Source organism: Cottoperca gobio, chromosome 3, assembly GCF_900634415.1.
Source record: "Cottoperca gobio chromosome 3, fCotGob3.1, whole genome shotgun sequence".
Lineage (NCBI taxonomy): Eukaryota > Metazoa > Chordata > Actinopteri > Perciformes > Bovichtidae > Cottoperca > Cottoperca gobio.
Window position 1 is genome coordinate 1,922,426 of NC_041357.1, and position 127,161 is coordinate 2,049,586.

General features: G+C 40.1%; 5 protein-coding genes across 7 annotated transcripts; 3 read left to right on the plus strand and 2 right to left on the minus strand.

The window, feature by feature from the left end:
- Nucleotides 1–4,769: 4,769 nt before the first annotated feature.
- spg21 (SPG21 abhydrolase domain containing, maspardin) lies at nucleotides 4,770–17,742 on the plus strand. Of its 2 annotated transcripts, none has more exons than XM_029428508.1 (9): nucleotides 4,770–4,997; nucleotides 5,244–5,306; nucleotides 5,977–6,138; nucleotides 6,476–6,556; nucleotides 7,246–7,391; nucleotides 7,472–7,580; nucleotides 8,759–8,866; nucleotides 8,962–9,102; nucleotides 16,964–17,742. In XM_029428508.1, exons 2-9 carry the CDS (start codon nucleotides 5,244–5,246, stop codon nucleotides 17,090–17,092), a joined length of 939 nt encoding a protein of 312 aa, XP_029284368.1. In that variant the 5' UTR covers nucleotides 4,770–4,997; the 3' UTR covers nucleotides 17,093–17,742. The 2 variants fall into 2 exon arrangements, with proteins under 2 accessions (XP_029284368.1, XP_029284367.1); XM_029428507.1 differs by having other exon boundaries at nucleotides 4,771–5,022.
- Nucleotides 17,743–24,849: 7,107 nt separating this feature from the next.
- shcbp1 (SHC SH2-domain binding protein 1) lies at nucleotides 24,850–41,008 on the minus strand. 2 transcript variants are annotated; one of them, XM_029428777.1, is made up of 13 exons: nucleotides 40,661–41,008; nucleotides 36,146–36,346; nucleotides 35,927–36,042; nucleotides 33,598–33,806; nucleotides 33,396–33,491; nucleotides 33,073–33,303; nucleotides 32,572–32,749; nucleotides 32,083–32,203; nucleotides 29,804–29,935; nucleotides 29,299–29,417; nucleotides 28,071–28,157; nucleotides 26,291–26,429; nucleotides 24,850–26,177 (listed from the first exon to the last, which is right to left on the minus strand). In XM_029428777.1, exons 1-13 carry the CDS (start codon nucleotides 40,830–40,832, stop codon nucleotides 25,867–25,869), a joined length of 2,112 nt encoding a protein of 703 aa, XP_029284637.1. In that variant the 5' UTR covers nucleotides 40,833–41,008; the 3' UTR covers nucleotides 24,850–25,866. The 2 variants fall into 2 exon arrangements, with proteins under 2 accessions (XP_029284637.1, XP_029284636.1); XM_029428776.1 differs by having other exon boundaries at nucleotides 24,850–26,180.
- A 3,366-nt stretch (nucleotides 41,009–44,374) lies between these two features.
- On the plus strand, nucleotides 44,375–47,509 carry LOC115028895 (protein TSSC4). The gene is made up of 3 exons (XM_029462815.1): nucleotides 44,375–44,442; nucleotides 45,065–45,146; nucleotides 45,759–47,509. The coding sequence occupies exons 1-3, from the start codon at nucleotides 44,375–44,377 to the stop codon at nucleotides 46,764–46,766; spliced, it is 1,158 nt and encodes a 385-aa protein (XP_029318675.1). The 3' UTR covers nucleotides 46,767–47,509.
- Nucleotides 47,510–53,242: 5,733 nt separating this feature from the next.
- Nucleotides 53,243–96,264, plus strand: LOC115028476 (anoctamin-9-like). Its single transcript, XM_029462283.1, has 24 exons — nucleotides 53,243–53,435; nucleotides 55,266–55,331; nucleotides 57,112–57,234; nucleotides 57,397–57,536; nucleotides 59,797–59,846; nucleotides 59,960–60,018; nucleotides 60,829–60,908; nucleotides 63,651–63,785; nucleotides 65,094–65,187; nucleotides 65,535–65,595; nucleotides 65,690–65,772; nucleotides 76,490–76,594; nucleotides 77,894–78,058; nucleotides 81,020–81,056; nucleotides 81,227–81,338; nucleotides 83,258–83,312; nucleotides 83,404–83,501; nucleotides 83,625–83,821; nucleotides 84,691–84,843; nucleotides 85,514–85,658; nucleotides 85,750–85,869; nucleotides 85,947–86,040; nucleotides 86,137–86,249; nucleotides 95,802–96,264. The coding sequence occupies exons 1-24, from the start codon at nucleotides 53,415–53,417 to the stop codon at nucleotides 95,833–95,835; spliced, it is 2,340 nt and encodes a 779-aa protein (XP_029318143.1). The 5' UTR covers nucleotides 53,243–53,414; the 3' UTR covers nucleotides 95,836–96,264.
- Nucleotides 96,265–104,708: 8,444 nt separating this feature from the next.
- Nucleotides 104,709–119,707, minus strand: LOC115028904 (intestinal mucin-like protein; the record flags this gene model as incomplete). Its single annotated transcript, XM_029462828.1, has 20 exons — nucleotides 104,709–105,043; nucleotides 105,533–105,653; nucleotides 105,740–105,779; nucleotides 105,864–105,992; nucleotides 106,303–106,401; nucleotides 107,128–107,367; nucleotides 107,953–107,993; nucleotides 108,732–108,827; nucleotides 110,647–110,815; nucleotides 110,963–110,994; nucleotides 111,110–111,231; nucleotides 112,041–112,110; nucleotides 112,196–112,368; nucleotides 113,189–113,393; nucleotides 114,038–114,221; nucleotides 114,400–114,647; nucleotides 115,714–115,885; nucleotides 116,242–116,504; nucleotides 118,576–118,650; nucleotides 119,479–119,707. Coding segments are annotated over 20 exons (2,880 nt in total), but the record flags the coding sequence as incomplete, so codon positions are not given.
- Nucleotides 119,708–127,161: the final 7,454 nt, after the last annotated feature.

Sequence of the window (127,161 nt, forward strand, 5' to 3'; positions counted from 1 at the left end):
TTTATTTTAAGATGCACAATTCTTCAAAGCTATTTTATTTATTTTCTCAATTTTATTTTTAAATGCAGCCCGAGAAGAACATTATACATATCTACAGTAATATATATATATATATATATATATATATATATATATATATATATATATATATATATATATATATCTGTATAGTCCAATGTTAAGTGACAATAAATATTGTCTAAATGTTTTGAAATTGTACTTTCTTTATTAGATTTGACAGTCAGTTGTTGATGACGTGCAGACGTTGATACAGCTACTAGGCTACTTCAATATATATATCACACTAATTCATAACGCAAGTTAGACATTATGATGCTCCGGACCTTTGCTCGTGGGAATTTTCTCTAACTGGACCTTTTAGAATTTTAGTTGAATACCCCTGACCTATGGTGTAGTAGTTAGTTAGTTAGCGTGCTTTGCGATTGCTCTGTGTTTACGCCTTTTTCTTGTTTGTTTGTTTGTTGTTGCAATGATGAACTGGATCAAATGAACTGATAACTTTATTATCAATATTAGTATTAGTACATACGTAATATTGGGTTACATTTTGTACAGTCTGTGGTCTTGTTCTACCGTAATGCATACTCATAGCCATATCATATCCTCAGGTCTAATCTTCAACAGCGACTGACATCTTGTGGTCAAAGGTATAGTACCACCTAATCGTCACATCCCCTTTTCTATGAGGCTAACACTATAGAGGTAGATAAATAACTTGCAGGTGTCAGTTACCGTAGCTATTTAATTTTACAGCATGTCATTGAAACAAGCATCTAGTCTTGATATACTGAACTTCAAAATCTAGGTCTTTCCTTCTTCTGTTGTCACGGTGAATAACCATGGAGATGCTTCTTGAAAAAACTGTTTATTTTGTCCTCCATCTAACAGGACCCTAAATCCTGACGGTGTCTTTGACCTTCTTATCCTCCATTCCAAGACTATCTGGTCCTGTATCTTAGAGCTCCATTGTGTAGTAACATTTAATGCCTTTAGCTTCAGGGCAGTCAGAAAGCTAACAAAGGTTTTTGCACTGCTTCTGCTACTGCATTAAATAACAGATTACTTATCTCTCGTACATTTCATTCTTCTGGGGAGATAATTAGCATCAAATTCATCAAACACCTTATCCAATTTGTCTTTATCATCTTGATCTACAAACGTGAACATGATGTACAATTCTATACATATACTATATAGGTCCTGGACCAGAGAGCAAAACTTCATTCACTGGGACAGTTATCACGTGAGAATTTACTCCAGGCACAGGAACGTCAGCAGCGCCTGTATAACAGATATAGATGTATAATCGAGACTGAGGCAATTTGCACCGGGAGATAAAGTGCTTGTATTGCTCCCAACCTCTATCTCCAAATTACTCGCCAAGTGGCAAGGGCCCTTCGTGGTCACCCAGCGGGTGGGGGACGTCGATTACGAGGTGGTGCGATCGGACAGAGGGGGAGCGACACAAATTTCCCACCTCAATCTCCTAAAAGAGTGGAGGTAGGTGGCCTCTGTCTCTCTGGGTACTGATGGAGAAAGATGAGCTGGGGCCGGAGGTAATAAAAACGGTCAAATCAGCCCCAGTCTTTTGTGACAGCCAGCTTTCACCGGGTCATAGAGTGGACGTTGCCTCGTTGCAAAGGCTTTTTGCCGATGTGTTCTCCACCCTGCCCGGGTGCACCACTCTCGCACACCAACACATAGAGACGCCCCCGGGCGTGACGATGTGGTCACGGCCCTATCGACTGCCTGAACCCAAGAAGAAAATTGTTCAGGCGGAGCTTCAGGCCATGCTGGAGATGGGAGTAATAGAAGAGTCCAGCAGTGACTGGTGTTTCCCCATCGTGCTGGTCCACAAGTCCAACGGGTCAATTCGGTTCTGTGTGGACTATCGCGGCTCATGGAACGGGTTCTGTGTCCTCAATCTGCATATGCTGCCGCCTACTTGGATGACGTGATTATCCACAGCGAAACGGGAGAGCAGCATATGCAGCAGGTTGGGGCAGTGCTCGAGTCCCTGAGGAGCGCAGGGCTCACAGCCAACCCAAAGAAGTGGCTTCGGGGCAGAGGGAGGTACGGTATCTGGGGTACTACTTAGGTGCCCAAGCCAAAAAAAGAGGTCAGGAGGTTTATGGGGCTCTGCGAACCCCGGAATAAACCGACGATAGTAGCCGACCAGCCCCTTGACCGACCTGACCCGAAAGGGTGCTTCAGATCCGTCCAGTGGACGGAGCCGTGTCAGCGGGCGTTTGAGAGGGTGAAGAAAGCCTCTGTGGGGAGCCACTCCTCTTCTCTCCTAACTTTGCTCTCCCTTTTGTTTTGCAGACCGAGACCTCGAACAGCGGGGTGGGGGCCATTCTGTCCGAGGAGGTGTAGGGGGTCGACCGCCCCGTACTGTACATTAGTGGTGGAGAAAGACTGCCTCTCCATATGGTTATTATCTCCTGGGGCGCTTTTTCACCCTCTGGTCGGACCATGCCCTGCTCCAGCGGCTCCACCGCATGAAGGATGCCAATGCTTGGTATCTGGTGTTGCAGCCGTTCAACTGCAAGGTGATCCACAGGCCGGGTAACCAGGTGGTCGTGGGGGGAAGTTAGATTGCGGCCGGTGGTTAGGGCGCCGGCTGCTGTGGAGAGACGGGAGTGTCCCAGCTAGAGGCCAGACAGCTGAACGGAATCAGGTAATCAGTCACATAATAAATGCATGATGATGGCCTGGTTATGTTCTCTTGCAGTAGGCTGGGTCCCTGACGAGGACGCAGAGAACCAGAGTAGCAGAGCAGAAGAGAAGCGGAGCAGGAGAAGCCCGTCTCTTGCGATCATTGCTATCATTAAAAATTGTTTGTTGCCCGATCTCTCCTCTCCTTCCGTCATTTACCTGGCTGTGGACAGGAATACTCCACAGGAGTATTTTCACAGTGTGGAATTAGCAGGAGGAATTAGACATGATTTCTCATGTCACACACACCCTGGTTCAAATGCAACCAGCTCAGCTCTGCATTTAGGATTTCTAAACAGAAATCTTGTTTTTCAAAATGACATGACTCATTAAAGAATTCAATATAAGCATCATAATTTTGTTTAGGCGGAGTTAAATTAATGCCTTTTTTCTTTTTACTGTGCCTGCATCATATTTTCATAGCCTGTAACATCTACTCTTACCAGTGGCAACTAATCAAAACCAAACAGTTTACTGCTTTTTATAAAGAGATAAAATGGTTATTGAGCAGAATTGAGTTAACCCTGTTGGTCCGGCCCTCCACAACAGTCCCAGCTCATGAGGCCCCTTGGAAAATTAATTGCCCATCCGTGAGCTAGACGGTCGCCTAGTTCGCCACCACCTGGAGGAGTGTCAAATAGGAGGAAGAAATATTGTGTGACTACTTGGATTTACTTTAAAAGTCTATCTGTCCAATAAGTGCTTTAAAACAAAATCTAAACTTATTTCAAATTTAAATAACCAAATGTTATCAATGTTATCGGTTGCACCTATAATAAAGAATTACATTTTACACAGCTTCCATTTTCAGTGTAAAAAGGTTTATAGCAGCGGTTCCCAACCTTTTTTGCAGCACGGACAGGTTTCATATAAGAAAATATCTTCACGGACCGGCCTTCAAAGTGTGGGGGGATAAATATGACGGAATAAAATTATACGGCAGGCATAAAAACAAATCTAAAGTGAATAAAAAAACTCACCATTACGCTGAATGAGTGTGAGCCCTGAGCTTGTGTCTCTGCAACGAGCCGGTCCAATATAGGGGTATAAATTATTCACAAATAGTAAAAGGTTTCTTCGCCTTAGCAATACGGTTAGCCACTAAGTATGACGCTCTCAGTGCACTCCCATGTGTTGATGTGGTGGCCATCAGTAATTTTTTATGTCCTTCTTGTTCATTTTTTCTTTCAAAAAACTTCAAGGGCTTGTCTTTTACTGCTGGGTGCCGGCGAAGCCCTTATGAAGGCTTCGTTGCCTCATTTGTGAGCCTGTATATTATGCAGAGCGGCGCATAAAAATCACCTGTAGCGATAAACACGTATTTTAAGTAGGACTCCTGATATTGTCTTTTAAATGCCTCCTCATTGGGTCTTTTCCCTTTTCCAAAAAAGCTCTTTAAAGACATTTGTTTTCCACTCATTATTGCTTGTGGGCTTAATCTTTTGAAGTAAAGTATCACTTGACTGAGAGACGAGCGTCTTGACATGTGTCAAGAGACATAGACGCACAGACAGATGTATCCGGTGATTTGACCAGTACCGGTACCGGTCCGTGGACCAGTGGTTGGGGACCACTGGTTTATAGAATGCCCATAGATAGAGTATGTGAAAATGAATATTAGATCTTTGCATTTCATTTTATTATTATTATTATTATTATTATTATTATTATTATTATTATTATTATTATTATATTATTTATTGTAAAAACTGTCAAATTGCATTTTAATTTTAAAGTTTACACTACTATTAATAAGGTCCCATATGGGCTTCCATAGACTTTGGATAATACGTGTAATAATAATAATAATAATAATAATAATAATAATAATAATAATAATAATAATAATAATAATAATAATAATAATATAATAATAATAATAATAATAATAATAATAAAAAGTGTAAAGCAGGCAGACAAGCTTGTGTTATTGGTAGGCGGTGGCAGAAGCTTTTGCGGAAGTGTATGAAAGCGGAGTCATATGACCAGGCAGGCAGGCAGGCAGACAGGCAGACAGGCAGAGAGGCAGACAGGCAGACTTGTGTTATTGGTAGGTGGTGGCAGAAGCTTTGCGGAAGTGTATGAAAGCGGAGTCATATGACCAGGCAGGCAGACAGACAGACAGGCAGGCAGACAGACTTGTGTTATTGGTAGGCGGTGGCAGAAGCTTTGCGGAAGTGTATGAAAGCGGAGTCATATGACCAGGCAGGCAGCCGGAGAAAATGCTACCTAGATATGGATAAAATTCCTCGGACACGGTGACTAACATCCACAACAAACACGGTAACAGTACCCACAAATCATGTTTAGACACAGTCAATAACGTTTTATTCGGTCATTGAGTTCTCACCGTAACAAATGTTGATTTTATCTTTAACACTAACAGTTAGCAGTTAAGCTAATATAACAGTCAGGTGTTGGTCTTTTTACGTTAACAGCTGCATTCATAATTTTAAATTGGCGATTTATATTTTCTGAATGTTTGTCTCTAAATGTGTCCTCAGATGGAGGAGATTAAAGTGTCCCCTGACTATAACTGGTTCAGAAGCACAGTGCCCCTGAAAAGAGTAAGTACCTCATGATGTGTAATCTGTGATGGTGGTCCATAATCACTGGGCCCACTGCTGAATGACAGGATGACAACACACAACAGGAGGCAGATATGAAATAAACAGATTTCACAAAAAACAATCTTCCCAAGACAACACAATTAAAAAAAAATGTGTATGTGTGTGTGTGTGTATATATATATATATATATATATATATATATATATATATATATATATATTATTATTATTATTATTATTATTATTATTATTTATTTTGTATTTATTTTTTTATATATCCTAATACTAGGAGGGGATTAATTCAAAGTATCAAAAATGTTTACTGGTTAACTTTCTGCCATCCTATCAATTGTTTCACGTGTACAACGGAGTGAAGTGATAAGTGAGTGTGCTCGTCCTCGTCAGTCCTGGACTTTATTAAAGTGTGAAGTCTTTATCAGAACCTGAACTAGTTACTTGTTGGATTAAACCTCTCTTGGAAAAATTGTTTTGCTCTCCATCATAGAATGTATAAAAAGTAAAAACTTCTTGTATGCAGTCTATGCTCTCATATTTTAGTCTGCAAGTCAAATAGTTCCATATTTGTCCCCTGTGACGTGTATGAAATCCTGTGTGTAACAATGTTTTCAGGATGTATTTTTCTCACCTTGTGTTTTTGTCTCCACCAGATCATTGTTGATGATGATGACAGTAAAGTGTGGTCGCTGTATGATGCTGGCCCAAAGAGCATCAGGTGTCCCATCATCTTCCTCCCTCCAGTCAGTGGGACAGCCGAGGTGTTCTTCCAGCAGGTGCTGGCTCTGACAGGATGGGGCTACAGGGTCATCTCGGTGAGCTCGTAACTGAAAACACACTGTTTTTCACAGCTATATACAACTAAGGCTTATTTTCGTTCTGGATTATTATTCCGATTATTTTCTCTATTCATTTTATTATCATTAGTTTGTCTATAAAATGTTTGAGAAAGGTCTATGTTGAGTTTCTCAGAGCTTAACGTGGCAAAAATGCCAAATATTCTGAAAATCATAATCAAAATAGTTGAAGATTAAGTTCATGTCAAAAGACTAATTGATTAAATGACTGAATTCATTACCATGTTGGCCTATGGAAGACATCCCTGATTATTTGTAAATGTCTCGTCCTGATAGTTTGTCTGTGTGGTTCCAGCTTCAGTATCCGGTGTACTGGGATCTCATGGAGTTCTGTGACGGCTTCAGGAAGCTTCTCGATCACCTGCAGTTGGATAAAGTAAGTCTGTGTTCTCTTTCGCTTCAGAGCTGAGCATGCAGTATTTCTTTACCCATGAGTGTCAAACAATGTATAAGAACACTGTAGACATTGTTTACTAATGGTTTCAAATAAAGTATTTAAAATGTTTGTGCGTGTTTGTATCTAGAACAGATATAAGAATGGTAATGTGTAAGTTAGAAGGTAAACCAAATATACTTTAATAGTAAAACTGCATTAACATGTTTTACTACTCAAGGAAAATGATTATATAGAAGTATAAGATTGGCCAATTTAACAGCTAAAGGTACATCCAGGAATTACAAACATGATAGTAACAGGAATATGAATAGTTTAATTTCTACAGTACTTGAGGACAGAATAAGGGGCCATCTTACATTTACACATACAGCCAGAACAGGTGAATTCTTGAACATGAGGCAGTTTTACCAAATAATTAAGCTATTGGTTACAGTAGACACTAAATTTACTCTGTCCAGGAAACCAGTAGGTACACCTGCACACTCAAACTGGACTTAAATCTTGACATATACAGCTCCAGGGAGGCGCTGCAGGACTCTTACTGGCCAATACAATGTACCCCTGCACAGTAAAGGAATAGGACTTATTAATGTGGGCATGTTACCTGATCGCCCTTTGGACCAATCTCTCTCTAACTAATGAGGATCGTCTGTCACTTGAACCTTCAGGTCCATCTGTTCGGTGCGTCCCTGGGTGGATTCTTGGCTCAGAAGTTTGCAGAGTGCACACACAAGTCTCCCAGAGTGCACTCACTGATACTGTGTAATTCATTCAGTGATACGTCCATCTTTAACCAGATGTGGACAGCAAACAGGTGGTTTTAATGATTCCAGCTCAGATTTTCCTCTCAATGTTTACATTTATATTCATCTTTCACTTCTCGTTCCTCCTCAGTTTCTGGCTGATGCCAGCTTTCATGTTGAAGAAGATTGTTCTGGGGAACTTTGCTAAAGGACCTGTGGACCCTAAAATGGCAGATGCAATCGACTTCATGGTTGACAGGGTAAGTGTGTGTGTGTGTGTGTGTGTGTGTGTGTGTGTGTGTGTGTGTGTGTGTGTGTGTGTGTGTGTGTGTGTGTGTGTGTGTGTGTGTGTGTGTGTGTGTGTGTGTGTGTGTGTGTGTGTGTGTGTGTGTGTGTGTGTGTGTGTGTGTGTGTTGCTCGGTTATCTTACAATGTGCTGCTAAAATATCTTCACAGACCGGCCTTCTAAGTGTGTGGGGGGGGATAAATATGACGAAATAAAATGATACGGCCGGCATAAAACCAAATCTAAAGTGCATAACAAACTCACCATTACACTGAATGAGCGTGAGCCCTGAGCTTGTGTCTCTGCAAAGAGCCGGTCCAATATAGGGGTATACATTCTTCACCAACAGTAAAAGGTTTCTTCTCTTAGCGATACAGTTAGTCACTAAGTATGACTCTCTCAGTGCACTCGCATGTGTTGATGTGGTGGCCATCAGTAATTGTTTATGTCCTTCTTGTTCATGTTTTTTTCTTGCACAAAACTCCAAGGGCTTGTCTCTTAATGCCGGGTGCCGGCGAAGCCCTTATGAAGGCTTCGTTGCCTCATTTGCGAGCCTGTGTATTATGCAGAGCGGCGCATGAGAATCACCTGTAGCGACAAACACGTATTTTAAGTGACTCCTGATATTGTCTTTTAAATGCCTCCTCATTGGATCTTTTCCCTTTTCCAAAAAAGCTCTTTAAAGACGTTTGTTTTCCACTCATTGTTGCTTGTGGGCCTAATTTATTTAAGTAAAGTATCACTTGACTGAGAGACGAACGTCTTGACATGTGTCAAGAGACACAGACGCACAGACAGATGTATCCGGTGATTTTTCAAAATAAAACCTCTTTCAAAATCAAATATTTTTGTATTCAATCTTTCTGTGCGGCCCGGTGGTTGGGGACCACTGCTCTGGAAGACTCTTCAGTGGGAGGGATGAAGATGGGTGGAAAAGACCCAAGTGAAGAACTCGGTTGGGACATGTGGAGACATTATCGATAAATAAGAAGCACCCTTACATTAGAGATTGATATCCATCTTCTCATTAAATAGAATAAGCACATTTACTGAAATGTTGGACTGTTCCTTTTAACCAGGTGACTACTTTGTTCCTTTAAGTATGTAATGTCTTTGTTTACCTCTGCCCTCCCTGTGTTGTGTGTTCTGTAGTTGGAGAGTCTGAACCAAAGTGAGTTAGCGTCGCGACTAACACTCAACTGTCAGAATTCTTATGTGGAGCCTCACAAAATAAAAGATGTTGCTGTGACCATTATAGATGTAAGTGTTAAACCCACTCTCTCATCACTGTCCAGTCATGTATATTTCTACTACAATAACCTGAAAGACGTGTTTTCTCTGTAAATCCTTTTGAGGTGTTTGATCAGAGCGCTCTGTCGCTGGAGGCCAAGGAGGAGATGTATAAACTGTATCCTAATGCGAGACGAGCTCATCTGAAAACAGGAGGAAACTTCCCGTACCTGTGCAGGAGTGCTGAAGTCAACCTCTACATACAGGTATGCTCTGCCTCATCATCTACTGCCTTATCATCTACTGCCTTATCATCTACTGCCTTATCATCTACTGCCTCATCATCTACTGCCTCATCATCTACTGCTTCATCATCTACTGCCTCATCATCTACTGCTTCATCATCTACTGCTTCATCATCTACTGCTTCATCATCTACTGCTTCATCATCTACTGCTTCATCATCTACTGCTTCATCATCTACTGCTTCATCATCTACTGCTCATCATCTACTGCTTATCATCTACTGCCTCATCATCTACTGCTTTATCATCTACTGCCTCATCATCTACTGCTTTATCATCTACTGCTTCATCATCTACTGCCTCATCATCTACTGCTTTATCATCTACTGCCTCATCATCTACTGCTTTCCTCATCATCTACTGCTTATCATCTACTTCCTCATCATCTACTACTGCTTTTATCATCTACTGCCTCATCATCTACTGCTTTTCATCTACTCTCTCTGCGCCTCATCATCTACTGCCTCATCATCTACTGCTTTATCATCTACTGCCTCATCATCTACTGCCTCATCATCTACTGCTTTATCATCTACTGCCTCATCATCTACTGCCTCATCATCTACTGCTTTATCATCTTCATCTACTGCCTCATCATCTACTGCCTCATCATCTAACTGCGTGCATCTCTACTGCTTTATCATCTACTTCTATCATCTACTGCCTCATCATCTACTGCCTCATCATCTACTGCTTTATCATCTACTGCCTCATCATCTACTGCCTCATCATCTACTGCTTTATCCTCTACTGCTTTATCCTCTACTGCTTTATCATCTACTGCTTTATCATCTACTGCTTATCATCTACTGCTTATCATCTACTGCTTTATCATCTACTGCTTTATCATCTACTGCTTTATCATCTACGGCCTCATCATCTACTGCTTCATCATCTACTGCTTATCATCTACTGCTTTATCATCTACTGCTTCATCATCTACTGCTTCATCATCTACTGCTTTATCATCTACTGCTTTATCATCTACTGCTTTAATCATCTACTGCTTCAGCATCTACTGCTTTAATCATCTACTGCTTCATCATCTACTGCTTTATCATCTACTGCCTCATCATCTACTGCTTTATCATCTACTGCCTCTCATCTACTGCTTTATCATCTACTGCTTCATCATCTACTGCTTTATCATCTACTGCTTTATCATCTACTGCTTTATCATCTACTGCTTATCATCTACTGCTTCATCATCTACTGCTGTATCATCTACTGCTTTATCAATCTACTGCTTGTATCATCTACTGCTTCATCATCTACTGCTTTATCATCTACTGCTTATCATCTACTGCTTTATCATCTACTGCCTCATCATCTACTGCTTTATCATCTACTGCTTTATCATCGACTGCTTTATCATCTACTGCTTCATCTACTCTATCATCTACTGCCTTATCATCTACTGCTTTCATCATCTACTGCTTTATCATCTACTGCTTATCATCTACTGCTTTATCATCTACTGCTTCATCATCTACTGCCTCATCATCTACTGCTTTATCATCTACTGCTTTATCATCTACTGCTTTATCATCTACTGCTTCATCATCTACTGCTTTATCATCTACTGCCTCATCATCTACTTCTCTCCTGCTTCATCATCTACTGCTTCATCATCTACTGCTTCTACTGCTTTATCATCATCTACTGCTTTATCATCTACTGCTTTATCATCTACTGCTTTATCATCTACTGCTTCATCATCTACTGCTTTATCATCTACTGCCTCATCATCTACTGCTTTCATCATCTACTGCCTCATCATCTACTGCTTTATCATCTACTGCTTTATCATCTACTCTGCTTTATCATCTACTGCCTCATCATCTACTATCTACTGCTTTATCATCTACTGCTTATCATCTACTGCTTTATCATCTACTGCTTTATCATCTACTGCTTTATCATCTACTGCTTTATCATCTACTGCTTTATCATCTACTGCTCTTCATCATCTACTGCCTCATCATCTACTGCTTTATCATCTACTGCTTTATCATCTACTGCTTTATCATCTACTGCCTCATCATCTACTGCTTTATCATCTACTGCTTCATCATCTACTGCTTTATCATCTACTGCTTTATATCATCTACTACTGCTTTATCATCTACTGCTCATCATCTACTGCTTCCTCATCATCTACTGCTTTATCATCATCTTATCATCTACTGCCTCATCATCTACTGCTTATCATCTACTGCTTTATCATCTACTGCTACATCTACTGCTTCATCATCTACTGCTTTATATCATCTACTACTGCCTCATCATCTACTGCTTCATCATCTACTGCTTCATCATCTACACTGCCTTTATCATCTACACTGCTTTATCATCTACTGCTTCATCATCTACTGCCTCATCATCTACTGCTTCATCATCTACTGCTTTATCATCTACTACTCTGCCTCATCATCTACTGCTTTATCATCTACTGCTTTATCATCTACTGCTTTGCTTCATCATCTACTGCTCTGCTTTATCATCTACTGCTCTACTGCTGCTCATCATCTACTGCTCATCATCTACTGCTTTATCATCTCTACTCTGCTTTAATCATCTACTGCTTTATCATCTACTGCCTCATCATCTACTGCCTCATCATCTACTGCTTCATCATCTACTGCTTCATCATCTACTGCTCTACTGCCTCATCATCTACTGCTTTCATCATCTACTGCCTCATCATCTACTGCTTTATCATCTACTGCTTTCATCATCTACTGCCTCATCATCTACTGCTTTATCATCTACTGCTTCATCATCTACTGCTTTATCATCTACTGCCTCATCATCTACTGCCTCATCATCTACTGCTTTATCATCTACTGCTTTATCATCTACTGCTTTCATCATCATCTACTGCTTCTGCTTTCATCAATCATTTATCATCTACTGCCTCATCATCTACTGCTTTATCATCTACTGCTTTATCATCTACTGCTTTATCATCTACTGCTTCATCATCTACTGCTTTATCATCTACTGCTTCATCATCTACTGCTTCATCATCTACTGCCTCATCATCTACTGCTTCATCATCTACTGCTTCATCATCTACTGCTTTATCATCTACTCCTGCTTATCATCTACTGCTTCATCATCTACTGCTTTATCATCTACTGCTTCATCATCTACTTACTAACTGCTTTATATCATCTACTGCTTTATCATCTACCTGCTCTGCTACTTCAAGCATCATACACTGCTTCATCATCTACTGCTTTATCATCTACTGCTTCATCATCTACTGCTTTATCATCTACTGCTTTATCATCTACTGCTTCATCATCTACTGCTTCATCATCTACTGCTTCATCATCTACTGCTTCATCATCTACTGCTTTATCATCTACTCTCATCTGCCTCATCTCTACTGCTTCATCATCCTACTGCTCTTCTACTGCCTCATCATCTACTGCTTTATCATCTACTGCTTTATCATCTACTGCCTCATCATCTACTGCCTCATCATCTACTGCCTCATCATCTACTGCCTCATCATCTACTGCCTCATCATCTACTGCCTCATCATCTACTGCCTCATCATCTACTGCCTCATCATCTACTGCTTTATCATCTACTGCCTCATCATCTACTGCCTCATCATCTACTGCTTCATCATCTACTGCCTCATCATCTACTGCTTTATCATCTACTGCTTCATCATCTACTGCTTCATCATCTACTGCTCATCATCTACTCTGCTTTATCATCTACTGCCTCATCATCTACTGCTTTATCATCCTACTTTGCCCTCATCATCTACTGCTTCATCATCTACTCGCCTCATCATCTACTGCTTTCATCATCTACTGCTCCTACTGCTACTCATCTCATCTACTGCTTTATCATCTATATCTACTGCCTGCCTCATCATCTACTTTCTTCATCATCTACTGCCTCATCATCTACTGCTCATCATCTACTGCCTCATCATCTACTGCCTCATCATCTACTTATCATACTGCTTCATCATCTACTGCTTTATCATCTACTGCATCATCATCTACTGCCCTCTCATCTACTGCCTCATCATCTACTGCTTTATCATCTACTGCTCATCATCTACTCTACTGCCTTCATCACTACTGCCTTTCATCATCTACTGCTTCATCATCTACTGCTTCTCATCTACTACTGCCTCATCATCTACTGCTTTCATCATCTACTTCTGCTTTATCATCTACTGCCTCATCATCTACTCTCTTACTCTACTGCTTTATCATCTACTGCTTTATCCTCTACTGCCTCATCATCTACTGCTTTATCATCACTGCTTCATCATCTACTGCATCAGCATCTACTGCCTCATCATCTACTCTGCTTTTATCATCTACTGCCTCACATCTACTGCTCATCATCTACTTTGCCCCTGCCATCACACATCTTCTCATCTACTCCCAATTCTACTGCCGTCATTACATCTACTACTGCTTCATTATCATCTACTGCTTTATCATCTACTGCTTCATCATCTACTGCTTTATCATCTACTGCTTTAATCATCTACTGCTTTATCATTGCTTTAATCATCTACTCTGCTTTATCATCTACTTCGGCTTTAAAACACTACTCTGCTTCAATCTCTACTGCTTTATCATCTACGCCTCATCACTACTCTGCTTTTATCATCTACTGCTTTATCATCTACTGCTTTATCATCTACTCCTCATCAACCATACCTAACAATCATCTTTTGCCCTCATCATCTACTGCTTCATCCATCATCTACACTGCCATCATCATCTACTCCTTATCATCAGGCTCAAATCTGCTTTCTCATCTACTACTGCCTCATCATCTACTGCCTCATCATCTACTGCCTCATCATCTACTGCTTTATCATCTACTGCCTCAATCATCTACTGGCTTCATCATCTACTGCCTCATCATCTCATTCTTTTTCTGTGTCATATCTATGCATCATCACAGCTTCTTACTGCACTCTACTGCCTCATCATCTACTGCTTATCATCTACTTCTACTGCCTCTCATCTACTCTGACTTTTATCATCTCCTATACTCGTACTGCTTTATCATTCTACATGCCTTTCATCATCCATCCTACTGCTTTATCATCTACTGCTTTATCATCTACTGCTTTATCTCTACTGCCTCATCATCTATCTTATTCTACTGCTTTTACTTCATCTCCTTAGCCTCAATCAATCTACTCTGCTTTATCATCTACTTCATGTGCCTCCACTCATCATTATCTGCTGTCTTGCAGTTCTCTACCATCGCCTATCATCCACTCAGTGCTGTCTGTACATCTATTTGCGATACATGTGACACGTGCAATCATCACTGCTTTCGTCAATACTCTACTAGGCTACTCACTTTCTGCCGACATCATCTACTTTTCTTTCATCATCTACTCCCATCATTCAGTGCTACTCATTACATTCAGAATCTCCATACTTACTCTGCCTCATCATCTACTGCTTCATCAATCTAGTCTCCATCATCTACTGCTTCATCATCTACTGCTTTATCATCTACTGCCTCATCATCTACTGCCTCATCATCTACTGCTTCATCATCTACTGCTTTATCATCTACTGCTTTATCCTCTACTGCCTCATCATCTACTGCTTTATCATCTACTGCCTTATCATCTACTGCCTCATCATCTACTGCCTCATCATCTACTGCTTTATCATCTACTGCTTTATCATCTACTGCCTCATCATCTACTGCCTCATCATCTACTGCCTCATCATCTACTGCTTTATCATCTACTGCCTCATCATCTACTGCTTCATCATCTACTGCCTCATCATCTACTGCTTTATCATCTACTGCCTCATCATCTACTGCTTCATCATCTACTGCTTTATCATCTACTGCCTCATCATCTACTGCCTCATCATCTACTGCTTTATCATCTACTGCTTTATCATCTACTGCTTCATCATCTACTGCTTTATCATCTACTGCCTCATCATCTACTGCTTTATCATCTACTGCTTTATCATCTACTGCCTCATCATCTACTGCTTTATCATCTACTGCTTTATCATCTACTGCTTTATCATCTACTGCCTCATCATCTACTGCCTCATCATCTACTGCTTTATCATCTACTGCTTTATCATCTACTGCTTTATCATCTACTGCCTCATCATCTACTGCTTTATCATCTACTGCTTTATCATCTACTGCCTCATCATCTACTGCTTTATCATCTACTGCTTCATCATCTACTGCCTCATCATCTACTGCTTTATCATCTACTGCTTTATCATCTACTGCTTTATCATCTACTGCCTCATCATCTACTGCTTCATCATCTACTGCTTTATCATCTACTGCCTCATCATCTACTGCTTCATCATCTACTGCTTTATCATCTACTGCCTCATCATCTACTACTGCTTCATCATCTACTGCTTTATCATCTACTGCTTCATCATCTACTGCTTCATCATCTACTGCTTTATCATCTACTGCCTCATCATCTACTGCTTCATCATCTACTGCTTTATCATCATCTACTGCCTCATCATCTACTGCCTCATCATCTACTGCTTTATCATCTACTGCTTTATCATCTACTGCTTTCATCATCTACTGCCTCATCATCTACTGCTTTCATCATCTACTGCCTCATCATCTACTGCTTTATCATCTACTGCCTCATCATCTACTGCTTTATCATCTACTGCCTCATCATCTACTGCTTTATCATCTACTGCCTCATCATCTACTGCTTTATCATCTACTGCTTTATCATCTACTGCCTCATCATCTACTGCTTTATCATCTACTGCCTCATCATCTACTGCTTTATCATCTACTGCCTCATCATCTACTGCTTTATCATCTACTGCCTCATCATCTACTGCCTCATCATCTACTGCTCTCATCTACTGCCTCATCATCTACTGCTTCATCTACTGCTTTATCATCATCTACTGCCTCACATCTACTGCCTCATCATCTACTGCTTTATCATCTACTGCCTCATCATCTACTGCCTCATCATCTACTGCTTTATCATCTACTGCCTCATCATCTACTGCCTCATCATCTACTGCCTCATCATCTACTGCTTTATCATCTACTGCTTTATCATCTTACTCTCCTCTACTGCCTCATCATCTACTGCTTCATCATCTACTGCTTTATCATCTACTGCTTTATCATCTACTCGCCTGGCCTCATCACTACTGCCCTCCATCATCTACTGCCTCATCATCTACTGCCTCATCATCTACTGCCTCATCATCTACTGCCAGTAATTTAACAGTAGTCTTATTAGTATAGTTGTTGATATTCTACACCATAAGTGCAGACCCCTCGACCTCTATCTGACCACCTTCTCTTTTGTTAATTTGTTTTTTTGGGTAGCATTAGATATACACATATGTTCAGACCTGGTATTAATATGAGTCTCTGGCTTCATCTCTGGAGCTTTTAGCGCCGTGGCAATAACCTTATATTTTAGGTTCATAAAATGGTACCGAAAGTCGGTGCGGAGTACGGCAATCTGCACCCAAAGACAAAGACTGTAGGCAGTGCCTTTTTCTTAGTCATCGCATGCTTCTGTAATAATGTATGGCTTGAAATGATGTTTGTGTTTATTTACATAAAGAGCAGGGGAGTGAGATCCGATCACAAGTGGTCACTGGAGACGCATTCTACTGCTGCCAGTTGTGAACTAGGCCTCAGAGATCCACTTAAAAGTTCACAGAAACCATACTGCTGAAAAAGAGCGCCCCACTCATTAATATTATAATGTTTGTGTCTGATGTGACATGTGGTTTTAATTGATTTGATCTGCTTGTTGATTTGTCAGATTCACTTACGCCAGTTCCACCACGGCACGAGATATGCTGCCATCAGTCCTGCCATGGTGAGTGCTGAGGAGCTACAGGTGCAGGAGAGTCACCTGAGCAGTCAGCAAGATTCTGACGACGACCAATGAGAGGAATCCTACCTGGAGGCTCGTCCCTCTCTTCATCATTTCACAGGGCCTTCTCCACATTTTTTAATGGAGCGAGTCAACTGAGAATATTTTTATTTGACAGATGAAGCAATATTTTGATAATGAACTGTATATAAATGTTACTCTGATGCTTTAAAAAACATACGACACCTTGCCTTATGTGGAATGAAATTGATAATTGTTGCACTCATAAACTGCCTGAACTGTTTGCTATGGAGAAATGTGTTTGTGTAATTCAACAAGAGGAAATTTTGCATTTTCGCCCATTTTGTTTTGGGAAACAGTTATTTAGAATTCACATGTGCAGTCGTCATTCGCACTCATGTGTCACAGTGGTGAACAGCTGAACGTGGCTCTGCACTAAGTTTACATGTCGTGACTGAGAAGTGTGTAAAAACACACAATCTGCCAAAGTTTCAGCCACAAGCTCTGTTTTTGCAAGCTGAACATCAAACGTAGGTCACTGGATGTTTTGAAGTGTCGAGCTTCAGAAAACTGCAAGACGTTTCTAAAATATAAACTACATACATGTGTCACAGCAGCCTTGGACTGCAAATGCTCCCATAGCTATGAGTGAGTTTCTGAACACTTGTTGAAGAATAAATTAAATGATATGCATTTTTATAAGAGATCCTCTACACATTCTCTACACTGTCAAACATTTTCTCTTTACTTTCTAGCCAATGGATGTTTTAATCTGGTTATGTCATCAGGAGGAATAGCAGAATGTGCAGCAAACGTCACTCCAGTATAAGCTAGTCTGTACTGTTTCTCCTCCGCACATTTGTCATGTCAGTGAAGCTGCTCAATCAGTATGAACATGTAATGTGACAGAATAATCACCTGAAGGCAGTTCAGATTTCGCAGCGTTTTAATTGAACTTTATTTACGTAACACATTTCATATATAACATGCAACACAATGTGCTTTACATGAAAATGACAATAATAATAAAACAAGTGCTCAAACTAAAAACCCTCACATACACACACCCTCACATAGACTAAGAGTTTGAAGAGCAATGTTTATAATATGCTTTTAAATGTGTCTCTCTCTCGAGTCCATATACTTGGGCCATAAATACAGGAGGCAGCCTTTCTTGCTTTAGACTTAGCATGAGGGATGGTTGATCTGCGTGTGGTTCTTGCTGGTTCCTATCTAATAAGCATGTTCTATTTCATCCTTACAGAGGCAGTGCTTAACGCTGAATATCGTCCATCTCGCACATGCGCAGGTCGAGTATTTATATAAACACATGTATAAGTCATGTATAAGTGTCATCGATGAGATCTGTCCTATTTCATCTCGCTAGATGCAGGTCAAGCTAGTCAGACCAGACAGCAGTTCTCGGGTCTTCGCAGGTTCCCACTGGGCCATGCAGGCTTTGGTATCTAACTCTTGCAGGGATTGAGGCCTCGGGTGTTGGTTATTTCTCCCAGCAGCAGCTCAACTACTGGGCAGCTCAAGCTTCAGACACCGTGGGTGGTTTCTACCTTAGCCCAGGGGTACAAGCTTCAGTTCCAACGCTGGCCCCCATCCTTCAGCTGGGTCAAAATGACCATCACCTTAGCCCTGAACCAGGAGTGATCCATCCTCCTGCCCAAGAGTGCAATCGAGCCTGTGGACCCCCTGTCACAGCCTGGGGTTCTACTCAACCTATTTTCTTGTAAAAAAGAAAGGCGTCAGCCTTTGACCATGTTCTTCGTGCTGTTACCAGAAAGAATGGTTCACGTCCGTTGAGCTGAATTATGCTAACTTCCATGTTCCTATTGGGCCTCATCACAGGCATTTCTTTGTTTTTCCTTTAAAGGCCGTAATTTTCAGTTCCGGGTGCTTCCAGTTGGACTTTCCTAACGGGTGTTCATCAGGTGCGTTGCCGCAGTCCTCTTGCCATTGCAGTCTCAGGGCATGAAGATTCTGCCGTACTTATACAACTGGCTGATTTGTGCTCTGGACAACATAAGCTGATGGCGAATATATTATTTCCTATAACGTTTTCAGTTAGCAGAGGGCTTTCGACCGAGCTAATTGATGGTGCGCTAACTAGAGCATGTCCGCTCGGTGTTGGCTGATATTAACAGCATTCTGTATCAGTAAAGAGAGTGTTCTGTGTAGTGTTTTCACAGTACCCTCGTTAGGGCTAACATGGTGGGACGCTAGTAGGAGCTAGATGATATTTATACTGTACATTCTTTTCTATAATTTGAACTTGTGTATTTAGAAAAGCGCTATGAATCTTCATGGTTGCTAGAGGTGTCCCAGGCTCTTCCGACGTGGGCAGCCCCTTGCCTGACCAGCCTATGGGCAATGTATCTACTAGGAGAGCGGAACCATGTAGTGGACTTCCTCTCCCATCACAAGCCTCCACTGGGGGGAGTGGCGGCTTCATCCAGAGGTGGTGCACTGCATATGGTGGCACCTCAGTAGGGCAGAGGTAGATCTTTTTGCCGACCCACTAGAAGACCAGCCCTCTGGATCCGGCTCACACGTGGCCAGAGGTCTTCTCTACTACGCCTTTCCACCCCTTCCTCTGATCTTACCAACACTTCTCAAAGTGCTTCGACAGGGCCAAAGGGTTCTTCTGGTAGCCCTCTTCTGGCCACAGACTCTGCTGCAGGAAGCCCTGGCATCTCCCCAGCAGGAAGGACCTCTTGTCACACCTGGAGGGTTGGATTTGGCAGCCCGATCCCTGCTGCCTTCAGCTGTGGGTTTGGCCTCTGGAGGGTCCGACCCGTTGCTGAGTGAGCGCATAGAGCCCGTCAAGATGACTATTCTGAATGCTAGAGCACTGTCTACAGTACGAGAACAGATGGAAGCTGTTTTCTGGCTGGTGCACAATCAAAAACAAGGACCCTGTACATTGCTCTGTGCCTACTATCGTTGAGTTTCTGCAGTACCTGCTAAACGGTGGCCGGTCCTCCTTCTACCATTAGGGTGTATGCGGCTGCTATTTCATCACAACATACAACATTCTCCAGGTTCTACAGGGTGAATGTTGCCATCTGTCATCCATTGGCCGTGGTTCCTTGAGAGTCCCTCTGCTACAACCTTTATGCGCGGGACGGAAGATATTCAGTGTTAAGGACTGCCTCTTGTGGTTATCCAGAATTCATAGAACAGTAATTACATCCGTAACTTTCAGGGGGGAGGGGTTTATACACTGAGGTGCACGGCCATTTGAAGCTTTTAGGACATTTTTATAAACAAAAATCTAGTTTTCATGTGGAGCCAATGCAGAGATCTAAGAACAACTACATTGTGCTCATAATTTTAAGTTAAGACCTTTTTCCTAAAGCGACCCCTTTTCAAATATTAGTAAACTGACTGATTGACATATTTTAAGGATATTTCATATTATATTCACTGCATTGCAGTAACAGTGCAGAACAACTGATGAACTGTACAATTAACCGAAACAGTAAACGCAATAACTGCAGGTAGTTTGTGTAAAACGAGTGATTTGGAGGAATTTTGAGCAGATTATTTTATGTGAATGGAACTTTAATACAATAACATTTTCTTCTTTACAGAAATGAATGAAATCCAGAGGTATAGGCCAACTATATACAGTATATACATATTTTATAAGTTAGCTTACACTTAGTTAAAATCATGAAGACCTCGCAACCCCCTGAAGCTTTGGCGACCCCAGATTGGGAACCACTGGTCTAGTCTGCACGTTATAAATGCATGGATTCATTTCTCAGTGGATTATAATAGAAAGCCCTCTAGTTCTTTCAAAATCAACTTTATTTGTGAACCCAGAACATGTGGACATAACTGAACAATAACCGATAGTATAAGTTCTACAGTATTGATCGAGTGAGTTTCCTTTCAGAAAACATGCAGTGCCAATAGTTTTGACAGATTTTGTAAGATAGTGACTAGAGGGGTAACATCTGTGTATACATTTATTTGACCTACCGATCATTTATTTGAGGGGTAAATTGTTTTGTACAGCACATCCTGTTAGAAGAGTACACAAATTAGTTATTATCTGTCAAATGAATACAAGTCAACTAGCAAGGCTGCTATGCAGTCTGTTTTATTAATGGTAAGTAAAAAAGACATTAAAATATTATACTTTATAATTATTCTTCTGGTTTAAAATTGAGTATTGTATATAGCCAGTGAAGCCTGAAGGTTCTCTATCGTATGAACACAACCTCTCCTTTGACAGATTCAGTACGGTCACTCTGCTGGCAGGGTCCCTGGATACTTCCTTCACACACAGCCTTGCTCACGCACTCCCGACAGTTCAGTTCCTATAAAACTGTGGAATCACTCACTGATCTCCCCCTGACTCAGGGTGCGCTGTGTGACAATCGGTATTGTTACTGCGTTGAATCTACTTACTAGTAAAAGTCTGCAGGCAGCCTCACTACATTGCTGCTTCCCTTCTGCTATCTGTCTCTGCTGGCCTCCCACTGATGCTCCTGTCTCCCTTTAGCTGCCATTTTCTGGTGGTCTCCAGGTTAGGGTGTCTCTGACTCGCTATAACGGGGTACTGCTTGCGGTTCTCATGAGGAAACACACAGTTAAACACAGTGAGCAGCCCTCAACATGCACGGGTGTTGCATGAAGAACTGTCCTCTCTTTCGGAGAAAGCAGCCATAAGGGAGGTGGAGTCTGGGAGTAGGCAGGGTTTCTCTCCCAATATTTTCTGGTAAACAAGCGCGCCTGGGGACTTTATTCTATCCTGGAATTCAGGCTCAACAAGTATCTTGGACCTTGGACCTGTCAATTTCAAAGTCAATTTCATTGTCAATTTCTCTGTGTGTGTGTGTTAGGCTGACCATGAGCGGTCCAGACCATAAGCAAGGAGGCAGAGGCATGAGGACAAGCAAACCACAAACGTGGGCATTTATTTACAAGATATAGGTTTATATATATATACAGTGTCACATCAGCTGTCACAATTGACTGCATTCATGCCTGAGGCCACCCTACTTCCCCCCAATTTCCCAAAAGAGCAGCCTTATATAGCCTTAGGCTGTATCAAAACCAGGGGTGTTAACGGTTAGAGGCAAATCGAGAAATAATAAACATGAACTCTAAATATTCAACATAAATTCTATAAAATAAATGATAATTATTATGTAACAAAAACGACTATGCGACTACAAAATGTACTACGCACACATTATATACATATATACATATACATATCCCATCGAAATTGTCTCGACATAAACCAACCAATAAAAGGTTTTTACATTAAATGGGCTTGTGTCTTTGTTAAAACCAATTAATACATGCGTCTGTGCATAATATGAACAACAAGTATATGGGTTGTGAGCTACACAAACGTAACGGAGACTGAGACCAGACGGCTACTGGGATCACCTTCTTTAAAGTGTGATACAAACAGGGAGATTGACATTCACTGTGAAAGTTTCTCACAGTCCCAGAAAAAGGTCTCTCATTACCAAGATAAGAATACGGCACTGGCAAACTTAATATAACTGAAGGAAGCATGAATGGAAAAATGTACCGAGATATTCTTGATAAAAACCTGCTAGAATGGCCCCGCCAATCACCTGACTTGAATCCAATAGAAAATCTATGGAAAGAAGTAAAGATCAGAGCTCATAGAAGAGGCCCACAGAACCTGTTTTTGTGGAAGAATGGGCCAAAATCACACCTGAGCAATGCATGCGACTAGTTTTTCCATACGGGAGGCGTCTTGAAGCTGTCCCTACCAACAAAGGCTTTTGTACAAAGTATTAAATCAATTTAGTTCATCATAGCACAGAGACGGCACTGGTGAAAGTTACCAATGACCTTCTATTGGCATCAGACAAAGGACTTGTCACTGTTCTTGTCTTGTTAGACCTCAGTGCTGCTTTCGACACTGTTGATCATGACATTCTACTACAGAGACTGGAACATTGTGTTGGCATGAAAGGAACTGCACGAAGCTGGTTCAAGTCCTATTTATCTGAGCGATCTCATTTGTACGTGTTAACAATGAATCCTCCATGCCAGCCAAAGTCAGTCTTGGAGTCCCACAGGTTCTGTACTTGGATCTATTATATTCACCTCATACAGTAAATGCTTCCTTTAGGCAATATTATAAGGAACCACTCTATAAACTTTCCTTGTTATGCGGATGATACCCAATTATATCTACCAAATCAAACCAATCAATTAGCTAAACTTTAGCATGCCTTAAGGACATAACAACTTAGATGTCCTGCAACTTTTTGATGCTAAACACAGACAAAACTGAAGTTATCATACTTGGCCCCAAACTTCTCCGAAATCAAATCAAATCAAATCAAATTTATTTGTATAGCCCAATATCACAAATTATACATTTTTTTTTTTTTATATATATATATATATTTTTTTTATATATATATTTTATATATTTCTATATAGAAAATATATATATATATATTTTATATATATATATATATTTTACATATTACGTATAGCCCAATATCACAAATTATACTTTTTTTATATATATATAGATATATAGGATATTTTTTATATAGATATATAAAATAGGATATATCTAGGGGAGAGAGATAAATATATATATAGATATATTTCTATATAGATAGAGAAAGATATATAGAGATAGGGGAAGAGATAGAAGAGATCTGATAGAATAGAGAGAGAGATAGATGGGGAGAGAGATAGAGAGAGAGATAGATAGATAGAGGGGGAGATCTCAGAGAGATCTCTCATCTATAGAGAAGGGGAGAGATAGAGAAGAGAGAGAAGAGATAGATAGAGAGATTAGAGAGTCGAGAGAGAGATAGATCTAGAGATAGAGAAGAGAGAGAGAGGGATAGAGAGAGAGGGGGAGATAGAGAGAGAGAGAGGGGAGAGATCTAGAGAGATATAGAGAGGGGAGATCTTTTGGGATAGAGAGATAATATATATATTTTATATATAGATATATATATTAGATATCTATATCTTTTAGATATATATATATATATATCTTTTATATATATATATATATATATTATATATATTTTATATATATATATCTATTTATTATATATCTATATTTTTATATATATTATATATATTTTATATATATATATATATTTTATATATAATATATATATATATATTATAGATATATTTTATATATATATATTATTTTATTATATATATATATTTTTATATAAATATATATATATATTATATAAATATATATATATATTATAATAAATATATAAATATATATATATAAATAATAAAAATATATATAATATATATAAATATATATAAATATTAAAATATATATAAATATAAAATATATATAAATATAATAATATTATTATATATACTATCCTCTATCTATATATTCAAAGGGAGTTCTCAAGGACCAGTGTTTGTAGCAGCAACAAGCCGCCTGCGTTTAAAAGGGTACATAAAGACTGATACTTTAAGATGGTGAATTTTTTATGTTAAGATTCCGGCCATATTTTCTGCCCAGACAAATCACCAGTATTTTGTTGCTGCAGTTTACATTCCTCCTGATGCAAACTAAAACAAGTGAACTACAATAAATATATGAGGTCCTCAGCAATCACATGGCAAAACACTGTATTTCATGGTATTTTTTATCATAGCTGGTGATTTCAAACAAACCTCAGATGTGTTTTACCTAAATTCTTTGATGCTCGTTTTGATCTCCTCAACAAAGAGTCAGCTGTCAAGTCTGCCACGCCTCCAGAGGACGGGTCCTGTCAGTATCCACAGCAGATGAGAGTGAATCTGAGTAAAGCTGCTGGACCTGACAACATCCCTGGTCGTGCAATAACAACATATGATAACCAGCTAACTGACGTCATCACAGACATTTTCAACACAGCAGTGATTAAAACTGCCCAGAACATCATTGGTACAAATCTACTGAGCATCAGTGACAATGGGGAGGTAAGGTGACTGCAAAGAGCCCAAAGCATATTAAAGGACAACTTCACTGTGTTGTAAAATGACAAACAAAGATTTTTAATATTTGGTCTTGTGGAGAACATGATGTAAAAATTCCAAGTGAAGTCACAAATCATGTTTTAAACACTGCAAATATTGGATGATACAACTCACACCTTATAGGATTATCATGCTGCACCCCCACATATGCCGTCAGACACTTCTTAATCTGCAGGACATTCACTAGTTCCACAAGTAGAAGTTTAAACCATAGACTCAGTCAATCGAAATAACTCAGTCTCTTTACACTGGGCTGCTACTGTCAACCTGAAGACTTCCCTCAACCATAAAATACATCAAAGCTTTAAAAACCCAGAGGCACCATGTGAAAATCACATCTAACACATGAACAAAGTAAACAAAGAATCTGTGTGTGAACTCAGCTTCAACAAGCCACCACATTAAAAGTTAACATGTATTACATCTGAAGTGGAACCAACAAAACTGCATTCAAAGTGACGAGTGGATTTGAAACAAATAATGCATTAAAAATGTTAAAAACATTTAGCGTCAGGAGCCCAAAGGAATAAATAAGATAAAGCAAACATGGGGATCAATTTACCATCAAACAGTCAGAAGTCAGAGCAACAGTGCTTTTAGAAACATGACACTGATCACAAGAACATGATCATCGTCTCTGCAGAACACCTCAAAAGATGAGTGTGAATCAGCAATGTTTATTTCATGACAAACAAAAGAAATCATCTAAAGCACGAAGCTGTCATCAAATAAACTCTGTGGAAGGATCTTAAAAGACGCGTATTGACATCCAGCCAGTCTGAAGTAGTTGGTCAGTAGAAAAAGGTGCCGAAGTCGCCCATGCCGTTGCGTCTGAACTGGTTTCCCTGAATGGAGACGAAGATCTGGTGGTCCACCAGATCCTGGACGGCTCGGCTGCAGAAAGTCTCCTTGTTTCTGCTCAGCTGACGACTAAACTGCCACTTCCTGCCAGAGGTGGAGGCTACGTCAGCGCCCGTGTTGCTGTTCTCTGCTGACTCGGGCTGAATGTCTGCTGACCTGCTACTCGGGGTTGTTGTTGAGGAGATGAGAGGAGCAGTGAAAGCTCCCTGCTGTTTGTCTGCAGACGGCAGTCCAGCGTGCTCTTCTGGGGAAAAAAAAAAGTCTGTTCAATATTGATTCTGTGCTGCAGAGAGCTTCTCACAGACAACCCGTCTTCATGTATTTAAAGTTCTACTGACTGTGAGCTCTACATACCGTCACTTCTGTCCGGAAGAACTCCTTGTTGCGCCCCGATGTTGGGTTTCACTAGAATCACCCCGTAGCCTTCATTGTTGTGAATTACATTATTCTCCATAGTGATTGACGGCATCACATCAAGCTCATCAGCAAAGTCCTGCACACACACACACACACAAAACAAACCGTTCATCAAAAATCAGGACCCCTTAACCTTTGGAGTCCGGGGCTAATTTGGCCGTTTTCTCATACTTTTGATTCTGCCTTACTAAACATCCATTAACAAATGTTTGGTATCTTTTGTTTCAGCACAACCTCACCTATATAACATGATAGTTATGCTTTCCCTTTGACTTACTATGTGAACATATTGGACCCAAAAAACGGATTTTGAAAATGATATTATATTTACTATGGGTAACACAAACATGCACAATGAAGCATTTTGAAAGATTACACCCCCCCCCCACCCCGGTAAATGCTGCCTGTTGAGGATCTACAGGATCTGCTTCGTATAATGACAAAATACGGTGAAGATTAAAAATATGTAATGGCCGCCACATTCCATTTCTCATACTTTCGAGTGTGCGGGAAAAATATTTTTGCATCAACTTTATATCATCGTATCTCCGTTTTTACTGGGTCGACTTCCATGAAGTGGCAAAACTGGCAGAGAGTTTCAAGCCAGTACTTTCCACAGAAGCAGCCGGCAATATTGGCCGGACTGTTGATTTTATGCGGCGCCAGCTTGAACAGGTCATGTGATCTGATCACGCCAGCGTGACAGTCGACTCCTAAGATGAGACTTAAAGTAGCGGTGTCACGATACCAGAAAGTTAGTAGTCGATAACAAGACCAGTGAAATGCCACAATTCTCCTTAGCAATTCAAAATAATCAAAAACAAAACAATAAATCCCATGTACTTGTACACTCCTTTATTATAGTTTGCATACTGGTTTTCGTTAGGAAGTTAAACAGTACAGAATTATCTATAATATCTATTGTATATTGCTGTAAAACTTTTCCTACAAAATAAATGGATTTATTCAAGTTTCTCACCAAAACCTATATTTTACAAGACTACATTGAACACATCATGATGATGCTTATAATTTACCTTCCCCCAGTAAAAATGTTTACTGAATAGAGCATGAACGCACCATAATGTAACTCTATGGTCCCTCTGCTATTTACACAGCTAACAGCACTAACGGCTCACGTTAACTTGCTCTCCTCTGCCAATCTCAAAACCTGTTTGTTGTTTGCAATGTAGCATTATGAGGGAAAAACAGTCCCCGGGACGACGTTAGTCTCAAGCCCTGACACTAAAGTATCGGTTCCCGTGCCATCTGGGTCTGAACAATTTAAGTCAATGCAGAAGTGCCTTAAAGCTGCATTCTTTCTCATGACCATCAGGGGGCAACAATTCCAGTTTCAAAAAGAAGTCGGATTGTATTGAAGTCTATGAGAAAATGAGTCTACTCCCCAGTCAATAAACATTTTACTAATGAGTTTGTGGTCTCAATAACCATTTCAAGCCTTCTTAATTGTAACATTTTGTTTGCCTAAAAATGTCCTGTTTAGCTTTAGGTTGTACTCATGTCATTCATCCTTCAGTTGGCAGGAACATTCATGTTAAAAAGGCGCATGTAACACCAGTTACTGAAATGTTCATGTAATTCATTTGGATTTGTTGAAACTAAAGCTAATTGAATTTGTTATTAGAAATGTTCCATTGTGAATCACTTGTCAGTTTGCACACTGAACAGGAAGTGTTTGTTTCTGGTCTCTTCTCACCTTGATGAGGATCCCGTCCTTACAGTGATGGATCCCGTTACCAATCAGACTGCAAACACTGCCGGGGTAAATCTCCACACCAGCCCCCTGCACACAATACATCTCATGAATTATCAGGAGAAACCAAGCAATTCTATGTTAATTCAGACATTCAGCACTCCTATATAGCTGGAAAACAGTGGAGTCATAGGCGCTGACGTAGCATACTCTGGTGCTACAGATGCTGCTGTAAAATGGTGGATAAATAGTTTTGAGTGAAATGACAAATCAGTTCACTATCAGAATTTGATCAGTTGGGTCCGATGACATTTCCACTTCATCCCGGCACAACGACAACGATGCAGTGAGATTGGCAGTCGAAGCTCTTTAAAATCGAGCGGTAAACTATTCAGGGTCACCCCTAATTAAAATCATTATCTTATTCATTATTATACAATCTTTATGTGTACACTTGGAAAGTTTGCTCCTCTTGTGTTTGAGAGCATTCCAACTGTTTGTTGCTTGGTATTTCTCACTGCACACAACTAAATACGGTCATTAGGGAGTCTATTCAGATACAGAGGGAACTTCCGTAAGTAGGCCAGTACCGAATGTTATTTGTTTTTACATTCAAAGCTTACAGTATTATTATTTTTGAGTGACGCAATATTTTCTAGATGAATTGTTTTGGTTAATGTGAAAAATGTCAGAATATAGAGAAAAATGTCCACCCCGGTTCCTCTAAGTCCAAGGTGATGTCTTTAACTGTCCAAAGATATTATTTTTAATACAAAACAGAGAAAAGCAGCAAATATCCATATTTGAGAGGCTGAAATCAGACTTTAAAGACATTTCTAGATTAACCAATTATCAAAATAGTTGGGAGATTATTTTTCTGTTGATTAACTAATCAATTTGTCGACTAATAATTTCAGATATAGTGTCATTTCTTATGACGCCATCAGCCTAAAAAAGAAAAGAAAAATACTTTTAAAAAAGTCCTCAGTTTGAATAAAGTGATTCATCAGATTCAATTAATTAATTATTTTTTATTATATCATCTTTGATTACTTTTAAACTGGTGATTTCTTCTAAATCTTTGATATGAAAGTGAGGACGTATTGACGGAGTGCCGAGTGATTGCAGATCCATGATCTGACACAGCTGTTGAACTGCCGCCCGCTCAACACCCAACAACAAGACAGCTGTTTGTGAGGGCTTTCTGTGACCAGCATCAGACAGCACTCACCTTGGAGCCGTACAGGTCACACATGTTCATGGTGAGGCGGGCTGAAGTCCGGACGATCACTCCCGTCGTCTCACACTGCAGCACACAGTTCTCCATGTTCACAGTGCCCTGACGCACACCTGACACACACACAAAGAGTCAGCATGTTGACATACACCATCACACAGCAACGTGCATGCAAATGAAGCTACATGGTTATATGGTTATGATGAGAATAGTAAATTGCAGGAATGACTCAGAAAAACATTATTGCTGACAAATTGTCACGGTTCTCAGATTGTATGCATATGTGTGTGTTCTTAATACTATGACAGTTTTCATAAAATTTGATTTTTTTTTTTAAAACATTGTAGCAAGCTAGCAGAGGTCAGCTGGGTGGTGCCTGATTTAATGATATTTTAATGATTTTTAACATAACTGCTAGACAGATTTCTTGGTTTCAAAATGTTTTAAATCCTCCAAAACATCAGTGTTGTAAACAGGTTTACAGTTCATGTATACTCACACAGAATGCCCTCTATAGCATCGTGTTGGATGAACTTGATGTTGGACATGCTGACATTAGCTCCTGTGGACTCCACGAAGGAGTCGCCCTTGTTTTTCTTCTCTATCACCACCTCATCAGGAAGCCCGAAACCTGGCACACAGGCGGCACAAGAACAGTCAGTGTACACAATTAAAGTAACGATGTGTTTGTTGGATTGCACTGTACACGTGTCAGGTTTAAATCCAGAGGGATGTCTGAATTCAAGCCCTCTTTAAAAAAGGGGTTTAATGAACACATCCAGATACAGTTCGAAATACTGTATTTGTCCCTCAAGGGGCAATCTGAAGCAAGCCAGTCCACATACACAAATAAACAAGTCATTTACACATAAACGCCATCTAAAAATAGGGTTGAAACACACAGGATTAGTGAGCACTCCACAGCTGACCGACAATGTCCAGCACCTCCAAGACATTACGTATTGAACATTAATGTATTTATGAGTCCATGTGCAAGTGCTCTAGCTAGTACCAAAGAGATACCCCGTCAGTAGAGTCAGGTCCAGTCTGTTCTGAATCCACTCCCGACCAAGAAGAGTCAGTAAAGACTGATATGCAGCGATCACAGCCCCGTATGAGGTGCAGCTTCACTCCTTAAGAGTTCCAGAGCGACCGATGGCTAATGTTTCCTCTGCAGGTAGGGAACAATCCCCTCGCAATCACGACTCTCTGAAGGCCTTGCCAACGTCCCCAGAGATGGCGCCATTTTGATAAGGCGCCTTTTAAAAGTTATAGGGGGGCAGATCTTTCCGGTAAACTGCCCTGCATTGTCTTTGAGCTTCAAGCTCCTGGTAAACTGTGCTGTGTCCTTGCGTCACCGAGTGTTGTGTTTTTCTTCGGACGTGAGTGCAAGTTGTGTTTGTTGGAGCTTGTGTTATGATGTGTTGAACTTCCTGAGCTCTAACACAGCGGTCCCCAACCTTTTTTGCAGCACAGACCGGTTCCATGTAAGAAAATATCTTCACGGACCGGCCTTCAAAGTGTGTGTGTGGGGGGGGGGATAAATATGACGAAATAAAATGATACGAACGGCATAAAAACAAATCTAAAGTGCATAACAAACTCACCATTACGCTGAATGAGTGTGAGCCCTGAGCTTGTGTCTCTGCAACGAGCCGGTCCAATATAGGGGTATACATTCTTCACCAACAGTAAAAGGTTTCTTCTCTTAGCGATACAGTTAGTCACTAAGTATGACGCTCTCAGTGCACTCGCATGTGTTGATGTGGTGGCCATCAGTAATTGTTTATGTCCTTCTTGTTCATGTTTTTTTCCTTCACAAAACTCCAAGTGCTTGTCTCTTAATGCCGGGTACTTGGTCTCCAGGTGCCGAAGCAGTTTTGAAGGCTTCGTTGCCTCATTTGCGAGCCTGTGTATTATGCAGAGCGGCGCATGAGAATCACCTGTAGCGATAAACACGTATTTTAAGTGACTCCTGATATTGTCTTTTAAATGCAGCTTTCTTTGTCTTGGAAGTCGTAGGCTCTTCTTCTCCTCATTGGGTCTTTTCCCTCTTCCAAAAAAGCTCTTTAAAGACGTTTGTTTTCCGCTCATTGTTGCTTGTGGGCTTAATCTTTTGAAGGAAAGTATCACGTGACTGAGACGAGCATCTTGACATCTGTCAAGAGACACAGACGCAGACAGATGTATCCGGTGATTTTTCAAAATAAAACCTCTTTCAAAATAAAATGTTTTTTTATTCAAACTTTCTGTGCGGCCTGGTAACAAATAACCCACCGGTCTGCGGACCACTGCTCTAACAGACTATAATACATCATTAAACTACTAATGCCAAGATTGAGTTTTATTTATTAAAGCTAAACTGTAAATAATATACAAAAATGTTTTTTCTAATCATTTGAATAGTGTTTTTATAGGAACAATAACAAAGTAAAAGTAAAACATTTAGGACTTTTGACGGTTTACTAATGACTAGGGGACGGTTCTAATAACTTTTCAGTGCGGTGGTGAAAAAGGTTAGTTGGAATATAATGAGACACTTGAATGCAACAGTTTAGTTTTGACAGATATTTTTTCTATATTATGCAATTTAAGCAATAAAAATGGTGAATAAAATTTGACACACGCACACTTTTTCGTCAAAAATGTAGGACAGGGGAGTAACCCGTCTGACCCAACATCCTCATTCCACTCAAAAAACTTGCACCTCCACCTTTAATAGATAAAGGAGAAAGGACACAACCCTGCAGAGAGCCGTAGGTGGAAACAGCCATTTACCTTCTAAAGTGATGGAGTCTGGTAAGAAGATGGAACTGCTCACATTGTAGATCCCTGGGAGAACAATGACCACGTCACCCTGATGGCACATTTCCACTGCTGACACTGGGTCTCTATGGAACTAAACACACATACAAACAGAACTTAGGAGAGTCGCCTGAAATCACCCAGAGTTTATACGTACAGGACAGTTTAGAGCTGAGCGCGAGAGCTCCTATAGCAGCCATGGTACACACTGATTGAGCACACCGTTCCCCTCTGGCACCACCAGGACAACCTTTAGATTTGACCCCCTGCACTGGTAAGAGTCTAACAAGAGAAAATGTGTTCTTCAGAATCCACTTTTAGAATATAGCTTACAGTTCTTGTAAAGTGAGTGAAAGCCGGCTTAACACGAAGAGTGGTCATCTAAATGTGTTGCACATTGATCTGTGCCAATAAAAAAAGTGACGAGAAATAAGAGTTTCTATTGTAGTGTGTGGGACTGACCTGAATCTCAGTGTCCTCGGAGGAACACAGAGGCAGCAGTCTGTCACTGAGGAGGGACTGGAGCTGGATGCTGCTGCAGGAGGCTGTGACCACATGGATCATCTTCACACCTGATGCTCGGAGCCCACGGCTCTGCACACACTGTTGCCTGGCATTTCCTCTGTAGCCCAGCACATACCTGGAGAGGAGGTGATGGAGGTATGGATGAAGACGATAATGAGGGACGGTTGGATAAGAGAAGCGAAGAGGAAGTGGTGGCGATGGTGTAGGGGTGGAAGAAATATCGATACACTTCAGTATCGCAATATTATGTTTCGTCATGTTCATCTCAAGACTATTATTTTTGAATATATAGTTAAAAAAATGGAATGGAAAAATGGAACACTGTTTAATTTTTAAAAGGTTTTAATTCCTATTTTGATTATACTAAGGCTTAAAGTTACGCAACCTATGGGTGAAGTGGCAGAGACTTTTATACAGTCTATGATCAACATCTCTTACCTCAGCAGGGGGTTCTCGAAGATGTGCAGCTTGCGTTTGAACGTCTCCAGCTGGTCGTAGAGCTTCAGGCCCTCCACCATGGACACGTTGTCCAGCTCTGAGTCCGAGTCGCTGCAGAGACCGCTGCGCAGCACAGAGAACAGCTGGAAGCACTGAGAGCAGTTTTCCAGTAAGGACTGGTACTCTGCCACCAGGCCTGCTGGGACTCTGTCTTCTAAGATGTCGTAGTAGCTGAGAGAAGACACATTTTCAAAAAAGGTTTCCTGGGAATGAAACAACACTAATAAGTACAACATCAACACCCAGACACAAAGTTTTCTCACAGCCTGAGACGAGGCTCCACGCAACGAACAAAGTAGTCAAAGTCATCATCTTCATCTTCCTCATCCCACTGTCTCCAGATGTGTTTATAAAAAAACCTGCAGGTAGAACAGGAAAGAGAGGAAAATGACAGGATGGTACAGCCAGCTGTGCAGTAAACTTTATCAGACAAACAATAACACAGGATAAACTCTGGAGTCCCACCTGAGGTGCTCAAGAGCGAGGGCGGTCTGATCAAAGTCCCCAGACTGCTCGTAGACCACCTGGAGCTCCTGCAGAGGGACTTTGTGCCGAGTGGCATCCAGCAGAGACTTCATGGCTTCCTCTGTAAGTTCACAGCCTCTGGTGTCACACTGCAGAGGCAGCACCAGACTCACACATGCCTTCAGATCCTTCAAGTCCACATCACACACCTGAAAACATTAACAGCCGTTTACTGTAAACCTGTTTAAATTAACTTTCTCTGTGTTTACAGATTTATTTTAGCAGCTGCTCAACTGTGTGCCTCTAATCAATGTAATTATTTATAACCACCATCCTCAATCCAAATATTGTGGCAAAAAAAATGTAGTGTTAACATTGGAAAAGGCAAATCAAATATGTTTCCATCATCTACTCTTTTGTGGATAAACACAAAGATGTGGATGGAAATGTACCTCCTAACATTTAACAGTTTTCCAACAACAATAACAAGCAGATAATGAAAATAAGTTCTTAATGTACAAACATCCTCATTAAGGTGAGGGGCACGTCTGTTCAGTTGCAATGCTATTAGCAAATTACAAAACACAGTTTAAACAGTGGGCGGACTTGCTGTTCCAAGTTCCCTTTCATTCACAGCCAATTTCAGCACCTCAGCAATGCTGACTTGACCAGGATTTTGCAAGTGACATACATGGTGGATGTCCACATATCTAGCATGTATGCTACAGACTAGATCAGTGATCTTCACTATTTTTTTTACATGAGAGCCACATTGATGGGACAAAGTCAATATGAGAGCCACTTTCTTTTCCAGTCATAAAAAGCATATCTGCTTATTAATCTGTCATCCCACCCAGAACATACAATGTAGTCAACCAATAAATTCATTAAAAGTAGGATTACCTTAATAATAAAAATTACTTAATTACCTTAAATCAATATTTCTGCTGAAGCCAAAAAACAGTGTTTCACAATTTTTGAGTCTGTGAAGGTTTTTTTTGCCCGAGCCAAAATCAATGCGATCTCAAAAGATGCCTCAGTTAATTGTTCAGCTGTATTAGTCGTCCTGTATTAGATATACATGTATCAGCTGTATTAGATGTCCTGTGTTTGAGTCTTTGTTTTCCAGAAAGCGAAGAAAGCTGCTCTATTTTGGTTTTTCCTAATTTCCCTTCCAGGTGCGTAAATTTCGTTGCATCGTTTGGAAATGTGGCTCCAAATGACTTCACTTGAAACCAGAGCGGGTTTGTTTGCACATTAAGCACAAAGGGTTCGACTCGTGGAGGACAAATAAAAATTGCTCTGTCCACTTTTCTTGAATTTTCCTTTGCTTGTCTTGTATGGCTTGTACCTTTCTTTTTTAACGGGAGTAGCCAAGCTGACGCAAGTATGAAGTGCCAGGTTGGTCATAGTATCCTCCAATTTAAATGTTCCAATTTAGCGATATAAATTATTTTTTAGCAAATGTCCATATTCATAAGCATGCTTATGTTAACATATTTTTAATGAGCTTAAGTGTATTTATTTATATACTAGCCCACCATGTATCTACCCGTCCAAGAGCACATTCACCATTGTAGTGCTGATAGACCGCCAAAACTGGCAACTCCGCAGTGAGTCAGTGTCGGCCGAGCAAGTTTAAATATCTTGTTTCTAGTCTATATTTGCATCTTTATCAATTATTATTATCAATTATTTGTATTATTTGTGGGCTAATAGAGCATACACTGTGTTTTAATGGGTTGTATGTAATAGCCACGCTTGTTTTTATGAAAACTGTATTTACTGCATAATCATATCTATCACCCCTTTATTTAGCCCACTAATTAAAGCTTGGCGAGCCACGCAATGAGTAACACTGGACTAGAGCTAGCCACCTAGCGTGCTATGAATCAACAAAGCCAGCTATTGCCAGCTAGCTCAATGAATTGAATTAGCATGTTAAGATACTGTAGGCCTAGTGAAGGCTCTGAGTGACTTTAAGTTCCTTCTAGTAAGCAGTGATCCAGTGTATGCATCTGTGGCTTTTATTGTGAAGGGTAAACACAGCATTTAAGGATCCGTAGGAACAAATAACATTACAACACCACACGACCAGTGAGATGCATTCCTGACCAGGCGACCAGGGCACACACTGGGGACGTATTGATTTCCAAACTAGTCTAAGTTTAAACTTTTGTTGAAACAAAAGGAACTGAGTTTTGAGGAACAGCCCTAGCTAATACAAGTTCATCCAAATCTCTGTTTTGACTCGAGAGTGACATAAGGGTCAAGTGGGGTGAAAATAGAGGTATATTTATTACATAATATTTACGGACACATGTCTCACCTCCACCAACACATCAAAGACATCAGTAGCCCACAGAGCCAACCAGTCACACGGCTCCACCACCTTTTCCAGGTAGTCTGCTGTGAAGGCCTTTACCTCGGATGGCTTACAGTCTCCTACACACAAATATACATACAAGGACTGAGAAAGAGGAATGTGACGGCTCAGAATGATTGTTATTCTATTGGAGTCAGAATAAGTAATCGTGTCTGTAGTTACCGAGCATGTAGTCCTGGTATGCCTTGAACCGCTCGTAGAATAGCAGGTGACTGGTCTGGAAGGTGTCAGGAAGACTTGAATTTACTCCTCCAAGGCGTTCAAATCTCTGCAGCTGAGTCCCCGACTTCTCAGAGTTAAAATGGTCCGTGCCACTGTCATCATCACTCTCATCTTCATCCCCCTCTTCATTCTGAAAAAGAGCTGTTGGGAGAAATGTTAGTTATTTTCTCCTACTTCTTAAGGCCCTGTCACACGTATGACAGAAACGTATGCCAGCACATACGAAATATCGGCAAAGCATTGATATAAATTAAGGGTAAGTTATGATCGTTCGAAGGACGCAGATGATACGCCGAACACGCCAGACATACGGCCCTGTCACACAGTTCCATATGGCAGAAACATATGCCGGCGTATATGAAAAGTAGCTCAAACTTTGTCAGAGTCCAAATACGTCCAACTTTTCCACAGCGGTGTTGTAGCTGACGCATGCATAACGAATTATTATACGCATGTCCAACATATTGATAGCATATCGCTTACCTATTTAAAACGTATCAGAGCGTCTGGCCAACGGAGCTGGAAAAGTGCCATTTGGTTCACGTCATGCTGATGCTGGAGAACGGCTAAAATGCTGAAAACTAGCTGTTCTGTAGAAACACGTTTAATAAATTACTCCGTCGTCGGGCATAATCTTAACATAGGGTAGGAATAGGTTATCCACTCGTTATCAATAAGGCTGTAGGATTCACCGTCAGCCGACGTAGCCTATATCTAACGTACCTCTAACGTAGTCACGTAGGTATTCACGTACTATATTTACGTAGGTAAGTATTCACTTACGTATTCACGCATGTCTAACGTAACGTAACGTCTGCATAACTTATAAAGCACACGTTGGCTACGTCCGGTAATTTTGAACATGCTCAAAACATCATCGTTCAACAACGCACCCCAGCGTAACTCCGCCTGCTCTTAACGAATACTACTTATACCTTACCTTATATCAACGTAAACCAGCGTATAGACGGAATCGGAGTTTCGGGCTTCTGGTGGAATCGCAATGCATGCTGGTGTGGCAAGCCTAGAAAAGTGAGCATCAACTCTACAAGGGCCACCATATTGGATTTCTTCTCTACGTGTCTACATTGAATTTAGCTTATTCTTCAAGCGTTTTTACATTGTATTTAGCTTATTCTTCAAGCGTTTTTACATTGTATTTAGCTTATTCTTCAAGCGTGTTGTAAACAAACCTACTACTCTACAATGAGTTCTGAACTCCTTTCTTATGATGAGGTTCAGATGTGGAAAGTCGAAGCTTTGAAAGTATTTTGCCGCAAGCGGAATTTAAAGGTTTCAGGAACAAAACTGGAGCTTATTGCCAGGGTGTTTGCTGCATCAGAGATAGGCATTGAGGAGCAACCAACAGCTAACGAAAGACTTTCAAATCACAGAAAAAGAAAAGACTAAGCTTTTGGTTATGCCGAGTGGCGTTTCAGTGCCTGATCCCTTGACATTGCAGGATGGCTGAAAACAACAGCATGACTTCTTGGCCGCCGATATACCTCAGCGATACAACATTATTTTTAATGTCTGACCACCCAGGGAACGATGTCGAGTTTCATAAACGAACTTTGAACGAATACAAAGAAGGCAAAGCATTTAGACAGTTTGACTCTGGCTGGTTGAAACAAATATCTTTCAATCCTCTCGCAGATTCTGAGTATTGCTTTTTGAAAGCAAAATGTACACATTCAATGAAAACTTCCCATACGCCACATTCGGCATGGATCTGCGCAGTCAAGAAAACTGACGATATCATAAGTGCTTGTTGCAGTTGTGTTGCAGGGTAAGCTATTATAAATATATACCTAACTTGTGTTTGTTAATTATTATAAAACTCAATATATAGAAAGTACATTTGTGAATATATAAATCAAGTAGATAGACTACATACCCCAGGTCGAGTTCAGGATCAGGGAATTCATTTGTTGGTTTTCCTTGCATGAAATGCTCACTGCAAATCCACGGAGATTTCTTGGGCTCCCAAGACTTCCCATTGTAATCCTGTCTCTTTACAGCTTTGGTCCATGCTAGCCTTCTATCATTGTTCGTTAGTGCTGTTGGAAATGGAAATAGTTCGAACGGGGGCTTGCAGTCGCAATTTTTGCAATCGTGAAGCTCACAATGAGATTCTGCCCATTTATTTAGCTTTCTCCCACTGTTTGAACATCCTTTCACCACACAATCCAAATCCCATAACTAGAAGAGCGATGATTGCACACTAAAAACTAGCCAAATACAATGTAAACACGCTTGAAGAATAAGCTAAATACAATGTAAACACGTAGAGAAGAAATCCAATATGGCGGCCCTTGTAGAGTTGGTGCTCACTTTTCTAGGCTAGGCCACACCAGCATGCATTGCGATTCCACCGGAAGCCTGAAACTCTGATTCCTTCCGTATTTTGTTTGTGTGTGTGTGTCAGCTGCGAAGCCCCGCCCTTCGCAAAACGGAGCGAAGGAGAGAATGTGAATGCGCAAAGTAGACAGTACAAACTGAAACGTGCACATAAATTAGATCAATAGCATAAGCGTTTAGTTTGTTTAATAAAAGAGCACCTGTCAATGTGAACATAGAGTTGTGAATTAAAAAAAGATATATATTTTTTTTAATTCGAGAAAAAACAAAACACCTTGAATTTCAGGCAGGGCGCTGGGCCCCGCCAAGACAATGGTAGGGGAAACACTGCATTTTGTATAAGTAAGTGATACTCTATCAATAGGTTAGACATGCGTGTCTGTATACGTTCATTTTTCCGATCCGATGAAAAGTTGGAGTATTTGGACTGACATTTTCATATACGCCAGCATACGTTTCTGCCATACGGATATGTGTGACAGGGCCTTTACATAGAGATACATTAGTAATTATTTGCACCCACTAACGGCCCTAACACAACTGTTGTGTTGCTAACTGAACCAACTGACAGCTAATGTTAACATGCTCATCAGGCATCTGAACATGTTAAGTGCATATTTAATGACTTTTAAAATAATCGTTAGTGGCTGCAGCCCTAGCTGACACAGGACCCAAACAGACACTGAGAATGGGCTTTAATTATGTCTCAAACATGTCCGGATCCCAGTTAAAGGCATGTACCTGTTCCTGGCGGCAGGTGCCGCTTGAACATAGCATGCCACTGTCAGACTGTTATACCAGTAACATCCCTTGATACATATTCTCAAAAAATTATATATTTTTTTATTGATAATGTTGCCAAACTTAGTGCCGTAAATAAAGGATTGTATAACGTTTCTCTCGTGTAACACTGTAACCAGTCTGACTAATCGATAATAGAAATTAAGAGCCAAATAACTAAACAATACTTGTTTTATGTTGACATGCGCTCCAATGCGATCATACGTCGGAGAACATTAACCAGGCTTACGTGTGACATATTATTTACCATACTTTAAATGAGTACCGTTTACCTTTAGTTTGATCAACTACTACTCTGATCCAGCCGTTTTTTGATATCAGTTATTATCAATACACACATTGTCATATCAGACTTTTCGAAGATAAATCATAGCGAGAAGATTCCCCGTCTATCATATCTACGCCGGTAGAAAGTATTTACGGTGAATAATTAATACTATGTCATACTATGCCTGATTAATGTTCCACGACGTGGAATATGACGTATATATTACGTGATCACATTTGACTATTAAACATGCTAAAAGTAATAGGTCTTATTAAATGTATTAAACTTAATGATAATTAATGATTATTGAATGATTAGTCAGACTGGCTACGGTGGCTAGGCTAACAACATCCATGTTAGACTAGAGAAACTGCGCTATGTTGCGCAACATTGTTAATTAAAACAGAAATAAAATAAATGTATCAGAAATATGCATCAGGGGACGTTACTGGTGCGACAGTCTGACAATGGCATACCACTTTCAAGCGGCACCTTGGAAACAGTAGACTACATTCTATTAACATAGGTGCTGGAAATACTAATGTCGTTGTCACTTTTCCAGGATGCACCAGATAATATCATGTGACAGTTATCAGCTAATTTAATCTTGAGAAGCAGATATTTGGTCTCTCGGTTTTCTGGGATGGATGGTAAAAACTGTGGGAAATACGCGATGTCTCATGTAACGTAAACGTTAGTCTACTACTGGTTTACAATTAAATGAGGCAGGAGCATACTGAACAGCTTCTGGAGCTACTGACTGGTTTGGGGCAGAAAGATACGAAATAGGACTGCGATTGTCACGTTAATACAGAAAACTTGTTTAAACATGCGTTTAAAAACTAACGTTACAAAATATGTTGAAGTTACACCAGTCAATACTAGCTATCGTTAAGTCAACGTCAAGCTGGAGGTTCCAAAACAGCGTAGGCTAACTAGTAAAGCTAAATAAGTTAGCGAACACACGGACATTAGCTACATCTGGTGTATCTAAGCGATAAATAAGAACAAAACAAGACACTGACCTTGATTTAAACCGGACACGTTATGTCCCACTTCAGAAATGCCGTTGTTGATTTCCATGTCGAGTTCAACGTTAAAGTAGGACTCCAAATCGACCACCGCGATGTCTGTCATCTCGTTCCCAGCTTTACTCGTTGCTGCAGACGGAGTTTCCCCCCGTGCCTCTTGCTCCATGGAGAATTAAAAATAACTACTTAATACTTCACCCGGTAAATAAGTCAATTTGAACGGCCTAACAGCCGTTGGTGCTACGAAGTTTTGTCAGTTTGACAAACACACACAAACGTAAATGCACACACCCAGTAACTTTCAAAAATATTCCCGGTCTGAGAGCCAAGCCAATCGAGAAGAGCACAACTGCAGGATGTCCCGCCCCTAAGCAAATTTGATGGCAAAGGAACGAAGGCGACGAGTACTAGCCAATCAGAGTTAGGGTAGGGCGGGTCATACCGTGGCCATCCTATGAAAACATTATTTGTTTTCCTTTTTTCGAAGATAATTCATTAACAAACATCAAGTACCATAACAAAAATAAACACTTTTTTATCCACATTAGATAGGAAGACAACTTATTTAAATCGTATTATATAAAATAATAATGTCATAGCCCAAGTAATAGAAATAAATATATTACTAATAGTAATACTAATAAGTCTGCACTTTTCCACTGTTGCTCTAGGGGTCATAATCATATATGTTCAGTTCTTCATAACCTCTAAGAAGAAACTGTCATGTTTTCTTTTCATTAGTCTTAAAGGTTCAATGTGTAATTCTAAGCCACCTGCTCGAAGAAATAGGGCGCAGTATTTCACCTCTAAACTGAAGCCATACAATCTCTAATGTTCATATTTTAGTTGTAGTAGTTTGCCACATCTATTGTATTCTAATTTATTCTTTATCTGCATTGCATTTACTCCTGTGTCAGTCAGTCAGTGGGGCAACAATACCAATATTTTATCAAACTCCTGAAACTCTGATCTCTGGTCAGAAACCTCTGCTGTCTGATAATCTTCACGTGAAGCTGATTATCTGCCTTTACTGATGCACTGATGTTAACCGGAGCTGTAGTCCCTGTAACGTTATGTTAGTTTGTTTATTGGACTAAATCCAAAGTGTCAGAAACTAAAAAACGACCCGCATATTTCTCTCGTCTTCCAGGTGGCGGCGCAGCCCAGAGAGCACTCTGCCAGGGGGGAGAGGTCGGCAGGGCCTGCGCTCTGCAGCCTCCGTCAGACAGAGCTCCGGTCAGCGGCCGAAGAGACTTGAGCTCAGCAGAACCAGGCCCAGCCCTGCAGTCACAGCTGCTGGACCTGTGTAAGGCAGCAACAGGGAGTCTGCAGTTCCCGGTGCTGTGGCTGAACTCCAGCTAACTGCTAACTGAAGCTACGCTGTTTCCCGGGGCTGCAGATATACACTCAGAGGAACAGCCTCCTGGCAGCTGTGAGGACAAAGAGAGTTCATTGTTTTAATGATGATTCTAGCATATGTTACACATTGAACCTTTAACCCAGCACTGAGATGATTGCCCACAAGGTCTCTTTTAAAAACAGAAAAATAGGTTTTATTTTTCTCCATGTGGATGCTTGAATTCATTTTTTTGATTGTTCAATATCAAGTCGGTCTCAATGTCCTTAATACCAAACACAAAGAAGAGTAGGTAGTTTGATTGACCACCAGTCCTGCTACTCATCCCAGAATGCCACAGAATATATACTTGGAAAAAAAGATCATCAGTAGTTTCCATTTCAGTACCACAAACATCTTCACAGTTATTTAGATGTATAAATATCATTCAGAATTTTGAAATGTCTTTTGTCTTGGGGAACATCGCACTTGATCGAATGCATGACAAAGAGCTGAGAATTTGCTCCAATGCAAAGAGGACAACGCCAACTAAGGCAATTCAGGTAGAGTTAGGAGAAAAAAACATAGATCTAATAAACTCATGCTTACATATTGGAGTTGTCTACGGGGACAAAGTAATGAAAACCCAACTAAGAATGCAATTTAGGAATGTTGGGAACACAGCAAATTCCAGGGTAATGGCTTTAGTTGGTTAACAAAGGCTTAGTTAATTAGAGGAATCTAGGCTGGAAAATAAGTGTTTTAATTCCCCTAACCCTGTTAGTAAGCCATCTCCGAGTCCTGAAATTGACCTAAACATAATGGAATTGAAAGACAATGGGGAGAGAGTGAGAAAGGAAATCTGTCAGGTTATTATTTAAAAGGAAATATTATAATTATTAAGATATATATGCAGATGGAGCCAAATATGAAAATTATAAAGTAGTCATATCAATATATAAACCCTCAATGAATGTTCCAGGAAAAAGAGTAGTCAGTTTACACAGCAGAAATTATGGCGGCCATCTACAGTCGGTGGATGAGGTATGAGCAGAGACAGTGATAAGCTGTGTTCCTTCTCCGTATACAAACTATAATATATAATAGGTAAGATTCAAAGTTATACATCCAGAAAAGTTTGTTCAGATTTAAAAGGACAAGGGTAGAACTGTGGTTCTACTGGGTACCTGCTCATGTAGGCATTGAAGGGGACGAAGGAGCAGACAAAATAGCCAAGAAAGCAACCGATATAAAAGATGTCATAGATATACCTTTTGGCAAATGAGAAGCTAAGGTGATGCTCAAGAAACAAATAATGGAGAAATGGCAGGACAGAAGGAAATATTACAGCATGCAGAAAATCATTAATGTTCAGGGTGTGTTTACAGAAAAAAGAAGGAAGGGGACAGTTTTAACTAAACTAAGGTTTGGCCACACATGATTAAATAAAACATAGTTTCTGCTTGGGAAAATAATTTCAGATGAATGCTCTGAATGTCAAGTTACAGAGAATGCAGAACATATGGTCATACACTTTGACAGCATAGGGAAGAAAGGATAAGACTAAAGATTGGTAAGGCAGGTAGGTAATTGGACCGTGCCGGTATTGTTGGACAGGAGATGGGCTGCAGGACACACAGAAAGATAGACTACACTAATAGTTTTAGTTTGTTTATTTATTAATTTATTAATACTATCATTAAATTATTACTTTATTTGCCTAATGATGTAAAGTAGCCCAACCCAGGGACACCTGGAGCTCACTGCATACTCCGGCTCAGTAGGTGGCGGTATGCACCGTATAACGGACGGTTGTAAACCGCCGTAAAGAAATAAAAGAAGCAAACGAAGAAAAAGAAAAAGAAGAAACACGGAACACTACCGGTTTGGTTGTGGCAGCAACACTGAGGTAAACCGTTGAATTAACCCAAATGTTTGTTAATATAAAGGCAAAGTCGGTTAAATCAAAGTGTAGCGCCTGCCACGAGATATGGTTTAATGGAACCGACCACACCAGTTAGCATTAGCATGCTAACATGCTAACGAATCGTTTTCTGTTCAACTAACGTTAATGTAACACGCCTGAACATACGTTTATCGTATTCATTTTTCACATCACGATGTCGTCGCGTGGGATTTTGCACCTATAATTCCCACATTGCATAAATTATGCAACTGAAACGCGCGCGCGTGTGTGTGTACAGGGTAAAGCTAAACGTTAACCCCACGAGCCCGTGTCTGTCCCGGAGGGTTCTCAGAAGACCAGGGCAGCGGCTGTAGGCGCCTCATCCTTCATGCTGACTCTGTATTTTGTTAAAGTAAAAAACAAATGGACAGCACTACAAATAAAGCATACATCTCACATTTGTGGCATGTACGAGCCTGTTTTCATGTGTGGCGTCTTTGTGTCGCTGATCAAACTTCAACAAGTGACACAAAGGTACGATTTCTGTTTTCTCAGAAGCAGTGACACTTAAAGTCAACCCACATCATTCAAAACACTAACACAGTAACAATACAAAGTGCTGGGTTAAAGGTTCAATTTGTACGATATGCCATCATTTAAAATTAAATCATTAAACAATTAACTAACATCTGCAGAAGTTGAAGAGGTAACAGTGTTGACGTTATGTCAAAGACGTCTCTGTGTTGTGTTGCAGAGATATCTACTGAAGTTAGCATGCTAACAGCTAGCTGCGCTCCGTCCAGTCTGTAATACCACTTTTCCTCCAGAGGTGATAGTGAATCAGTGTAGCTCCAGTCTGCCTCAGTACAGAGGGAGAAGAAGTACAGCTGCCGGACTCGATTGTAAATATTACAGCTATGTACCGTCTGTTTTATAGTTTGTTTATTATATCCCAAAACAACTTGATCGGGATAGCCCTATTGGCTTTGCTCATTTTTGATGTCTTTTACTTTTCTTCAGTGCCCCGTCAAAGTGAGAAGGGTCACTTAAAATCTGTCTTCAGAGCTCTTCAGTATGTGGTTGTTCGCTGAAATGATTTCATGTTCTTGCTTGTGATCTCAGATTGATGAACAGCTAAGTGGCAGTCTGTGTGGAGTTTGCTTCAGTTTCATCAAGAGCCAGTGATTTCAGCAGACCAACAAAGACAACATGGACATTACAACAGGAGCACAAACATGGTATGATGCACACATATTCATCACGGTTTACCATGCACATCTTTAAATAACTCGTATTAGAATTTATGTAGGCCAAAACAAAATGACTCAAGTTGTTGTAAATGTGACTTTAATGGTGCTGAAAATGTTCAATAAAGTTAATTAATTGATTTGATACACAGGCTTAAAGCAAAGGAGCCTGTCTGAGTAAGATCTATTATTTTCTCCCCACGCCTGCAGATCTGGTTTTGGGTTCTTATGTTTTGTATTTTAGGTACTTCTTAGGTGCTATGCTAAAACATCTGCTACTCCAGGCAGCCTTTTGGAGTCTGATATAATATTTTTATGAATAAAAGACTGAATTGTATTTGTGTTTTTCTCAAAAACTTAAAACGAGCCAAACAATAATCACCAACTGCCCATGCCTGGAATGAGACTACATATATTTATAACGCTACATAGAAAATTACGTGACCTTCATTTTTGCATGTCCAGCATCCACTTTGAGTGTGTGACTGGACTGGGGCCGTTGTGCAGAGAAGTTGTAGATCTGTGATGTGCTGTTACAGTGTCTCACGAGTCCTCTCACCATGTAGTTGTTGCTGGAGTTTTGACCTCTTCCTCTCTCCCCAGGTTATTGATGTAGCCAGGCTGCCGAGTCTTGTTGTTAAGATGTGTGATCAGAAAAATGGCAGTGACCACGGTGATGACGTGGACGATCTGTCAGCCAGTGATGAATCTGAGCCCGAAGAACGACCCAGCAATGATCCCTTTGACCCAGAGCTGGACTGTGACGATGATGATGATGATGATGAGGGACATGGCGCGGAGGTTAAACTCTCTGCTCCAGCTGCTGGACACAGAGCTCAGAGTGCATTCAGTCTGAGAGGAGGTGGCTCAGCGTTCTCAAACCGCAGCCAAAGCATCTTTGAATGCCTGGACAGTGTAGCCCGGCTGGCCTCCTCTTCCTCCTCTCTGAACCACCATCACGTTACAGATGGAGTGTTTACTCGCCCTCTGCCTCCTCCTCCCAGCAGGAAGACAAGCCAGCCTCCGCCCAGCTGCCCCACACCAGCAAAGAAGAGAGGAGTCCCGGACTACCTGGTGCACCCTGAGCGCTGGACCCACTACAGTCTGGAAGATGTGACTGAGACCAGCGACCAGGGGAACAGCAGGGCAGCACACCACTTCCTGTCCAGTGTGCAGCAGAGGAAGGAGCAGCAGGAGAGCCCCAGTGACTCCTCCTGTAACATGCAGCACAAGATGATCTTCTCCAGACCCAGCGGACTGCTGAAGGAACAACTTACTGATCCACTGTCAGCAGGCAGAGACAAGGAGACATGCCTCCGTCATCTGGAGGAGGAGGAAGAGGAGGGCCGGGAGAAGGAGACATGTCTCAGTCATACTGAGGAGGAGGACGAGGATGAGAAGGACAGGGAGAAGGAGATGGCTGCAGGAAGGAGAACGGAGCAGAAGGGAGAAAAGGCTGAGGAGAAGGACATGAAGGTAGCTGTGAGTCGACCAGAGGAGAAGAAACAGGTGCAGGAAGAGGAGGGGGAGGAGGGGGGGGAGGCCTTTACCTCCTTCAGGAAGACCAAGCGTAAAAACTACAGGAAGAGCTCAGGGCGAGAGGACAACTGAGCAGCACACTCTCTGCCACCTCATCACTGTCTGAAAATAATAGACCGCTCAGTTCATCGTGTGTAAAAAAAAAAAAAAGAAGAAAAACCTGTTGTCCTTTCAAATGTGCTGACTTTACTGTTTTTAGTCCAACTTCACCCAACCACACCCAACACTGAACTTTGGATTAAACTGTTTATCTGTTCTCATGTTATCATGCTAGGTTAACTAGCTTCCCACACAGTAAAGTAAGCTAGTTTTACATCCAAGGCCAAGGAGTGTTTCCTTTTCTGGCTACATGTTGTGGGGTTCCAATGTACAATGTTATGTTAGAAAAGGAGTCAGCTGGAGACCAACTCATGCAGCTAATATTAGCTTAATTAGCTAGCTACAGTGACAGTTTTCATTTCAGTGGTCAGCTCAAAGTGCTGCTTCTGTCTGAAATCAAAGAGCCATTGTTTAAAAGTGACCGTAAATGTGCTGTTATCATTATTAACTGTTATATGTGCTGGAAATAAAAGATTGACAGGTTAGAAACGGTAAATAAGGGGAAAGACAATTGTGAAAAGTCTTTTATTAAACTTCAAAAAGAATGAATATGAGGGCAGTGAGTTTACACTCAGCAGCTCAAACTGAGGAGGGAATTAGAACCAGTGTAGGAATTTCAAACTGTTGGTCTTCAATCTTATTTCATTTACATTTCTTGTTGCATGTTTCTGTATTTTGGAATAGTTTCAATCTTAAATAAAAAATATTGATTTGTATTCATTTTATTATTTGTCATCCTTTCAGAAACATTCAAGGATCGTTACTTTGGCAAAAAAAATGTGGCTAATTGAAAATGAGAAAAAGAAAGTATATTTATATCCACATCAAGTTCTGAAATATTAGATGAACAATTCTACTGTTTTTGTTTTAATTAAGAGGGTGAACTTTGTGTCATTACAACAGTTTTTCTGTCATCTTTATAGGGACATTTTTACATTCAGTGTTACTCACCAAACACGTGTATCACTGAGGTCGAACAAGTGTGTTGGATTTGCAAAGCAAATGGCACTCCTCTTCTTCAAATGTCTGTTGATGCGTTGCTGTGTTTCCTGACTCACTACCGCCACATTTCCCTCAGAGGAATAATCCCCATACTATTTAGTATGTCTCAATACATAGTATGTCAATGCAGCACGCCAAAAATACCAGGATGTCCTCCTGCACCCGGTCACATTTCGCTGTATGCAAGCCAACATGCTTATCTGGGTATTTGGAGCCACAATCCTTTGCGCAGCACATATACAAACAAAAGGGTCAAAGTTAAATGCGCAATGTTGGGACGAAGTAGTATGTCCCAGTTGCATGCATACTGCATGTAACTACATACATTGTAAGGGCAGCCGCAGTATAAAAGTAAAAAGAAAAGGTATGAGATTTGCAGCCAATATGACACCATTGGTAGGATCTGTGTGTGTGCACATGATAGACAAACATTCACACTCCATAGCACTACTAGAGGTCAAAAACACAACAGGGAGGCTTTTAATAATGAATAAAGCAGTATAGAAAATCTGAACGTATAAATACCCATTCATTAACATTATGCAAGTTATTGTCAGTGTTCTACAGTAGTTGTGCACCACTCTGAACTGAGCAACAATTGAATCTAGGAAATATGAGAGTGGTGATGGTGTTGTGAGACATTAGAAGAAAACCACATATTTTCTGTGAACACACTGAGAAAAGGTTGTTGAACGTATCTGACGAATCATAAAATGTTCATGCTGAATGTATGAGGGAAATCTTCAGTGACAACATCTGTCAGTAGTTTTCCAATACAATGTCTGATGTTGTAATACAATATGAGCTGCAGTGACTCTACGCAATGTGTTTGTGACATTTAAGATGAACCAAGTGTTTTTGTTGTGTACAGCCCTCAGGATGTGAACCTCTGAAACATCCCCCCCGACCTCTGACATGCAATTTCTGTTCAGTGCTTAAAAGTTGCTTTAATCACTCTACGATCCACGCAGAGATTACGTCTGTCACCTCCACATCATTGGGAAAACAATTTGGTCATATTTAAGATCTTTCTGGGACATGAGACATTTTTGGGCATTTGCGGCGGCAATGAAACCAATTTACTGGCTAAACTTTAGCATGCCTTAAAGACATAAAAACTTGGATGACCTGCAACTTTTTTATGTTAAACAGACACAACTGAAGTTATTGTACTTGGCCCCAAACGCCTCAGAAACGCATATTCTAAACACATAGTAACTCTGGATGGCATTAACTTGGCCTCCAGCACCACCGTAAGGGATCTCTGAGTTATCTCTGATCAGGATATGTCCTTTAACTCCAACATAAAATTAATTCCATGGACTGCCTTCTTTCAGCTACTTAACATTGCAAAAATAAGACACATAAGGCACGTGTATTGACAAGAACAAGGAAACGGGATCATATTACTCCTGTATTAGCTGCTCTGCACTGGCTCCCGGTAAAATACAGAATAGAATTCAAAATCCTTCTCCTGACTTACAAAGCAATTAATGGTCAGACTCCAGCATATCTTAAAGATCTCATAGTACCTCATAAACCAACTAGAGCATTACGCTCCCATACTGCAGGGTTACTTGTGGTTCCTAGAGTCTCTAAGAGTACAATGGGAGCCAGAGCCTTCAGCTATCAAGTCCGATCCTACTGTTGTTCCAGGAATAGAGTTTTTTGTAGCAGCAATTTTCTCTGTGTCCGGTAATCCACATTAACACTACTGTTACAGTCTGTGTATTGGCAATAAGCTTGACACAACATGGATCTTCCAGATGAAGTAACTCCACCTTTTCTAGCTCCAACTAGTCTGCTGAGTCTGTCTTCCAATTTTCTTCAAATGCGCACCGATTTTCCACGAATATCTCCAAATAGTCCAAATTCAATTTATACATACGCATCCACTGTATACAGGTAGCTCCGACAGGCTGTGCCAAGACAAGTGGCTACCTCAACAATGAGGTACTTCAATTAGCTATCTGCACGTACAGAAATCTTCATTTGCGGCATCCACAGTAACTTATGTTATTACATTATGAGGGCTTTGGCTGGAACCTCATTTGTGAAAAAGGCTTTTATTCACATGAGGATCCTTTCTTCCTTCCATCATAAGCAAAGTTTTTTGTGACTCATATGTTGTGGTAATCTTCTTTGTGTCCGGTATACCACTGCTGTTACAGTCTGTGTATTGGCAATAAGCTTGACGCAAAACTCCATTTTAAAAGTTTACTCAGTCTAAAACTGTCAAGCTCCCTTTTCTTCTTCTTCTTGTTTTACTGCGGTTGGAATCCACCTTATTGGTGCATTACCCTCCTTCTGCCACAAAGTGTGGATCAGACAGTAAACTATTTAAAGCTGTCCCTGTCCACACTCCTGAACTCTTCCCCTTTTTACAACCTTAGCTGTCTGAGTTTAGCTGAGAACCTGAGTTTGTCATTGTTGTGGCTCAGCCTGGTACATGATGCTACACAGCTGTCCTCACAGAAGCTGATGTAGGACGTCACAGCCTCTATGTACTCATGCAGACTGTTGGTACAAGTCCTGAAAACATCCCAGTCAGTACAATCCAAGCACGCCTGAGGTTCCTCGATAGCTTCACTGTTCCACTTCTTAGAAGTCTTCACAACAGGTTTACAAAGCTTCTATTTCTGCATGTATGTAGGAATCAGGTGGACCATGACGTGGTCAGTGAGCCAGTACAGCGCAGGGATGATGTGATAGGCTCTGCTGATTGTAGTGTAACAGTGATCCAAAGTGTTGTCCTCTGCGGTCGGGCATTAATAAAGAGGGAATGGCCGTTTCAAGACAGACTAGAAAGATTGTGAACTCAGCATGTAAGTTTGAATGTAGATAAACTGTTGAAATGGCTTTACAATACAAAACAATCTCATACAGGCATACAAACAGACATACATACAAAATTGTACACACAAGATGCAAAAACAAAGAAAACAAAATCAGAACAGAGAGCAGGTAAAACTAGCGGAGTCATGAGATCGGGGAAGTAGTTCAGCACAGGAAGGCAATCTTGAATAGGTGGGTTTTAAGGGCTTGTTTGAAAGACGGTAATGTGTTTGACTGTCTGAAGTGGTTTGGGAGGGCATTCCAGAGGGAGGGTGCAGCAGCAGCAACTGAGAAGACCCTGTCACCCCAGGTCTGCAGGTGGAAAAAAGCAGTTTTGTTGATGTGGTTGGCATGAGGTAGGAACGAGAGGATGGGGTCGAGGATGATTCCGAGTTTCCTGTAACAAACACACACACACACACACGGTTAGTATTACACACACACACTACACACTACACACACAGTAAAACCATTATTTTACCATACAGTCATGGACATATCAATAATTTTAGTATCAACATTGTGAGCTTCTTAAGGAGAGACAATTGGCACACATTTCCAGAACAGAAATGTGAACATTGGATGAAGCCAGGTTCAAAATTCTTGTTTCTGTCATGATCCCATCTGTATCCCTAGTGTTTTCCTGTCCATGTTTTCCCTGTCTCTTTGTGTGTGTGTGTGTGTGTGTGTGTGTGTGTGTGTGTGTGTGTGTGTGTGTGGCATGGGCGCGGCCAAAGACTTCAGCAGCTGATCTCATTCAACCCATCAACTCTAATCTGCTCACCTGTCTACAATCAACTCATCCCAGCACAGTTTATCTACCCCGGTCTCCCAGCCACTCATCACCAGATTGTTGTTTCTACTACCCCGGTAGCTTAGATCTCGGCCGCTCAGTATAGACACTATCTGAGTTTACGATGCATTTTATGTATAACCTGTTGTCTTGCTCTTTCCAGGATTACTGCATAACTTGTCGCTCAACTCCTCTTTGACCGTCTGTCTACCCGTCTGCCTGCTGTACCATCTTTCTCTCACCATTTGCATACTACAGAGTATTGCATAAATAAACTATTTAAACTTACTCCGTTTCCAGAGTCTAGTGTCTGTGCCTGGGTCTCCTCTGGATTTACCCATAACAGTTTGATTTTGTTGTCATATGACATATGTTGTAAAAGGTTTTTACATGGGGGATTTTGGACATCTCGTTTCAAAAATATTGTTCTCCATGTTTTTAGTATTACATGCTGTATAAATCAGGCTTTGCATGTCATGTAAACAAAGCCCTCTGTAAAAAGCTTCATAATATAGAGAGGAAAAGTGGAAAGTTTGGTGTATGTAAGTGCTACTGAAGTGGAGATTTCTGAGTCTGACACAGAAACGAACTCCTAACTGAATTTTGGATGTCTTTCCACTAGTCTGAAGTTATATAAGAAAAATAGACCAAAATGTCAAAGTTGACCAGTGCATGAAACGACACGTTTCTGCCTGTAGTGTCGCTCTGCATGGTGGCTTCAGAGACTGAGGGGTAACTACACGTTTGTCTCCTTTATCTAGCGGCTGTAATGACAGGGAAATGGTTACAGACACATACCAAGACATAAAGTAGATTGCTTCTTTAAAAACAGACTCAAACAATGTAAGGTTTGTTCAGGTACTACTACAAGGAGCAGCTTTGCTGAGAACTCACTGATCACTGAGTGCATGTGTTGACTTGCTGGTTTCATATTGTGAGACATTCACTCATTCAGAAAATGTTGTGTGGTAGGTAAAGATCTATTTCCTTGAAAGGTGACCTTCAGGAGTACATTACCACCAACCTGCCTTCCACTCCATCACTGCTGTGTATGGAGAAACTCATCATTTAAAGATGTGGTCCAAAAGGTCCATTAAGATTTAAGATGTGTAGAGATATTTCCAAAAAAAATTCAAATACTTTTTAGAAATATGGCTCAATAACAAAATTATGATCATCTTGTCCTTTAGTCTGAGAATTAAGTGATATTGAAAAATTAGCGTTCCTGTGTGTAGAGTCTCAGTTTCCTCACACAGAGAAAAGGATCTTCTGAGGAAGTCAATAAATCCTCACATTTGACCATATGTCAAACAAGTAATGCACCAAATGCACTGATGTCACATGAATACTTTTTCATGTTAATATAGGTTAGTGAGGAATTTGTGGAGAGAGGAACAACACACAGTGAACGGTTGGTTTCAATAAAAACTCTGAACATTTATTTTGAATTTAGACCCTGTAAAAATGTACTGAATACAAGACAGAGCCAATACCTAGTATTTATTATATGTGTATTTTACAAGCAAAGAGGCCAATAGCTCTTCACTTGAAAAGTAAAAACTATATGTTTAGGTAAGTGCAATATGTTAGATATTATTTATATACTTTAACAAGAAGGTGTGGGAGTTACATTTAAAAGAGTAGATTGTGTATGTAGATGCATGCATGTTGAGATACATGTGGATTTTGTGATTCCAGTTAGAGAGACTCATGTTTCCCATTTTTCCCGTGGAACATAAACGCAACATTAGATGGTCCAGGCCAACGGTGACGTCAGCGGCTCGGTTCACCTTTACCTGTACACGCGCGCAAACAAACAGCAGTCACCTGTAGACATGCGGAAGTGAAGCGAGGATGAGCTTCATGTTGAAGGTTTTTGGATGATTTCATGATGGACTGATGTTAATGAGCTGCATACAGGAACATGGGTTTTCTTGTTGGATGTATTTTTCTCTGAGCGAATTTCTCATCAACTTCGGAACAACTTCAACATGTTTTTTAGGACTGTCGAGGTAAACAATGAGCTGAGAGCCACGAGCTAAGTACAGGAATCCGTCAGTGTGAAGCTAACTGACGGATAGCATACTTTATACTTCTGCATGTGTTCAACTGGTAAATCAATAAATCCACGTTACAATAATTCATATTAAGATAATTTCCTTTTTATTGTATCCCAGTCACAATAATTAAGAAAACAAAAAAATCGATAATTAACTCTCCGGTTTGTACATGAAATCTAACAGGACGCAAAACTTTGACAAATTAAAATATATATTTTTAAATGGTAATCAACTTTTTCATAGGGGACACAGGAGAAGTGATTGACATACACACAGAGATTCTCTTTCACCAACATTTAACCCTGAAGCAGCTCCAAAAAATCACTTCTCCTTCACATCTGGGACTAACCTGGGAAGACACATGTAATAGTTCATATTTCTGCATCATATAGTTCGTGTTGAAGTAAGTAGTTTATTTCTGCTGATTGTTGTCCATAAAATATCATAAACGACTAAAAAAATCCAAATGTCTCGTTTTGCCCTAAAATATTCAGTTTAATATCATAGATTACAAAACAGGAAACGTTTCAGAAATTAAAACCGAGAATGTTTCAAGAAATTAATCGGTCGTCAATATTGTTGCTGATTGACTTATTGATTAAACAGCAAGTAGTTTCAGCTGTGTGTGTGTGTGTTGAAAAGAGCAGATACAGAGAGGAGACTGAATGTGTCGGGCAGGTCTGGACCTGCAGCTGCTGAAAGTCTGCTCCAACAGCTGTCCAAGATTACATTTGAGCTGTAAAAAATGAATCGCAACAGATCATGTGAACAACCAATGTTAATTAACGACAGTGTTATTCCACTCCTCACACATACAGTCAGTCAGTGCAGATCTTCACATACACGTCTTTAAAGAATTTTGGGTAAACCGGAGCTTGATTTGATAAAGAGCATTTATGTTAAAGAAACATTTAAAGTGAAGCTTCTCTAACTATAGCCACTGGGATATTATAATGGAAAATACTGAAACATAGTGTGACAATTCAAATAGAGTTTGCAGTATAGCCTATCTTTGCTAACGTTAGCCCCGACAAGCTAACTGGCCAGACCAGAAATGGCAGTAAACCTCAATCATTTGAACAAGAGCACATTTTATTGCTTATAAATTCAATGTTTCCTTTGTGAAAGAAGGAATGACATAGTACCTAAGCAGCCTAGCTTTAAATCAACAATCTCATAATTTCTTTGTTGAGGTCGTAAAAAAGTTTAAAAGGTTTCTTGTAAACTATAGTACATCATTTTAACTCCAGAAAGATGATTGTGACCAGTAACATGTTAGTGTAAGATAACTCGCATATTCCCAGTTGTGAGAAAGTAATGACTAGTTGACTCATTATATTTACATAGAGGACACTGAGATTCATGGCTCACAGAGTCAAACTGCGTTGTAGATATCTTTAAAGCCAGACTGTGTAACTTTAGCTAAAACACCAAGCCATTGTAACAGTAGCACAAGTGGAGAAGAGACATGAAGTCGGCAAACTGAGTCAGTAATGTGCATTATGCTGCAATGCAACCTAAAGTTAGCTGACATTAGCTACTATAACCTGACTGGTCACACTTGAGTGTGTGTTCACTTCCAATGAATTTCACTTTCTATTTGTAGGAGGAAGAATGTGGTATTTCTTCTGTCAAAAGTTACAATGTCTCCCTTTAACTCAATGTTCACAACATGTCTGGGTTTAAATACACGTATCTGTTATATGACACTATCAAGACAGTATGGTAAAATAATGGTTTTACTGTGTAAATACTAACTGTGTGTGTGTGTGTGTGTTACAGGAAAGCTTTGAGCTGTCGGACAGACAGAAAGAAGGTTACACCACTGAGCCTTTACTTCCTTCTACGGTAAGAATTCACTTTTCTCTCCTCTCTTCTGAACTTTTCATACATTAACAATATAAGTGTCATCAGTAACATTCAATAACAGCAAATATATCTGCTCATATGAAAGGATTCTTTCACTGCGTGTGGACAGATATACCTGCATGCCTTGCCGTTAGACATTAACAGACAGTGTTATCCTAAAGGCCCTTCTGTCAGCGTTCTAGATAAAACTGTCTCATTTGCACTTGTATCTTGTTGATTGGATCTGTGGATCAGTACTACCACTGTACTGTGTGCAATACCTTTTACCTTTACTTATTTTTATATTTTGTATATCTCTTTTTACTTTTAGTTCTAATTTTATTTTATCTTTTCGCTGTTGGTGGACTAGCAAAGTAAGATTTTCATTGTATGGTATAACTGTCTGTTTAACTGTGCATATGACAATAAAATATCTTGAATTTTGAAACTTAATCTAAACCTGCTTCTGGAGACAGAGCCCAGCTGACTCATGGGATGAGTGGGTCACTAGCTTGCACACTTAACTTTACCTCTCATCCAGGACCATCACACCCACCACCCACTCGGCCCACACCGCCTGTCTTACTGATATTAAATTATGGATGCAACAGAACTTCCTTCAACTCTTATACGGCAAATCTAAAAATACTCATCATCGGCCCAAATCCCCATTCGCAGCTCCGCCCAGTCCTTATAACTCACCATCGACAACTCCAACGTCACCCCCTCCACCCAGGTCTACAACCTCGGAATCATCCTCGACCACACCCACTCGTTTCTACCCCATGCCAACCACATCACCAAAACTGCTTTTTTCCACCTTAGGAACATTGCCTACCTCTGACCCTCCTTGTCCTTTACCACTGCCAAAACATTCATCCATGCCCTCATCGCTTCCAGAATAGACTACTGCAATAGCATCCTCTATGGCTCACCCAACAAAATCACAAATAAACCCCCCCCCCCCTCTTCACAACCGCCTCTGACTCCCGGTTAAAGGCCAGTATCGGTGTCTTGAAGTACTGGTAACTGGTAACCAGTGAGGAGAGTGGAGAAGCGGTGTAGTGTGGGAGAACTTGGGGAGGTTAAAGACCAGTCGGGCTGCTGCATTCTGGATGAGCTGTAGAGGTCGGATGGCACATGTAGGCAGTCCAGCGAGGAGGGAGTTGCAGTAGTCAAAGTGTCAGATGACAAGTGCTTAGACCAGAAACTGCGTCGACTTCTAGGTCCGTAGGGGATGTATCCTCCTGATGTTGTACAGAGTGTGTCTGCAGGAGCGGGCTGTTGCAGCGATGTTGGCATTGAAGGACAGTTGGTCGTCCAGTGTCACACCTAGAATACTTGCAGACCGAGTCGGGGAAACAACCGAGGTGCCAATGTTGATGGTAAGGTCTTGGATGGGAGAGCCCTTCCCCCGGAAGGAAAAGCAGTTTAGTCTTGTTGAGGTTGAGTTTCAAGGAGTGTGCGGCCATCCATTGAGAGATGTCAGCCAGACAAGCAGAGATTTGTGTCCCCATCTGTGCTTCAGACCTCAGAAGTCAGCAGTTTGTTTTTCCCGAGCCAAACCGATTTAAAGGTGAAAGCACTCTCAAAGCTGTGTAACGCTGTAGTGGCAGTTTGTAAGCCTGATTTGACCAAAACTACTTCTCCAAGTTCTGAAAAACAGTTCAGGTGACTGTAGAGAGCTAGGGTTAAAACAACTTTTTTTTTTTTTATTTTACCTGGACAAATCTTCTGAGCTGCTTTACAATGTTTAACAATGTGTTTTGTTTTTGAACAGCCCGCCCACAGGACGTATGACTACATACTGGTGGCCCACAAGGTGAACGATGACACAGACCTGAAGGCTCAGAGACAGAGAGCCTTCATCCAGCAGCTAGAGAAGAAAAATATCACTGTCACTGTGAGTCTGCTTCCTTCACTTTCCCACATTTCTTCAAAACATCCTGACCTGACACATGACTTAATATAGTGGGAAGGATTGTATGAATCAAAGAAACGGTGTCTTCTTTGATTCATACAAACCTTCCTTCTTTTAATGTGTGTGTTGTTTTTGTTTGTTAAGACGATCTTCCATGATGACAAAGTGTTTTTCGGCCTTCGTGCTCCCATTGAGATGTTCAAAGACTACCAGTACCTGCTCAAAGTCTCTGACTCCTGCAACTGGTGTGGCGATGTAAGGGGCTCCATCACCCAGGCTACAAGGTAACACACACATTTACTGTATATGTACACGCATACCACATACGCAGAGATACACACACACACACACACACACACATCTTTCATATAAACACTGAAAGCTGCTGCTTTCTGAAAGGCTTTCCTTAAAGGAATAGTGTGACAGCTAGTCTGGCTCTGGGCAAAGTAAAACAAATAAATCCACCTATCAGCACCTCTAAAAATCCCTGAATCAATCTTTTGAGTGTTTGTACGGATGAAACAAGCCAAATATAACTTGATTAATAGTGAGCTTTTTATTAGAGCGTTTTTAAACTGCTACGCTCAGTAACTGCCTGCTGGTGGTGGCTCTATATTTACCGTACAAAGTGGTATCAGAACTTCTCACCTTCAGTAAGACTGCAAACAAGGTGATTTCCTTTTAATTTGGTGAGTTGGTGCCAAGTGCTTCATTAGCTTTAGTGGTTGCTGTTGAGAATATATTTTAATCGTGGAAGTCCAAAGAGCGGAGCAGAGTATGTCTGCACATAGACTGTGTGGAAGTCTCCACCTGCTGTTCTGCACAGACTGTGTGGACGTCTCCACCTGCTGTTCTGCACAGACTGTGGACGTCTCCACCTGCTGTTCTGCACCGACTGTGTGGACGTCTCCACCTGCTGTTCTTGTTCATTGGGGTGCAGCAGAACAGAACATGTTACTTCAATGCTTTAGCATCCCTCCCAACGTGGTGATGAACACAGCTTCTGGAGCTGTTGATGCTTCATGTCACCAGTCACTTCACTGTCTATGTGAATCAGAATCAGAATCAGAATCAGAAATCCTTTATTAGTCCCACTACGGGGAAATTTACGTTGTTACAGCAAAAGAGCAAGAGAGTAAAGTTGCGAGTAACAATTAAATAGAATAAAATACAGTAACAGTAATATAAGTACAGAGTCATTGATAGAAATGTGTAAGAGTGAATATTGCACAAGACATTGATAATTGCACACAGTGTTGGAATAGACTTTTCTTGGTGTGGTGGTCTACAGTCTGACCGCTGCAGGAAGAAAGGACCTACAGTATCTCTCCGTGAGACACCGCGGGTGAAGCAGCCTGTCACTGAAGGAGCTGCACAGTGTCCTGGAGGGGGTGGGACATGTTGTCCAATAGAGAGGACAGCTTGGCTGTCATTCTCCTGTCTCCCACCACCTCCAGTGTGCAGTGGGCTCCCCAGGGCAGAGCTGGTCTTCTTCATCAGTCTGTTCAGTCTCTTCCTGTCAGCAGCCGAGATGCTGCTGCCCCAGCAGACCACTCCATAGAAAATAGCTGATGCCACAAAAGAGTCAAAGAAGGTCTTAAGGAGCCCCCTGCAATGAAAGTGTCTATATTAAATACATGAACTCAGACTCTTTACTTCCAAAGTCCTTCCAAATATCTGGGCTCCTGTCAGAGCCATAATGTTTTTAGTTCAAATGTTTGTAGTTTTGTTCTTCAGGGAGCAATGTGGGGATGGTAACACATCACATCACACTCATACTTTTGGTCTCTTTTGGGAGCGTACAGACAGAAAATAGAGAGGTATTTTATTGTGAAGCTTTTATTGTCTTCTCTGAGGCATTTCAGCGGCTGTGGCTCAGGAGGTAGAGTGGTTGTCCAGTGGTCAGATGTTCGGTGGTCAGAGGTTCGGTGGTTCGAACCCCAGCCCCTGCAGTCAGCATGTCAAAGTGTCCTTGGGCAAGATACTGAACCCCAAATTGCTTGCAATGGCCAACGTTGTGTGTGTGAATGGCGATCACTACTGACGAGCTGATATACACCTTGTATGGTAGCCACTGACTCTGTATGAATGTGTGTGTGTGTGAATGCTGACATGTAGTAAAGCGCTTTGAGTGATTGCAAAGATTGGAAAAGCGCTATTAAAAAAAGCAGTCCAATTACCATTTCTTTGAAATGTTTTCAAATCCAGTGAGTCAGATTTACTTTCTGATTTGCGAAAGGAAATTCATATCCCACGGTCTTAGATTTTAAAGATGGCTTTTCACTCTTATTAAAGCACCACAGTTGCCGTAACTTTCAGTGTGTGGAAACAACTGCACAGAAACATGTGAGACTGTAAGGGGAGCAGAGTTTAGTTTAGTTTACATAGACCCATGGGTTGACTAATTTTAGGCTGCAGGATGTGTGTGTGTATGTTGTATATGCCAACACCTGTGCAGTCACAATTAATCATGCTTTATAAACCCACTCAATCTGATCCTGCTCATAGGTTATCCACTTTACTTACATTTCATTATTTCTCCAGGATCCGAATTGTCCATTTCATCCTACATCAGACCTTCATCAACACAGGAGGTGAGTGTGTTACTTTCATAGAACTCAATAGTATCATCTGTAGCCATGAATATTGATTATTGAAGATGTTGTGATATGAGCCTCTCATGCAGATATGTTCTGTTTTCTCTCAGAGAACCTGAAGGAACTGTTGGTGAAGGATGTGTTTGAAACCATGTTCTGCCTCCATGAGGTGAGCCAACCTTTAATCTCAATACACTGCTGGAGCTCTTGCATGGGATGACACAGCTGCACACTGCACACTCAATTACAACATGATAAATGTTTGTGCCAAACATGCTCAGTATACACAGACAACTAATGATATGATGATCTGACACATTGAAAGAGCAGCTGTAGCTACCTGAGAATGTGACTCCTGAAACGGAGGGGAGGCGTGAAGACGTCTCCCTCTGTTGGAACGCTTGTTATTTTAACCACTGAAAGTGTCAGTTAAAAAGAGAAGCTGCTACTTAAATGTTTTCTATAATAAGGAAGAGAGGTGTGTGGCTGTGTGGGTGTGTGTGGGTGGAGTGGATAAAAGGATATACAGTAAAGAAAGGCTCAGCATTTTTACAGGTTTATTAGAGATGATACCAACCATTTGATTATGCCTCGATGGGCGCTGACAAATGGTCTCAGCACATCATTACTCTGCACATATTGTATCATCTTTACACAGAGAAACGAAAGCAGCATGCCTTCAGGGTCTGTAAAGACGACAAGCGAGTAAAAGGCTCAATGACCTGGGAATGTAGTTAATGTTTACTCTATATCACCCAGTAAAAAGGTGATGAAGCAGAGAACTCTGTTGGTTCTTCTTTGTTACAAAGACATAAATGTTTCTCTCTCCAATATTGAGAGTGAGAAGAGCTGTCAAAGTTAACGCATGAAATATTTAGATGTATTTAGATGTTGTAATGTTGATGTGAAACAGTGTATTTGCATATACTGTAGGATAAACACCTGATGTATGTCTGTTGATTTTTCTCATGATTCTCAGAGAAAGAAGCAGAAACAGCTGAAGAGGAAGTGGGCTCGATGGTCGGGTCTTTTTACAGGCCAACCAGTCAACGAAGTCAAGTCAGTCTGTAACTGTCTCTCTGTCTGTAACTGTACACCCGTCTGTCTGTGTAACTATGTCTGTAATTAAGGACAGTAGAATGTAAAACATGTTGCATTTGTTAAGACCAGAGGTTTTCTGAGACAAAGATACTCTAGTGAAAGGGACATGTGCATGGAGATGTTTGAAAAACGAATATATAAGCGGGTTTGAAAGAAAAGAAAAATATATATATCACTACCTGGAGTATAAAGTTTATTTACTGGACCTGATGATGGCGTAGTGGCCTAGTGGTTCGGCTTCTAATACAACACCGGAAGGTTGTGAGTTCAATACCAGGACTGCCACCATTGCGCCCCTGAGCAGCAATCAGCAAAAGGATGATGCAATAAAGCAAGAGAAAAACCCACCTGTCATTTGTTATGCACACACTCACATTCAGGATTACAATATTGTAATCTTCCTTCTGACGCCCTGTTGTGATATAACATCAACCCATCATCACTGATCTTGACCGGCTAAAGGATTAGTCGCCATAGACCGCCTAATTCTTATTACCTAGAAGTAAGGGGCAAACCCATGTAGCACGCAACTGAACTGCGTAGAGCCATGGCCTAATCTTGCAGGGTTCAAAACACAAGCAGTAGACACCCTGAACGCCAAATTGCCTTTGTCATTGTGGCGTACACAATGCTGCCGTACATCTGTCCTCGACACTCACCCCACCGTACAAGGACGCCGACATTGCCACACTGTGTCGAATGTGCAGGGACCACGGTGAGAGGGTCTCTTCCCGCCTGCCTATAGGCTTGGGAGATGCATTCACAAAGCCAAGCTGTGAGGCACACCTGCTCCAACTGAGACACTTCCATCTCTCCCGTGCAGCCGGCGCCGTAACCACACCCCACTGCCACACAGATATTTCTTGGATAGGTCTTTACTGGCTACACCAGAGAGAGAGAGAGAGAGAGAGAGAGAGAGAGAGAGAGAGAGAGAGAGAGAGAGAGAGAGAGAGAGAGAGAGAGAGAGAGAGAGAGAGAGAGAGAGAGAGAGAGACAGAGAGAGAGAGAGAGAGAGAGAGAGAGACAGAGAGAGAGACAGAGAGACAGACAGACAGACAGACAGACAGACAGACAGACAGACAGACAGACAGACAGACAGACAGACAGACAGACAAGTCTCCCTGCGTGACGAAGGCCTCCGGGCCGCTCTTGACTTTGTTGAAAGTCCATTTGCAGAGTGAGCATAGAAAACTCTGAAGATCCAAGCTGTTGGGAAAGTGATTACTCCTATCCTGCGCGTCGGGCAGCAACTTGGATCACTTCTTCCAGAGTCCTTTTGGTGTTTTAGTCTTCTCATCTCAGGTGTAGACGCAGAGGACATAACCTCAAGCTTGTGTCAGCTCACTTCTTATATAGGCCTTTTGCTCTCTCTCCCCATGTTTCACATACTTTTAGTGTGTTTTGTAGTTCTTTCTGTTGTAGTCCTCTGGTGTGTGTCTTGTAGCTCTTGACCTAGACACACTCATACTTCTCCTTTTTAGCTATTCTTCCCGTCCATGTTGACCCCCTCCTTAGTTACACACTCTTGTGTCAGTAAAAGAGCATTCTGGTACATTTCACAATATAGTTTAACCTTTCATTAGTAAGTTACATAGTTGTATCCTTTGTTAATATATCTTTAAGTAATTTACACACATTGCGCATAACAATTTTAGGATTGAGTCTCTGTTTGGCCTTTTGGTCATTTACTTTATCCTTCAATACTTAGAATGGAAAGGCCGAGAGATGAACAGGCCTACTGATTCTCAACCTACTTGACACATGTCAACTCACAAACTGGGCAATACAGATGTAATTTTGCCTCTATGTCATACGCATGGGGTGGAAGATTAAATAATCCAGCTTTGTAACCCTTGATCTGAAAGAACTCCTGAAGTTCATCGGACCAAAGAGAGTCGCCCCGCTGCAGTCACCACAAAGCAGCAATCAACACAGGTGCATCGGCAGGTCCCTTAATTCACACACTCTCTTAGGTGTGCAAGCAGCATAGCTGTCTTGAAAATATCCCCAGTCAGGGTCAGCAGTTCTCCTCCCCTGCTGAACCCAGCCTGAGCCAACCTGCGCTTTCCCTTGCTTAGTTGTTTGCCAGAACTTCCTCAAGGCCAACCAAAAGTCCTTCTCCATTGCCTCCCCAAACTCTTCCCACATCCGGGTATTTGCTTCAGCAACAAAAGAAGCCACAGCCCTTATTGCCTGTCTGTCTGGAGAGACCCCTGGGCCAACCAAACCTGAAAGGCCTCTTTCTTCAACTTGGCAGCCTCTTTCACTACTGGTGTCCACCAGCATGTTCTTAGGTTGCCGCCACGACCGACACCTACGCCCTGCCTACAACTCAGAGCAGCCGCCTTTACAATGGAGGCTTTTGAACATGGCCCCCTCTGACTCCATGTATCTAACCTCCCCCGGAGGTAGGAGTGAAAGACCTCATGGACAGGGGCCTCAGTCAGACATTCCCAGTTCACCCTCAATACTTGTTTAGTATGATGGAGAAAACCCTCAGTTTTTCTCTCATCTGACCAGAGAACCTTTTAACAAACACTGACCCAAATGCAATGTGCATATTTTATAAAAAAGAAAGAAAGAAGCTAACCCTCTGTGATAAAACATTAAAAAAAAAAGCCAAGGTGACTGAACACTGTCTATATTAAGTGCTGTGTTTGTGTTTTACCGCATGTCTGCCTGTGTGTTTCCTCCCTACAGATGTTACTTTGGAGAGAAAGTGGCTTTGTACTACCTGTGGCTAGGCTGGTATACCAAACTGCTGGTTCCAGCTGCTGCTCTGGGTGTTGTAGTTTTCCTTTATGGACTTGCCTTTTTTAACACAAACCCTCTCATGTGAGTCAGATGCTGTGGTGAATGATCTTAAATGTGGAAAACACTTGTCATTTTGCATTAATGTATTTATAAACTCCCTTTGAAACTGTTTAGAATTTGAACATTTTTGATTTTTGTGAATTGTCGTGGTAGTATCAAAAGATACATTGAGCCTCATTCAAGAACATTTTTATATTTTCTTAAACCTCAAAATGTGTTCAGTGAGGTTTGTTTTGTTGTGCAAGTTTTAAATGTCAAATTCACCAAACTCTGTTAACTGGACATAGTTGTTATAAATTGCTTGTTTCAGCCAGATGAATGTCACTTGAGGTGTCAATGTTCATGAGATTGACACAAGTCAATGTTCATGAGATTGACACAAGTCAATGTTCATGAGATTGACACAATTGATAACACTAAAATTGCCATATAAGTATTTGTGATCTGTGTGGCAAAGTTTAATTTACAGCTAGACCTCGGCCAAGGCCAAATGCCCCATCTTGCAATGTTAATGAAAGTGAACAATAATGAATGTATCCGCCCTATGATTCGGATCTGCTCCAAAATGTAATGGTTTCTTCCTTGACCCTTCCACCAAGTTTCATGAAAATTGGGCGAGTAGTTTTTCCGTCATCCTGCTGACAAACAGACAAACCAACCGAACCGAAAACATAAACTCCTTCTCAGAGGTAACATTTCAAAGGACTTAAATGAAGAATTTCACACAGCGGAGCTTCAAGTCCTGACGACACAAATCAATTGGTCTTATGATTCTAAAGCCAAATAAGTGTTTTTGCCCTGTAGAGAAAGATAGACTGTCTGTTCAAGACTTGCACGATAAATCTCATCAAATCAAATCTCATTTTTATAACCCAATACCATAAATTACAATTTTTTTCATGATTAGATCCTTACTCACTAACAAAAGAAAAAGAAACATTTTTTAAAAATGTGAAGTTTCACTGCCATATGCCAGAACAAGGTTGAGGGTGTGGTTCAAGCAGTGAGTGTTTAAGATGGATCTCATGAATTTTATTCGTTCGTCAAAGAAAATATAGTAAACATTTTAAAATTGGTGAATGCCACAGATTCTGCTAAATTACTGCTGATTTCCACATAGGAAAACATGTGATTTTTGCAACTGGTTCTTGTATGAGGTCCAATGTCTCTTGACTCTTGACTTGCCTCTCCAACTTGTCTTTATGTGATGAGATTCGGGGAGCCATGATAAGCCAGCTCTTTCTGTTAACCATGTTTGTTCTAAAAAAAGTAGCAGCTGAATTACCTTTTCCCCCATTAACCATTTAGTTTGTCTCTGTGTGTCCTCAGTAAGGAAGTTTGTCAGTCCAGCATCATTATGTGTCCTCGCTGTGATAAGAGGTGTACCGTGTGGGAGCTGTCCGACACCTGCACCTACGCTAAGGTGAATTTATCTCACTTTATTCTGTTGATTTGATCTCTTCACCCAGCTGCTGTCATTCACATTGGAGTATGAATGTAACTCACAACTTCATCATTGTCTGGGCAGAAAATATGCTGTACCAAGTCACAGCTGCTTTTATATCTTTGAACAGAGTAAAAGGTATTTATTTTACCACATGCGGGATGCTGCAAATGTTTCTTAGTATCTGAGTAACAGCAGTTTTACTAACTAGCCCTTACATTTGAGTGATGAGGAGGTTAGTCAGGACTTTAGACTTTATATTTATGACAATATTTATGATCTTCCCTCTTTATGAGATGTATCATGATGTGTTTGTATCCACACAGGTCAGCCACCTGTTTGACAATGAGGGGACTGTGGCTTTTGCTATGTTCATGGCAATCTGGGGTGAGTTTAAAATTTGAACTAATCTAATGTGATCTACTCTGAAGTCTAATCTCATGTGGTCCCTCTTTACTTGGTTGTCTCTGTGTGTTTTCAGCCACTCTGTTCCTGGAGCTGTGGAAGAGACACAGAGCCAGACATGTCTCTCAGTGGAAGGTCTATGACTGGTGTGAGGAGGAGGTACTAAAGACACATTTGAGTCTAGATCCTGTGTAGTTATCTGTATTTATGTGTTTCCCCTCACTAATGGCATCCCTACAATATCGTGATATGCAGGGTTCAAAAACCTCAAACTGTTTGAATCTTCTGCTGGAAAGATCATTCTTTGTGGTTTCAATATTAGCTTTGTGGAACTTAAATTAAAAATAAAATTTCTGTAAATGGATTATATATATCTGGATCATGAACAGGAACCCAGAATAACAATAATAATAATAATAATAATAATAATAATAAATTGTATTTATAAAGCGCCTTTCAAAGCTAAAAGCAATCTCAAGGCGCTAAAATGCAGGAAAACAACAACAACAGACATAAGATTTTACAGAAAGGCTTTTGTGAAAAGAAAGGTTTTTAGGCGGCCTGTGGAGCCCTCAGGTGTTCTGGGAGGGAATTCCACAAGTGAGGAGCGGCTGAGCAGAAGGCCCGATCGCCCATGGTGCGGAGCTTAGTCCTGGGGGGGTGGAGCAAAGTTTTTTGAGAGGAGCGGAGGCTGTGTGTGGAGAACCAGAAGGAAGAGTCATTTTGTGAATGAAAACCATCTTTTAAAAGCAAGACAACTCAGCAACCAAAGCTGCAGTCATCATTTATCCTCTAATTATTCTATAAAATAGATTTTCTTTCTCATTTCATTTGCCTTTATTTAACTTTAACTTTAATTTAATATTTTATCATTAAGATTAAATATCTTTTTTATCTACACAGACCTGCCCAGTAGAGCATAACAAGATAATTACAACAATATACAAACAACCACACTGAGACATCTGTCACACTTTACAAAAGAGTATACACAATATACAGGTACTATGCAGTACAGAGTATACACAATATACAGGCACTATGCAGTACAGAGTATACACAATATACAGGTACTATGCAGTACAGAGTATACACAATATACAGGCACTATGCAGTACGGAGTATACACAATATACAGGTACTATGCAGTACAGAGTATACACAATATACAGGCACGATGCAGTACAGAGTATACACAATATACAGGCACTATGCAGTACAGAGTATACACAATATACAGGTACTATGCAGTACAGAGTATACACAATATACAGGCACTATGCAGTACAGAGTATACACAATATACAGGTACTATGCAGTACAGAGTATACACAATATACAGGCACTATGCAGTACAGATTATACACAATATACAGGCACTATGCAGTACAGAGTATACACAATGTACAGGCACTATGCAGTACAGAGTATACACAATATACAGGCACTATGCAGTACAGAGTATACACAATATACAGGTACTATGCAGTACAGAGTATACACAATATACAAGCACTATGCAGTACAGAGTATACACAATATACAGTTAATATGCAGTATAGAGTATACACAATATACAGGTACTATGCAGTACAGAGTATACACAATATACAAGCATTATGCAGTACAGAGTATACACAATATACAGGCACTATGCAGTACGGAGTATACACAATATACAGGTACTATGCAGTACAGAGTATACACAATATACAGGCACGATGCAGTACAGAGTATACACAATATACAGGTACTATGCAGTACAGAGTATACACAATATACAGGCACGATGCAGTACGGAGTATACACAATATACAGGCACGATGCAGTACAGAGTATACACAATATACAGGTACTATACAGTACAGAGTATAAACAATATACAGTTAATATGCAGTATAGAGTATACACAATATACAGGCACTATGCAGTACAGAGTATACACAATATACAGGCACTATGCAGTACAGAGTATACACAATATACAGGTACTATGCAGTACAGAGTATACACAATATACAGGCACGATGCAGTACAGAGTATACACAATATACAGGTACTATACAGTACAGAGTATACACAATATAGAGTTAATATGCAGTATAGAGTATACACAATATAAAGGCACTATGCAGTACAGAGTATACACAATATACAGGTACTATGTAGTACAGAGTATACACAATATACAAGCACTATGCAGTACAGAGTATACACAATATACAAGCATTATGCAGTACAGAGTATACACAATATACAGGCACTATGCAGTACAGAGTATACACAATATACAAGCAATATGCAGTACAGAGTATACACAATATACAGGTACTATGCAGTACAGAGTATACACAATATACAGGCACTATGCAGTACAGAGTATACACAATATACAGGCACTATGCAGTACAGAGTATACACAATATACAGGCACTATGCAGTACAGAGTATACACAATATACAGGTACTATGCAGTACAGAGTATACACAATATACAAGCACTATGCAGTACAGAGTATACACAATATACAGGTACTATGCAGTACAGAGTATACACAATATACAAGCACTCAGAGCATACACACTATACAGGCACTATGCAGTACAGAGTATACACAATATACAGGTACTATGCAGTACAGAGTATACACAATATACAAGCACTATGCAGTACAGAGTATACACAATATACAAGCATTATGCAGTACAGAGTATACACAATATACAGGCACTATGCAGTACAGAGTATACACAAGATACAAGCAATATGCAGTACAGAGTATACACAATATACAGGTACTATGCAGTACAGAGTATACACAATATACATTCACTATGCAGTACAGATTATACACAATATACAGGCACTATGCAGTACAGAGTATACACAATATACGGCACTATGCAGTACAGAGTATACACAATATACAGGCACTATGCAGTACAGAGTATACACAATATACAGGCACTATGCAGTACAGAGTATACACAATATACGGGCACTATGCAGTACAGAGTATACACAATATACGGGCACTATGCAGTACAGAGTATACACAATATACGGGCACTATGCAGTACAGAGTATACACAATATACAGGCACTATGCAGTACAGAGTATACACAATATACAGGTACTATGCAGTACAGAGTATACACAATATACAAGCACTATGCAGTACAGAGTATACACAATATACAGTTAATATGCAGTATAGAGTATACACAATATACAGGTACTATGCAGTACAGAGTATACACAATATACACGCACTATGCAGTACAGAGTATACACAATATACAAGGACTATGCAGTACAGAGTATACACAATATACAAGCACTATGCAGTACAGAGTATACACAATATACAGGCACTATGCAGTACAGAGTATACACAATATACAGGTACTATACAGTACAGAGTATACACAATATAGAGTTAATATGCAGTATAGAGTATACACAATATACAGCCACTAGCAAAGTTAGAGTAATTCACAATATACAGGCACTATGCAGTACAGAGTATACACAATATACAGGGCACTATTGCAGTACAGAGTATACACATATACAGCACTATGCAGTACAGAGTCTACACAATATACAAGGTACTATGCAGTACAGAGTATACACAATATACAAGTCACTATGCAGTACAGAGTATACACAATATACACGCACTATGCAGTACAGAGTATACACAATATACAGGTACTATGCAGTACAGAGTATACACAATAGACAAAAGCACTAATGCATCAGAGTATACACAATATACAAGGACATATGCAGTACACAGTATACACAATATACAAGCACTATGCAGTACAGAGTTATACACATATACAGGCGACTAAGTACAGAGTAATAAGCACTATGCAGTAAGAGTAAAGTATACCAATATACAGTTAATATGCAGTATAGAGTATACACAATATACAGGTACTATGCAGTACAGAGTATACACAATATACACGCACTATGCAGTACAGAGTATACACAATATACAAGGACTATGCAGTACAGAGTATACACAATATACAAGCACTATGCAGTACAGAGTATACACAATATACAAGCAATATGCAGTACAAAGTATACACAATATACAGGCACTATGCAGTACAGATTATACACGATATACAGGCACTATGCAGTACAGAGTATACACAATATACAGCCACTATGCAGTACAGAGTATACACAATATACGGGCACTATGCAGTACAGAGTATACACAATATACAGGCACTATGCAGTACAGAGTATACACAATATACAGGTACTATGCAGTACAGAGTATACACAATATACAAGCACTATGCAGTACAGAGTATACACAATATACAAGCACTATGCAGTACAGAGTATACACAATATACAGGTAATATGCAGTATAGAGTATACACAATATACAGGTACAATGCAGTACACAGTATACACAATATACAAGCACTATGCAGTACAGAGTATATACAATATACAAGGACTATGCAGTACAGAGTATACACAATATACAAGCACTATGCAGTACAGAGTATACACAATATACAGGCACTATGCAGTACAGAGTATACACAATATACAGTTAATATGCAGTATAGAGTATACACAATATACAGGTACAATGCAGTACACAGTATACACAATATACAAGCACTATGCAGTACAGAGTATATACAATATACAAGGACTATGCAGTACAGAGTATACACAATATACAAGCACTATGCAGTACAGAGTATACACAATATACAGGCACTATGCAGTACAGAGTATACACAATATACAGGCACTATGCAGTACAGAGTATACACAATATACAGGCACTATGCAGTACAGAGTATACACAATATACAGGCACTATGCAGTACAGAGTATACACGATATACAGGCACTATGCAGTACAGAGTATACACGATATACAGGCACTATGCAGTACAGAGTATACACGATATACAGGTACTATGCACTACAGAGTATACACAATATACAGGCACTATGCAGTACAGAGTATACACAATATATAGGCACTATGCAGTACAGAGTATACACGATATACAGGTACTATACAGTACAGAGTATACACAATATACAGGCACTATGCAGTACAGAGTATACACAATATACAGGCACTATGCAGTACAGAGTATACACAATATACAAGCATTATGCAGTACAGAGTATACACAATATACAGGCACTATGCAGTACAGAGTATACACAATATACAAGCAGTATGCAGTACAGAGTATACACAATATACAAGCAGTATGCAGTACAGAGTATACACAATATACAAGCAGTATGCAGTACAGAGTATACACAATATACAGGCACTATGCAGTACAGAGTATACACAATATACAGGCACTATGCAGTACAGAGTATACACAATATACAGGCACTATGCAGTACAGAGTATACACAATATACAGGCACTATGCAGTACAGAGTATACACAATATACAGGTACTATACAGTACAGAGTATACACAATATAGAGTTAATATGCAGTATAGAGTATACACAATATACAGGCACTATGCAGTACAGAGTATACACAATATACAGGTACTATGCAGTACAGAGTATACACAATATACAGGTACTATGCAGTATAGAGTATACACAATATACAGGCACTATGCAGTACAGAGTATACACAATATACAGGCACTATGCAGTACAGAGTATACACAATATACCAGCATTATGCAGTACAGAGTATACACAATGTACAGGTACTATGTAGTACAGAGTATACACAATATACAAGCACTATGCAGTACAGAGTATACACAATATACAAGCACTATGCAGTACAGAGTATACACAATATACAGGCACTATGCAGTACAGAGTATACACAATATACAAGCAATATGCAGTACAGAGTATACACAATATACAGGTACTATGCAGTACAGAGTATACACAATATACAGGCACTATGCAGTACAGATTATACACAATATACAGGCACTATGCAGTACAGAGTATACACAATATACAGGCACTATGCAGATCAGAGTATACACAATATACAGGCACTATGCACAATATACAGGCACTATGCAGTACAGAGTATGCACAATATACGGGCACTATGCAGTACAGAGTATACACAATATACGGGCACTATGCAGTACAGAGTATACACAATATACGGGCACTATGCAGTACAGAATATACACAATATACGGGCACTATGCAGTACAGAGTATACACAATATACAGGCACTATGCAGTACAGAGTATACACAATATACAGGTACTATGCAGTACAGAGTATACACAATATACAAGCACTATGCAGTACAGAGTATACACAATATACAGTTAATATGCAGTATAGAGTATACACAATATACAGGTACTATGCAGTACAGAGTATACACAATATATAGGCACTATGCAGTACAGAGTATACACAATATACAGGCACTATGCAGTTTAGAGTATACACAATATACAGGCACTATGCAGTACAGAGTATACACAATATACAGGCACTATGCAGTACAGAGTATACACAATATACAGGTACTATGCAGTATAGAGTATACACAATATACAGGCAGTACAGAGTATACACAATATACAGTTAATATGCAGTATAGAGTATACACAATATACAAGCACTATGCAGTACAGAGTATACACAATATACAGGCACTATGCAGTACAGAGTATACACAATATACAGGCACTATGCAGTACAGAGTATACACAATATACAGGCACTATGCAGTACAGAGTATACACAATATACAGGCACTATGCAGTACAGAGTATACACAATATACAGGCACTATGCAGTACAGAGTATACACGATATACAGGTACTATGCAGTACAGAGTATACACAATATACAGGCACTATGCAGTACAGAGTATACACAATATACAGGCACTATGCAGTACAGAGTATACACAATATACAGGTACTATGCAGTACAGAGTATACACAATATACAGGTACTATACAGTACAGAGTATACACAATATAGAGTTAATATGGAGTATAGAGTATACACATATTAACTCTATATTGTGTATACTCTGTACTGTATAGTACCTGTATATTGTGTATACTCTGTACTTCATAGTGCCTGTATATTGTGTATACTCTATACTGCATATTAACTCTATATTGTGTATACTCTGTACTGTATAGTACCTGTATATTGTGTGTACTGCATAGTGCTTGTATATTGTGTATACTCTGTACTACATAGTACCTGTATATTACAGTACAGAGTATACACAATATACAGGTACTATGCAGTACAGAGTATACACAATATACAGGTACTATACAGTACAGAGTATACACAATATAGAGTTAATATGCAGTATAGAGTATACACAATATACAGGCACTATGCAGTACAGAGTATACACAATATACAAGCAATATGCAGTACAGAGTATACACAATATACAGGCACTATGCAGTACAGAGTATACACAATATACAAGCAATATGCAGTACAGAGTATACACAATATACAAGCACTATGCAGTACAGAGTATACACAATATACAAGCATTATGCAGTACAGAGTATACACAATATACAAGCACTATGCAGTACAGAGTATACACAATATACAAGCAATATGCAGTACAGAGTATACACAATATACAAGCAATATGCAGTACAGAGTATACACAATATACAAGCACAATGCAGTACAGAGTATACACAATATACAAGCAATATGCAGTACAGAGTATACACAATATACAAGCACAATGCAGTACAGAGTATACACAATATACAAGCATTATGCAGTACAGAGTATACACAATATACAAGCACTATTTAGTGCAGAGTATACACAATATACAAGCAATATGCAGTACAGAGTATACACAATATACAGGCACTATGCAGTACAGAGTATACACAATATACAGGTACTATACAGTACAGAGTATACACAATATACAGGTACTATACAGTACAGAGTATACACAATATAGAGTTAATATGCAGTATAGAGTATACACAATATACAGGCACTATGCAGTACAGAGTATACACAATATACAAGCAATATGCAGTACAGAGTATACACAATATACAAGCACTATGCAGTACAGAGTATACACAATATACAAGCATTATGCAGTACAGAGTATACACAATATACAAGCACTATGCAGTACAGAGTATACACAATATACAAGCAATATGCAGTACAGAGTATACACAATATACAGGCACTATGCAGTACAGAGTATACACAATATACAGGCACTATGCAGTACAGAGTATACACAATATACAAGCAATATGCAGTACAGAGTATACACAATATACAAGCACAATGCAGTACAGAGTATACACAATATACAAGCATTATGCAGTACAGAGTATACACAATATACAAGCACTATTTAGTACAGAGTATACACAATATACAAGCAATATGCAGTACAGAGGATACACAATATACAGGCACTATGCAGTACAGAGTATACACAATATACAGGTACTATACAGTACAGAGTATACACAATATACAAGCACTATGCAGTACAGAGTATACACAATATAGAGTTAATATGCAGTATAGAGTATACACAATATACAGGTACTATGCAGTACAGAGTATACACAATATACAGGCACTATGCAGTACAGAGTATACACAATATACAGGCACTATGCAGTACAGAGTATACACAATATACAGGTACTATACAGTACAGAGTGTACACAATATAGAGTTAATATGCAGTATAGAGTATACACAATATACAGGCACTATGCAGTACAGAGTATACACAATATACAGGCACTATGCAGTACAGAGTATACACAATATACAGGTACTATGCAGTACAGAGTATACACAATATACAAGCACTATGCAGTACAGAGTATACACAATATACAAGCAATATGCAGTACAGAGTATACACAATATACAGGCACTATGCAGTACAGAGTATACACAATATACAGGTACTATACAGTACAGAGTATACACAATATACAGGTACTATACAGTACAGAGTATACACAATATAGAGTTAATATGCAGTATAGAGTATACACAATATACAGGCACTATGCAGTACAGAGTATACACAATATACAAGCAATATGCAGTACAGAGTATACACAATATACAAGCACTATGCAGTACAGAGTATACACAATATACAAGCATTATGCAGTACAGAGTATACACAATATACAAGCACTATGCAGTACAGAGTATACACAATATACAAGCAATATGCAGTACAGAGTATACACAATATACAGGCACTATGCAGTACAGAGTATACACAATATACAGGCACTATGCAGTACAGAGTATACACAATATACAAGCAATATGCAGTACAGAGTATACACAATATACAAGCACAATGCAGTACAGAGTATACACAATATACAAGCATTATGCAGTACAGAGTATACACAATATACAAGCACTATTTAGTACAGAGTATACACAATATACAAGCAATATGCAGTACAGAGCATACACAATATACAGGCACTATGCAGTACAGAGTATACACAATATACAGGTACTATACAGTACAGAGTATACACAATATACAAGCACTATGCAGTACAGAGTATACACAATATAGAGTTAATATGCAGTATAGAGTATACACAATATACAGGTACTATGCAGTACAGAGTATACACAATATACAGGCACTATGCAGTACAGAGTATACACAATATACAGGCACTATGCAGTACAGAGTATACACAATATACAGGTACTATACAGTACAGAGTGTACACAATATAGAGTTAATATGCAGTATAGAGTATACACAATATACAGGCACTATGCAGTACAGAGTATACACAATATACAGGCACTATGCAGTACAGAGTATACACAATATACAGGTACTATGCAGTACAGAGTATACACAATATACAAGCACTATGCAGTACAGAGTATACACAATATACAGGTACTATGTAGTACAGAGTATACACAATATACAAGCACAATGCAGTACAGAGTATACACATTATACAAGCATTATGCAGTACAGAGTATACACAATATACAGGCACTATGCAGTACAGAGTATACACAATATACAGGCACTATGCAGTACAGAGTATACACAATATACAAGCAATATGCAGTACAGAGTATACACAATATACAGGTACTATACAGTACAGAGTATACACAATATACAGGCACTATGCAGTACAGAGTATACACAATATACAGTTAATATGCAGTACAGAGTACACACAATATACAGGTACTATGCAGTACAGAGTATACACAATATACATTTAATATGCAGTTAAGAGTATACACACTATAAAGGTAATATGCAGTACACAGAACGTAGGATTATTACTGCCACATATCTGTGTGTATTACATGACTTCAGCTTTGATTGGAAGTTTCAGTTTTCTGCTTTCTAATAATAATTGTTATTTTCATTTGTGATGTGTTTTTTACGTTTACATTCTGTTGAGCTCAAATTGACAGCATAATTCTTGACCTTGAAAAATCCTTTCCAAGGAGCTTTTTCTGGAGCTTTTACCTTCATCTCATGGCTTTCATCAGTGGAGATGGCTCAGTGTCCTAACCATGTTAGAAACCTTTGGATCACCATTCTTAAATCGCATGAATGCATCATCCGAAGCTTTGTTATGTCATCATTTTCCGAAACATTTTATAATGTTGGCTGCTCTGGGTTCAGGGGGTTACACAATATCATTATGTGTCAGATTTTGTCAGATGTATGTGAACAGCTGATCTCAAATCATATTAACTAAATGATACAAAGAAGTTTGTATTTGCAGGTTTTGTGTGAGTTGGATCTCAGACTGTGTGTGTGTGTGTTGACAGGAGGAACTAATTCTGGAAATAGTCAATGACCCAAACTGTAAACCCAAGCAGTTCAGACACTCCTACCTGCGCAGCACTCTGGTCCTCATTCTGGTAACTCTCATGGTGAGGCACGCACGCACGCACGCACGCACGCACGCACGCACGCACGCACGCACGCACACATATGGAAAATACTTTCTTGTACTGTGAGATATTGGACAAAATGTATTTACAGATTTGAACTTTATTGTTTCAAATCTATGTTGAAATTGATGCATTTCTATACTCACTACAAAACAGTGAATACAGTGTCCTTCTTTGTTCTCACCTATGTCACACAGCTTGAGCGACACCCATCTGTTTACCTACAGGTAAAAGAGAGAAACACACAGAAAGGCATGAGAGATTTGATAGTAACATTGTCAGCAGGCAGAGCTTCATAAGAGCAGGAAGCTGTGTGTTCACAGGTTTCTTTGTTCACATATCTCAGCTGCTCTGAAGGAGCTTCCAGTACAACGTTGCAGCACGGTATAGCTCAGCTAAATAATGGAGTTAACAGCTATCGTTGATGGACTGGAGCCAGGTGCCATTGAGTTCAATAATGGTGCGCTCAACTTCTATTCAGTAAAAATTAGTATTGGCTAAAGTTATATGATACATAATCATGATGTGTTCAAATTTTAGTGAGAAACTCTAATATAACCAGTTGTTTGTAGGAGATGTTTTCACAGCAATATAAAATAGATGTTAGTGTTTAACTTCCTAACACTAGCTCTAAGCAGCTTGTAACACATAATTAAAACTTCTAAGACAATCATTTATTTCATTTGGTATCAAATTGCATATGAAGAATCGTGGAATTTAACTCGCATTGGTGTCGACTACTAAATTTGTGGTATCATGACAACCCTAACAGCGGTACCTGGGAGGCTTTCTGGTAAATACTTGTTATTGTTTTGTGTTGTTAATTGATTTCCAACAATAAGTATATATACATTTGTAAGCACATTTGACCACACACCTTGATAAGAGTATTAGATACTTAAACATTTAGCCTTTAACCTCTTGAGCCTTATCCTTCCAAGAAATGTATAAATAACATACCAAAATTGAATCAGAAATAGTTCCTCAACCATCTGGTCTCATTTGAAAGGTAAGAAGCTAAATAATATGAATCCATTGTAAGCAAACCTATTTCTATTACCATTCCATATAATATTTACTGCTGGAACATGAGTGCAATTTAATCAAAACAAAAACAAAAAGAAAAGGTTCAACTCCGATTGCAGCGTTACAGAACAGAAAATAAAGTAAGATGAGAGCAATAGAGGATAAGCTAAACTGTGTGTGTGTGTGTGTGTGTGTGTGTGTGTGTGTGTGTGTGTGTGTGTGTGTGTGTGTGTGTGTGTGTGTGTCCTCTAGCTGATGCTGATCATCGGCCTGGCTCATGCCCTGGTGGTGTTTCGAGTGGTGGCCGCCCCCTTGATGTCTGAGGGTAGATGGGAGTTCATCCGGGATCATGCCAACACTGTGGCTGTGATGCTTGGAGCTGTGCTGCACTATGTCACCATTCAGATCATGACCCGGGTACTTATACATTTATCTTGATCCTTGTGCTGCATTCACACAATGAAGATCAGGAAGAACTGCCCTTATTCCAAGTTGTTTTAAATGTTAACACATTATTCCAAGGTGGTTAGCCATAAAGCAGACAATCAGCCTAAATGAGTTGCTTTTGTTGTCTTATTTATTTGTAGCCGTTCGTTAGATAGTCAAACTAGATACAAACAGCTCCCATAAAATGAGCTGAATGGATTGTATTAGTGTTAATATTGGATTTTATTTACCTGTAACTTCCAGCAGTGTTGCATTCGCAGCCCTTCTGCCAATAGTTTGTCAACTTGTCAGTAGTTCTTTTGGGAAATATGGTTGGTGTCAGAATTTCCTGATATCTTTAACTCTAATTGCAAGTCTGAGGCTGACGAGCAGTTTTTTCCTCTCTGCTGCTCGTAATAACAGTTGAGAATTATATGACATGCATGCCGCATCAGAACCACACCCTGATGCGTGCTGGTCTGGGTAAACATGAATCCTTCGAACAGAGATAAAGCCACACCCTGGTTTTGTTTGTTGGGAACTTCACCCTGCCCTCTGTTGGTTACGTACACTATGACGTAACTGAAGATAAACCAAAATCTGAATGGTCTTGGCTTATCCTGTAAGGAAATATAAACTACATAATGACACTAGCTACTGTGCATATTTTTTAATTAACTGACTGGCTTGTGAAGCACTAATACATGGAGCAGCTCCGTGGAGTCTACAAACATTGATGCAAAACATTTTTCTCTTTTTCAACAAGCTGGTTATGTAACGTTATTACACGGCTTAGTTAAATACTCGATTCTGATTGGTCAGTTTCAACATGCTGCGGTCTGTTATTTCTGTACAGCACACCGCTTCTATGTATAACAGACTGTTGCTAAGGATGCTCTGATCATAGGACCACGTCCAATCATATCAATCCACAGAAAGAAGTCCAGTAAATTTAACAATGTCTGCTGTGGCCAAAAATACACATTAGTTTTCCGTTACTCCATCAGAAAAAACATTTTTTATACAGCACAAAACTTTGGATTCATGACGGCTGTACTGTCCCCGTAAAGAAAAGAAAAAGAACAAGAACAAGAAAACAGCGCAGAGAGGTTAGCAAAAGAGGTTAGCAAGAGAGGTTAAAAGACACAAAGAGCTGGACGAGAGAGAAACCGTCCGAAGAAGACAGACAGGAAGTAAACACTAAAGCGAAGATGGGATGGGCTCTGCCAGAGATTACAGACAGGTTAATGTAAAGAAAATGTGAACAGACTGAGGTTAACTGTCAGTCAGTGCTGCACTCATTTCATTAATCTGTTCAAAATCCCTACTTAGGGAAGAATTTAGCCTCGTCAGTTGCCAGTTACACAGAAATATATGTTGACATAATATGAATTGTTTGTCTTGAGAAGGCTACAGAGTTACGTTGCTATCAGCGCAGTTCCAACCTTTGCTACGAAGCAGAATCTAACAGACTATTTTACTTTGCGGAAGCAATACAATCATTAATCAATATTGTTTGTCAAATTATTGATTAATTTAGTAAGTAGCTGTGTAATATGCTTTGTGTCGGGGTTCATTTCGCTATAAGGACTGGCTCGCTACACAAACTGAAGGTTAGTTAGCTCAGCTTGCTAACTTGCTAACCCACTAGTTGCTACTTTTAGTTTTACACCTGCTGAGTCATCAGTGCTGTGTTCATCCTGCATGATAGAAAGGAGGTGGTGTAGCTAGTGTTAGCTGTCTCACTCTCATGAGTCCAGGTGTGGTCACTGTAAAAACTACCAGCTAGCCCTATGACCTCAGCATCAGCTGTGTTGGTCCATGATTTCAAGCACTGAGAAAGAGTAATGTAGAAACACTGTGGAGCTGCTGGGACTGAAAGGATATGAGAACAAGGGAAACGGTAAAATCTCCACTTGTCAAATAAAAAAGTGTTGTTGGAGCATGTTGGAATGTGAGAGCTCAGATTTAAAGCTGGTTTGACTTTTACCATCCTGCCTTGTATATAAGCGCACAACAGATTCTAGATCCAAGTGTATATACAATTATGTTACCCAAGCCAATACAGAAGAGATGTGAAGAAAGACAAAAATGATATGAAAGTAAAAGAAAGACATTAAATCCACCATATTCTAGATCAGGGGTCTTCATCGTTTTTCAGGCCAAGGACCCCCAAAGTGGTGTAGTTCACCCCTCTCCTTTCCTCTGTAGGTGTGTGTGTCGGGAGCAAAAATAAATAAATAATATATATATTTAAAATATATATATATATTTGCTTTATCTACAAACAATTTTGTGACCCCCTGTAGTACCTCAGGGTCCCCCTGTTGAAGACCTGTGTTCTAAGTGTTCTTTAAGAGGCTAAAGGCTAAATGTTTAAGTATCTAATACTCTTATTAACATGTGTAGACACATGTGCTTACAAATGTATATATACTTATTGTTGGAAATCAATTAACAACACAAAACAATAACAAGTATTTACCAGAAAGCCTCCCAGGTACCGCTGTTGTGTTAGGAAGTTAAACAGGTCATAGTTCCCTCTCTAACATCTATTTTATATTGCTGTGAAAACATCTCCTACAAACAACTGGTTATATTAGAGTTTCTCACTAAAAACTGCATTTTACAAGATTACATTTGATCACATCATGATTATGTATCATATAACTTTAGCCAATACTAATTTTTACTGAATAGAAGTTGAGCGCACCATTATTGAACTCAATGGCACCTGGCTCCAGTCCATCAACGATAGCTGTTAACTCCATTATTTAGCTGAGCTGTACCGTGCTGCAACGTTGTACTGGAAGCTCCTTCAGAGCAGCTGAGATATGTGAACAAAGAAACCTGTGAACACACAGCTTCCTGCTCTTATGAAGCTCTGCCTGCTGACAATGTTACTATCAAATCTCTCATGCCTTTCTGTGTGTTTCTCTCTTTTACCTGTAGGTAAACAGATGGGTGTCGCTCAAGCTGTGTGACATAGGTGAGAACAAAGAAGGACACTGTATTCACTGTTTTGTAGTGAGTATAGAAATGCATCAATTTCAACATAGATTTGAAACAATAAAGTTAAAATCTGTAAATACATTTTGTCCAATATCTCACAGTACATGAATGTATTTTCCATATGTGTGCGTGCGTGTGTGTTTTCAGAGAAGACAAACTCATTTGCGGCCACAGAGAGGAACTTCACAGTCAAGATGTTCACCTTCCAGTTCTTCACTCTTTTCTCCTCACTCTTCTATGTGGCCTTCTTCCTGGGCAGGTACTTTGTAACTGTCTGTCTGTCTGTCTGTGTGTTGTCTGTGTGTGTGTGTGTGTCTGTCTGTCTGTTTGTAACGCCGTGTTTCCGCTGCATGGTACGGCACTACTTGACTCGTTCTTTTTTTCAATAGCAAAGGTGATAGATAATAAATAGCAAACTACAATCTATTCAACCCATTTAAAAACTAAAGGCAGCCAACAAAAGGACAGCGTACACCACACCGTACAATGGACAAAGTGCAGACGTTCCTCTGGTTGCCGATGAATGGATGCAGCGAGTCTCTTGTTTACACGGAAGTTTCAAGCGGCGTCACGTAATCTACAGCCCGACGCCACATGCGAAGATTATAAGATAGCAGCGTTCTGTATCAGCTTTCAGAGTTTTAGCACTGGTGGAATTGTGCGTATGTTTGCCCTGCTGGTAGTTCGTTAGTAGTTGGCTTTTTGGTAATAACTGATGACTGTAAATGTGGATTGTAGTAGAGGTGAAATACTGCCCCCTATTTGTTTGGAGCAGCAGTCACTGATAGCATCATGGTGTTCACCACTAAGAGGATGTGGGCATATTCCACTTGTCTTCCACTTGATATGATATCCTACTGATATCATCACACTGATACAATCAAGAAAAATAACTTCAACTCACTGCTGAGCAGCTACAACACAACATATGTTAGTGAATGACACAATAAATTAAAACTAAGTTAAGGCAGTGACGTGCGGTGAGGTTCATGGCAGGGGAGGCACTGACACTGAGTCAGATTTACAAATATATGAACCCAACTGAGTAGCTTATTCACCATTTTCTTGGCAGCATGAACTTTGACTACTGGTTATGATTCATATCTCATATCAGCATTCTTTATACACACACACACACACACACACACACACACACACACAACACACACCACACACACCACACACACCACACACACCACACACACACACACACACACAGGTAAGGTCCATATTTGGCCAAAAAAGAAGGTTAAATTTATAGCGGCTCAGAGAGGTACATGTATTTGATCTGCACCCTCCATAGAGTTTTTAGTCTGATGCTTTGATTAATTTTAATACAGACAGCACTATTAACAAAATAATATTTTATTTAAAGTCAAAATGTTGTTTAAAATTTAAATATTGGATTTTTTTTCTCTTAGTCAGATCCCATTTTCAATAAAATTGTGGTCTTACATGTAAAATCTTCCATTTGTGTCCATCAGTCGGAGAAAGAAACTAAACTAAACGGTGCTACAGTGCACCTGACTCTGATGTTAGCTAGCAGTAGCTTGTTGGCGCTTACCTTCTCTAGTAGAAGAACAGCAGCACCTGTGGGCTCACGTGCGCCCTCTTCAGTGCGACAGAGTACTGTCTGCCTCACCTGGTGTTTTTTCACAGTGGTTTTATGTCACATCAGGAAGACTAAATATGTTACACACATACATTACATACATTAACTGGACTATGGAAAGTCAGGACACATAATAAAAGTGTAAACATTGTACAGAGAGATAGCAACAGGCACGCGCCAAATGCATGTGCTCAACCTAGTTTGCGAGGGATTGCGCAATCCGAGGGGAGGCTCAGCTCGTCGCTGCCTCAGCTCGCATCTCTCCTGTATCTGAACAGATAATACGCAAATTCAGCGATTTTGACTAAAAAAATTGGAATCATTCAGAAAATGCATTTATAGCACAGGAATTGATATTTTACACAAAGAGTTGTAAAACTGTGATGAGGGTTATGAGGTCAGTAGCTGAGATGGCTGCACCTCATTCATTTAGGTAGCTTCCTCTTTTTATTCTTGTCATAGTCGCTTTTTCCTCCAGCATGTACCATTGTCTCACTTTAACCAGGTGTACTGTAACTTCTTGAAATGCTGATTGTTGATGTGAAGCTAAGGTTTTGTTGTCACAGGATAAATGGCCATCCAGGGGACTATGTGCGTATCGCTGGATGGAGACTGGAGGAGGTGAGGAGATATACTTTTGAGCTTTTAGTCCTTCATACAGTAGGTGTGCACCACATTACTAACCCTTAGATGTGTTCTGTGTGTGTTGTAGTGCCATCTTAGTGGTTGTTTGACAGACCTCTTCATCCAGATGGCTGTTATCATGCTGCTCAAACAGACTCTCAACAACATCTTTGAGTTCATTGTGCCGTGAGTGTGGCTTCATTCAGCTTCTCCTGTAGGGCAGCGGGTGGTAATGAGTTGGTGTCCTTCGGGAAACACAGTACAAACATTTCAGACTTTACATTCATGTCACAATGTTGTGTTTTCCAGCTGGTTGAAGAGCATTCTGACCAGAAACACTACAAAGAAGTTGCAGAGGAAGTGTGGTCACTGTTACAGGAAGTCCTGCCGGGACGAACAGGGACGTGTTGAACCGTGTGACATCTGCAAACTTCGGCACTGGCTATCTAATTACAACTTGGCCAACACGGACGCCTTCAGTCTGTTCAATGAGTTCCTGGAGATGGGTAGGTCCACAGTCTGCCCCCTACAGTGCCTGGGATCAGGGTTAGGTTTAGAGAGGGACGGATTACACCCCAAGGATGGAGTCTGTTTGTGCACGGGCATATAAGGACAGCAAACTTAAGTACCGTGTGCAAACCACAAAGCAACAAGCCACACATTTGACAGGTAACGTTCTTCTGCAGATAGAAACGTTACTTCATTAAGTTTTGTGAAGAAGGCTCTTCAGCATATGTCATCAACCTTTTCACAAATTAATGACACTTAAATAAAAACCCTTATCAAATTGATGCCATGTAACATTTTCTCCCATGAGTATAAAGCCTTGATCATTTAACGATGTAACAAAAGTGATACTCACAAGCCCCCGGCTGAGCGCTGCTACGTTGTTCACCCCAGTGGACGAGAGGGTCGCCTCCCTACGCCTTCGGGTTATGGGTGGGAAAACTCTGACTGTTGTTTGTGCCTATGCCCCAAACCGCAGTTCGGAGTATCCGGCCTTGGAGACCCTGAAAGGAGCCCTGCAGGGGGCTCCAGTAGGGGACTCCGTAGTCTTGCTATATATATATATTTATATATTTATATATATATATATATATATATATATATATATATATATATATATATATATATATATTTATTTTTATATATTTATATATATATTTATATATATATATATATATATATATATATAAATAAATATACCAACTTAAACTATATATTCACAACAACACTGATACATCTTCACATTCTGTTGATAATCTTAGTTCATTGTTTTAATGTGTTATTCTGGGATAATTTACACATTAAACCTTTTGGGAAACTGTTGAGAATAATTACATTTCCATATTACTAATTTACACCCCCCTCCCAGTGGTCCAGTTCAGTTTCACCACCATATTTGTAGCAGCGTTCCCCCTTGCCCCCCTGCTCGCTCTCGTCAACAACATCTTTGAGATCCGCCTGGACGCCATCAAGATGGTCCGCCTGGAACGGCGGCTGGTTCCTAGGAAGACCAACGACATCGGTGAGCTGTCTGTCTGTTGATATACGACTCAAAGGTTTCTGTGTGCAGAGGGCTGTCACAGCATCCATTTAACATCACTGACTCATTTCTATTTTACATGAGAGCAGTGGCCCTCAAACCTCTGAGAAGAACACGTCAATATAACAGCACTCCACAGGAAACATCAACATGTCCCACAGTGCTGCATCCACTTATACTGAAACATGTAAACATTTCATAAATGTAATAAATAAAAGCACGACCAAGGAAAACTCTTCATCAGGCAGTGTGAACATAATAAAGAATAATTGTTGCAGTATGTCTTGTCGTACTGTTAGTCAGCAAGACCTCTCAACAGCTAACGATAAAAATGACTGAGTGATTGTTCTGATGGTTATAAAACCTCAAATAATATCATTTTTGGTGCTGATTGTGCCACTATGTGGCCTTTTATGAGAGACTTCTGACGGTGTCCACGTAAAGACACTTTTTTCATGACTCTTTCTACAAAATTCATAACATATTGCATGTAACATATTTGGATGACAGTGAGTGTGATAATGAATGAATGAATGAATGAATGAATATGATTTTAATATCTGTATTCACCTAAGAGTCCTGATACCACGAAGGCTTGATTGACAGGTCCATCAGTTTTTGTTGTTGTTACACTACTGTCCTCTGTCTGCAGGTGTGTGGACGAATGTGTTGGAGGCCATCGGTGTGTTAGCAGTGATTGCTAACGGTCTGGTCATTGGAGTCTCATCAGACTTTATTCCACGCCTTGTCTATCGTTACCGTTATGGCCCCTGTGCTAATGGAAGCACTCACACACAGTGAGTGCTGTTACAGCTGGTACAACCTCCTGATAACACGTCCGCAGACTGTGTTGTGTCTCACCAGGATTGATTTGTGCTCTTGTTGCAGCTGCATGCAGGGCTACATTAATGACACGCTCTCCACGGCTTTTGTGACGCACCAGGCAGTTGAAAAGGACTTTCTTCCAAATCAGATGTTCACAAACGGCTTTAATGTCACACAGTGCAGGTGAGAAGACTCAGTCAAAATACAACAAACAAATCTGTGGCAGATCTGATGAACAGGATTCCTTTCTGTGTGTGCAGCTACAGAGACTACAGGAGTGATGAAGACTACACTCTTACTTCTCAGTTCTGGTTGGTTTTGGCTGTGCGCTTTGCCTTCGTCATCTTGTTTGAGGTTAGATCTCCAGATCTTTTTAGACAGTGCTGTCCATATAAACAGAAGGTGGCAGTTAAATAGTTTCTGTGTGTGTGCTCTTGTGTGTTTCTGCAGCATGTTGTGGTGGTGTGTAAGTTTATCGCAGCCTGGTTCGTTCCCAACAATCCCATTCATGTGAAGAACGATCGGCTGCACGACAAACTTTCTCGGCTGAAAGAGGAGTTACGGTAAGTCAGCGTACCAGAGGGGCAACGGTCAAGACATGAACACTGTCAAAACATCTCCTTAAACTGTTAGACAGAGACAGTGGACAGCAGGGATGTGTGGGATGCCAAAGTTACATTTAGGATCAGTTTATAACAGTTTTCTTAACCAAACAGGTTACGTAAATGAATGCTGTGATTGTTATGTCATAGCAGTTAGCAGCTCTGTGGATGCTAACGTCTGTCAGTCTTTAACTTTCTGTCTGTCAGTCTGTAATGGTCTGTCTGTCTATAAGTGTGTGTGTGTCTGTCTGTCTGTCTGTAAGTGTCTGTCTGTAAGTGTCTGTCTGTCTGTAAGTGTCTGTCTGTCTGTAAGTGTCTGTTTATCTGTAAGTGTCTGTCTGTAAGTGTCTGTCTGTCGGTCTGTCAGTCTGTAACGGTCTGTCTGTCTATAAGTGTGTGTCTGTCTGTCTGTCTGTAAGTGTCTGTGTGTCTGTAAGTGTCTGTCTGTCTATCTGTAAGTGTCTGTAAGTGTGTGTCTGTCTGTAAGTGTCTGTCTGTCTATAAGTGTCTGTCTATAAGTGTCTGTCTGTCTGTCTGTAAGTGTCTGTCTGTCTGTAAGTGTCTGTCTGTCTGTAAGTGTGTGTCTGTCTGTAAGTGTCTGTCTGTCTATAAGTGTCTGTCTGTCTGTAAGTGTCTGTCTGTAAGTGTCTGTCTGTCTATAAGTGTCTGTCTGTCTATAAGTGTCTGTCTGTCTGTTTAGTGTCTGTCTGTCTGTCTGTCTGTAAGTGTCTGTCTGTAAGTGTCTGTCTGTAAGTGTCTGTCTGTTTATAAGTGTCTGTCTGTAAGTGTCTGTCTGTTTATAAGTGTCTGTCTGTTTATAAGTGTCTGTCTGTCTATAAGTGTCTATCTGTCTGTAAGTGTCTGTCTGTAAGTGTCTGTCTGTTTAGTGTCCGTCTGTCTATAAGTGTATGTCTGTCTGTAAGTCTCTGTCTGTTTATAAGTGTCTGTCTGTCTATAAGTGTCTGTCTGTCTATAAGTGTCTGTCTGTTTATAAGTGTCTGTTTATAAGTGTCTGTAAGTGTCTGTCTGTCTATAATTGTCTGTCTGTCTAAGTGTCTGTCTGTCTATAAGTGTATGTCTGTCTATAAGTGTATGTCTGTCTATAAGTGTCTGTCTGTCTGTTTAGTGTCTGTCTGTAAGTGTCTGTCTGTCTGTCTGTTTATAAGTGTCTGTCTGTAAGTGTCTGTCTGTCTATAAGTGTATGTCTGTCTATAAGTGTATGTCTGTCTATAAGTGTATGTCTGTCTATAAGTGTATGTCTGTCTATAAGTGTCTGTCTGTCTGTTTAGTGTCTGTCTGTAAGTGTCTGTCTGTCTGTCTATAAGTGTCTGTCTGTCTATAAGTGTCTGTCTGTCTATAAGTGTCTGTCTGTAAGTGTCTGTCTGTCTGTAAGTGTCTGTCTGTCTGTAAGTGTCTGTCTGTCTATAAGTGTCTGTCTGTTTATAAGTGTCTGTTTATAAGTGTCTGTAAGTGTCTGTCTGTCTATAATTGTCTGTCTGTCTGTAAGTGTCTGTCTGTCTATAAGTGTCTGTCTGTTTATAAGTGTCTGTTTATAAGTGTCTGTAAGTGTCTGTCTGTCTGTAAGTGTCTGTCTGTCTATAAGTGTTTGTCTGTCTATAAGTGTCTGTCTGTAAGTGTCTGGCTGTCTATAATTGTCTGTCTGTAAGTGTCTGTCTGTCTATAAGTGTCTGTCTGTAAGTGTCTGTCTGTCTGTAAGTGTCTGTCTGTCTATAAGTGTCTGTCTGTCTATAAGTGTCTGTCTGTCTATAAGTGTCTGTCTGTCTATAAGTGTCTGTCTGTCTATAAGTGTCTGTCTGTCTATAAGTGTCTGTCTGTCTATAAGTGTCTGTTTATAAGTGTCTGTAAGTGTCTGTCTGTCTATAATTGTCTGTCTGTCTGTAAGTGTCTGTCTGTCTATAAGTGTTTGTCTGTCTATAAGTGTCTGTCTGTAAGTGTCTGGCTGTCTATAATTGTCTGTCTGTAAGTGTCTGTCTGTCTATAAGTGTCTGTCTGTAAGTGTCTGTCTGTCTGTAAGTGTCTGTCTGTCTATAAGTGTCTGTCTGTCTATAAGTGTCTGTCTGTCTATAAGTGTCTGTCTGTCTATAAGTGTCTGTCTGTCTGTAAGTGTCTGTCTGTTTATAAGTGTCTGTCTGTTTATAAGTGTCTGTCTGTCTGTAAGTGTCTGTCTGTTTAGTGTCTGTCTGTCTATAAGTGTATGTCTGTCTGTCTGTTTAGTGTCTGTCTGTAAGTGTCTGTCTGTCTGTAAGTGTCTGTCTGTCTATAAGTGTCTGTCTGTCTATAAGTGTCTGTCTGTCTATAAGTGTCTGTCTGTCTATAAGTGTCTGTCTGTCTATAAGTGTCTGTCTGTCTATAAGTGTCTGTCTGTCTATAAGTGTCTGTCTGTCTATAAGTGTCTATCTGTCTGTAAGTGTCTGTCTGTTTAGTGTCTGTCTGTCTATCTGTTTAGTGTCTGTCTGTCTGTAAGTGTCTGTCTGTCTATAAGTGTCTGTCTGTCTATAAGTGTCTATCTGTTTAGTGTCTGTCTGTCTGTAAGTGTCTGTCTGTTTATAAGTGTCTGTCTGTCTATAAGTGTCTGTCTAAGTGTCTGTCTGTTTATAAGTGTCTATCTGTCTGTAAGTGTCTGTCTGTTTAGTGTCTATCTGTCTGTAAGTGTCTGTCTGTAAGTGTCTGTCTGTCTGTCTATAAGTGTCTGTCTGTCTATAAGTGTCTGTCTGTGTATAAGTGTCTGTCTGTCTATAAGTGTCTGTCTGTCTATAAGTGTCTGTCTGTCTTAGTGTCTGTCTTGTATAAGTGTCTGTCTGTCTATAAGTGTCTGTCTGTCTATAAGTGTCTGTCTATAATTGTCTGTCTGTCTGTAAGTGTCTGTCTGTCTGTCTGTAAGTGTCTGTCTGTCTATAAGTGTCTGTCTGTAAGTGTCTGTCTGTCTATAAGTGTCTGTCTGTCTATAAGTGTCTGTCTGTCTATAAGTGTCTGTCTGTCTGTAAGTGTCTGTCTGTAAGTGTCTGTCTGTAAGTGTCTGTCTGTTTATAAGTGTCTGTCTGTTTATAAGTGTCTGTCTGTTTATAAGTGTCTATCTGTCTGTAAGTGTCTGTCTGTCTATAAGTGTCTGTCTGTCTATAAGTGTCTGTCTGTCTATAAGTGTCTATCTGTCTGTAAGTGTCTGTCTGTCTATAAGTGTCTGTCTGTCTATAAGTGTCTGTCTGTCTATAAGTGTCTGTCTGTCTATAAGTGTCTGTTTATAAGTGTCTGTAAGTGTCTGTCTGTCTATAATTGTCTGTCTGTCTGTAAGTGTCTGTCTGTCTGTAAGTGTCTGTCTGTTTATAAGTGTCTGTCTGTCTATAAGTGTCTGTCTAAGTGTCTGTCTGCCTGTAAGTGTCTGTCTGTCTATAAGTGTCTGTCTGTCTATAAGTGTCTCTGTCTGTAAGTGTCTGTCTGTAAGTGTCTGTCTGTTTATAAGTGTCTGTCTGTTTATAAGTGTCTGTCTGTTTATAAGTGTCTGTCTGTTTATAAGTGTCTATCTGTCTGTAAGTGTCTGTCTGTTTAGTGTCTGTCTGTCTATAAGTGTATGTCTGTCTATAAGTGTATGTCTGTCTGTCTGTTTAGTGTCTGTCTGTAAGTGTCTGTCTGTCTGTCTATAAGTGTCTGTCTGTCTATAAGTGTCTGTCTGTGTATAAGTGTCTGTCTGTCTATAAGTGTCTGTCTGTCTATAAGTGTCTGTTTATAAGTGTCTGTCTGTTTATAAGTGTCTGTCTGTCTATAAGTGTCTGTCTGTCTATAAGTGTATGTCTGTCTGTCTGTTTAGTGTCTGTCTGTCTGTTTAGTGTCTGTCTGTAAGTGTCTGTCTGTCTGTAAGTGTCTGTCTGTCTATAAGTGTCTGTCTGTCTATAAGTGTCTGTCTGTCTATAGTGTCTGTCTGTCTATAAGTGTCTGTCTGTCTATAAGTGTCTGTCTGTCTATAAGTGTCTGTAAGTCTATAAGTGTCTGTCTGTTTATAAGTGTCTGTCTGTCTGTAAGTGTCTGTCTGTTTATAAGTGTCTGTCTGTCTATAAGTGTCTATCTGTCTGTAAGTGTCTGTCTGTCTATAAGTGTATGTCTGTCTATAAGTGTATGTCTGTCTGTCTGTTTAGTGTCTGTCTGTAAGTTTAGTGTCTGTCTGTCTGTCTGTTTAGTGTCTGTCTGTAAGTTTAGTGTCTGTCTGTAAGTGTCTGTCTGTCTGTAAGTGTCTGTCTGTAAGTGTCTGTCTGTCTATAAGTGTCTGTCTGTCTATAAGTGTCTGTCTGTCTATAAGTGTCTGTCTGTCTATAAGTGTCTGTCTGTCTATAAGTGTCTGTCTGTCTATAAGTGTCTGTCTGTCTATAAGTGTCTGTCTGTCTATAAGTGTCTGTCTGTCTATAAGTGTCTGTCTGTCTATAAGTGTCTGTCTGTCTATAAGTGTCTGTCTGTCTATAAGTGTCTGTCTGTCTATAAGTGTCTGTCTGTCTATAAGTGTCTGTCTGTCTATAAGTGTCTGTCTGTCTATAAGTGTCTGTCTGTCTATAAGTGTCTGTCTGTCTATAAGTGTCTGTAAGTGTCTGTCTGTCTATAATTGTCTGTCTGTAAGTGTCTGTCTGTAAGTGTCTGTCTGTTTATAAGTGTCTGTCTGTCTGTAAGTGTCTGTCTAAGTGTCTGTCTGTCTGTAAGTGTCTGTCTAAGTGTCTGTCTGTCTGTAAGTGTCTGTCTGTCTATAAGTGTCTGTCTGTCTATAAGTGTCTGTCTGTCTGTAAGTGTCTGTCTGTAAGTGTCTGTCTGTTTATAAGTGTCTGTCTGTTTATAAGTGTCTGTCTGTTTATAAGTGTCTGTCTGTTTATAAGTGTCTATCTGTCTGTAAGTGTCTGTCTGTAAGTGTCTGTCTGTTTAGTGTCTGTCTGTCTATAAGTGTATGTCTGTCTGTCTGTAAGTGTCTGTCTGTCTGTCTATAAGTGTCTGTCTGTCTATAAGTGTCTGTCTGTCTATAAGTGTCTGTCTGTGTATAAGTGTCTGTCTGTCTATAAGTGTCTGTTTATAAGTGTCTGTCTGTCTATAAGTGTATGTCTGTCTATAAGTGTATGTCTGTCTGTCTGTTTAGTGTCTGTCTGTCTGTTTAGTGTCTGTCTGTAAGTGTCTGTCTGTCTGTAAGTGTCTGTCTGTCTATAAGTGTCTGTCTGTCTATAAGTGTCTGTCTGTCTATAGTGTCTGTCTGTCTATAAGTGTCTGTAAGTCTATAAGTGTCTGTCTGTTTATAAGTGTCTGTCTGTCTGTAAGTGTCTGTCTGTCTGTGTCTGTCTGTAAGTGTCTGTCTGTTTATAAGTGTCTGTCTGTCTATAAGTGTCTATCTGTCTGTAAGTGTCTGTCTGTCTATAAGTGTATGTCTGTCTGTCTGTTTAGTGTCTGTCTGTAAGTTTAGTGTCTGTCTGTAAGTGTCTGTCTGTCTGTATGTGTCTGTCTGTCTGTAAGTGTCTGTCTGTTTATAAGTGTCTGTCTGTCTATAAGTGTCTATCTGTCTGTAAGTGTCTGTCTGTCTATAAGTGTATGTCTGTCTGTCTGTTTAGTGTCTGTCTGTAAGTTTAGTGTCTGTCTGTAAGTGTCTGTCTGTCTGTAAGTGTCTGTCTGTCTATAAGTGTCTGTCTGTCTATAAGTGTCTGTCTGTCTATAAGTGTCTGTCTGTCTATAAGTGTCTGTCTGTCTATAAGTGTCTGTCTGTCTATAAGTGTCTGTCTGTCTATAAGTGTCTGTCTGTCTATAAGTTTCTGTCTGTCTATAAGTGTCTGTCTGTCTATAAGTGTATGTCTGTCTGTTTAGTGTCTGTCTGTAAGTGTCTGTCTGTCTGTAAGTGTCTGTCTGTCTATAAGTGTCTGTCTGTCTATAAGTGTCTGTCTGTCTATAAGTGTCTGTCTGTCTATAAGTGTCTGTCTGTCTATAAGTGTCTGTCTGTCTATAAGTGTCTGTCTGTCTATAAGTGTCTGTCTGTCTATAAGTGTCTGTCCGTCTGTAAGTGTCTGTCTGTCTGTAAGTGTCTGTCTGTCTGTAAGTGTCTGTCTGTCTGTAAGTGTCTGTCTGTCTATAAGTGTCTGTCTGTCTATAAGTGTCTGTCTGTCTATAAGTGTCTGTCTGTCTATAAGTGTCTGTCTGTCTATAAGTGTCTGTCTGTCTAAGAGTGTATGTCTGTCTGTGTATGTCTGTCTGTAAGTGTCTGTCTGTCTATAAGTGTCTGTCTGTCTGTAAGTGTCTGTCTGTCTGTAAGTGTCTGTCTGTTTATAAGTGTCTATCTGTCTGTAAGTGTCTGTCTGTTTAGTGTCTGTCTGTCTATAAGTGTATGTCTGTCTGTGTCTGTCTGTCTGTAAGTGTCTGTCTGTTTATAAGTGTCTGTCTGTTTATAAGTGTCTGTCTGTTTATACAGTATATCTCAAAAGTGAGTACACCCTTTAGATTTTTGCAAATATTCTGTTATATCCTTTCAGGGGATAACATTATCCTACTGAAACTTTGATATAACTTAAAGTAGTCAGTGTGCTGCTTGAATAACAGTATAGATTTATTGTCCTTTGAAAATTACTCAGTACACAGCTGTTAATGTCTAAACAGCTGGCAACAAAAGTGAGTACACCCCATAGTGAACATGTCCTAATTGTGCCCAAAGTGTCAATATTTTGTGTGACCACCATTGTTATCTAGCACTGCTTTAACCCTCCTGGGCATGGAATTCACCAGAGCTCCACAGGTTGCTTCTGGAATCTTCTTCCACTCCTCCACGACGACATCACGGAGCGCACGGATGTTGGACACCTTGCACTCCTCCACCTTCCTCTTGAGGATGCCCCACATGTGTCTGTCTGTCTGTGTATAAGTGTCTGTCTGTCTATAAGTGTATGTCTGTCTATAAGTGTCTGTCTATAATTGTCTGTCTGTCTGTAAGTGTCTGTCTGTCTGTCTGTAAGTGTTTGTCTGTCTATAAGTGTCTGTCTGTAAGTGTCTGTCTGTCTATAAGTGTCTGTCTGTCTGTAAGTGTCTGTCTGTCTATAAGTGTCTGTCTGTCTATAAGTGTCTGTCTGTCTATAAGTGTCTGTCTGTTTATAAGTGTCTGTCTGTTTATAAGTGTCTGTCTGTTTATAAGTGTCTGTCTGTTTATAAGTGTCTGTCTGTAAGTGTCTGTCTGTCTATAAGTGTCTGTTTATAAGTGTCTGTAAGTGTCTGTCTGTCTGTAAGTGTCTGTCTGTCTGTAAGTGTCTGTCTGTAAGTGTCTGTCTGTCTATAAGTGTCTGTCTAAGTGTCTGTCTGTCTGTAAGTGTCTGTCTGACTATAAGTGTCTGTCTGACTATAAGTGTCTGTCTGTCTGTAAGTGTCTGTCTGTAAGTGTCTGTCTGTTTATAAGTGTCTGTCTGTTTATAAGTGTCTGTCTGTTTATAAGTGTCTATCTGTCTGTAAGTGTCTGTCTGTTTAGTGTCTGTCTATAAGTGTATGTCTGTCTATAAGTGTATGTCTGTCTGTCTGTTTAGTGTCTGTCTGTAAGTGTCTGTCTGTCTGTCTATAAGTGTCTGTCTGTCTATAAGTGTCTGTCTGTCTATAAGTGTCTGTCTGTCTATAAGTGTTTGTCTGTCTATAAGTGTCTGTCTGTCTATAGTGTCTGTCTGTCTATAAGTATCTGTCTGTCTATAAGTGTCTGTCTGTCTATAAGTGTCTGTAAGTCTATAAGTGTCTGTCTGTTTATAAGTGTCTGTCTGTCTGTACGTGTCTGTCTGTCTATAAGTGTCTGTCTGTCTGTGTCTGTCTGTAAGTGTCTGTCTGTTTATAAGTGTCTGTCTGTTTATAAGTGTCTGTCTGTTTATAAGTGTCTGTCTGTCTGTCTATAAGTGTCTGTCTGTCTGTCTATAAGTGTCTGTCTGTCTGTCTATAAGTGTCTGTATGTCTGTCTGTGTGTCTGTATATAAGTGTCTGTCTGTAAGTGTCTGTCTGTCTGTCTATAAGTGTCTGTATGTCTGTCTGTGTGTCTGTATATAAGTGTCTGTCTGTAAGTGTCTGTCTGTCTGTCTATAAGTGTCAGTCTGTGTGTGTGTCTGTCTGTAAGTGTCTGTCTGTAAGTGTCTGTCTGTTTATAAGTGTCTGTCTGTTTATAAGTGTCCGTCTGTTTATAAGTGTCTGTCTGTTTATAAGTGTCCGTCTGTTTATAAGTGTCCGTCTGTTTATAAGTGTCTGTCTGTTTATAAGTGTCTGTCTGTTTATAAGTGTCTGTCTGTTTATAAGTGTCTATCTGTCTGTAAGTGTCTGTCTGTAAGTGTCTGTCTGTCTATAAGTGTCTGTTTATAAGTGTCTGTAAGTGTCTGTCTGTCTATAATTGTCTGTCTGTCTGTAAGTGTCTGTCTGTAAGTGTCTGTCTGTCTATAAGTGTCTGTCTAAGTGTCTGTCTGTCTGTAAGTGTCTGTCTGACTATAAGTGTCTGTCTGTCTATAAGTGTCTGTCTGTCTGTAAGTGTCTGTCTGTAAGTGTCTGTCTGTTTATAAGTGTCTGTCTGTTTATAAGTGTCTGTCTGTTTATAAGTGTCTATCTGTCTGTAAGTGTCTGTCTGTTTAGTGTCTGTCTATAAGTGTATGTCTGTCTATAAGTGTATGTCTGTCTGTCTGTTTAGTGTCTGTCTGTAAGTGTCTGTCTGTCTGTCTATAAGTGTCTGTCTGTCTATAAGTGTCTGTCTGTCTATAAGTGTTTGTCTGTCTATAAGTGTCTGTCTGTCTATAGTGTCTGTCTGTCTATAGTGTCTGTCTGTCTATAAGTGTCTGTCTGTCTATAAGTGTCTGTCTGTCTATAAGTGTCTGTAAGTCTATAAGTGTCTGTCTGTCTATAAGTGTCTGTCTGTCTGTGTCTGTCTGTCTGTAAGTGTCTGTCTGTTTATAAGTGTCTGTCTGTTTATAAGTGTCTGTCTGTCTATAAGTGTCTGTCTGTCTGTCTATAAGTGTCTGTCTGTCTGTCTATAAGTGTCTGTCTGTCTGTCTATAAGTGTCTGTATGTCTGTCTGTGTGTCTGTATATAAGTGTCTGTCTGTAAGTGTCTGTCTGTCTGTCTATAAGTGTCTGTATGTCTGTCTGTATATAAGTGTCTGTCTGTAAGTGTCTGTCTGTCTATAAGTGTCAGTCTGTGTGTGTGTGTGTCTGTCTGTAAGTGTGTGTGTGTGTCTGTATGTACAAGTTGCTGCATGTCATTCTCCCTCTCCCAATTTCCTGTCTTTCTCAGCTGTATCAAATAAAGGCAGGAAAAAGCCCAACAATAATTGGCTTTACTTTATTCAAATAAATGTTGTAAACCCCAACTGTAAAATTAAACATAATTTTACCCAGAGGAGAATAGTGCCCCATATATAACAGACATGTTCTTCTGTCTCTGTGGATCTCTACCTTAAAGCAGCTGACAGTTAGATACTTTTACAACATCATCACAGTCTCACAGTGACACCAGTCTGGCTGCACACTCTTCTCTTTGTCATTTCAGTGAACTGAAACGCAGTATATCAACAGACGTCTGACCTCTGAGCTGACCTCAGATCTGCTTCCACTGAGTCCTGACTGGTTCAAATGTCAAAGGGAAAGATGGTGTCTTCTTTTTATATATTGTATTTGCTGTTGGAACTGTACAAAACTGTAATGTTGTGTGAGGTTTATGTGTCAGGGTATAATTTGGACTTTTATTACTCCTGCTGAGATGTCACCACAAAATCATCACACTAAATGTAACACAACTGTCATGTCATGTTTTTATATTAAAGTGTAAGAAAGAAATGTATTATTGTCATTTAATGTTATTAATAAGTCCAAGAAGACTTGGTAAAGGAACATTTCATCAGTTTCCTGCCCACCGTTGGATGAGAACATCATTACTGTACATTTTAAATGACGTCAATAAACAACACATTTATTTTTTAAATGGGAAAACCTTAAACAGAATTATAAGGTTGGCTGCATTTAATTTGTAAGTGAGTGGAGAAAATAGACACAGCAGGTGTTACACGCCTCAAAGTCTGAGTGTGGACATTGGGCCATACTCTCTCTGTTACTCTCTCACACACACACAGACACACACGCACACACACAAAACTGTATATAGTAATTGGTTAGTTTAGAAATAGTGTGTTTTGTTATCTTCTGAATAAAGGTTTTTGGAATATATATGCTGATCTGTTAATGCTGCACATGAGTGAATATTGCCAACCTCGGCTATGGAACGAACTCAAACATCATTCAACTTTACTAGCTATTGATATGGTCATTTTTGTTATAGTATTACATAGTAATATATACATATACATAGTAATAATCAGAGTTGATTGATAGTTTTGTATATCATGAAACTACATTAATTGTCTATAATTAAAAACATATAATCATTTTAATGCCTTTTAAGCAAAAACATAAGTTGGTACCCTGTGTGAGTACTACTGTTGGCAATTTTTCATAATTCTGCAATTATAATTTCAGCATAATCTAATACCAACATTTTAGATTCCTTTCCAAACTAGACAAAAGTTTCATTGTAAACACTAGGCTGCCACAGGAGTAGATAAACTGTCAGTGCTTTCCATGCATTTCAGCCTAAGTGAGAAATGGAGCCTAACTGTTACTGCCACGTAGTCCAGCATGTGTCAACTTTAAGAGACAATCCTCTGATGGTGCCATATCCACCGCCGCTCCACAGGAAGCTTCCCCTCAGTGTAGACCACCACATTGTTTTGTTAGGCCTGTGTACTGCCCAAGCTACACCAAAAGGTGTCTGCCAACGCAACAGCATAGACAACCACATTGAATTGACAACTTGAATAATCTCACCCTCCATTCCAGACACAACCAATACCTGAAATGGGCCGGTACTCACCGCTACTGAGTAGCTTGCCGACACTAACCCTAACCCCAACCCTGCTGCTGTAACCGCACCGTTAGTAGCTATCTGCACCGTTAGTAGCTAGCTGCAATGCACATGCTCAGAGGCTGTAGGTACAACACCAAGCAGCAATGACACTTTGCACCATAGGCAGAGTGCACCTGACTGCTGGACTACTGGAAGCATATACTTCAACTATCGCTCTAATATCCAATTTCGAAAGTGAAAGAAAGTGTGACAACAAAGCACTGAAGGCCTGCATATCTTCAGGCCTGAGCCACTGCAACAGTGTAAACAAGTTAAATACTATTCTCATGCTTTCTCTTTTCTTTCACTTTTTCTGTCATGTTATGTATATACCATTATTGCAAGGGGGTAATGTTGATTTATCATAAAATAAAGGAAGCAATTTAAATAATAAGTCTTTAGTTACTGCATTTATGTTAACTTGACACTAAGGTGACATTTGATGCATCATTGGAGTGAAATAAACGTAGTCCTGCCCAAAGCCTACATTATGAACTTTGGTATTCTTTCCAACAGATAGCATATTGTTGTTTTTATCGTAGAATGTATGCATTATATTATATGTGTTCAATTATATTTGTAAAAAAAGCTACATGAAAGTTCTATTAACCAAATACATGTATGTACAAACTGTGGAAATGTAGTGTATGTCATATCTAATGAAATGCACACAAAAAACATGTGATATATTACCAAGACATAAGTACATATATCCAAGACACATGCGATTATCTTGTCATGCAACTGCTGAATTAGGGTACTGGCACCTTTTTTGATTCAGGCACTACATACAACAATGGACCAAAGAAGAACCCCTGTGTAGATCATTGTTATTCCTCCCTACAACAGAGCAGTCGCTGCATTTATCAGCAGGTTGAATTTCAGCGAGTGCAGTAAAGACAGTAGTATAGACGTATTGGTTACGTGGTTACGGTAAGCGCGTCATTTCCGGTTGTTAATGTTTCTGTGTTGCTGGTAGCATACTTCGGCAGCTCCAGCTTGACCCAGTTAATGTTGTGATATTCTTGATCACATCGGCTAATTATCTGTCATCTATCTAAACCTATACTTGTACTTCCTAAGCACTTACAACTCTCTCCTTATCCTCCTTCTCTTAGCGACTCTCGCTAAATTCTCAATTATTTACGCTCCGTTCGGCTCTGCTAACGTCAGCTGCTGCAGCTCGGCAGCTAGCGATGGCATCTCCCTCTTCTGCTCTCTCCTGCTCGGTGTGTTTCATGTTTAGCTATTGCTCGGCCTCCTTTAGTGATAATGGTACGTGTATTAAATGTAGTTTATACGCAGGGTTGGAGGCGAGTTTTAGAGGGATAGATGAGCGGCTCCGCACCATGGCTAGTCAGCGGTTAGCAAGTGTAGCTGTTAGCAAGCCCCCTATAGCCGGTGCGAGCCGACCAGTGGTATCTCCTGTTAGCCGTCCCCCGGCGGGACCCGAGCAGCCGGGAGACTGGGTGACTGTCTGAAAGAAGTGTTATCAGAAGCCCACGGTTCACCACCAACCGCTTGCTGTTTCTAACAGATTCTCCCCACTCAGTGACACACCAGCTGAGAAGCCAACTCTAGTTATCGGTAGCTCAATTTTGAGATACGTTCATTTTGAGACACCAGCGACGACAGTCACGTGCATTCCTGGTGCCAGAGCGGGCGACATAGAAGCACATTTGAAACTGCTGGCTAAGGCTAAACGTAAATACAGTAAGATTGTTATTCACGTCGGCGGTAATGACACGCGATTGCGTCAATCGGAGTGTACTAAAGTTAATGTGGAGTCGGTGTGTACATTTGCCAAAACAATGTCGGACTCCGTAGTTTTCTCTGGTCCTCTGCCAAATCTTTTGAATGATGACATGTTTAGCCGCATGTCATCATTCCGTCGCTGGCTCTCATGTTGGTGTCCAGATAATGATGTGGGCTTCGTAGACAATTGGCGGACTTTCTGGGGAAGACCTGGTCTGATTAGGAGTGACGGCATCCATCCTACTTTGGCTGGAGCAGATCTCATATCCAATAATATTACACAGTCTATTAGTGGACCTAATCCATGACAACCCAGAGTTGAGACCAGGACAAAGAGTTGCAGTCTTACACACTTCTCTGTGCTTCTTTCCGGGCAGTCACCCACTCAAATCCCCATAGTGACTGTGTCTGCCCCACGACCACTGAAACGAATCAAGTCTATGGTTAACAGAAGAGGAGTTATACATGAAAACCTAATTAAAATAAACACCGCTGCAAAAGTGCAACTAAATCGAAAAATTAAATGTGGGCTCTTAAACATCAGATCTTTATCAACGAAAGCTGGATTGGTAAATGATTTAATATCAGATAATAAGATTGATTTATTTTGTCTCACTGAAACCTGGCTGAGACATGAAGAATATGTCAGTCTAAATGAATCCACTCCACCTGGTCATATTAATACTCACATTCCTCGAGGTACTGGCCGAGGAGGTGGAGTTGCGGCCATATTTGACTCAAACCTCTTGATCAATCCTAAGCCTAAACTAAACTATAACTCTTTTGAAAGCCTTGTTCTTACGCTCTCAAACCCAACATGGAAAACAATAAAGCCAGTTTTATTTGTTACTGTGTACCGCCCTCCTGGTCCGTATTCTGAATTTCTATCTGAATTCTCAGAATTTTTATCAAATTTAGTCCTTAAAACAGATAAAGTAATTATTGTAGGTGACTTTAATATTCATGTGGATGTTGATAGTGACAGCCTTAATAATGCATTTATCTCAATATTAGATTCAATTGTGTTCAGTCAAAATGTACATGAACCAACTCACTGTTTAAACCACACTCTGGACCTTGTTCTGGGATATGGTGTTGAAATTGAAAGTTTATTAGTGTGTCCACATAATCCTCTTTTATCAGACCATTTTTTAATAACTTTTGAAGTCCTGTTACTGGACTACAAGCCAGTAGGCAAAATATCCTACGCTCGATGTTTATCTGAAAGTGCTGTGACTAAATTTAAGGAAGTGATTCCATCAGCACTTAATTCAATACCAGGACTCAATATCAATATAACAGAGGACTCCAATGCTAACTTTAGTCCCTCCCAAATTAATCATCTTGTTGATAGCGCTGCAGCCTCACTGCGAATAACACTCGACTCTGTCGCTCCTCTAAAGAAGAAGATCATAAAACAGAAAAAGAAAGCTCCATGGCTTAATTTACAAATCTGCAAACTAAAACAAAAGTCGAGAAATCTTGAAAGTAAATGGCGTTCCACTAAATTGGAAGAATCTCGTTTAGTCTGGTTAGATCATCTTAAAACGTATAAGAAGGCTCTCCGTAATGCCAGAGCAGCTTATTACTCTTCCTTAATAGAAGAAAATAAGAACAACCCCAGGTTTCTTTTCAGCACTGTAGCCAGGCTGACAGAGAGCCACAGCTCTACAGAGCCTTCTGTTCCTATATCTCTCAGTAGTGACGACTTCATGAGTTTCTTTAACGATAAAATTATAATTATTAGAGACAAAATTAATCTCCTCCTGACCTCAATTGGTAATGACTTAACTTCAACTGTTGGAATTTTAAAAACATCTGTAACTCCTGAAATATATCTAGACTGTTTTACTCCAATCAACCTTAACCAACTAACTTCAACAATGTCATCGTCTAAACCATCAACCTGTCTTTTAGACCCGATTCCAACTAAACTGTTTAATGAAGTTTTACCCTTAATTAACACTTCGTTATTAAATATGATCAACCTGTCTCTATTATCTGGCTACGTACCAAAATCCTTTAAAATAGCTGTAATAAAACCACTTCTTAAAAAGCCTAGTCTTGATCCAGAGGTTTTAGCTAACTATAGGCCGATATCTAACCTACCCTTTCTCGCTAAAATCCTTGAGAAAGCAGTCGCAAAACAGTTATGTGACTTTTTACATAATAATAGTTTATTTGAGGTTTTTCAATCTGGATTTAGAGTTCATCATAGCACAGAGACGGCACTGGTGAAAGTTACCAATGACCTTCTATTTGCATCAGACAAAGGACTTGTCTCTGTTCTTGTCTTGTTAGACCTCAGTGCTGCTTTCGACACTGTTGATCAGGACATTCTACTACAGAGACTGGAACATTGTGTTGGCATAAAAGGAACCGCACTAAGCTGGTTCAAGTCCTATTTATCTGAGCGATCTCAATTTGTACTTGTTAACGATAAATCCTCCATGACAGCCAAAGTCAGTCTTGGAGTTCCGCAGGGTTCTGTACTTGGACCGATTCTATTCACCTTATATATGCTTCCTTTGGGCAATATTATAAGGAACCACTCTATAAACTTTCATTGTTATGCGGATGATACCCAATTATATCTATCAATTAAACCAGACAAAACCAATCAATTGGCTAAACTTCAAGCATGCCTTAAGGACATAAACACTTGGATGTCTAGCAACTTTTTGATGTTAAACACAGACAAAACTGAAGTTATTATACTTGGCCCTAAACGCCTCTGAAGCGCATTTTCTAATGACATAGAAGCTCTGGATGGCATTAACTTGGCCTCCAGCACCACTGTAAGGAATCTTGGCGTCATCTTTGATCAAGATCTGTCGTTTAACCCACATAAAACAAATCTCAAGGACTGCCTTCTTTCATCTACGTAACATTGCAAAAATAAGACACATCCTGTCTCAAAATGATGCAGAAAAACTAGTCCATGCATTTGTTACTTCAAGGCTGCATTACTGCAACTCATTGTTATCAGGTTGTCCCAAAAAGTCGCTTAAGACTCTTCAGTTGATCCAAAATGCAGCGGCACGTGTATTGACAAGAACAAGGAAACGGGATCATATTACTCCTGTATTAGCTGCTCTGCACTGGCTCCCGGTAAAATACAGAATAGAATTCAAAATCCTTCTCCTGACTTACAAAGCGATTAATGGTCAGACTCCAGCATATCTTAAAGATCTCATAGTACCTTATAAACCAACTAGAGCATTACGCTCCCAGACTGCAGGGTTACTTGTGGTTCCTAGAGTCTCTAAGAGTACAATGGGAGCCAGAGCCTTCAGCTATCAAGCTCCTCTCCAGTGGAACCAGCTTCCAGTTTGTGTTCGGGAGGCAGACACACTCTCCACATTTAAGAGTAGGCTAAAGACTTTCCTTTTTGATAAAGCTTATAGTTAGGGTTGGCTCAGGTTTGCCCTGGATCAGCCCCTAGTTATGCTGCTATAGGCTTAGACTGCCGGGGGACACCTCCCTGCTCTCTTCCTTCTCTTCCTCTCTCCTCCCCTCCCTCTCTCTTCTTCTCCCTCTCTATCTGTATGCATTTATGTAAATGTATGTTACTAACTCACCATCCGGGGTATCATCCCCGGAGTGTCTGTCTCTCATGTGGCAGGTTGCCACTGATAAAGTTTACGTCAGGATCATGAATCGTGACAGCGCCTGCTGCCCTGGTCCTGCTGGACACCGGGAAGCCTTTTTGACATTTTCCTGGATTCATCCATACTTTCTATTTCTTTTTTTTTTCAACACAACATAATTTCTGTCAAATGTTGTATTTGTACTATGTTGTTTATCCTGTACACACGACATCTATTGCTCGTCTGTCCGTCCTGGGAGAGGGATCCCTCCTCAGTTGCTCTCCCTGAGGTTTCTTCCATTTTTCCCCCTTTAATTATGGGGTTTCTTTTAGGAAGTTTTTCCTTGTGCGATGCGGGGGTCTAAGGACAGAGGGTGTCGTAACCTGTACAGTCTGTAAAGCACACTGAGACAAATGTATAATTTGTGATATTGGGCTATACAAATAAATTTGATTTGATTTGACTTGCTACTCAATAACAGGTGTAATGCTCAAACGGCCTTTGTTGACATGCTTGCTTCTGAACTTCCACAGCCTTGCCTTTCAGAGAACAGCAGCCCGGTATTAGGAGGTAGAATCCCTAAAAGCACAAATTCTTGTCTCGTCCATGAAGTTCAGACATCTATTGAGAATGCCCAGTTGGTTAATGTAAAACACAAATGTTACCAGCTTCAATTAAATGACAAATGAAACTATGGACCGTCCATTTGTACAGGGAAGTCGGAATTTACGAGTTTCTGGTCAGAGATTTCCACTGGAACCTCAACAACCCCAACCTCTAAATCTGTGATTGCTGCTCCTCGCAGCAACAGTGTGGAAGCTCTAGTAATATTGTTTAGCACTTCCGCCTTATTAATGTCTCATTAAATCAGTCATACACACAGTGCTGTCCAAATGAAACGCAGCATAAAAATCTAATGTAATCCCGAGACCAAAGGGGAATGTAGTTACCTCTGGAACTCATCAGATGAACTTAAACTGAACTTTTAATGGAAAATGTTTCTTTGCTCTGTAGACAAAAGATAACCATTGAACTCAGTTTCCCAGGATCCTTCAGTTTTCATACCGATGTGTTGAACACTGCCCATGGTTTTCTAACACAATCAGTCAGTGGCTGCTCCTACATGGCACGTTTTTTTATTTCTGATTGAAATCATTCTGCCATCGATGTTTTTGGCCTGTTTATTCTGAATCAGGTATTTATTTGCAGCATTTCTATTATTACGTTTTTTGTCTTTTAAACCGATTATAATTGGAATATTAAGATCCCTGTAAACATGGTTAGTGTTACCTATGACACCATGTCCTCACCAAGTCAATAAAAGGGGTTTATAAAAAACCTTTATAATAACCATCATTAATTAATTGCAAATTGATAGTTCATTAAACTTACTTTAAGAGTTATTTTACCATTTTATCAGATTTTATCATTAATTTGTTTGATAAAGTTGTAAAGTTTATAAATTATATATTGTGTCATAGATGATAAGAGATAACAATTAATAACAATTACATTCTGATTAGTAAACTATGTATTAACAATTTATTTCTTATTTTTTAGGTTTCACACATTTTATATTGAGCATTTGTTAATGATTACCAAATGATTTGTAAAACATCTGTAAATAACTAACTATTGAAAAAAGTATTAACTATATATCTAAATAATGTTGATAGATGCTTTACAGACAATGTATTAAACATTTAACAAGGTATTATAAGCTTCAGTTTATAATCACCACCCAGATAATGTTTATAGACCTTTACAAACCGACTTTTAACCATTAACGGTGTTATAAATATCTGCTCCAGCTGTGTGTTAGGGTTCATGTTATTTTTATAGATGTTTTACATCCGATTTCTTAAAGGTTTACAAATGGTTTGCTAATCTTTACCTACTTAACCTGAAGAATCAAAGAAACGCAGAGAAACAGCTAGAAGTCGTGGACATGCAGAATAAAACCTTAGAGTCAGTCCGAGCAACAGTTTCCCTCACTGAAGCCTCCGAAATGTCAAACTGTCATAAAAATGTGTTTTCCATTATGAGTAATCGTTCCCCATGGATCAATAAGATGTCAATGCCAGTGTTCACATTGCAGAAGTATAATTTTTAATATTATCATCAAAGAAATCCTAAAATAAAGAAAGTTTACATCACAGTAGTATGTTGTGACACTGGAAAAGAGCACATGTTTAGCTATAAATAATAAAACCTGACAAGAGTAAGAAGGCCTAAGGTTAGGTCCTGCATAGTGTTTGAAAGGTTTCAGTCCAGTGTACAGCAGTTATTGATCGGGTCTCCTGCCGGGGTGCAGTTTAGACGTTGTTCCCGCCACACGCTTTGCTGCAGCGGCATGTCTCCACTGCAGTGTAGCTGTGCTGGACCTTGGAGCCGTCGGCACAGGTCAGCACCACCTCCTTCTTACTGGTGGTGGCCTCTTGGCAACACTCACACTGGTGCGTCATCATGTTAGCCGCTGCAGAATATCTGTACACACACACACACACACACACACACACACACACACGTACACACAGACAACAGCTCTTATCCTTTCCAATGATTACAACAGCTCCTTCAACAGCCAGTGAGTTGAACATAAATGATATAAATGATCTAATCCTGTGGCCCTGTCTTATTGGGGGGTCTTGTGTCAAACTCCAGTTTGCGGATCCTCAGTTTAGTTTATATTGTGCTGACATGTTTCTTTATGCTAATTGGAGTTTCCTAATAGCAACACTCCTCCATTGGGCCTCCTAACACGTTAAACTAGCAAAGAGAGGCATAACTTTCAAATCAGGGCAAAACAGTAAAATGTGCCCAAAGTTGGGTGAGCATTGGTATAGAAGGCCAGTATTCATGTTGAATGAGGTTTCAACTTATCATTAGGTCCTGCAGTGTTTATCCGGCAGACCTTCAAATTACAGTGAAAATTAAACTGAATTAAACTTCACATTTGTTGCTCAATAGACTCACATGGCCGAGCTTCCACAGTGTCCAGCGCAGGACGTCATGTTGACCGGCTGCAGGCTTGCACAGCCGCTCACTTCCATGACTGCTTGCTTACTCTGGACCTCACAGAGGCTCTGCAGCTTGCCTGCAACACACAACAACTGTCAGGATCTAACTATGGCACATTTGTAGTGTTTACATATTTAAAATACTTTGACTCTACTAACTTACAGGTGTTGCAGCATCCATTAGCGTCAGTAGTCTCGGTGCCCTGGGGGATAAAGACACATGTCATGTTAGGGGTCGGACAGTTGGGGGGGGGGGGGGGGGTTTTCTAATGGTTAGAAAAACTCACAGGTTCACAGTCCAAGGGGTTAAAGGGAGGACAAGTGGTCTTGGTCTCCTTGGTAACATGCTGTCCATTGATCTTCTCACAGGTATATTGCACACACTTGTCAATAGTGGGTACAAAGGTGTTGTTGACCTGTACCATCAGGAAGAGCAGAGGCTCAGTCAGATATTCAACGATGTGTGTCCTTTTGGCTCAATATACAAACACTTCTTATTGCTGTAATAGAGAATTTCTTTTACACCTTTTTAAGAATGTATACAACTCCATGTTTTGAAATAAGGATAGTCTTATTTATAGCTTTTTTTCTTTGTATTACTTTCATTAATAAATATCTAAATTGTCAATTGGTAAAAATAACTATTTTGCTACAGCTACCATCCCTTTCCTCATATTCCTGGCCATTACAAATGTGAGGAAACACTCACACAACTGCAGTACTGACCTCAATGATATGTGTTGTGTTGTCAGGTGTGGTGAAAATACAGCTCTTCTGAACACACGTCCCGCAGCACTTGTCAGGTACAGTCTGATATTCATAACCCTGGAGACAGAGTGAGAGAGAGTGAGGGGGACAGAGTAAAAAGAGAAATCCTCTACTTCTTTGTAAGACAATGCTAATGAGTGTGTGGTTGTGCACTTGATTGTCCATGTGTAGCTCCTTTTTGCGTATAGTATTTCAAATGGATAGAGCATCTATGGAACGGAACGTTATGAAAAGCTGGAACATAAAACTTTGATTTTCTGTTAATATAGTATTTTCAGGTCAATGGATATTTATCACTTTATTGGACATTGCATTTAAACACATCATCATTTTACTGAAGAAAAAAGATCACATTTTTAAAAATGACTCAACGCATGACTCAAATGGGACATTCATTGCCCACACATTTAAAAAAAGAAAAATCTGTATGAAAATGTCAAGGTGCTCAAATTGTATTGTTCAGTACAGTAGGAGAGAGCAGTTTAGCTTAGAATATGGGCAACAGGCCCGAGGGTGTTTTGTTTTTCAAAACATGCCAATAAAATAAATACAAAGAGGGAAAAACACCAAAATAGATTCTACTGAATATTACTGAGAAGTATTTCTCAGGTTTGTCCAAGACATTTAGGCACATGAGTCCAGTGATGTACAGTCCAGTGCTACAACTAACACTGACTACAACATGCATTAGCTGGTACAGTTATATCAAAGACAGTTGCCTCTGAGTATGAGTGTGTCCCTGAAGTGAATGCATATGTGTGTTTGACCTGTGAGTGAGCTTACTTCAAAGCACTTTGTGTTGCAGACAATAGGTTTGCAGGTAATGATGTTCAGCTTGGTGATGGGATCCCTTTTGGGGCTACAGTAACACTCCTGGCAGGGCTTGGGTATAAAAAACTCTTCTAATATCGGTCCCGATGTTCCTGATGGTGCTGATGTTGTTCTTGATGCTTGTTCTGGTCCTGATGGTGCTGCCAGTGGTGGTTCTGATGGTGTTCCTGGTGTTGGTATCTTGGCACCAGGCTATAGAATACACATTGATTAAGGCTTTAGTCTTAAACATCAATTCAGTATTCTAAGGAAGCTTTCACAACTGTACTTAAGTTAATTTGTCCTGGACTACAGAAAAGTTTCATGTTCACACTGACAAACAAACCAAGAGGTGTAAACTTGACGGACAGGTAACTCATTCCATGGAAAGTTTTGTCGACTGTAATACTGCATTACCACTATTTAGTGTAACCGACAGTATTTGGTGACTGGCAGCAGGTCACAGCTACTGCACCTTTTGTGTTTATTTAGTTTTTCTCAAAGAGCTGATGAAGAAACAAGATGCAACAGATTCAAGACAACAAATGGACCTCATATATGTCCTTCTGCTGTCTCAGGGAAAATCACATGATAAAACACATACAGGTTACCATGTCGCCACTTGATCATTCAGTACATGGGTTGTGTTTCCTGTGTGTTGAAACCTGCTGTGATCTTTTATTCTAGTAAAGCAACGTAGCTGTAATTCAACCTGCTCTGCATGTGTCTGTATTTGAATCCTCCTCCCTGTTGTACCTGAACTGGGACACATTTATTGAGTTTAGACTGTGTCCTTACCTTGTACTCATTCATGTCATACACACATACACCTTTAGGAACTGCAAAAACAAACAAGAGACATGAGTTAGCAAAGCTAATCTATCTCTGTGCTGGATGCATATTGATCTTCTATTAGTTTAATTCAGGTAAGACAGTAAACAAGTGTTTTCAGCTATATCAAACATTCTACATGTTTGTAATAAATTCATATATTCTTTTGTTATTTTGTCAAAAATGGCCTTTTAAATAAAAATCCATCAATCTTTTTTAGATTCAATTATGAGTATGATTACACCATCAGAATGTGAAAACGATGTTTCTGTGAACCACAGCTCTGCAATATCTCAAGCATGTGTTGGCCCACATATGCAAAGCCCCGATGAGGAATGTACAGTACGATGCTTTTGTCTTGTAAAATAACACACAGGAAGAAAAAACATATTGCACATAGAGAAACCTAAGAATCCACCTATTTAGTATATTCATGCAGTTTGATATCCGCATTATCAGCCCCCGCTGGATACTCAATAGATGCCCACAGAATAGTGAACCATTTTAAAAACAAGCTAGGCCTACATGAAAGGGGGAAAGTTAGAATTGGTAGCCGGAGCGACGAGCTAAGGATTTATTCATGAGCAATGCATGTAACTAGAAGGCTTCGTTGTGGTAGGATTGCATTAGTGTTTAGAACTCACATCTACACTGATTCTTACACACTTCTACAACAAAGCTCATTGCTGTTTTTGTTTTTTTAACAGCAGCTGATGATGCTATGTTGATAGAATAGAGTCACATACCACACTCGTAGGATTGGCAGCAGCTGCTGTTGGTGACGTTGAGTTGGAAGCCCAGCGGGCAGGTGAGAGGAGCTGGACACAGGTTTATGTTGCACTCTGTGGGGGACAAAAGGATGGGATGATTGTCTCAATTTGTGTTTTATAACAATAAGTTAAAGAACCATAACAGCAGTCCTGCATGTTTAAATGATTCACTACAGCATATCTGGAGACTCTCTCAGGAAGGCGCTGCTCTCACACGGATCGACACACTCACACCTTTGCTCGTCAATGAGCAGCTCCATTAAAGGCCTTGCTCATAACTTTTAACAGAAAGCAAAGGATGTGTGATGGCTGGTTTATTTTACTATACAGAACATAACTGAAACCACTGGCTGCTTGAAGGTAGGAAAACCTAGAAATATTATTCAATCTAAAACATGTCAGTTTGCTTTGGAAAGCAGCCTACATTAATGTAAACTTTATAGCATCAGCAAACAGCGCTGGTATGATTCTATTTTCTACAGCATGTACTACATGCTACTGTATGAGGGGATGTTCTTATTAGTTCCTAAAGGCATTCATTTCTACATACATCAATAAGTATAAAGATGACAATGCAGGACAGTATCAACAAACACAACATATGGTGGTAGCTTCTCACTTAAAAAGTGGTTGAGAACAATTAAACAGTCAAGTAAGACCCAATCTCCTCCTGCTTTAACATCTGTAACTCCATATCATCTGGATAATGACATCTGATCACGGGCCTTTGTAATGGAAATCTGGTATTGATAAAAGTTCTCATTATCTGTGTTCTGCCCACATTGTGATTGGATTTCAAAATGGAAATGAGGTAGGTGGTGGGTCTCAGGTGATGGACCCTATGGACTCTGTATGGATACTTCTATTTCCTTAGCAGGGGGAGAGCTTGGTCTCCTTTAAACTGTTGGAGGACTTTTGTCTTAAAGGATTGAACAGCATTTTAGGAAATACAAGAGAGCAAGAAATATCTGCTTTGTTCAGTTGGAGGATTTGTCGTTCAATCATGTTTTTTTAAGTTAGGCAATCACATCAAAGTACTGTATCTCAGTACCGCTCAACAAAGTCTCGTCTGCTTCAACGAGCTCCCGGTTGACATCAGGACAGCAGGAACTCTACACGACAAGTGACTGCACCATGGCCCATAAAAAAACTCTATCTCTCATCCTCTCTAAATGTAGCACTTGAAGTAGAGCAGCATACTTTATGAAGTGGATGTATTTGCATGATTGTTAAACTTTTTGGGGTTGTACTCACATGGTTGGATGCACTCATTGTAAGTAGCCGTTGATGAAAGTGTCAGCCAAATTAATGTAATGTAATGTACTGAATGCATTTCAGTATGTACATCAGTAAGCAATCGCTTCCTGTTCATAATGCTGTGACTGTGACTGTGCTGATTCTGATGTCTTCAGTTTGGTAGTAATTAATACACCAGGCCTATGAGCACTGCTGATAAGATCAATAAACAAGCAACCAGCTTACATTCTGTAACATACTGTATATTACAACTGAGCTGACTGTGGTACTTTCTCTCACCAGCGAGGGGAGCTTCTGCAAAAAGCTTCTGATTCAGTGTTAAAGGTTAATTCATACATGTACTAAACACCTAACAGATGTTATTTACTGAGGTGTTTGGATGGATATCAATGTCATGTCTGTGTGATAAGTACAGAGCTGGAGTTAGCTTATTTTCTATTACTTTAAGAATGTGGCAGAGATGAGACCACCTCTCGATGTATTACCATGTGTCAGAAGCACACGTGAGTATCAAGTGGAGATGGGATATAAGATTAAAAGTTCTACACCAATCTCATGAACAGAAAGAGAGACTGATTTCACTGCCATCAACACAAAGTGAAAGAGTTACAGCTTGCTCTGTGACACAACTCACCACAGGACTGTGTCGAGCAGCAGCCCTCTGTGTGGTTGACCAGCTGCTGGCCTGCTCCACTGCAGATGGGGCTCTGTACTGTTGGGCATTGAACAGGCTCACACTGGATGCTCATGGAATCCATGTCACACACACAGGTATTGCAGTCACTTGTCCATGTGTCACCAGGCTGTTTAACAAACAGGAAGCAGTTGATACACACAGCTCATGCTTTGCTAGTGTACATGAATAAATGTGACATATATACGTAGTTCTTAATAATAATAATACATTGAATTTGTAAAGCGCCTTTCAAAAAGCAATCTCAAGGCGCTACCTGCTTTGGTTGTCCATTAGGTCCAACACAATCTGAAATTCAAAAAGAAACAAGTGTGTAACAGATTTAAAGGTGTACTTCAAGCTAATGCTGTTAAGAAAAACTGTTCTCTGACCCAGTCAAAATTTCTATAGGATCTGCTCTTACCACAGGAGGTGACACACATGTCATAGACTGTGTTGAATAAGGTGGTGCCAGGAGGACAGAAGCAGCCCTCCTTGGTGTCGATAGTGGATGCCTCGCTATCTGCCTGGAACTTTTTGTTGTATCTGATGTCAGAAATAGAATTACTGGTTATTACAGTGGTGTGAAGACTTTAAATGTTTTGAGGGATTGTCACACATCAGAATCTGTGTTCCTTCGGATCAATCGTTTTTCTTTTTTGTAAAGTAAACAGTGACAGTGCAATGTTTTTTTTGTTTTTTGTTTTCACCTTACTAAATGGTCAACTGAACATTGGCTCCATGCAGGAGCGAGGGGTGGGGCACAACTCTCCGAAGTAATTTCATAACATTCCAGAAAGTTGCATTACCGCCTTTTACTGGATTGAAAATAAGACTCAATTCTCCCAATCTCCTAATCTAACTAGAGACAAAATGCAGTCCATTTATCATTTACATTATTTATCAATCTAGCCTCTGAGAGCATGAAAGTCTCAACAGCACCCACACGTCCTCTCCAGTAATTACCACAATATCCCAAAACTTCTTTGCCTCTTCAATGCCTGTCTTTTACCAAGCAAGTCTTGTGTTTTAAAAATTACATCCGAGAGTTCCGCCCCACCCTTCGCCATTTAGTGTGGTATAAAGCAAAATTTTAAAAAAGCATTGCAGTCGCTTTTCTGTTTACTGGTTTAAAAAAGAAAAACGATTGATCCGAGGGTACACGGATTCAACAGGGCTCACAATCTGTTTATCCTTGTCACACTCTGCAAAGAAACAAAACAACCTCCACTAGGGACATCAAACATCATGTAAGTCCTGACAGCGGTGAGAAAGTGAGTATATGAATCAGGGAAGTGGTGTGTGGATGTGAAGACCTCTAAAACTAGAAAAACAAACAACAACATATTCTTTACCTGTCATTGCATGTCGGCTCTACAGTGGAGCCACAGGCCTCGTACACTTTGTTACTTGGACACTTGTGCTCTGTAAGATGGGAACATGTTTATATACACATTATTTCAGAACTCAACACAACACCTATAGTAATATACACTATAGACTATCTTACCACAAAGCCCATTGGTTTCATTCCTCCAGTCGATACAGACTCCTGCATTAGAGCACTCAGTGGCGTAGGCCTCCAGGCTGGAGCAGGTCTTATTGCCACTGTAGCAATTGTCAGACACACAGGATGTGACAAATGGTCCTGGGAATATGACTGTGTGGCATGGCTCAAAAACACTAGAAAGAACATACAAGCCAGGAGAGTATGTCAGAAAAGTGATCAGAAGACTTACAAATACAAACATCATCTAAGATGTAACAGAAAGCAATAAAATAGACCTGCATTAAACTTTCATAAAAGATTACATTCTTTTTAAGTTCCCGGATTGTTACCACCTTATTCCCTAACTGTACATATTGTTCCCTTGTTTCTATCGATACAGACTGTACTGGAACACCGTTAGTGCACATGTCAAATGGGAAGAACTACGCTGTACGTTGCAAGCCTTATTCTAAAGAGTTACCAAAGTTTCTATTTCAGGTGTCGGATTCAGAATTAAGTTATTTTAACCCAGCATTTTTTATTTGTATTTGGTATGCTATGTTCCACTCATTTTAATTAACTGTCAACAGTCCCCTTCATTCACTGTTCAAATGTTTTTATTATACTTAGTCAACTTCATCCTGTTTTCTTTCAGTTAAGTTTTAGTTGACTAAAGGTCTGTGCATTATAGTCTTATCTTAGTCAAAGAAAACCCAAACTACTTTAGTCCAGTTTTCGTCAATGAAAACTGTTGACATTTTAGTCTTTAACCTTCAAATTATAGTGAATATTACTGCCAAAATATCACCTTGTTTCTTTCCCCAGGCCTTGTGGTTGTCATTGTTACTCTAACTTAAGTAAGTAATTATTTGCTCAGGTAGACATTACTCCACTATATCTTAACAAAGCTAATATCAGTTATATTAACGCCCTGAATGTTTTATAGATATTTTAAAGCAATACATGAGCCGAAGAGAATGAAGAGGTTTTTGAATATTTAGTTTTCCCCCTCACCTGCTGGTTAAGAGATCACAAATTGCAGGTTTGCAAGTGGGCTGTGTTGTTGAGGTGGTCCTGGGTGCTGTCGTAGTAGTTGGTGGGGTTGTGGGGATGACACAGGGTGTGCCTGGGATATGCCACTGGCCTGCAGAGTCTGAGCAGCTTTCCACCTGGCCGTTTGGAGAACGACAGTCATTGTTCTGGGAGTTATCACAGGTCCCTGCAAAACAAAGAGACAGTAGGATGAAGGCAAAGTTTGAGGGCTCATGCATTTCTTGTGTCGTTAAGAAAGTTTGGTGAATCCGACTTGCAACACTCGTATAAACCTCAAAGTAAAAGTGGAAAGTAGAATTTTAGAATAAGGCATTTGAAAAGTGTTTTTGCATGAGGCCCATTGTCTCTTTTAGCAGTATCGACTTGTTGACTTGGATTTAAACTTTAGTTTTGCCTTCTAGATTCTTAGCGCTAGTGCTCGGCTGTACTACATATTAATTTCATCCTGTTTGTTAGGAATTACAAAGGGTGTTCCTGATCTTCTGAACATTCGGGCTGTAGGAGGAACCTGGATTTAAGATTTTCATTGCCAACAACTACCCTGTAGCTTTTGTGCATAGGAGAATAAAGCCTTTGAATCTTTGTATCTTTGAATCTTCTTCCAAAATCGGTGAATTGTGGTATTAACTATTCTAACATCAGCACTAAATATTAGGCCTATCATACAGTAACCGCAGGCTGCCAGTGACAACGAGCAGCTCTCTCTGGTGCCCTCTGCTTGTTATTGAAATGTTTGTAATTTCTTTCACCCAATGATTTCAGTGTCACTAAATAGGTTTAGGTTAGGGATCAAGTGTTCTGCTATCTCACCACACTGTCCCTCAGTGTTCCCACCAAAGAGGGTATAAGGAAGGTCAATGCTGAATGAGGAGCCCCTGTAGACCACTTTTGTGTCGATCTCCGGTATCACCAATGTGATCACCATATCTGTGCTTTTGATGTATAGGACAGGATTACTGTAGGCGGGAAAGATACGTTTGTGATTCATATAGACCTGTAGGAGAAGGAGATAGAAGACATTAGAGAAGACAGTAACATTTCTAACTTCACCATGCACCACATCACTTTGGTAGTCAGATTAACCATTAAGTCAGTACACTCAAAATAATGAAGGAAGTGAGATACTATCACAAAAACAACAAATGTCTTTGACAATTAGAATCGGGGCTTACCACATTCACTACTGTTCCTGAAGTCTCCAACTGAGTCAAAACTACCGTGTACGATAGGTATGTAACAGTGAGAGTCTGGGGACAGAATGTGACGTCAGAAGGCTCACAGTCACGTTTATTTACTATAATAGTCAGGTTGTATTTAGCAATAATCTCTTTGACCAGGTAGTAAGAGCAGTTCTTGTTGAAACTGTATGATTTTCCATCGAAAGTCATGTAGTGGGATCCAGCCCAGCCACTGCACACACCTGCAGGATAAGAAGAGCAATTAATGGAAATAATACGTAACAACTGGAACAAGCAGAAAACATAATAATCTCCCAGGATATCTTTGTTTATTGGCAATTAATATTTACTACAGAATTACTTTAGTGATTAGTTGCTTTAGTACCTACTACTACTGAAGCAATTTTGATGTCATTTAGTGTCGAGTCAGACAATAGCCCAAGAAATAATTGAGTAACTTTTGATGTGTATCTGGATACATTAGTGTCGTCATGTGACCATTTGACCCTATCTGCTGAAACAAGACAAACTGTTTTTTAACACTCTTCCTAAAAATGTCATCCAATCTATACCACATTTTCTAGATAACATACTTGATTGAACAATTTTGTTTTGTAATAATCCATATCAATGTCCTGTAATTTGTTGATTCATTTTTATATTTATGACTATTTTGACTCAAACATCAAATAAATCACACATATCACCCGATCACAGATCCAATTAAAAATGAAAGTTTTCCAATTTTCAACATTTTCTATTGTTACAACAATACATTTTTCTTAGGAAGAGGTATGCACATGAAGACTAGGCCTAGCATAGTGGAAATGAGATTTACACAAGCCATAAGGCAGGTTGTGGTGATGAAAATAAAAATACTTTGAATATAGCCTTGTAGATTATTTAAAAACTGTTCTTATTTGATAATGTGAAAGAAAAACATGAACATTAGGATAGAATTATTGAGGAATTTTGTTTTGATTTTATCAAACTTGAATGTGAATTTACCCAGCAATCAAATGTAAAAATCCAATCAACCTGTTTGTTGCCTTGTACTGTATAAATAACTAGATTCATCATGTCATGAGTAATTAAATGTTTTTTTTCCGGTCTCATTGAAATGTCACTGTTGAACAATGACCTCTCCTGTCCCAGGATCCAGAAGCTGACTAAATCAGGTACTGAATACATGCAGATTTTCATACATTTTATGAAAACTGTCAAGAGCGCACACTGACACAAGATCATATGCTGCATATGTAAGTCAAAAGTGGTAAACTGTAATGTAAGGTTACATTTTCAACTTACATTCACATTCATAGTGGAAGCAGCATCCGTTATCATCGTAGACTTGGACCTCTTTGCGTCCATTGGCACATATGGGTTGTTGTACTGTGGCACATGGATTACGTGTCTCTGTGATTTTGCCATTGGTGCAGGTTGCTGTGGTGCAGTTGCTAAACTTCCAGGACTCTCCATTCTGGATGTGTATTGAGAGTAAAGATCAGAATCTCTATCACATCATTTTGCACATCACAGCCACACATCTGTCCGTATTCTAATTAAAATTATGAAGTTCCGAGGGGTACTTTAAACGATGATGTGTGTAGTCTGGTGCTTTGGATGGAAACACTAGGAGTTATCGCCAGAGACAAAAGTTTTAATTGATCTGCAATTTTTCTGAGCTGCATTCTACTCAATGCGACAACACCAAAATTAGGCCCATAGACTTAAGACTTGTGTTCCTGGTCACAAAGCAGCTACTGGTGAAATAAAATCCCCCAAATGTTTTGGAAATACCATCATGAATAAAAACACATTTTATCTATATTGCACCTTTCTTGGTGGATTCACATCAGTGCAGTCCAACGTAGTAGATGAGGTTGTTGATGCAGTGGAAGAAGGGATTGGAACAGTTGTGGTGGAAGAAATTGTGGCCTGCGTAGTGGTGCCAAACCCTGCAGTGGTAGAAGGTGCGGTTGTGCTGGGTATCGGTGTGGTGGGACATGGACTGGATTGCGTCTCAACTTTACAAGATGCATTGCAATATGCAAAGTAACACCACCCTAAGCCATCAGTGACATTGTACACCATATCCCCTGTGAAAATCAGAGTGGAGATAAAGGTTAGTAGACCAAATCATAGAATTACTGATTCATAAAACATGTTCAGACTGAAAACTGCCCTGCTTTAAAAATGTTTTTAAAAAGGCAGGAGGCTGTGTTTCATAAAGTTGGCCTGACGAACTGAACCATTAATCTATTTTGTATAGCCAATAAGACTTATTTATTTTTAGCCCGCTTGTACCTTCTGAAAATCCCAGAAGGTTGTTAAAAAGTACTAATGCCTAATTAATGTATTTAAACATGTAGTTAAATGTATAAGCAGCATACCATTAAACAACTTCGAGGTATCATATAAGATCTCAGCCAGGTAATTTATTGTATAGCACGAAAATGAGCCAATTAGCTTTTTTTGTTTTTTTACAAACTAAAAGGTTACACTTTACAATACAATAAATTGTGTGATAATGGACAAAAGTCCTTTCTTTGGACCGTGAGATGATTTGCAGGTGGCGGTGGCAGATTGACAGTTTAACAAAATCATATTTTCTAACTCGCTGTCACACGCTCTGTCTGTTTTCCTTCTCTCTATATATCTCTCTTCTATGTGTGTGTCTCGCTTTCTCTTGACGGCCGCCACTAGTTTAATAAACATCTTAAAAATGCATTTAAAATTATGCTTGGCCACAGCAGGGGTCAACTTAGCTGCGGCGGGCTGCCGGGCTTGCAAAACACTGTGGAAACCCTGATGCACTGTCCAATAATAATAAGAGCGCACATTTACCATCACCAGCACACCAGTTGTTTTTACAGTGTCTCTCTGTATGTGTCCCTTTTCAGTAAACAACTTAACAAACATTCTCATGTCTCATCAGAGATCGCTCCTTGCTAACCGGTCCTTCCTCCTTGCAGAAATAAAAGCATTGGAACGGCCTTCATGTAGGCTGACCGGAATTATTTTTGGGTCATGCGAGGAGACAGGAACACAACATGTACAACACCACGCCAGTTTTTTCTCATTGATTAAGTGAGATATGTCTTAAGATGCTACACCTGTAATGAGGCAGTCTCCAGGGACTTTCTTAATGTCAATTTGGGCAGTTGAACCCCAAATTGCTTACAGCCACCGGTGTGTGAGTATCATGATCCTCTGCCATCAGTTTATGAACATGTGCAAATGGCAAATGTTGTGACGTAAATGTTGGCATGCAGTGTGAAAGCGCTTTGAGGGTTCGGAAGACTAGAAAGGCGTTATATAAATGCAAGTTAATTTATCATTTACCATATGTTTGTTTTGCATAATTTAGAACTAACAGAGCTAGAGCCTATGTTGTGCCTCCAACAATTACATTTGCGGGAACATGTGCAGCTAAAGCAAGAACTACTAGACATTGTGATGTTTTCTATGGCAAAGTACTGCTTAGAAACCATATACGATTCTTTGTGGGGTTCATCAATGGTGATAAATGCTCTGAATTCTATACTTTATGAGTCATGTTTAAAGTAAAGCAATGTTTTGTTAGACTCAATAGAAGAAGCATTTCTTGGATACAACTTTGTCAGGTTTCATTGATTTATCTTTAAAGTGTGAAGTCTTTGGTGTTCTTTATTGATGTGTTTTTTTTAAAGCATTTCATACTGTTATTCTAAAATTCTAGGATTTTTAATGAAGAAAAATAATGCTACGGCTAATCAGACTGTAAACAATCAGCAGCACATGAAAAAGGAAGTATTATTATATATATTACTAGATATTCCCTAGCTACACCGGAGCCCCAGAAATATAGCCCATTGCCGCCAGAGACGATGGGTTCCGAGACACATTATAGATACATTACATTATAGCTCATTCTTATTATGATGAAATAATGAGGAACTTTATATGGGTGTTCATTGCTCTAGTGTTTCCCACAGAATTCCGAGTGGGGTCCCTCCCCCATTTAACATTTTCATGTTAAATGCATCAATCTGATGCAGTTTGAGAGCAAGGCTGGGCCTTTAAAGCTGACCTAGTGCGAGTGGCAACGCATTGAAAAACATTTTTGTGTTCATTATAAGACTGTGGTGGGGCAAATTAGATTATGGCAAAGCAAAAATAACAACTTACCAGGATGGTGTGAAGTCCCATTGACAATGCAGACACATGTTGTTGTTGTGGTTAATAGTGTTGGTGTGGAAAAAACTGTGGTCCGGGATGGTCCGGTAGTGTGAAAGGTTCTGGTACCTGGAAGTGTCTGTGTTATTGGGCCAATGGAAGTTGTAGCTTTAGCAGTTGTTGCTGTAGTTGAAGCCATAATAGTTGTGTTGAAAATAGAAGGTTGTGTAATTACAGTTGATGTTTGTGGCTTTCCTGTGACTACACTAACTGTGGTTTCAGTAACAGCTGTGGTAAGAGTTGTTAACGGGCCAGTGGTGACTTCTTTAGGTGGCTTTGTTGTTGAAATCTTTACTGTTGTTCCTTCTGATGTTGTTGTTTCTGTAGACTTGGCTGTTGTTCCCTCAGTTGTTGTTGAGGGAATTTCTGTCGTTGTCGTACCAACAGAGGGTTTTGATGTTACAACTGTTGTTTCAGGACTTGTTGTTGTGACAGCTGGCACTGAGGTCGTAGTTTCAACAACAGCTGTGGTAGAGGTTGTTACAGGACCAGTGGTGACTTCTTTAGGTGGCTTTGTTGTTGAAATCTTTACTGTTGTTCCTTCTGATGTTGTTGTTTCTGTAGACTTGGCTGTTGTTCCCTCAGTTGTTGTTGAGGGAATTTCTGTCGTTGTCGTACCAACAGAGGGTTTTGATGTAACAACTGTTGTTTCAGGACTTGTTGTTGTGACAGCTGGCACTGAGGTCGTAGTTTCAACAAAAGCTGTGGTAGAGGTTGTTACAGGGCCAGTGGTGACTTCTTTAGGTGGCTTTGTTGTTGAAATCTTTACTGTTGTTCCTTCTGATGTTGTTGTTTCTGTAGACTTGGCTGTTGTTCCCTCAGTTGTTGTTGAGGGAATTTCAGTAGTCGTGGTACCAACAGAAGGTTTTGATGTTACAACTGTTGTTTCAGGACTTGTTGTTGTGAAAGCTGACACTGAGGTCGTAGTTTCAACAACAGCTGTGGTAGAGGTTGTTACAGGGCCAGTGGTGACTTCTTTAGGTGGCTTTGTTGTTGAAATCTTTACTGTTGTTCCTTCTGATGTTGTTGTTTCTGTAGACTTGGCTGTTGTTCCCTCAGTTGTTGTTGAGGGAATTTCTGTCGTTGTCGTACCAACAGAGGGTTTTGATGTTACAACTGTTGTTTCAGGACTTGTTGTGACAGCTGGCACTGAGGTCGTAGTTTCAACAACAGCTGTGGTAGAGGTTGTTACAGGGCCAGTGGTGACTTCTTTAGGTGGCTTTGTTGTTGAAATCTTTACTGTTGTTCCTTCTGATGTTGTTGTTTCTGTAGACTTGGCTGTTGTTCCCTCATTTGTTGTTGAGGGAATTTCTGTCATTGTCGTACCAACAGAGGGTTTTGATGTTACAACTGTTGTTTCAGGACTTGTTGTTGTGACAGCTGGCACTGAGGTTGTAGTTTCAACAACAGCTGTGGTAGAGGTTGTTACAGGGCCAGTGGTGACTTCTTTAGGTGGCTTTGTTGTTGAAATCTTTACTGTTGTTGCTTCTGATGTTGTTGTTTCTGTAGACTTGGCTGTTTTTCCCTCAGTTGTTGTTGAGGGAATTTCTGTCGTTGTCGTACCAACAGAGGGTTTTGATGTTACAACTGTTGTTTCAGGACTTGTTGTTGTGAAAGCTGGCACTGAGGTCGTAGTTTCAACAACAGCTGTGGTAGAGGTTGTTACTGGGCCAGTGGTGACTTCTTTAGGTGGCTTTGTTGTTGAAATCTTTACTGTTGTTCCTTCTGATGTTGTTGTTTCTGTAGACTTGGCTGTTGGTCCCTCAGTTGTTGTTGAGGGAATTTCTGTCGTTGTCGTACCAACAGAGGGTTTTGATGTTACAACTGTTGTTTCAGGACTTGTTGTTGTGACAGCTGGCACTGAGGTCGTAGTTTCAACAACAGCTGTGGTAGAGGTTGTTACTGGGCCAGTGGTGACTTCTTTAGGTGGCTTTGTTGTTGAAATCTTTACTGTTGTTCCTTCTGATGTTGTTGTTTCTGTAGACTTGGCTGTTGTTCCCTCAGTTGTTGTTGAGGGAATTTCTGTCGTTGTCGTACCAACAGAGGGTTTTGATGTTACAACTGTTGTTTCAGGACTTGTTGTTGTGACAGCTGGCACTGAGGTCGTAGTTTCAACAACAGCTGTGGTAGAGGTTGTTATAGGGCCAGTGGTGACTTCTTTAGGTGGCTTTGTTGTTGAAATCTTTACTGTTGTTCCTTCTGATGTTGTTGTTTCTGTAGACTTGGCTGTTGTTCCCTCAGTTGTTGTTGAGGGAATTTCTGTCGTTGTCGTACCAACAGAGGGTTTTGATGTTACAACTGTTGTTTCAGGACTTGTTGTTGTGACAGCTGGCACTGAGGTCGTAGTTTTTACAACAGCTGTGGTAGAGGTTGTTACAGGGCCAGTGGTGACTTCTTTAGGTGGCTTTGTTGTTGAAGTCTTTACTGTTGTTCCTTCTGATGTTGTTGTTTCTGTAGACTTGGCTGTTGTTCCCTCAGTTGTTGTTGAGGGAATTTCTGTCGTTGTCGTACCAACAGAGGGTTTTGATGTTACAACTGTTGTTTCAGGACTTGTTGTTGTGACAGCTGGCACTAAGGTCGTAGTTTCAACAACAGCTGTGGTAGAGGTTGTTACAGGGCCAGTGGTGACTTCTTTAGGTGGCTTTGTTGTTGAAATCTTTACTGTTGTTCCTTCTGATGTTGTTGTTTCTGTAGACTTGGCTGTTGTTCCCTCAGTTGTTGTTGAGGGAATTTCTGTCGTTGTCGTACCAACAGAGGGTTTTGATGTTACAACTGTTGTTTCAGGACTTGTTGTTGTGACAGCTGGCACTGAGGTCGTAGTTTCAACAACAGCTGTGGTAGAGGTTGTTACAGGACCAGTGGTGACTTCTTTAGGTGGCTTTGTTGTTGAAATCTTTACTGTTGTTCCTTCTAATGTTGTTGTTTCTGTAGACTTGGCTGTTGTTCCCTCAGTTGTTGTTGAGGGAATTTCTGTCGTTGTCGTACCAACAGAGGGTTTTGATGTTACAACTGTTGTTTCAGGACTTGTTGTTGTGACAGCTGGCACTGAGGTCGTAGTTTCAACAACAGCTGTGGTAGAGGTTGTTACCGGGCCAGTGGTGACTTCTTTAGGTGGCTTTGTTGTTGAAATCTTTACTGTTGTTCCTTCTGATGTTGTTGTTTCTGTAGACTTGGCTGTTGTTCCCTCAGTTGTTGTTGAGGGAATTTCTGTCGTTGTCGTACCAACAGAGGGTTTTGATGTTACAACTGTTGTTTCAGGACTTGTTGTTGTGACAGCTGGCACTGAGGTCGTAGTTTCAACAACAGCTGTGGTAGAGGTTGTTACAGGACCAGTGGTGACTTCTTTAGGTGGCTTTGTTGTTGAAATCTTTACTGTTGTTCCTTCTAATGTTGTTGTTTCTGTAGACTTGGCTGTTGTTCCCTCAGTTGTTGTTGAGGGAATTTCTGTCGTTGTCGTACCAACAGAGGGTTTTGATGTTACAACTGTTGTTTCAGGACTTGTTGTTGTGACAGCTGGCGCTGAGGTCGTAGTTTCAACAACAGCTGTGGTAGAGGTTGTTACAGGGCCAGTGGTGACTTCTTTAGGTGGCTTTGTTGTTGAAATCTTTACTGTTGTTCCTTCTGATGTTGTTGTTTCTGTAGACTTGGCTGTTGTTCCCTCAGTTGTTGTTGAGGGAATTTCTGTCGTTGTCGTACCAACAGAGGGTTTTGATGTTACAACTGTTGTTTCAGGACTTGTTGTTGTGACAGCTGGCACTGAGGTCGTAGTTTCAACAACAGCTGTGGTAGAGGTTGTTACAGGACCAGTGGTGACTTCTTTAGGTGGCTTTGTTGTTGAAATCTTTACTGTTGTTCCTTCTAATGTTGTTGTTTCTGTAGACTTGGCTGTTGTTCCCTCAGTTGTTGTTGAGGGAATTTCTGTCGTTGTCGTACCAACAGAGGGTTTTGATGTTACAACTGTTGTTTCAGGACTTGTTGTTGTGACAGCTGGCACTGAGGTCGTAGTTTCAACAACAGCTGTGGTAGAGGTTGTTACCGGGCCAGTGGTGACTTCTTTAGGTGGCTTTGTTGTTGAAATCTTTACTGTTGTTCCTTCTGATGTTGTTGTTTCTGTAGACTTGGCTGTTGTTCCCTCAGTTGTTGTTGAGGGAATTTCTGTCGTTGTCGTACCAACAGAGGGTTTTGATGTTACAACTGTTGTTTCAGGACTTGTTGTTGTGACAGCTGGCACTGAGGTCGTAGTTTCAACAACAGCTGTGGTAGAGGTTGTTACAGGACCAGTGGTGACTTCTTTAGGTGGCTTTGTTGTTGAAATCTTTACTGTTGTTCCTTCTGATGTTGTTGTTTCTGTAGACTTGGCTGTTGTTCCCTCAGTTGTTGTTGAGGGAATTTCTGTCGTTGTCGTACCAACAGAGGGTTTTGATGTTACAACTGTTGTTTCAGGACTTGTTGTTGTGACAGCTGGCACTGAGGTCGTAGTTTCAACAACAGCTGTGGTAGAGGTTGTTACAGGACCAGTGGTGACTTCTTTAGGTGGCTTTGTTGTTGAAATCTTTACTGTTGTTCCTTCTAATGTTGTTGTTTCTGTAGACTTGGCTGTTGTTCCCTCAGTTGTTGTTGAGGGAATTTCTGTCGTTGTCGTACCAACAGAGGGTTTTGATGTTACAACTGTTGTTTCAGGACTTGTTGTTGTGAAAGCTGGCACTGAGATCGTAGTTTCAACAACAGCTGTGGTAGAGGTTGTTACTGGGCCAGTGGTGACTTCTTTAGGTGGCTTTGTTGTTGAAATCTTTACTGTTGTTCCTTCTAATGTTGTTGTTTCTGTAGACTTGGCTGTTGTTCCCTCAGTTGTTGTTGAGGGAATTTCTGTCGTTGTCGTACCAACAGAGGGTTTTGATGTTACAACTGTTGTTTCAGGACTTGTTGTTGTGACAGCTGGCACTAAGGTCGTAGTTTCAACAACAGCTGTGGTAGAGGTTGTTACAGGACCAGTGGTGACTTCTTTAGGTGGCTTTGTTGTTGAAATCTTTACTGTTGTTCCTTCTAATGTTGTTGTTTCTGTAGACTTGGCTGTTGTTCCCTCAGTTGTTGTTGAGGGAATTTCTGTCGTTGTAGTACCAACAGAGGGTTTTGATGTTACAACTGTTGTTTCAGGACTTGTTGTTGTGACAGCTGGCACTGAGGTCGTAGTTTCAACAACAGCTGTGGTAGAGGTTTTTACCGGGCCAGTGGTGACTTCTTTAGGTGGCTTTGTTGTTGAAATGTTTACTGTTGTTCCTTCTGATGTTGTTGTTTCTGTAGACTTGGCTGTTGTTCCCTCAGTTGTTGTTGAGGGAATTTCTGTCGTTGTCGTACCAACAGAGGGTTTTGATGTTACAACTGTTGTTTCAGGACTTGTTGTTGTGACAGCTGGCACTGAGGTCGTAGTTTCAACAACAGCTGTGGTAGAGGTTGTTACAGGGCCAGTGGTGACTTCTTTAGGTGGCTTTGTTGTTGAAATCTTTACTGTTGTTCCTTCTGATGTTGTTGTTTCTGTAGACTTGGCTGTTGTTCCCTCAGTTGTTGTTGAGGGAATTTCTGTCGTTGTCGTACCAACAGAGGGTTTTGATGTTACAACTGTTGTTTCAGGACTTGTTGTTGTGACAGCTGGCACTGAGGTCGTAGTTTCAACAACAGCTGTGGTAGAGGTTGTTACAGGACCAGTGGTGACTTCTTTAGGTGGCTTTGTTGTTGAAATCTTTACTGTTGTTCCTTCTAATGTTGTCGTTTCTGTAGACTTGGCTGTTGTTCCCTCAGTTGTTGTTGAGGGAATTTCTGTCGTTGTCGTACCAACAGAGGGTTTTGATGTTACAACTGTTGTTTCAGGACTTGTTGTTGTGACAGCTGGCACTGAGGTCGTAGTTTCAACAACAGCTGTGGTAGAGGTTGTTACCGGGCCAGTGGTGACTTCTTTAGGTGGCTTTGTTGTTAAAATCTTTACTGTTGTTCCTTCTGATGTTGTTGTTTCTGTAGACTTGGCTGTTGTTCCCTCAGTTGTTGTTGAGGGAATTTCAGTCGTTGTCGTACCAACAGAGGGTTTTGATGTTACAACTGTTGTTTCAGGACTTGTTGTTGTGACAGCTGGCACTGAGGTCGTAGTTTCAACAACAGCTTTGGTAGAGGTTGTTACCAGGCCAGTGGTGACTTCTTTAGGTGGCTTTGTTGTTGAAATCTTTACTGTTGTTCCTTCTGATGTTGTTGTTTCTGTAGACTTGGCTGTTGTTCCCTCAGTTGTTGTTGAGGGAATTTCAGTATTCGTGGTACCAACAGAGGGTTTTGATGTTACAACTGTTGTTTCAGGACTTGTTGTTGTGACAGCTGGCACTGAGGTTGTAGTTTCAACAACAGCTGTGGTAGAGGTTGTTACCTGGCCAGTGGTGACTTCTTTAGGTGGCTTTGTTGTTGAAACCTTTACTGTTGTTCCTTCTGATGTTGTTGTTTCTGTAGACTTGGCTGTTGTTCCCTTAGTTGTTATTGAGGGAATTTCTGTCGTTGTCGTACCAACAGATGGTTTTGATGTTACAACTGTTGTTTCAGGACTTGTTGTTGTGACAGCTGGCACTGAGGTCGTAGTTTCAACAACAGCTGTGGTAGAGGTTGTTACAGGGCCAGTGGTGACTTCTTTAGGTGGCTTTGTTGTTGAAATCTTTACTGTTGTTCCTTCTGATGTTGTTGTTTCTGTAGATTTGGCTGTTGTTCCCTCAGTTGTTGTTGAGGGAATTTCAGTAGTCTTGGTACCAACAGAGGGTTTTGATGTTACAACTGTTGTTTCAGGACTTGTTGTTGTGACAGCTGGCACTGAGGTTGTAGTTTCAACAACAGCTGTGGTAGAGGTTGTTACCTGGCCAGTGGTGACTTCTTTAGGTGGCTTTGTTGTTGAAATCTTTACTGTTGTTCCTTCTGATGTTGTTGTTTCTGTAGACTTGGCTGTTGTTCCCTCAGTTGTTGTTGAGGGAATTTCTGTCGTTGTCGTACCAACAGAGGGTTTTGATGTTACAACTGTTGTTTCAGGACTTGTTGTTGTGACAGCTGGCACTGAGGTCGTAGTTTCAACAACAGCTGTGGTAGAGGTTGTTACAGGACCAGTGGTGACTTCTTTAGGTGGCTTTGTTGTTGAAATCTTTACTGTTGTTCCTTCTAATGTTGTTGTTTCTGTAGACTTGGCTGTTGTTCCCTCAGTTGTTGTTGAGGGAATTTCTGTCGTTGTCGTACCAACAGAGGGTTTTGATGTTACAACTGTTGTTTCAGGACTTGTTGTTGTGACAGCTGGCACTGAGGTTGTAGTTTCAACAACAGCTGTGGTAGAGGTTGTTACCTGGCCAGTGGTGACTTCTTTAGGTGGCTTTGTTGTTGAAACCTTTACTGTTGTTCCTTCTGATGTTGTTGTTTCTGTAGACTTGGCTGTTGTTCCCTCAGTTGTTGTTGAGGGAATTTCTGTCGTTGTCGTACCAACAGAGGGTTTTGATGTTACAACTGTTGTTTCAGGACTTGTTGTTGTGACAGCTGGCACTGAGGTCGTAGTTTCAACAACAGCTGTGGTAGAGGTTGTTACAGGGCCAGTGGTGACTTCTTTAGGTGGCTTTGTTGTTGAAATCTTTACTGTTGTTCCTTCTGATGTTGTTGTTTCTGTAGACTTGGCTGTTGTTCCCTCAGTTGTTGTTGAGGGAATTTCTGTCGTTGTCGTACCAACAGAGGGTTTTGATGTTACAACTGTTGTTTCAGGACTTGTTGTTGTGACAGCTGGCACTGAGGTCGTAGTTTCAACAACAGCTGTGGTAGAGGTTGTTACAGGACCAGTGGTGACTTCTTTAGGTGGCTTTGTTGTTGAAATCTTTACTGTTGTTCCTTCTAATGTTGTCGTTTCTGTAGACTTGGCTGTTGTTCCCTCAGTTGTTGTTGAGGGAATTTCTGTCGTTGTCGTACCAACAGAGGGTTTTGATGTTACAACTGTTGTTTCAGGACTTGTTGTTGTGACAGCTGGCACTGAGGTCGTAGTTTCAACAACAGCTGTGGTAGAGGTTGTTACCGGGCCAGTGGTGACTTCTTTAGGTGGCTTTGTTGTTAAAATCTTTACTGTTGTTCCTTCTGATGTTGTTGTTTCTGTAGACTTGGCTGTTGTTCCCTCAGTTGTTGTTGAGGGAATTTCAGTCGTTGTCGTACCAACAGAGGGTTTTGATGTTACAACTGTTGTTTCAGGACTTGTTGTTGTGACAGCTGGCACTGAGGTCGTAGTTTCAACAACAGCTGTGGTAGAGGTTGTTACCAGGCCAGTGGTGACTTCTTTAGGTGGCTTTGTTGTTGAAACCTTTACTGTTGTTCCTTCTGATGTTGTTGTTTCTGTAGACTTGGCTGTTGTTCCCTTAGTTGTTATTGAGGGAATTTCTGTCGTTGTCGTACCAACAGATGGTTTTGATGTTACAACTGTTGTTTCAGGACTTGTTGTTGTGACAGCTGGCACTGAGGTCGTAGTTTCAACAACAGCTGTGGTAGAGGTTGTTA

Coding starts and splice junctions, on each gene's coding strand:
- spg21 (XM_029428508.1), top strand. CDS start 5,244: ATGGAGGAGATTAAAGTGTCCCCTGACTATAACTGGTTCAGAAGCACA. Junction 5,307..5,976: donor GCACAGTGCCCCTGAAAAGA/GTAAGTACCTCA, acceptor TGTCTCCACCAG/ATCATTGTTGATGATGATGA. Junction 7,392..7,471: donor CAGATGTGGACAGCAAACAG/GTGGTTTTAATG, acceptor GTTCCTCCTCAG/TTTCTGGCTGATGCCAGCTT.
- shcbp1 (XM_029428776.1), bottom strand. CDS start 40,832: ATGGAGCAAGAGGCACGGGGGGAAACTCCGTCTGCAGCAACGAGTAAA. Junction 33,807..35,926: donor TCTTTGATGTGTTGGTGGAG/GTGAGACATGTG, acceptor TAATGTTTTCAG/GTGTGTGATGTGGACTTGAA. Junction 29,936..32,082: donor AGACTCCATCACTTTAGAAG/GTAAATGGCTGT, acceptor CCTGTGTGCCAG/GTTTCGGGCTTCCTGATGAG.
- LOC115028895 (XM_029462815.1), top strand. CDS start 44,375: ATGTACGAGCCTGTTTTCATGTGTGGCGTCTTTGTGTCGCTGATCAAA. Junction 44,443..45,064: donor CTTCAACAAGTGACACAAAG/GTACGATTTCTG, acceptor GTCTGTGTGGAG/TTTGCTTCAGTTTCATCAAG. Junction 45,147..45,758: donor ACAACAGGAGCACAAACATG/GTATGATGCACA, acceptor CTCTCTCCCCAG/GTTATTGATGTAGCCAGGCT.
- LOC115028476 (XM_029462283.1), top strand. CDS start 53,415: ATGTTTTTTAGGACTGTCGAG. Junction 63,786..65,093: donor TTTAACACAAACCCTCTCAT/GTGAGTCAGATG, acceptor GTGTGTCCTCAG/TAAGGAAGTTTGTCAGTCCA. Junction 86,041..86,136: donor CCTTCGTCATCTTGTTTGAG/GTTAGATCTCCA, acceptor GTGTTTCTGCAG/CATGTTGTGGTGGTGTGTAA.